We start from the raw sequence: 120,997 nt of genomic DNA on the forward strand, positions 1-120,997 counted from the left end.
GGCTGAGAGCAAGGGGAAGTTTCAGAGATGAGGCAGCTAAGAAGCAGGCCTGGGCAGGATCATGGAGGTCCTTGAGGCCTGTGAAGTTTCTGGACTTGATCCCTGGGGGATGAGGTGGGGGGGCGACTGAAGAGTTTTCAGTAGGAGGAGTAGCACCATAATATTTGTGTGGAGCATTGATTGGCGTCTAAGCTTACATAGGGTTAGTGGTGATGGGAATAAATAATTTGGGAGACGTTTATGCATAGAACAGATCACATTTGGTGATTGAAATTGGTGAAGGAAAGGAGAGAGGCAAGAACAATTGGTTTGAGCAACATTGGAGGGTGGTAGTATTATTTATTGATACAGGAAATATCATATGGGCTCTCTAGTCTCTCCTTTTTATCTTGGCAAGTAAAAGAAATAATTGGGATATTAATGTCTTATGAAATGTTGCAACAATGCAGTGCATACTGCTTAACTCTGCCTCTGTATCTTTTCAAAACTTCCAGTTAATCTTTATTTTCTTTGTTCCTTTAAAGGAGTGATTGATACTTCAGAAATTATTGGTGCTCTCGACTTAATAGGTATACAGATTTCTGAAAAATAGGCAGTGAAAATTCTTGAAAGGCCAGCCCTTATATGTGTGTATACATTTTTAAAATTATTTTTTATTTACTTTTAAAACCCTTTTCATTGTAATAATGACAATAATGGAAACTTTAGGGAAGCATGAGTGGCTTCCCTATTTAGTAGCCACTTTATTTTTTAAATTTTTTTGAAGATTTTATTTATTTATTTTGACAGAGAGAGACACAGCGAGAGAGGGAACACAAGCAGGGGGAGTGGGAGAGGGAGAAGCAGGCTTCCCACTGAGCAGGGAGCCCAATGTGGGGCTCCATCCCAGGACCCCGGGATCATGACCTGAGCTGAAGGCAGATGCTTAACAGACTGAGTCACCCAGGCACCCCCTTATAAGACTTTATACTCAAAGTATTATTTTCCTCATTGCGCAGATTAGGAAATTTTTGAATAGTGAGGGTAAGTAATTTGCCCTATGTCAACATAATCTACCACCCAAATATTAACTCACTGATACAGTTTTAGTGCATATATCTATTGCTTTTTGTAAGACTTTTATATTATTAGTCAGTCAGTCAACAAATCAAGTTAGCTATCAACTGAATATTGTTTGGTACATTTTGCCAGGCACACAGTAGTCAATGAGGAGTCAGTGGTAAATAGGATGCTCCTGGTGCCCACCCTGACAGAGCTAACGGTCCATGGGGGTGGGGAGTGCAAACAATGGGTAGGCAGTTGCACTGTGGCAAAGGTTATGATAGGAATATATAGGAAAACAACAAAGAAAAGTATCTTTTATCAATAAAAAATAGTAAATTTTATCAAACTATTTTCATATTTCAAGCTGTTTTCATTTGACCTATTTACATAATAAATTCTAGTGGTAGATTTTCTGACATTAAATATTCCTGGGATAAGGCTAACTTGTTATGAACTATTTCATACAGGAAAATGTATAGAAAGATAAGGGTAGGGGCGCCTGGGTGGCTCAGTTGGTTAAGCAGCTGCCTTCGGCTCAGGTCATGATCCCAGGGTCTTGGGATTGAGCTCCACATCGGACTCCCTGCTCAGCAGAGAGCCTGCTTCTCCCTTTCCCTCTGCCTGCCACTCTGCCTACTTGTGCTATCTCTCTGTCAAATAAATAAATAAAAAATATCTTAAAAAAAAAGATAAAGGTAAACATTTAACAACCATGCCATCACTGGATTTTAATCAGAGTTAACATTTTTGCCATATTTGGCTCAATTTTTTTTGGATAAATAAAATATTACACATAGTTGAAGTTTTCAGTGTATTCCTAATACTCATTCTCTCCCCTGCTGCCAGAAGTAACTATTATCCTGAATGTGCTATTCATTCAGATTTTTATCTCTCTCTCTATTTTACTGTAGGCATACTCTTAAAATATATAGCATTGTTTCTTATGTTTTTAAAACCTTACTTAAGTAAGGTGGCATACCACATATTTTTTAAAATTACTTTTTTCTAAGCCTTCTATTTTTCAGATTTGTTGCTGCTGGTGCATATAGCTCTAGTTAATCATTTTAACCACAGTAAGGGTCCTGTTTAATAAATATAATTAAGTTTACTTATGAATTCTCCTGATGATGGTCATTTAGGTTTAAAATTTTTTTGTTTTGTTACTAATACAAAACAATGCTGCAGTGAATGTTCTTGTATACATCTCCTTGTATAGTACTTACAGTAGAGTTGCTTGATTATGGGGTATGCTGACATTTAACTTTAATTACATATACCAAATTGTTCTTCAAAGTGGTTGTACCAATTTAGCCTCCTACTAAAAATGTATTTCTTTTCAAATACTTGATACTGTAGGCTTCTAATATTTTAATATTTTCCAAGCCAATGAGTCAGAAATATTGTCCTGTTGTTTTAATTGAATTTGATTCAGTTTAACTATATTCTTCATTACTAGTGAGTCTAAGTATCTTTTCATATATTTGTTGGTCATCTGGATATTCCTCTTCTGTGAATTACCTACTCATGTCTTTTGCCTATTTTTCAGCCAGATTGATTGTCTTTTTCTTAATGGCTGGCAGGTGTTTTTCTAAATCCTGGAGATTAATCCTGTGTTGATTATATGCATTGCAAATATCTTTTCCTAGCTTGTTGCTTACTTTTAAATTCATATTTAGGTGTTTTTTTGTCATTCTGCAGTTTAATATTTTAATGTAGTCTTATTTCTTTATTTTTTCCCTTATGGATATGCTTTTCACATCTTGAGAAATTCTTCCTTGCCCTGGGACATAAAGATATTAATCTCTATTTCTTTTTCTTTTTTTTTTTTAGATTTATTTATTTATTTTAGAGAGAGCATGCACGTGCCTGCGCGTATGTGTGGTGGGAAGGGGCAGAGGGAGAGAATCTCAAATAGACTCCCCACTGAACCCGGAGCCCGGGATGTGGGGCTCTCTAATGACCCATGAGATCATGACCTCAGCTGAAACCAAGTCAGATGTTTAACCCACTGAGGCACCCAAGCACCCCAAGATATTAATCTATATCTCATTAAAAAATGTTGTATCTTACATTTAGTTCTTTAATTCATCTGTAATTGATATTTGTGTATAGTGTGAAGTAAGGATCCACTTCTTTCCTTCCTTCCCTCCTTCCTTCTTCCTTCTTTCCTCCTTTCCTTCCCTCCTTCTTTCCTTCCTCCTTCCCTCCCTCCCTCTCTCCCTTTCTCTTTTTCTTTCTTTCTCTTTCTTTCTTTCTCACAGTTGGTTGTTCTGTCATTGTTTATTACTTACAGTAGAGTTGCTTGATTATAGGGTATGCTGACATTTAACTTTAATTACATATACCAAATTGTTCTTCAAAGTGGTTGTACCAATTTAGCTTCCTACTAAAAATGTATTTTTACATTTTCCCACAGATTTTAAATGCTTACCTCTGTCATATATCAAATTTCCATCTGTGTATGGATGTGTTTCTGGTCTCTTTATTCTATTACATTGGTGTCTATTATACATCATTACCACATGTTTTAATTACTATCACTTTATATACTTATATTTTTGGTCAATATGTATGTGGCTTTTTTTTCTTTTTTTTTTTGAGAGAGACAGAGACAGAGACAGAGAGAGCCGGGTGAGGGGGGGCAGTTGCGGAGGCAGGGGGAGAGGGGCAGAGAATCTTAAGCAGGCTCCACACTGAGCATGGAACCCAATGCAGGGCTCAAACTCATGACCCTGAGATTATGACCTGAGCTGAAATCAAGAGTTGGATGCTTAACTGAATGAACCACCCAGGTGCCCCTTACTATCACTTTAGAATCTATTTTGATGTTTTGACTTTCCTCATCTTCAACAGTGTCAGTGCTCCTTTTGGCCCTTTGCTCTTCTATATTAATTTAATTTAATTTAATTTTTTTTTTTTAAGATTTTATTTATTTATTTATTTGAGAGAGCGAGAATGAGAGAGAGAGAGCACATGAGAGGGGGGAGGGTCAGAGGGAGAAGCAGACTACCCGCTGAGCAGGGAGCCTGATGCGGGACTCGATGCCGGGACCCCAGGATCATGACCTGAGCCGAAGGCAGTCGCTTAACCAACTGAGCCACCCAGGCGCCCCTATATTAATTTTAGAATTGACTTGTTTAGTTACATACACATGTGTGCACATACACACTCCTTTTGGAATGTTAATTGGAATTGCATTGAACTTATAAATTAATTAAGGAAAAATTTGATATGCTTATGATGTTAAATGTTAACTGTTCCATGAATATTATATATGTCTTTATTGATTTAAATTCTCTTTTCTGTCTTTTAATAAAGTTGTATACATTCTCTAAAATGGTCTTGTATAACTTTAGCTGGATTTATATCCAACTATGGTTTTTGTGGCTTTTATAAGTGTACAGCTGAATTTGAGTTGTTTTCACTTCATTAGACCATTTGTGTCCATATTAATAAGTGATGCTATACCAACAGCTAAGATGGGACATGGAATCCTTTCCGTGATCTGGCACCTGTCTGCCTCTCTAGCTGCATCATCTCTACAACTTTCCTTCTACTCTGTGCTCTAGGCTGACTGGGCTTCTTTCAACTTTTAAAAAACCATGGTCTTTCTTTCCTCCAGACCTTGTACAAACTGTTCTTTCTGCCTGGAAGACCCTTTCCAACTCCTTCATTTGAATATCTCCTATTTACTCCTTAGGTCTCAGTTTAGATGTGACTTTAACCTCTGAAACTTCTTTATCTTCCTGGTATTTGCTTTTACAGCAGCTTTACAGAGGCTTGCTTGTCATACTCCCTGTTGCCAGTAGACTGTAAGCTTCGTGAAGCAGGGACAGAGTATATTATTATCCATTGTTCTGTAGTCAGTGCCTACCTAGTGTCTGGCACATACTAGCAGATCAATACATGTTTTCTTATTGATTTAATGTGTCACAAGAGCCAAGAGTGGAGCATGTCATATTTAACAGAATGGGTCAGCAACATAAATACTGAAAAATCATCCATTGGATCTGAAATTTAGGAGATTTCTGGGGATCTTAGTGAAAACATTTTCAGTAGGGAGCTAAAGAGTTGAGTCAGATTGTTATTGAGTGAATGGAGGTGAGGATATGGGGAGTGTGAAAGTGGTTTACTGATTTGGGATATTTGGATAAGAAGAAGACAGGCAAGTCTTTTTATTTTTATTTTATTTTTTTAAGGATAGGAGAGATTTGAGGAGAAGTAACAATCAGAGAGGGAACTGTTGGATATGTTGTAGAGAGAGGAGAAAAGTGATTGGGACCAATGATTTGAGAAAGAGAGAGAGAGAGACGGAGACGGAGACAGAGACAGAGAGACAGGGTCCTTCAGTAGGAGTCGACATTTCACCCTCTAGGTCTAGAGCACGGGAGGTAAGGATGAAAGTGGGTAGGGAGAAATTTATTCATTTACTCAACCAATATTTATTGAGTGCTTGACATTCATCTAGATGCTAAGGATGTAGTGGTGAAGGAAACAGGCAAAAATCCCTGCTCTTATGTAACTCAGAATAAACAAGAGAAGAAAACAGTAAGCTAGATAAACAATCTATGTTAGATGGTGATTAGCAATAAGGGGAAATATAGAGCAAGGAAGGGAAACAGTCTCTGTGTGTGAGTGATACAAGGGGCTGCAGTTTTAGACATGGTGAGTAGGGAAGATCTTGAAGGTGACATTTGAGTAGAGATCTGAAGAAAGTGAGAGAAGGAGCCATGATAATCTTTGGGGGGAAAGGCCTTCTAGGTAAAGGAAACAGCAAGAGCAAAGGCCCAAGTTGGGCAGTGTATTTATATGGCTAGGGCACTGAGAGGGGACTAGTGTGTTCAGAATAGAGTGAATGAGAAAGAGGGTGGTAGGAGATTTTAATAGGAGTCAGATCACATCAGATCTTGAGAGGGAAATTATAAGGACTTTGGCTTTTATCTGTAAGTCACTGGATGGTTTTAAACAGAGGTATGCCATGATTTAACTTAGGTTTTGCAGTCTCATTCTGTCTCATGTGTTGAAAATAGTTTGTAGGCAGCAAGGGAGAAAGCAGGTAGACCAACCAGGACAGTTTTGCAAAATACAGACAAAATTTGAGGGTGGCTTGTACCAGGATGGAGGAGGTTGGATTCTGGATATATTTTGAAATGTTGACTTGATTTACTTTGGGGAGCACATGTGGGGTAAAAAGGAAAGAAAATAGTCAAGGTTAATGCCAAGGCTTTTGGCCTGAGCATCTAAATAATGGAGTGGCTATGCATTGAGATGGATAAGACTGAAAAAAGCAAGTTTGGGATGGGGTGGTTATCAGAGTACAGGTTTGTTCTTGTTCTCTTCTAGATGCTAATCAGACATACAAGTAGCGATGCCAGGTAGACAGCTTGAAACAGGAGTCTAGAGTTCAGAGGAACATTGTGGCAGAGATTTGGGAGTCATGGGCTTATAGATGATATTTAAAGCCATGAGACTGAAAGAGATGACCAGAGAGAGAATATACTCTGAGTCCTGATATTCTTTAAAGTTAAGAGGCAGGGTATTGAGGGGAAGCCAGTAAAGGAGAGTGAGAAGGAGCAGCTAGAGAAATAGGACAAGAGCCAGGAAAATACTCTGTTCTGGAAGCCAAATGGAGAAAATGTAAGGAGGAGGCAGCTGTCTTTTTCAAATACTGCTGATAGGCTAAGTAAGAGGAGGACAGAGACCAGACCATTGATTTCCACTGCAGAGGCCATTGGTGAAGTAATGGTGGTGAGAGCCTGATGGGAGTGGGTTCAAGAGAGAATGAGAAGGAGAAATTGGAGACAGAAGATAGACAACTCTTTAAGAAAGTATCACTGCTGGAGTGGTGGGGGGTGGGAGGTATGGTGTGACTGGGTGATAGACATTGGGGAGGGTATGTGCTATGATGAGCGCTGTGAATTGTGTAAGACTGTTGAATCATAGACCTGTACCTCTGAAACAAATAATACATTATATGTTAAAAAAAAGAAGAAGATAGTAGGAAGGGAAAAATGAAGGGGGGGAAATAGGAGGGGGAGATGAACCATGAGAGACTATGGACTCTGAGAAACAAACTGAGGGTTCTAGAGGGGAGGGGGTGGGGGGATGGGTTAGCCTGGTGATGGGCATTAAAGAGGGCACTTATTGAATGGAACACTGGGTGTTATACGCAAACAATGAATCAGGAACACTACATCAAAAACTAATGATGTAATGTACGGTGATTAACATAACATAATAATAAAAAAAAAGGAAGTATCACTGCGATGTGGGACGCCTGGGTGGCTCAGTTGGTTAAGCGTTTGCCTTCGGCTCAGGTCATGATCCCAGGGTCCTGGGATCGAGTCCACATTGGGCTCCTTCCTCAGCAGGGAGCCTAATTCTCCCTTTGCCCTCCCCTGCTTGCGCACGTGCTCTCTCTCTCTCTCTCTGACAAATAAATAAAATCTTAAAAAAAAGTATTACTGCAATGTGATGAGCACTGGGTGTTATATGCGACTAATGAATCATTGAACACTACATCAAAAATGAATGATGTACTATATGTTGGCTAATTGAATTTAAATAATAAAAAAAAGTGTTACTGCAAAGGCAAAGAGAGATAAAAGGTGGTGATAGTGGAGAAAATAAGGTCCACAGATTTTTTTTTTTTTTTAAAGATGAGAATGTGTGAGTACTCATGTTTTGGGGAGAAACGGGATGACAATGGCCTGAGATTGAGTGTCTGGAGCTGATTTGGTGGCTTGAGGAGATATTTGAAGTTTAGCAACCGCGGAAGCTGAGAAAGGGAGCTGACTGAGACAAGAAGTTGAAATTTTGGTAAGTTCACACTTAGCAATATATTTCACTATCTTTCTTCAAATTCTTAATTTCATTCAGGGATTTGAGAAATTCTCTAATGAGAATTCTTTAAAATTCTTAAAATTGGCTTAATTATATTATTCCATATTAATGGAAGTTATATTTCCGTGGGTATTTGGGTTTATTATGGTATTTTTTATATCCACATTTCATACCCATAGAAAGTGGAAATTGTCTTTTAAGAGCTGAATTACCAAAAAGGTAATTTTCGGTCATCATTTTGTTGCTAGAAAAGTTACAAGATGAGGTTTATCAGATGGAAAGAAGGGAAAATGTTTAAGAAGAAATGGGAGAAGATTGGGATGCAGGAATACTCGCTTATAGTTTTGTAGTTCTTTATAGGTTATAAGGCCATTGTATATATAATCCGATATAATACTCTAAGGGTGTCTAGCTGGCTCAGTTGGGGGAGCGTGCAACTCTTGATCTCAGGGTTGTGAGTTGGAGCCCCACAATGGGTGTAGAGATTACTTAAAAATAAGATCTTTAAAAAAAATACTCTAAAGCTCTATGTTGTAGGATTATTCCCATAGAAACTGAAGTTTAGAGGTGTAGGATGCACTCTACCTCACAAAAGTAACAGTGGACAGAGCTCAACTATAACCCAGATATTCTGACTTTAAGAATATAAGATATCATTTTGATAATGCTGTTTGAAATTTATGAATTATAATTTATATTTGAGCATATTCTTTTAAAAATATACAGCATGGATACTGATGGGTCAATGAAAGTGGACTGGGATGAATGGAGGAAGCTTTTTTATATAAACCTGCAAGAAATGTTAAGGAAGTTGCCCATTACTGGAACTATTTTACTGTAAGTGGTCTCTTCTTTAATATTTGTGTATTTTATACCATGAGTCATGGGCATAAAATGTAATGCATTATAAACTGTTAGAAAATTATGGGGCCAGAATATTAGCTAGTGAGGTTTTCTTGATTAAACAAGTGATGATATAGAATGTTATTTCCTTACAAACTTGTATAATGTGAAATATCTGAAGTGACATAGAATATTTACTTCAACCAGGGGCGTCTGGGTGGCTCAGTTGTTAAGCGTCTGCTTTCAGCTCAGGTCATGATCCCAGAGTCCTGGGATCGAGCCCTCCATCGGGCTCCCTACTCCACGGGAAGCCTGCTTCTCCCTCTCCCACTCCCCCTGCTTGTGTTCCCTCTCTCGCTGTGTCTCTCTCTGTCAAATAAATAAACAAAATCTTTAAAAACAAAAAACAAAAAACAAACAAAAAAAGAAGCTCCCTAAGACTCGAGTGGTGATTGTGGTTAAAGAGGAGGCTGAGGAGGCAGACAAACAAAGGGAAGAGGCAAAAGCGCAGGGAGAATGGTTGGGACAGTATGAAGTAACCCAGGTGAGAGATGAAAGTGATGTCAGTGGAGAGAGACAAGTGGACAGATTCTGCAGATATTTAGGAAGTGGATAAGATTTTGTTATAATTATTTGTGGACTGTAAAAGAGAGGGAGATGTCACGGATGATACTGAAATTATTAGTTTGTTCAACTGGGGCCATTTATTGTGATAGGGAACACTTGGGCAGCACTGCCATGTCACAAATCCTCAAGGGCTCCATTTGCAGTATATTTTGAGGGGCAGTGTGTGTGTGTGTGTGTGTGTGTGTGTGTGTGTGTGTGTGTGTATTTAGTTTTAGGCACGTGGAGCTTGAGGTGTCCGTATTAGTTAGGAATCTTTAGGTCATAAATAACAGGAAGTGTGACTCAAGCTGGCTTCCATAATAAACAGAATTTATTTTCTCACCTTTAGAAATAGGGTGGACTTCTGGTGAAGCTTTATTTATCAGATCAACTGTGTCACCAAAGACTCCACCCCACCCATCTTCTCTCTGACCTCCACTGGGTTCTTTATCCTAAGACTTATTCTTTTTGTGATTGAAAGATGACTGCCTGAGGCTTCCAGGGGTTCATGTTCTTTGTAGCAGGAAGAGAGCTGACTCTTCTTGTAGTTCTCTCAGAAGAGCAAGGAAGCTTCTTTTGAGAAGTCTTCCTAAAACATTTCCTTGGGTCTCCCTGGTCCAGGTTGTGTCATTTATCAATCCTTGAACTAATTAATATTGCAGAGTGATAGAATGTACTGATTGGTTTGGAACAAGAAGCTAAAATACAGACCAAAATAAAGGCCAAGGAAATATCCATTCCTTAAGGAAAATTTTATTATCATTATGCGGTAATAATGACAGCTCCCTCAGTTTCTATGTGGCAAGCATGTTACACATCTGCATTATTGTGTTTAATCTTCACAACAATCCTGCAAAGTAGGGACTGCAAATATAATGGTGACCAGTATGGACAAGGCATGTAACTTCATTTTCCAGATGAAAAAACTGAGTTATAGAGAAGTTAGATAATTTGTCCTGGATTACTCAGTAAGTGACCTAGGCAAGATCAAGTCCTAAGTCTGTTTGTGATGTTACATTGCTTCGTTAAAATTGGATAGAGTTGCCACCAGAACTTACTGCATAAGGTGCTTAGTTATTTCCATCTCAGTGGTTTCCATTCCATTATAATTCCTTATTATAATCAACACGTTGGATATCTGCTGGATACCAGATCTTATTCCAGGCAAAAAGACATACAAGCTGAAGTCTCTACTGTTAAGGTTGGGGCCTCCCACCTAAAGGGCATGACTATATTTACGTCCTTGGTAATGTGTATTATGGTTTTTAACTATGGATTAAATGCCCAGGTGTTCATTGATATGAAATGTTTGTATGCCCTCTGGGACTTCTGACTATTAACATAACTTTAAACTCTTATTAATACAGTATAAGAAGTTTCTTTCTTCTGAAGGAGTCAAATTAGGAACTTTTGAGCAATTTGCCTCTGCTTCTTTGGCTGGTGCTACTGCACAATCTTATTTACCCCTTAGAGGTAAGTGCTATTGAAAGAAGATGATTTAATTGCTAATTTTAATGAAAATTATGGCTATTTTTTTCAAATGAGCCTGAATCCTCTTAGAATTAGTAGTAATTACATGGAGTAAGGAAAACTTATTGCCAGGGCAATATCACCAGAGCTGTGACATCCAAGCTGGCGTTTCTATTACTGTTCTATTTTTTTTTTCATTTTCCCTTCCATATGAACATTAAAATTGGCTTGCCAAGGTTCTTTAAAAACAAAAAACAAAACCAGTTGGGATTTTTGACTTTAACTGTACTGAATGAATTTGGGAAGAAATGATAATTGTAATACTGAATCTTTTTGTCCAGGAAGGAGGTATCTCTCTCTCTATTTAAATCTTCTTTATATTCTTTGATAAGGTTTATAATTTTCTTATAGATGTCTTACACATTATGAGGCTTTTATATTACTGTATCTTTGTTATATTTGTTGTTATTAATGTATTCCTTTACATTTTGCTAATGTTTATTGTTAGTATATATGAAAACTCTTGGATTTTAACTTCTATCCAACCACTCTACATTACTCTTATTAATTCTAATAATTTGGAAGCTTTTAAGGTTTTCTCTTAATCATTGTTCTTCTGAAATTTCACCATGACATCTACAAATTTGGATTCTTTTCTTCATATTAGTTAATTTTTTTTTCAATGAAACAGTTGGCATTTTTGTGGTCCTGGGAAATTTTTTACTATTAAATTTTGGATTATATTTTTCTTTCTTTTTTTTTTTTTTTAAAGTAGGATCCATGCCCAGCATGGAGCCCAGCATGGGGCTCAAACTCAAGACCCTGAGATCAAGACCTGAGCTGAGATCAAGAGTTGGACACCTAACTGACTGAGCCACCCAGGCACCTGAGGATTATATTTTTCTTTTTGATCTTGCTATACTCTCCTTCTGTAACTCATTTTAATTAATTAATTATTCCAGTATAATTAACATACAGTGTTATATTACTTTCAGGTGTACAATATAGAGATTCAGCAATTCTATACACTGCAATGCTCATCATAATAAGTGCATTCTTAATCCCCATTACCCATTTCACCTATTGCCCCAAGCACTTCTCCTGTGATAACCCTCAGCTTGTTCTCTATATTGAAGACTGTTTTTTGGTTCCTCTCTTTTTTTCCTTTGTTTCTTTGTTTTGTTTCTTAAATTCCACATATGAATGAAATCATATGGTATTTGTCTTTCTCTGACTGATTTATTCACTTAGCATTATACCCTCTAGATTCATCCATGTTGTTGCAAGTGGCAAGATTTCATTCTTTTCTATGGCAGAGTAATATTCTATTGTGTATATATACCACTTCTTTTTTTCCCCCTTTTTCAATTTTTTAATTTAAATTCTAGTTAGTTAACATATAGTTACAGCACTTCTTCTTTATCCATTCATCTATCTATGGCTGCTTCTATAATTTGGCTATTGTAAATAATGCTGCAATAAACATAGGGGTGCATATATCTTTTCAAATTAGTGTTTTTGTATTCTTTTTTTTTTTTAAAGATTTTATTTATTTATTTGAGAGAGAGAATGAGATAGAGAGAGCATGAGAGGGGGGAGGGTCAGAGGGAGAAGCAGACTCCCTGCTGAGCAGGGAGCCCGATGTGGGACTCGATCCCAGGACTCCAGGATTATGACCTGAGCCGAAGGCAGTCGCTTAACCAACTGAGCCACCCAGGCGCCCCAGTGTTTTTGTATTCTTTGGGTTAATACCCAGTAGTGGAATTACTGGATCATATGGTAGTTCTATTTTTAATTTTTTGAGGAACCTCCATACTGTTTTCCACAGTGACTGCACCAGTTGGCATTCCCACAGATACTGCACGAGGGTTCCTTTCTCTCCATATTCTTGCCAATACTTGTTTCTTGTGTTTTTGATTTTAGCCATTCTGACAGGTGTTTGGTGATATCTCATTGTGGTTTTGATTTGCATTTCCTTTATGATTAGTGATGTTGAGAATCTTTTCATGTGTCTTTGGCCATCTGTTTGTTTTCTTTGGAGAAATGTCCATTCAGGTCTTCTGCCCATTTTAAAATTGGATTATTGGTTTTTTTGTGTGTGTGTGTGTGTTGATTTATATGTTCTTTTTTGGTGTTGATGTATATGTACTTTTTAGATTTGGATACTTACCCTTTATTGGATATGTCATGTGCAAGTATCTTCTCCCATTCTGTAGGCTTTTAGTTTTGTTGATTGTTTCCTTTGCTACACAGAAGCTTTTTATTTTGATGTAGTCCCAACAGTTTACTTTTGCTGTTGTCTCCCTTGCCTCAGGAGACAAATCTAGAAAAAAGTTGCTATGGCCAATGTCAGAGAAATTATGGCCAGTGCTCTCTTCTAGGATTTTTATGGTTTAGGTTTCACATTTAGATCCTTAATCTATTATGAGTTTATTTTTGTGTATGGTTTAAGAAAGTGGTCCAATTTCATTCTTTTGCAGGTAGCTGTCCAGTTCTCCCAACACCATTAGTTGAGAGACTGTCTTTTTCCCATTGTGTATTCTTGCCTCCTTTGTTGAAGATAATTGACCGTGTAATTGTGGGTTTATTATGGGCTTTCTATTCTGTTCTATTGATCTATGTGTCCATTTTTTTTTTGTCAGTACCATACTGTTTTGATTACTACAGCTTTGTAATATATCTTGAAATCTGGGATTGTGATACCTCCAGGTTTGTTCTTCATTTTCAAGATTGCTTCAGCTATTTGGGGTCTCTTATGATTCCATACAAATTTTAAGATTATTTATTCTAGTTCGTGAAAAATGCTGTTGGTATTTTGATAGGGCTTGCATTAAATCTGTTGATTGCTTTGTGTAGTATGGACATTTTAACAATATTTTTTTCTCCCAATCCATGAGCATGGAATATCTTTCCATTTGTTTATGTCATCTTCAATTTCTTTCATCAAGGTTTTATAGTTTTTGAACACTATGGGTCTTTTAACTCCTTGGTTAAGTTTATTCCTAGGTGTTTTATTATTTTTGGTGCAGTTGTAAATGGGATTGTTTTCTTAATTTCTCTTTCGGCTACTTCATTATTAATGCATAGAAATGCAACATATTTCTGTATATTGATTTTGTGTCCTGTAACTTTACTGATTGATTTATCAGTTCTGGTAGTTTTTTGGTGGTGTCTTTATGGTTTTCTGTATATAGTATCATCTCATCTGCAAATAGTGAAAGTTATACTTCTTCCTTACCACTTTGGATGCCTTTTATTTCTTTTTCTTATCTGATTTCTGTGGCTAGGATTTCCAATACTATGTTGAATAAAGATGGTGAGAGTGGACATCCTTGTGTTGTTCCTGATCTTAGGGGAAAAGCCCTCAATTTGTCACCATTGAGTATAATTTTAGTATAATTTTTCATATATGGCTTTTGTTATGTTGAGATATGTTCCCTCTAAACTTACTTTGTTGGGGTTTTTATCATGAATGGATGTTGTATTTTGTCAAATGCTTTTTCTGCATCTATTGAAATGATAATATGGTTTTTTTATCCTTTCTCTTGTTGATGTGATGTATCATATTGATTGAAATTTATGAATATTGAACCATGTTTTCATCCCTGGAATAAATTCAACTTGATCATGGTGAATTTTTTTTTTTTAATGTATTGTTGGATTCAGTTTGCTAATATTTGGTTGACGATTTTGCATCTATGTTCATCAGAGATATTGGCCTGTAGTTCTCTTTTTTTGTAGTGTCTTTGTCTGGTTTTTGTAGCAGTAATGTAGGCTTCACAGAATTAATTTGGAAGTTTTCCTTCCTCTTCTATTGTTTGGAATAGTTTGAGAAGAATAGGTATTAATTCTTCTTTAAATGTTTGGTAAAATTCACTTGTGAAGCCATCCGGTCCCGGACTTTTGTTTGTTGGGAGCTTTTTGATTACTGACTCAATTTCATTGCTGGTAATTGGTCTATTCAAATTTTCTATTTCTTCTTGATTCAGTTTTGCGAGGTTTTATGTTTCTAGGAATTTATCCATTTCTTCTAGGTTGTCTAATTTATTGGCATCTAATTACTCATAATATTCTCTTATAATTGTTTGTATTTCTGTGGTGTTGGTTCTTATTTCTCCTTTTTCATTTCTGATATTTTTGAGTTCCTTCTCCATTTTTTTTTTTTTTTTTTTTGATGAGTCTGGCTAAAGGTTTATCAATTCTGTTGATCTCTTCAAAGAACCAGCTCCTGGTTTCATTGACCTGTTCCATTATTTCTTTAGTTTTTATTTTGTTTATTTCTACTTTAGTTTTTATTTCTTTATTATTTCCTTCCTACTACTGGTTTTAGGTTTTGTTTGTTATTCTTTTTCTAGCACCTGTAGGTATAAGGTTAGGTTGTTTATTTGAGATTTTTCTTGCTTGTTAAGGTAAGCCTGTATATTTATAAAATTCCCTCTTAGAACAGCTTTTGCTGCATCCCAAAGATTTTGGACCAATGTATGTATGTTCATTTTCACTTGTCTTCATGTATTTTTTTATTTCCTCCTTGATGTCTTGGTTGACCCATTCATTGTTTTGTAACATGTTGTTTAACAACCATGTTCTTTCCAGATTTTTTCTTGTGGTTGATTTCTAGTTTGAAACTAAATGTAGTTTCTGACCACTAGGACTGTGGTTGGAAAAGATGTAGGGTATGTCTTTGATCTTTTTGAATTTGTTGAGCCTTGTTTTGAGCCTAATCTATTTCGGAGAACATTTTATGTGCACTTGAAAAGGATGTATATTCTGCTGTTTTAGGATGGAATGTTCTGAATATATCTGTTAGATCCATCTGGTCCAATGTGTCATTCAAAGTCACTGTTTCCTTGTTGATTTTCTGTTTGGATGATCTATGCATTGATATAAGTGGGGTGCTAAAGTCCCCTATATTATTGTATTACTACTGATTACTTCTTTTATGTTTGTTATTAGCTGCTTTATATATTTGGGTGCTCCCATGTTGGGTGCATAAATATGTACAATTGTGATATCTTCTTGTAGGATTATTCCCCTTATTATTATATAATGTCCATCTTTGTCCCTTGCTACAGTCCTTGTTTCAACATCTATTTTGTCCAATATAAGTATTGCTATCGGCTTTCTTTTCACTTCCATTTGCATGATAAATGTTTTTCCATCCCTTCACTTTCAATCTATATGTGTCTTTAGGTCTGAGTAGAGTCTCTTGTAATCAGCAAAAAGATGGGTCTTGCTTTTTTATCCATTCCATATCCTGTGTTTTTTTGATTGGAGCATTTACATTCCAAGTAATCATTGATAGGTAAGAACTTATTGTCGTTTTGTTACTTGTTTTATGATTGTTTTTGTAGTTCTTCTCTGTTTCTTTCTTCTCTTGCTCTCTTGTCTCATTGTTTTGTTTGGTTTCTTTAGTGATATATTTGGATTCCTTTCTCTCTATTTTTTGCATAGCTATTACTGGTTTTTGATTTGTGGTTACCAATAGGTTTGTGTATAACATCTTCTGCATATAGCAGTCTATATTAAATTGATGGTCCCTTGAGATTGCATCGTTTCTTTACTCCTCTCCCCCTCATGCTTTAGGTATATGGTGTCATAATTAACATCTTCTTCTTCTTCTTCTTTTTTTTTTCTTGTGAATCCCTTGACTGATTGTTATAGATATACTTACTTTTACTGCTTCTGTCTGCCTGCTTTTCATGTTCCTGCTTATGGTCTTTCCTTTCCAGTCAAAGAGTCCCCTTTAACATTTCTTGTGAGGCTGGTTTAGTGGTGATGAATTTCTTTAACCTTTGTTTGTCTGGGGAATTCTTAAGCTTTCCTTTTATTCTGAATGATAACCTTGCTGGATTGAGTATTCTTGTGTGCAGGTTTTTTCTTTCAGCACTTGAATATATAATACCACTCCCTTCTGGCCTGCAAATGTTCTGCTGGCAAATTAGCTGATAGCCTATGGGGTTTCCCTTGTATGTAACTTTTCTGTTCTCTTGCTGCTTTTAAAATCTTTCTTTATTACTATTTTCCCATTTTAATTACTGTGTGTCTTGGTGTGGACCTCTTTTGGTTGATTTTGTTGGGGGCTCTCTGTGCCTCCTGGATCTGTATTTCTGTTTCCTTCCCCAGATTCAGGAAGTTTTTAGCCATTATTTCTTCTAATAAATTTTCTGCCCCCTTTCTCTCTCTTCTTCTGGGATCCCTATAAAGTGAATGTTATTATGCTTGATGGTGTTGCTGAGTTCCCTAAGTCTACTTGCATTTTTTATTATTTTTCTCTCTTCTTTTTGGCTTGATTCCTTTCCATTACTTTGTCCTTCAGGTTGCTGATTTGTTCTTCCTCTCATCTACTATTTATTCCATCTAGTGTATTTTAAATTTCAGTTAAGTTCTTCATCCCTTTTTTTTTTAATGTTTTCTGTCTCTTTGTTAATAGTCTCACTGAGGTCCTCTACTCTTTTCTCAAGTCCAGTGCGTATCTTTATGACCATTTCTTTAAGTTCTCTATCAGGCATATTATCTCCATTTCATATATCTCTTTCCTGTGATTTTGTCTCATTCTTTCATTGGGGATATATTCCTGTCTCCTCATTTTGACTTACTTTCTTGTGTCTGTTTCTGTATGTTAAGTAATTCAGCTATGTCTCCTGCTCTTGAAAGTAGTGGACTTCTGAAGAAGATGTCCTGTAATGTCCTGCAGTGCAATGTTCCCTCTTTGCCAGAACCGGTGCTTCAAGGGAGTTTCCTATGTGTATTGCACGTGATCTGCTGTTACGGCTGAGCCACTTTTTTCTTCAGTCTAGTCATCTGCAATGGCTCTCTTTGCCTGTTGTAGACAGGGTTTGGTCCTTGTGTTGTTGTGGGCCAGTCTGGGGCTGCCTTGGGCTTAAGTTGAGTAAGACAAGGTGTTTTCCAGAGATGTAGTAATACTGAACTGCTGGGTGCTTTCCCTGTGTTGTCCTCTGAGAAGCTTTTGTTGGTGGGCAGGGCCTGCATTCAGACCAGATGTCTGCCCCCATCCTACTGCTGGGGCCATAATTGGTTTCATATGTGTGGTTATCTTCCCTTCTCCCCAAGGCATGAGTCACTTTAGAGTAGTGCTGGCCTCTTTTGGAGCTGTTTGCACACTGCTAGACTTATGGCACTGTTTTGGATGGGCTCTGATCAAGGGACTATTGGAGTGGGCAAGTCCACAGAAGAATGTGGGGGTGGGGACTGTGGTTCCAGCAAGGTCTGGGCAATTCCACTGTGGGAGGGGACCTGCAGCCTCAGGGGACTGAGGCAGGCCTGGTTATGGGGACAGATATGCAGAAGTCTGTGGGAGTGGGATGCACAGTGTTAGCAAGGTTTGCACAGGTCTGCTCTGTAGGGGACCTGGAGCTGAAGCCTGCCTAGAGGGGATGTGTTCACAGGAGAATGCAGGGGCGGGGCACTGTTAGCAAGTTAGCACTCTGTAGCGGGTGTTGGCATTGTGCTGGTTTCCGCCTGAGTCTGTGTCTTTACTGGGGGGTGATGGGGGGAAATGGTGCTCACCAGGTCCTTTGTTCCTGGAGAAGTCTCCCAACATTCCCTGCCCCTCTAGCACATACTCTGATTTAGTAAACAAATATCCCTCCCATATACTCCAAGCATTTTTTAAACTGCTGCTTCTATGCTGTATCTCCACGTGGTTGTTGGTTGTGTTGTCTCTCTAAGGGCAGGGACTCAGCTTCCTTTGGCTCTCCTGGATCTCCTAGAGTTGAGCGCACTGATTTTTAAAATTCTAGGTGGTAGGCCCTGCTGATTGTAAGAACTCACAAAATTTGGCCCCTTTGATTTTCAAAGCCAAATATTACAGGAATTTGTCTTCCTCATGTGAGATTCCTGTGCCTGGGGTACCTGGTTTGAGGGTCTGTTTTTTCCCCCTCTCCTGGCCACATTGCCCCTTTGTCCCTGGACAGTCCTGTAGTCCATTTAGCTCCCAACCATGTCACCCCCATTCCTACTCTCTTTGATCAGTCCCGTCTCTCCATTTACTTGTGGAGAGCCTATTCTGCCAGCTTCCAGTGTTTTCTGGGTTATTTACACTGATGTGGGTGTTTTCCAGTTGTATTTGTGGGACAAAGTGAGCTTAGAATCCTCCTACTCCTCCATCTTCCCTGGAAGTCTCCCTCCTGTAACTCTTATTTTTGATAGATACTGGAATTCCTGGTGATACCATCCGAAATTCTGTCAATCTTTTTTCTTATATTTTCCCTGTGTATACGTATATACATGTGTAGTTGTTTGTGAAATCCTAACATCAGTTTCTTAGGACACTAAATTTGGGGGTGGGGGTTTGTAAGAGCTTCTTTTTTTATTTTGGGTCCCTTATCTGAGTCACAGTAGAATAGCTATGGTTAAAATCTTATAATTTGGACAAAAAGAAAACAGAGCTGAATTCATACACTCTATCTTCCTATGAAGTTAAATTAAGAAATGTAGTAAAAGCATTTAAACACGGTATTTGTAAGCTATTCCTATGGAAAACTAAAATATTCAGGGAACAGTAGGAAAATATATAGATATACTGTTGTTAAAAATACAGTATAACCTAAGATTGTTTTCTCTTTTTAATTCCATAATAATGGGTGAGCTCTGTAGCCTACAATTTGTGGTAATGCTCTGGGTTAGATAACTGATCAATGACCTTACAACATTATCTTTTTTTACATTCAGGTTTTAAAAACTAATTTGGCCGTGAGTAGAACTGGACAGTACCCTGGGATTTTGGATTGTGCCAGGAAGATCTGGAAGCTTGAAAGAGTTACCGGCTTTTACAAAGGCTATGTTCCTAGTCTTCTGGCTGTCAAATTATATGTAGGCATAGATTTTACTATTTATGAGGTGAGTTTGTTTCCATGATGGACTTAAAAACAGATTTATTAGATCTGAAATTATAATACAACTTAAAAATTTTTTATCAAATTATACATTTAAGGCAGAGTCAATAGAGAACACAGTTTTTACAGTTTGTTTTGCTGGCTCCTCTTCCTCAAGATTACATGTAGTTTTCTATGAGTATTGACCTCAACCTCCCCTCTTCTCCCCCTGCACACAACCCACTGTCCTTCAATGACTCCATCTGTTGCTGGGTTTCAGTATAGCTGGTATACCACTTACTTGCAGACCTGTTTTTTAACCTCTCTTCTGATCTCCAGACCACCAAGGAGATTGCACAACACTGTTTTGTTTTCCATTTTTTCTGGCATATGATTTGGCTCATGTTACTCTTGTTCTGGGCTTCCTTGTGGATAATTTCTGGTAATGATAATTATCTACTCCAAATCAATTAAAGTCACTTGATTTCTCAAAAAATAATAGTAAGGGGGGAGGAGGAGTTAAGATGGTAGAGTAGTAGGGGGATCCTGAGCTTGCCTCATCCCTAGCTTGATCGACATCAAATCATTTTGAACAACTAGGAAATCGATCTGAGGATTAAGAAAACAATCTGCACAATTGGAGGGATAGAACATGGCAGATGTGAAGTTTGGAGCCATGAATTGGGGGAGAGAAAAGCTGCGGTGCCATGAAGGGGAGGGAGCCCTTTTCACAGAGTGAAGTCAGGGAGAGAGGGAAAGAGCGGGAGAGAGAATAGCGCATAGGGTTCGCACAATATGCTGCAGTGAGGGGATCCCCTGGGTGGCACTGGGAGAGAAAGCTCCCCTTCCTGGAGTACATTTGGAAGAGAGTTTTTGCCTCTCCAAGGACAAAGGGCCCACTGGGAGTCTTCGAGTAGCTCTTCAGCAGCAGGGGACAGAGGCGCACACAGAGGGCAGATAACCTGGTGGCAGCTTTTTGCTGTGCATCAGCATAGACTCCAGCTACCATGCACATACCGTTCAACTGCTTTTCTGGGACAGAACGGTGCTGGGTGCAATGCCAGGCTCTCCTCTGGGGGAGGGGAGCGGTCTGTGCCTTGCCAGGCCCTTTAAGATTTGGAGTTTTGAATCCCAGCTATTCGCCAGAGATAAAACACGGGAGAACTCTGGCGCCTGGCCTGCCAACAGCCCAGGCACAGACAAGTTGAGGGCAGGGATCTGATGAAAGCCTGGGACACAGGAGAGGAGATTGTTCGCTTCTCTGTGAGGGCTTCCTACACTGGAAGGCCATGAGTACCCCTCCCTGGGGATGAGAGGACAGGGTGACCCCATCTTCCACACACACCCCCACCAGCACAGTGGGACTTCAGAAAGAAACACAGTGCCTCCAGTGGAGGCTGGAGTCCCTTATACCAAACTCCGCCCCCTGCATCTGGCAGGGGCATCTTTAAAAAGGCCCGTCTGACTGTGAGACAGAGCAGCGGGCCTCTCCCTCAGAAAATCAACACAGGCCCCCCTCATGTACCGGGTCTACTGATCATAGAGTGCTCCAAAGTCTCAGTTTCAATTCTGGTGGAAATCGGATCAGGCTTTCTTTTTATTTTTAATATATTTATTTTATTTTATTTTTCTTCTTTTTTCCTTGGAATCAGGCTTAAGGTTTTTATTCTTTGTTGGTTGGTTTGTTTACTTTTCTCATTTTTTGGATCAGGCTTTTATTTTCTTTTCTTTTTTCCTTCTTACTTTCTTACTCTTTGGAATCAGGCTTATAGTGTTTGTTTGTCTGTTTCCTTCCTTTTTTGTTCCTTTTCCTTTTCTCTTTTCTTGGATCAGACTTTTTATTTTTTATTTTTTAAAATCAGGCTTATCTTAACAAACAGATCAAAGCACACTTAGTTAAATGTCCAAACACTCCCCACTCTAATTAAAACACCATAGGGTATCAGAATGGATAAGAAAAAACAAGACCCATCGATATGCTGCTTACAAGAGACTCATTTTAGACCCAAAGCCACCTCCAGATTGAAAGTGAGGGGGTGGAGAACCATCTCATGCTAATGGACATCAAAAGAAAGCTGGAGTAGCCATACTAATATCAGTCAAACCAGATTTTAAACCAAAGACCGTAGTAAGATGAAGGGCACTATATCATAGGAAAGGGGTCTATCCAACAAGAAGGTCTAACAATTGTAAATATTTATGTCCCCAACTTGGGAGCAGCCAAATATATAAATCAATTATTAACAAACTTAAACTCATTGATAATAATACAGTAATAGTAGGGGACTTTAAAACCCCACTCACTGCAACGGACAGATCCTCTAAGCAGAAAATCAATAAGGAAACGATGTCTTTGAATGACAACTGGACCAGATGAACTTCACAGATATATTCAGAACATATGCTAAAGCAGCAGAATACACATTCTTTTTGAGTGCACGTGGAACATTCTCCAGATTAGATCGCATACTGGGTCACAAATCAGGCCTCAACCAGTACAAAAAATTGAGATTATACCATGCATATTTTCAGACAACAATGCTATGAAACTTGAAGTCAACCACAAGAAAAAATTTGGAAAGACCACAAATACATGGAGGTTAAAGAGCATCCTACTAAAGAATGAATGGATCAACCAGAAAATTAAAGAAGAAATAAAGAAATACATGGAGGCAAATGAAAATGAAAACATGACAGTCCAAACCTTTGAGATGTAGCAAAGGTGGTCATAAGAGGGAAGGATATAGCAATACAGGCATTCCTCAAGAAGCAAGAAAAGTCTCAAGTACATAACCTAACCTTACACCTAAAGGAGCTGGAAAAAAGAAGAGCAAATAAAGCCTAAGACCAGCAGAAGAAGGGAAATAAGATTAGAGCAGAAATAAATGATATAGAAATTAAAAAAAAGGGACACCTGGGTGGCTCAATCGGTTAAGCATCTGCCTTCAGCTCAGGTCATGATCCCAGAGTCCTGGGATCAAGTCCCACATCAGGCTCCTTGCTCAGCAGGGAGCCTGCTTCTCCCTCTCTCTCTGCCTGCCGCACCCCCCACCCCACCGCTTATGTTCTCTCTCTCTGACAAATAAATAAAATCTTTAAAAAAAAAAACACAGTAGAACAGATCAACGAAACTAGGGGCTGGTTCTTTGAAAGAATTAACAAAATTGATAAACCCCTAGCCAGACTTATCAAAAAGAAAAAAGAAAAGACCCAAATAAATAAAACCACAAATGAAAAAGGAGAGATCACAACCAACACCACAGAAATACAATTATAAGAAAATATTATGAGCAATTATATGCCAACAAATTGGGTAATCTGGAAGAAATGGATAAATGCCTACAAACATATAAACTACACAACTGACACAGGAAGAAATACAAAATTTGAACAGATCTATAACCAGCAAAGAGATTGAATCAATAATAAAAAATCTCCCAACAAACAAGAGTCCAGGGCCAGATGGCTTCCCAGGGAAATTCTATCAAACATCTCAAGAAGAATTAATACCTATTCTTCTGAAGCTATTCCAAAAAATAGAAATGGGAGGAAAACTTCCAAACTCATTCTATGAGGCCAGCATTACCTTGATTCCAAAACCAGACAACGACCCCACTAAAAAGGAGAATTTCAGACCAATATCCCTGATGAACATAGATGCAAAATTTCTCAACAAGACACTAGCTAATCAAATCCAACAGTACATTAAAAGGATTATTCACCATGATGAAGTGGAATTTATTCCTGGGCTGCAGGGGTGGTTCAACACTCACAAATCAATCAACGTGATACACCACATTAATAAAAGAAAGGATAAGAACCATATGATCCTCTCAATGGATGTAGAAAAAGCATTTGACAAAATACAGCATCGTTTCTTGATTAAAAACCCTCAAGAAAGTAGGGATAGAAGGAACATAGCTCAACATCATCAAGGTCATATATGAAAGGCCCACAGCTAATATTCTTAATGGGCAAAAACAGAGCTTTTTTCCCCTAAGGTCAGGAATAGGGATGTCCACTCTTACCACTGTTGTTCCACATGGTACTAGAAGTCCTAGCCTCAGCAATCAGACAACAACAAGAAATAAAAGGCTTCCAAAGCAGCAAGGAAGAAGTCAAATCTTCACTTTTCACAGATGACATGATACTCTATGTAGAAAACCTGAAAGACTCCACCAAAAAATTGCTAGAACTGATACAGGAATTCAGCAAAGTTGCAGGATATAAAATCAATGTACAGAAATCTGTTGCATATCTATACACTAATAATGAAGCAGCAGAAAGAGAAATCAAGGAGTCAATCCCATTTATGGTTGCATCAAAAACCATAAGATACCTAGGAATAAACCTAACCAAAGAGGCAAAGGATCTCTACTCAGAAAATTATAGAACACTTATGAAAGAAACTGAAGAAGACACAAAGAAATGGAAAAACATTCCATGCTCATGGATTGGAAGAACAAATATTCTTAAAATGTCTATACTACCCAAAGTACACATTCTACACATTCAATGCAATCCCTCTCGATATAACAGCAGCGTTTTTCACAGAGGTAGAACAAACAATTCTAAAATTTGTATGAAACTGGAAAAGATCCCACATAGCCAAAGTAATGTTGAAAAAGGAAAGCAAAGCAGGAAGCATCACAATCCCAGACTTAAAGCTGTATTACAAAGCCGTTATCATCAACACAGTATGGTACTGACACAAATACAGACATATAGATCAATGGAACAGAATAGAGAGTCCAGAAATGGACCCTGAACTCTATGGTCAACCAATCTTCAAAAACGCAGGTAAGAATATCCAATGGAAAAAAGACAGTCTCCTCAATAAAAGGTACTGGAAAACTGGACAGTGACATGCAGAAGAATGAAACTGGACCACTTTCTTTTTTTTTTTTTTAATTTTTTTGTTGTTATGTTAATCCCCATACATTACATCATTAGTTTTAGATGTAGTGTTCCATGATTCATTGTTTGTGCATAACACCCAGTGGTCCATGCAGAACGTGCCCTCCTCAATACCCATCACCAGGCTAACCCATCCTCCCACCCCCCTCCCCTCTAGAACCCTCAGTTTGTTTTTCAGAGTCCATCATCTCTCATGGTTCGTCTACCCCTCCGATTTCCCCCCCTTCATTCTTCCCCTCCTGCTATCTTCTTCTTCTTTTTTTTTTTCCTTAACATATATTGCGTTATTTGTGAAACTGGACCACTTTCTTATACCATACACAAAAATAAATTCAAAATGGACGAAAGACCTAATGTAAGACAGGAAACCATCAAAATCCTAGAGGAGAAAACAAGCAGCAACATCTTTGACCTCAGCCAGAGCAACTTCTTACTAGACACATCTCTGGAGGCAAGGGAAGCAAAAGCAAAAATGAACTATTGGGACCTCATCAAGATAAAAGGCTTCTGTACAGTGAGGGAAACAATCAACAAAACTAAGAGGCAACTGACAGAATGGGAGAAGATATTTGCAAATGACATATCAGATAAAGGGCTAGTATCCAGAATCTATAAAGAACTCATCAAACTCAACACCCAAAAAACCAAATAATCCAGTTAAGACATGGGCAGAAGACATGAATAGACACTTTTCCAAAGAAGACATCCAGATGGCTAACAGACACATGAATAAAAATGCTCAACATCCCCGATCATCAGGGAAATACAAATCAAAATCACACTGAGATACAACCTCACACCTGTTAGAATGGCTAAAATTAACAACTCAGGAAACAACAGATGTTGGTGAGGATGTGGAGAAAGGGGAGCCCTTTTGCACTGTTAGTGGGATGCAAACTGGTACAGCCACTCTGGAAAACAGTATGGAGGTTCCTCAAAAAGTTAAAAATAGAAATATCCCATGACCCAGCAATTGCACTACTAGGTATTTATCCAAAGGGTATAAAACTGCTGATTTGAAGGGGCACATACACCTCAATGGGTTAGAACAGCACTATCAACAATAGCCAAATTATGGAGAGAGCCCAAATGTCCATTGACTGATGAATGGATGAATGGATAAAGATGTGGGTGGCTCAGTTGGTTAGGCATCTGCCTTCGGCTTGGGTTGTGGTTCCAGGCTCCTGGGATTGAGCCCCGCATCGGGCTTTCCACTCAGTGGGGAGTCTGCTTCTCCTTCTCCCTCTGCCCCTCCACGCTACTCATGCTCTCTCTCTCTCTCTGTCTCAAATAAATAAATAAAATCTTTTTTTAGTCCTGTCCTTGGGGAGCTCAACATTCCTGTCCTGTCCTTGGGGAGCTCAACATTCTTTCACTGGGAGACAGACAATAAACTATTTAAACATATAATGCCTTAGTGATAAGGGTTATAGAGAAAAACAGAACAGGAAAGGGGAATAGGTAGTGTTAGGAACTGAAATTTTTGATATCAAGGTCTGAGGAAGGTCTTTCTGAGAAGGTGACTTTTGAGTAAAGATCTGAGGAAATTGAGAGGGTGAGCCATGCATAAATCTACAGGGAGAACATTCAGGGTGGGAGCATGCCCATGTGCTGGAGTGGAGTAAACCAGAAGAGGTTAGTAGATGAGGTCAGAGAACGAGTGGGGGCCAGATTTAGCAGAGCCTTGCAGACCATCGAAAGTACTTAACTTTTATTCTAGATGAAATAGGAAAACACTGGAGGGTTTTGAGCAGAGGAATGCCATATCTGACAAGTTTTTTTTTTTCATTATTGTAACAGCTTTATTGAGATATAATTCACATACCATGTAATTCACCATTTTAAAGGACAGTTCGGTAGTTTTTGTAACCATCATTACAGTTTGATTTGAGAACATTTTCATCACTCCAAAAAGAAACCCTGTACCTATTAGCACTCACTTCCCTTTCTCATTTCTCCTGCTCCCTGGCAACCACTAACCTTTTTGTCTCTATAGATTTGTCTTACCAGGACATTTTTATAAATGGAATCTTACAATAATGTGGTCTTTTGTGATTGTCTTTTTTCAGTCACCATAGTATTTTCAAGATTCATCCATGTTGTAGCATGTATCAGTATTTCCTTTTTTTTTATTGCTGAACATTATTCCATTATATGGATATGCCACCTTTTATTTGTCCATTCATCAGTTGATGGATATTTGGGTTGTTTCTACCTTTTGGTTATTATGAATAATGCTGGTATGAAATTGAGTACAAGTTTACGTGTGGACAAATGTTTTCACTCTCTTGGGTGTATATCTAGGAGTAGAATTGCTGTAACATTTGATAACTATATGTTTAATCTTTTGAAGCACTACCAAACTATTTTCTAAAGTGGTAAGACCATTTTACATTTCCACCAGCAGTGAATGAGGGTTCCAAGTTCTCCACATCCTTGTCAACACTTGTTATCATCCATCATTTTTATTATTGTCATCTTAGTGGATATGAAGTGGTAGTGTTGCCCATTTTTAATTGGTTTGTCTTTTTTATCGTTGACTTGTAGGAGTTCTTTTTATATATTGGATATAAGTCCCTTATCAGATATACAGTTTGCAAATATTTTCTTCCATTCCATGGGTTGTCTTTTATTTTCTTTATGGTGTCCATTGAAACACAAAAGTTTTTAATTTTGATTAAATCTAATTTATTTTTTTCTTTTGTCATTTGTGCATTTGGTGTCATATCTAAGAAACCATCATCTAATACAAGATCATGGAAAATTTACTCCTATGTTTTCTTCTAAGAGTTTTGTAGTTTTAGTTCTTATAATTAGGTCTATGATCTATTTTTAATTTTTGTATCTGGTGTTAGGCAGGGGTCTGCCTACATTCTTTTTGGAGGTGGATATCCAGTTATTTCAACTGGAAGAGAGCCAACTGAAAACTTTTAATTTGTTGAAAAAACTATTTTCCCCAGTGGATTGTCTTGGCACCCTTGTTGAATCAATTGCCCATAAATGAAAGTGTTTATTTCTGGACTCTTGACTTTTACTCCATTGATCTGTATATCTATCCTTATGTACCACACTGGCTTGGTTGTTGGAGCTCTGTAGTAAGTTTTGAAACCAGAAAATGTTAATTATCTAACTTTGTTCTTCTTTTTTAAGCATTATTTTGGCTATTCTGGGTCCCCTTACATTTTCATATGAATTTTAAGATCAGCTAGTGTCAGAAGTTTTAGGACATTGGAGAATGTAGTTGTTCCCCTGAAATAATGATGTTGGTATGTTTGGAGAGTAAATGATCAAGGAAAATATGGTATCATTCCAGGGAAAAATTAAAGGTCCACTTAAGATTTTATGATCATGAATTTGAAATGAGACCAATCAGCATAGGTGTGTGTTTTCTCAGCCATGTCTAGCTATATTCTGAATTATTTTCATAACATGAAATCACCATTTACCCTTATCACTCTTATTCTCTATAAGGAGAGAATTTTCCAAAGGCTATATGATTTGTGATGACATCATTGCTCTTATGGCTATTTAATGTATTCTTGTGTTTATAATTTTTCTGTTTTAATATCTAACACAATAAATACTATTGATAGATATAACCCATAGAAACAAAACTTTTTCGTGTTCTCAAGAACTCTTAAGAGTGTAAAGGAGTCCTGAAACAAAGATATTGCTGTTAGAGGAAATGCAGTTTGACACAGTAAGCTTCCCTAAAGATTAGGCAATCAGGGCTCTAATAGTTGAGTGGATAGTGAGTTCCCATCACTAAGGTTCTCTGATCGCTGGTTGTTTGTACACCTCTGAATAATTCTAATTGCTAGGATAGTGCTTAGTTAAGGAGGTAATATTTAGATAATTTGAGCCCTGGAAATATTGGGGGGAGGGCTTTATTAACTTTAACTGCATTAAATTACACTAAAAATTGGCAGTTCAAAAATGTCCTATGGCTCTTATTACTTTGTCCTGGATTACTGCATTCTGCATTTTATATTCTTTGCTATAATGTAACATAAAAGATAGAAAGGAGTGTATGCCTATGGCAAGAAAAGACACTAGCATTTTGTTATTTTGGTTTTTTCTTAATAGTTATTAAAATATATTATTACTTTGTTCTCTGCCAGCTTTTGAAGACTTGTTGGCTAAACACTGATACAGAAGACTCTGGGTTGCTGACTTTGATCAGTTGTAATGCCTTCTCTAACTTTTGTGGTCAGTTTTGCAGCTACCCCCTGCACCTAGTGAGAACTTGCATGCAGGTTCAAGGTGAGTTTTTGTGAGAAGGATGGCAGTGTAAAAAGCTCTATGTGATTTAGGAACTTTTTTTTTTTTTAACTTTCTCTTCTGAAGAATGTCCAAGAATCCTCCTCATTTCCATCATTCAGTGCTGCTTCTTTTAAAAAGACAAAATTAGGAAATTCTTCTTATATGAATGGGAATGGTGCTATTTATTTACTGCCTTGGGTGGTAGAATGAATGTTTTCACACTAGAGGGGTTCAATCTTTTTGTGACCTAGAGTTTGTTCATAAGACTGTGATAACTAAGGATTCGAAATTTAGATACCTATCTAAATGACTGTTAAACGTCTTTTGCAAGCTGAGATGCAGTGATTCTGTTTCACTTAAAAATAACTCAATAAAATACCGGCTGATTATTAGGAAAAATTATTGTTGAATTTAGAAAAGAAAGACTCTTTCAATTTATTTACACATATATACACCCATGAAACTACCAACTATATCAAGACAGTACACTTCCAGCACCCCAGAAGGCTCCTTCATACCCTTCCCAATCAATAAACACCCTCACCCCAAGGTAACTATTATTCTGACTTTAATCACCATTTATTAGTTTCCCTTTTTTTTTTTTTTTTTAGAGAGAGAGAGCGAGAGAGCACGTGAGCAAGGGGGAGGGCCAGAGGGAGAGAGAGAGAGAGAATCTTAAGCAGGCTTAACTCTCAGTGCAGAGCCCCACGTGGGGCTCAATCTCACGACCCTGAGATCATGACCTGAACTGAAATCAAGAGTTGGACACTTAACCGACTGAGCCACCAAGGTGCCCCTGGTTTGCCTATTCTTGAAAACTATGTACTGTTTGGAGAATCATCTTTGTTTACTGCATACAATTATTTTCTTTGCTGTATAGTATTTCATCACATGAATACCACACTTAATCCATTATAATATTTTAAAAAATTTATTTTACTTTTTAAATTGAAGTGTAGTTGACATACATTATTATATTAGTTTCAGGTGCACAACATAGTGATTTTACATTTATATCCATTATAAAATGCTCACCACAATAAGTATAGTTATCCATTATACTATGGAAAACATAAACACTTATTTCTCTCAGATATATATAATATATAGATAGATAGATAGATAGATAGACCTATATATCTATATATACACACATACCAGGAGAAGAATTTTTGGGTTATAGGGTAAATATTCAGTTTTAGTAGATACTGCCAAATTGGTTTTCCATAGTGTTTATTTCAGTTTATACTATAAGAGCAATGTATGAGTTCCAGTTGATGTACATCTTTGTTAACACCTGTTATTGTCAGTCTTTTAATTTAGACATTCTGATAGTTGTGCAATAAAATCTCACTGTGGATTTAATTTACATTTCTCAATGACTAATAATATTGAATACCTTTAATGCTTACCATTTTATTTTTAATTTTATTTTTTTAATGACACATTTATTTCAAGATCTAATAAGTATCCCTACTAAACTGAGATTTGATGTTACAAACTTCTGTTATTTTTTAAATTTAAATTCAATTAATTAACATACAATGTATTGTTTCAGGGATACAGGTTTGTGATTTATCAGTCTTATATAATACCCAGTGCTAACACATACCCTCCCCAATGTCCATCACCCAGTGCCCCATCCTGCCACCCCTTTCCCCTCCAGCAACCCGCAGTTTGTTTCCTAAGATTAAGAGTCTCTTATGGTTTGTCTCCCTCTCTGGTTTTGTCTTGTTTCATTTTTTACTCCCTTCCCCTATGATCCTCTGCTTTGTTTCTTAAATTCCACATATCAGTGAGATCATATGATAATTATCTTTCTCCGATTGACTTATTTCGCTTAGTATAATACCCTCTAGTTTCATCCACGTCATTGCAAATGGCAAGATTTCATTTTCTGATGGCTGCGTAATTTCCATTGTATATATATACTACATCTTCTTTATCATTCATCTGTCGATGGACATCTGGGCTCTTTCCATAGTTTGGCTATTGTGGACATTGCTATTATAAACATTGGGGTGCAGGTGCCCCTTTGGATCACTACGTTTGTATTTTGGGGTAGATACGTAGTACTGCAATTGCTGGGTCGTAGGGTAGCTGTATTATCAACTTTTTGAGGAACCTCCATACTGTTTTCCAGGGTGCCTGCACCAGCTTGCATTCCCACCAACAGTGTAGGAAGGTTCCCCTTTCTTTGTATCCTTGCCAACATCTGTCATTTCTGACTTGTTCATTTTAGGCATTCTGACTGGTGTGAGGTGGTATTTCATTGTGGTTTTGATTTGGGTTTCCTTGATGCCGAGTGATGTTGAGCACTTTTTCATGTGTCTGTTGGCCACCTGGATGTCTTCTTTGGAGAAATGTCTGTTCATGTCTTCTGCCCATTTCTTGATTGGATTATTTGTTCTTTGGGTGTTGAGTTTGGTAAGTTCTTTATAGATTTTGGATACCAGCCCTTTATCTGATATGTCATTTGCAAATACCTTCTCCCATTCTGTCGGTTGTCTTTTTTTGTCTTTTGTTTTGTTGATTGTTTCCTTTGCTGTGCAAAAGCTTTTTAACTTGATGAAGTCCCAATGGTTCATTTTTGCCTTTGTTTCCCTTGCCTTTGGAGACGTGTCTAGCAAGAAGTTGCTGCGGCTTAATGCTTATTTTAAAGATTTGATTTATTTATTTTAGAGAGAGAAAAAGAGAGAGCATGAGTTGGAGAAGGGGCAGAAAGAGAGGGGGAGAGAAAATCCCAAGCAGACTCCATGCTGAGTGCGGAGCCTAACATCAGGCTCAATCTCACAACCCTGAGATAATGACTGGAGCTGAAATCAAGAGTTAGATGCTCAACTGATGAGCCACCCAGGAGCCCCAATTTTTTTTTCTTTTTTTTTTTTGATTTGATATGTACACAGCCATGGCTTCTGTGAATGACAAAAGTTTGGTTTCTTCCTTTCCAGGTTTTATACTTTTTACCTCCTTTTCTTGCCTCATGTCACTTTTTAGGAGCTCCAGTACAATGCTATAATGATAATGGTAAGAGTGGACATCTTTATCTCATTCCTACTCAGAAGAAAACTATTCCAATATTTTACCATTGAGTATGATGTTGCTCTAGGTTTTTGGAATGTACCCTTTGTGAGATTAAGAAAGTTCTCTTCTATTCCTAGTTTGTGGAAAGTGTTTTTTAAATCATGAATAGGTGTTGAATTTTATTAAGTGCCTTTTTTCTGCATCATAATAATATTATTATTTTCTCCTTTTTTTCTATGAATGAATGACTTTGAAATGTTAAAACCACCTTGAAATCATGGAATAAACTTCATTGGTCATGTTTCATTACCATTTTATATAATATTGGATTTGATTGATAATATTTTGAGTAGGATTTTTATACTATATTCATGAGAATTTTGGGTTGTAATTTTCCTTCCTGTAATGTTTTTGTCAGGTTTTTGTATTAACGTTACACTGGCCCCATAAAGATAGTTAGAAAATATTCCCTCTTTCTCTAGTCTTCAGAAGAATTTGTGTACATCTAGAATTATTTTTTCCTTAAATATTTGGGAGAACTCACCAGTAAAGCCAATTTTGCCTGGATATTTTTGGTGGAGGGTTTTTTTCTTTCTTTCTGTATTTTAATAACAGATTCGAGTTCTTTAAAAGGTATGGATTGTTCAGGTTTCCTATTTCTTCTTCCATCAGTTTTGAGGTATTGTGTTTTTCAAAGAATTGTCCATTTCATCTAAATGTTTAAACTTAATAGCATAAGGTCATTGTGTTCTATTTCATTATTTTCTGTTCTATTTGTATTATTTTTATTCTCTTTTGCTTGTTTTTTTTTAAAGATTTTTATTTATTTTTCAACAGAGAAAGAGACAGCAAGAGAGGGAACACAAACGGGGAGTGGAAGAGGGAGAAGCAGGCTTCCCGCTGAGCAGGGAGCCCAATGTGGGACTCGATCCCAGGACCCTGGGATCATGACCTGAGCTGAAGGGAGATGCTTAACGACTGAGCCACCAAGGTGCCCATTTGCTTGTTTGTTTTTTGTTTAGTTTCTTAGGTTGAAGTTTAGATCAGGGGTTGGCAAACTATGGCTTGCAGGCCAAATCTTACCCACCACCCATGTGTGTAAGTAAAATGTAATTGGAACACAGTCCCTGCTATTTATTTATGTACTGTCTATGGCTACTTTTGTGCTACAATGGTAGACTTGAGTAGTTGCTAGAGACCATGTGGCCCACAAAGCCTAAAATATTTACTATCTGGCCTGTTACAGCAAAAGTTTGCTGATCCCTGGTTGAGACAATTGATTTTAAATCTCTTTTCTTTTTTAATATACCAATTCCAGTTTCTGAATATTTCTCTAAGTACTGCTTTACTTATATCCTGTAAACTGATGCTATTTTCGTTATTATTCATTTAAAAATATCATCCAAATTTCCATTGTGATTTCTTTTTGACTCATTGGTTATTTAGAAATATACTGCTTAATTTACAAACATTTGGGGATTTTTCCAATGAACTTTCTGATATTGAACTTGTAATTTAATTGCACTGCAGAAAGAGAATGTACTCTATATGATTTCTATTCTTTGAAATTTATTGATACCTGTCTTACTGGCCTAGATACGGTCAATTTTGGTAAATGTTCACTGTATACTTGAAAAGAAAGAGAATTTTGAAGTTGTATTTTGTGTTCTATATGTGTGTTCTATAAAATAAATTAGTTAAAATGTTAATAAAATGTTTTATATCCTTACTGATTTTTTTTATCTGCTTTTTCTATTGGTTACTGACAGAGGTGTGTTTAAATCTCTAACCAGGATTGTGAATTTCTTCATCTCTCCTTTAATTTGGTCTACTTTTGCTTTCTATATTTGAAGCTATATTATTATGTATATTAAAATTCAGTATTGGGATGCCTGGGTGGCTCAGTTGGTTAAGCGGCTGCCTTCGGCCCGGTTCATGATCCCAGGATCCTGGGATCGAGTCCCACATCGGGCTCTTGCTCAGCAGGGAGCCTGCTTCTCCCTCTCTCTCCCTCTGCTTGTGCTCTCTCTGTCAAATAAATAAAATCTTAAAAAAAAAAATTCAATATTGACCCTTTCCTTATTATAAATGTGTCCTCTTTATTGCTAGTAATATTTGTTTTTGCCTTAAAAAGTCTACTTTGTCTGATATTAATGTAGTTACAATAGCTTTCCTTTGGTTAATGTTTGCTTAGTATAATTTTTAGAGCATCTTTTTACTTTCAATCTCTTTGTGTCCTTATATATAGTGTGTCCAGTCTGAAAAGCATATGGTTAGATCTTTAAAAAAAAAAATCCAGTGTGATTATTTTGTCTTTTAATTAACATTTAGTATATTTATATTTTAAAGCAATGTTACAGTTGCATTTAAGTGGAGACTACATATTTTTTTTTTTTTAAAGATTTTATTTATTTATTTGAGACAGAGAGAATGAGAGAGAGAGAGCACATGAGAGGGGGGAGGGTCAGAGGGAGAAGCAGGCTCCCTGCCGAGCAGGGAACCCGATGCGGGACTCGATCCAGGGACTCCAGGATCATGACCTGAGCCGAAGGCAGTCGCTTAACCAACTGAGCCACCCAGGCGCCCAAGTGGAGACTACATATTAAAGTGCTACTTCTTATTGATTCCATTTTCATTTTCTTTTCGCTCTCTCTCTTTTTGGGTCTCCTTTTGAATTAATTAGGTATATTCATTATTTCAATATTTCCCTCTATTAGCTTGTTAGTTATAGATTCTTTTTTCTTTTGTTACCCTAGAGATTCCAAGGTAAATCCTTTGTTAATTACAGCCTACCTTAAATTAGTATTTTTTACCAATATCTTTTTCTTTTCTTTTTCCTTCCTTCCTTCCTTTCTTTTTACCAATTTCTAATACAATAGTTTTACTTCATTCACACTGCACACTCTTTTGTGCTACTATTGCCATATATTCTACCTCAGTATATATTTTAAACCCCACAACACATTATTGTTTTAAAAATCAATGTTGGGGCGCCTGGATGGCTCAGTCGTTAAGCGTCTGCCTTCGGCTCAGGTCATGATCCCAGGGTCCTGGGATCGAGCCCCGCATCGGGCTCCCTGCTCAGCGGGAAGCCTGCTTCTCCCTCTCCCACTCCCCCGCTTGTGTTCCTGCTCTCGCTAACTCTCTCTCTCTGTCAAATAAATAAATAAAATCTTTAAAAAAAAATCAATGTTAATTTATATTTTATTCTCTTTTGACTATTTTACTTCCAGAATTTTCTTGCTTTCACCTGGGATCATTATCTTTCTAGTTAAAGAATTCCCTTTAGAATTCTTTATTCAGTGGAAGGTCTACTAGCAACAGATTTTCTCAGCTTTTGTTTGTTTCTTTTTATGGCACAGTAAAAGCTATTATTCCAATGTCTTATGAGTTCCATAATTTTTGTTGAAAAGTTAGCCAACAGTTTTATCGTTGCTGTTTTAATGTACTCTCTCCCCCACCCCATACTTTTTAAGATTTTTTCCTTCTGTTTCTGGTTTTCAGCAGTTTGAATATGATGTGCCTAAAATGTGGTTTGCTTTCTGCTTTTCTTCCTCCTGTTCTTAAAATCTGTGGTTTGATGACTTTTGTCAGTTTTGGGAAAATTCCCAGTCAAAATTTCTTCAAATTTTGCTCTATCTTGTTGTCTCTCTCTTCTTCTGACATTCTAATTACATGTATGTTAGATCTTTTCTTCATGTCCTATTTACCTATTATGTTCTTTTCTGTATTTTATATTCCCTTTCCCCCCTCTCTGCACTTCAATTGGTATGTTTTTTTCTTACTGCACCTATCTTCTAAAGTTCACTAATCTTATGTTTTGCTTTGTCTAATTTGCTGTTGAACCCAGTACATTGATGTCTTAAGTATATTTTTCAGTTTGACTTTACATTTTTATTCTTTTTTTTTTTTAAGATTTTATTTATTTATTTGACAAAGAGAGCCAGAGAGCACAAGTGTTGGGGGGGGATGGCAGAGGGAGAGGGAGAAGCAGGGTCCCCACTGAGCAGGAAGCCTGATGTGGAGCTTGATCCCAGGACCTTGGGATCATGACCTGAGCTGAAGGCAGACGCTTCACTGACTGAGCCACCCAGGCACCCCTTTACATTTTTATTCTTAAAAAAAAAAAATAGATACTAGGTGTTCTGTGAAAGTCTCCATCTTTTTCTCTAATTTCTTAAACATATTAATCACAATTATTTTAAATTTAATATATTAATACTTGTTTTGTTGTCTGTTTTTCTCTCTAGGTTTTCAGTTATTTGATTTTTTTTTTTTTTTAAATCATGCCTCATTATTTTAGATTGAATGATGAGCATTTTGTATGAAAAATTGTAAACTCTGGATGATGTTATTTTTCTCCAAATAGGACTAACCTTTCTTCTGGTAGGTAGCTATTATATAGGCAGATCAACCTAAATCTATTGAAGGTTGGTTTTAGATTTGTTAGGGATAATTTATTTCAGCTCTGATCTTTCTCCAAGATACTTATCCTTAGAGTATGGTCCTTACCCCTAGACAGTAACTTTTGTGGGTCTTATCTGAAAGCTTAGAGTCGTTACCAAAGTGCCTCACCTCACCTTGTTGGGCTTAAACTCGAACCTTTATGAGCTAGCACTGTGTTACTGCTAAAGTCTTTTCCTAGATCTTTAGCCTTGCACCTGGTCTTTTCTGTGGTTTTCTTGAAATCTTACTTGGTGCAGTTTTAGAGTTGGCAATACCTCAAGGGAAAACTGCACGGAGACTTTTGGACTCACTTCACTAGTATTACCTCCATTTCAGATGTTGTTCCTCAAGTATCTGGCACATTGGCATCCTTGAACTCCATCTTTTGTCCTCCATTCAGTAACACTCATTTTTTCGATGTGGACCCTATTCTCTCATGCTGAAAATTGTCAAATGACCTAAGGTAAAAAAACAAAACAAAAACAAAACCAGAGTGAAATGTAGTGCTTACCTCCTCTCAGGGACCCTAGTCTTATTTGCATTGATTACTCTCAAACAATGATTTCATGTACTTTGTTCATATTTTAATATTTATTTTTATTTGTAGGGTTAGTATGAAACAAACTACTTTGTCATAACTAGAACTGAAAATCCTCCTTTGTTCTTTTGACATCTCCATATTTATTTCTGAGCTCTTCTTTCTTTTTTTTTTTATTTAAATGATGTCTCATGGTCACTTGTACCTGCCCTCAAATCTATAATCAGCTATTTTTCCTTTTAGTGCACAGGGTAGTGATATTTTAAAATCAATATCTGAGTCCTAGGATCATCAGCTGATTTTGAAGCTATTAATTTAAAAGGAGTTGGGGAATAGTATATTCACATGATGATGCCACAGTATCATCTATCAGAGTTATTGCTAATTGCAAGGAGGAAAACATACCTTTACAATGGAGAGAATGGGTGGTCATCATTATAACCAATTGACCAACTTGGCAACCAGCATTGGCAACAGTAAAATAAAAAAACCTCTGACATAATGTGCCTCTTAATGTAATGTAATATGAAGTGCCTATTACATAGCATAGCATCTGCTATGAAGTACTCTTGCCCAAAATGTTTTACTGGCATCTGGCAATGCTTTTAGACCTAAAGGAAATACAGAGGATCAAGGGATAAGTTAAATGATACTGTTAAGAATGAATCAGACAAATCTAGAATGTAGGAGATTCTATAAGGCAGTTGGCCTAGGTTATTCAAACAGCCATTGTCACAGAAAAAGTGGTGGTTGCGGGGGAATGACTGGTACTAGTCTTGATTAGGAAACTAAAGAAACATAACCAGTGTGATGAGGGAATTTTCTTTAGATTTTAGTTTGGAAAAAACAAACCTAGCTCTAAGTGACATTTTTGGGACAACTGGGAAAATTTTAATAAGGAGGTATTTGGTGAGATAGAGAATTATTTTTAATTTTCTAAGGCATAATTATGATTTGGGTTATGTAGATTAATGTCTTTGTTTTTAGGATATGTTGAAGTTTTTAAGGTTGCAAGGTTCATGGTGTTTGTAACTACCTTCAGAGTGCATACATTCACACACATATATACACACATGTGTATAGAGAAAAGAGAAAGAGACAATAAGTACAGCAAAATGTCAAATTTTGAAACTAGGTGGTGAGTATACAAATGTTCATTGTACTATTCTTTCTGTAGTTTACAATTTTCACAATAATGAGATGGGGTAAATCAATGGGGAATGTAGGTTCAACATTAGAAAAAAAGTAAGCCTGTTCCATATTCTTTTACAAAATTATAGAAATTGAGAGCAATGTTATTAGCTTCTACTAAAAAATAAAAGGCCAAAAATGAATGTAGTAATAGAATATTCTCCAGGAAATCCATGGTAAGTATTTTCTAAAATTTCAAGAGACTCTCTAGATTTCAAAGGAATTATTTTATTTTGGGTGGGAAAGGATGGAGGGAGGAAATGTTTAGATGAAAACAAATAGCAACAGACAAACTTTTCAGTTTCTACTGCTTTTTACTTAACTTAGCTATGTCAATTTTGGGAACATGGTATAATGATTAAGGAGAAAAATGCTAGCTAAAGAATCTGATAATATTTCCCGGTACTATGCAATGTGCCAGGTATGTGGGGTTTAAGTAAGCAAAAAGACATTGGTCCCTGCTCTCATGGGATTGATAGTCTATCAGGGAAGATAGTTATTAATTAAATATGGACACAAAATGCATAAACTGTGATGAGAGCTACAAAGGAAAAGTGGAGTTCTCTAAATACTACCATGAGGGAGCTGAGGCAGTTCTGGAAGACTTTCTTGGGGAAGTGTTGCTTGGACTGAGAACTGAAGGCCGAGACAGGGTTAATAGCCAAAGGTTGGGGGGGTTACTTTCAGGCAAAGGGAAGAGCATGTGCAACTAGCCTTAAGAGGGAAGATTTGGGGACATCTGAGAAACTGAAAGTGGCCTCTATGGCTAGAGTGCAGAAAGCAAGGGAGTGGTACAAGTGAGGTGGGAGGAGGAAACAGAGGCTAGACCATACTGGATTTAAGTATAATGGGGAATTACTGAAGCAGCAGAGTAACATAATCAGAGTTTCAGAGTTGCATTATTAAAAGTTCTCTTTGGTTAAAGTATGGAGAAAAAAATGAAAGAGGTGATTATGGTAAAAGGCTAGGCAAGAGATGATGGTAGTTTGGAGACATGGCAGTGGACTTGTAGGTAAATGCATAGATTTGAGAGCTATTAGAGAGTACAACTGATGGGTAACTGTTTGGATATGTAAGATGAAGGAAACATTATGGATGCCTTTCAGGTTTCCAGTTTCAACAGCTAGATGAATGGTAGAGCCACTCCCTGAGAAAAGAAGTAGTGAATGAGAAACATATTTGAGTTTTTTTCAGAGTCTGAGTTGTTCCTAAGAAATAAGATGTTGAATAAAGGTACCTCTGTATGTCTAGCTAGTTTTAAAAATTATGTCTACAATAACTATAAGTAAATTTCACCACCAGTGGACAGAATTTGTTCCTAAAGGAAAGAAAAGTACAAAGAGATGAGCATCAAATAGTTCCATTAGGGTCCCTGATTATATAATATGATGAACCAGAGATGTTCCCTTGGAACTTCTTGTGAAAGAATTTAAGTAATTATATATATATATATATATATATATATATATATATATATATATATAAATTTGTTTTAACATGTGTTTTACCTTCATTAGTGTTTGAAAAAAGCTAAATATCAAATTAATTAGGCTTTTCCCTTCCCTTTCATTTTCTAGGCATAATGGGAGTCCCACAGCTAAATATGATCAGCGTCTTTTGTCAAATTTATAAAAGCAGTAGAGTGATAAGGTTTTTCAGCGGCATGATTCCAAATTTCTTAAAGTTGCTTCCTTCAGTATGCATAAATTGTATGGTTTATGAGTCAATAAAACCACTCTTAGAAATTGTGTAGAAATGAAATTGTGAACTGCCATTTTATATACATTTATTTATAAGCATAGAAATGTCTTGGCTTTCTTCTTATATTTCTAGAGGATTGCATGAAAAGATGCTATATCCATCCTCCAAAAAGATAAACATACAAATCAGAATTAAATACTGAATTTTAATTTTTTGTAAGCCAGAATTATAGTTTATAAGTTCTTTATGAATTGAAATCTTTAATATTCAGAAAGTCTATTTAAGCTTCTCTAAATTTTAATGAATACTCACCAGAAATTTGCATTTAAATGGATTAAAATGTAATTTATATTACCTAATATTACCTAATTGTATTATTAACCTAATATATTTTTATGTTAGGGAAAATTGGAATTTTTGAAGTTTTTCAGCATTTTCTGTTTTCTATTTTAAAAACCTAACATTGTTTTGTATGCATATTTTAAATCTGTTTGAAAGCATTAAAAGAAAACCTATGCATTTAAAATTATAATAAGAGGGAAACAGTGGTGTTTTTGAACCCCTTTTCTTTTTTCTTTTTTTAAGATTTTATTTATTTATTTTGACAGAGAGACAACGAGAGAGGGAACACAAACAGGGGGAGTGGGAGAGGGAGTAGCAGGCTTCCCGCTGAGCGGAGAGCCTGACATGGGGCTCAATCCCACGACCCTGGGATCATGACCTGAGCCAAAGGCAGACACTTAACGACTGAGCCACCCAGGTGCCCTGAACCCCTTTTCTTTCTGTAAACTAAACAAAACAAAATAGTTCTGTCTTAAACAGAATTACATGGCATCAGAACACCTCAGTTTTCTACTGGTTTTGTTAATGGAATACTGGTGACTTACTGCTCACTTCCTGAACACTCTTACTTGTGGATACAGACATTTTTAACTTACTCTTCGTTCTTAATATTGTTAAAAAATTACAAGAAAGTCACCAATGTGAACAAATTAAATCAGAAAAAATTGAGAACCCTTGTTCTTAAAACTGTGTTAAAATAAAAGGTTCATATTTTTCTCTTTTATATTAATGAGTTCATATATATTTTTTTCTATCCTTTATACTGTGCTTTTAAACTCCATTCTTTAAGAATAAGGACTGGCTAGAACTCCCCTTTGAAATCTTAAACTTATATGAAGAATAAGTAGTATTCTTCTTTGCCCTTAGGAGGTTGTTTTGTTTTGTATTTTGCCTCTATTTTTAAAAAATGAAATTAATTTATTTTTTTGTTGAAGTATAGTTGACATACACTGTTAACGTTATGCTGGCCACAAGTGTAGCTACCATGTGTCATCATACAATGCTACTACAGTATCATTAACTACATTCTCTACGCTCTACCTTTTATTCCCATGTATCTCCCTTCACCCATTTTGCCCATCCCTCCTGGCAGCCATCAGTTTATTCTCTGTATTTATGGGTCTGTTTCTGCTTTTTATTTGCTTATTCATTTGTCTTTTAGATTCCACATATAGAGAAATCAGATGGTATTTGTCTTTCTCTGTCTGATTTATTTTACTTACAATACCCTCTAGGTCCATCCATGTTGTTGCAAATTTGCTCTATCTTTTCAATCTATGTTGAGAGAGAATAGGCCAAAGATATTTAAGATTGTATGTATATATAGCTACATTTTTTTAAAAATTGTATTGGCTCCAAAATTGTGATTTAATGACATAGAAATATATAATTTATCCTGAAGACTTAATGCACAGCATAGAGATTATAGTCAACAATATTGTATTATAGACTTCAAAGTTGCTAAGAGACTAGATCTTACTGGTACTCACCACAAAAAAGAAATGATAATTATATGATGCCATAGAGGTGGTAACTAATGCTACAGTGGTAATCATACTGCAATATATAAATGTATGAAATCAAGTGTATACCTTTAACTTATATAATGTTATATGTAAATTATATCTCAATAAAATTTTATTGATTGTTTAAAATAATGGAGATATGAGACGATAACCTGGTTTGAAAATGTAAAAAAAAATAAATTATACAATTTATATTATAGCCAACAACTAGTAACTGGATTGGACCAACTCTCTTTTCAGTGTTTTTTAGGATGAAATATTTCTGTCATTTTATAGATTATGGATTTTTCAGTTACTCTAATATTTGGAGTTAGGTCTTATCAAGGTTATTAAAATTTAGTTAAAATCTGCTCTCACTATAAAGAGTGTTGAAACTCAAAAGAGTAATTCATATAGTCTTTTTTTCTCTTGTTTAGTGGCATGATTTAATTTACTGTGAAATTAGATGAATTTAATTTCCTTAGGATAGGATGAGGAGAGGATCCTTGGGATAGGGTACTTAATAAACTATTAATGATGGAATTAAACTGTTAAATTAAATTTCCTAAAAATTAAAATTAATATGAATATACAACTAACATAAGTTTGAGTGACAAAACCAAGTCAAATTTCTAGTTGGATTCCCATTTTTTCTTAGTAGGATTTATTAATAGAAGGATTCTAATTAATTTATAACTCAGCTTCTTAAATTCACATAAAAAGAGATTAAAATAAAGCAAATACCTCAAGTGAAATTAATTATGTTACCATACTTTATTATTAAAAACAATTAGAAATTAAATTTTTTATGAGAGCTTTTACTCTACAACAGAGAGGGGAAAATAAATGGCAAACTGGACCCCTCAATAACTACAGACTATCAAGATCAGGTATTGACCTAAAATAACTACATACTGGTGAACTACTTTAAATCCTTCAGGGGATCCGAAACATTTTGCCAGTGGATCAGATCCACTGAACTCATCTAAAGTATTTTGCCATTTATTTTTTTCTCTATTGTTTAGAATACAACTTGCAAATAGCAATGTGGCATATAAATTGGAATTGTTATGTCCTTTCCGTACTCCTAGATTTGGAGAGATGTTCTGACTCTAACCTCAGAGCTTATATATTTTCCCATTATTCTGTTTGTTAATAAAGACAGAAGTATTTCTGCATACAATTCAATTAATATATAGAAGTTTATATATGGACATGAAGAGTCCAATCCCAGGGTGGCCCAGATAGGTTTGATCCCACAAAGTTGTCTGTGGAGGGAAGAAGCAGTAATGGAGAAGAGTCTTCTGTGAATTAGATGTGTGGATCTACCTTTCCAAGGGCTCAACAAATCTTTGAATTGGCTTCTAATAAACTAAGGGAGTAAGGGAAGTAAAATCTAAACTCTCCTCTATGCACAATAAATGCTCTATAGGCAGTCAGGTGTTTTATTCCAGTTAACCATAAAGTAAGACAATAAATATTTATATGTATATGTGTATGTATATACCAATATGCTATACACACACACACACGCATAAGATGATACACACACATACATATTTGCACACGTATAATCACAATTTTTTTAAGCATCAAAGTTGACAGGGGTAAAGATGTAAAATGTTGATTGTAGTTAAATATTTAGGTGCCCACAATGTGATAGATATTATATAATACATATGCTGTCTTCCTATTTAATATACAGAAGACAAAGTACTCCTCTTTCTCTTATTACTAATAAGATAAATTAGAAACACTTCCAAACCTGTCATTTAATTAAAGAATACCACAGCTATAATTTCTCTCAGAAATCTTGACTTGTGTCTATGAATCTCCTTGATTTTTAGGACCAAGTCTATGTTAAATAGAATTTTGGCTTACTTGCATTGTCCCGGATACATGTATTCAAACATCATTTTAAATTATGGACTATTTCTGGGGGCACCTGGGTGGCTCAGTCAGTTAAGTGGCCGACTGTTCATTTCAGCTCAGGTCATGATCTCAGGGACATGAGATCGAGCCCCAGGTTGGGCTCCATGCTCAGCACCGAGCCTGCTTATCCCTCTCCCTACCTCTCTCCCTGCTTGTACTCGCTCTCTTTCTCTCAAATAAATAAATAAATAAAAATCTTAAAAAAAATAAATTGTGGACTATTTCTGAAAGTAATATCATCAAAACATTGATATTTGGAAAGGGAACAATTATTATTGAATTAATCTCTGTCATTTATTAAATGCTTCCATGACCAGTTTTTGCCAATCTGACTAAAAAAAGAGTAAACTGGTTCTGTCTTTATATATATCGTTAAATATATATATTTTAAAATTAAATATGTAGCATTTCACAAAGAAAATGATAAATCAGTCATGTACTCACAATACTATTTGACTTCAAACACTACCTTTTTGCTTCAAACGCTACCTTTCCTTCTCTCCCCTCCTGAAAAGTAATCCTTATCTTGAAGTTGGTGTGTTTCATTCCTATGCACATTTAAAATTTTGTCTATGTATGAGTGTATTCATAAATATTTTTCATAACTATATATTATATATATCTTGTAAAACTTGCTTTTTCACTCAATATTGTTAGATTAATCTACGTAAATTTCTTTCTTTCTTTTAAGATTTTATTTATTTGACAGAGAAAGACACAGCGAGAGAGGGAACACAAGCAGGGGGAGTGGGAGAGGGAGAAGCAGGTTTCCCGCCGAGCAGGGAGCCCGATGCGGGGCTCGATCCCAGGACCCTGGGATCATGACCTGAGCCGAAGGCAGATGCTTAACGACTGAGCCACCCAGGCGCTCCCATAAATTTATTTCATTCATGTTTACTCCTATATGGTTTTCCACCATATACATACACAGATTTATCTAATCTTCTGATGGGCACTTTTGTTAATTCAAATTAGAAATAGATTCTTGAATTATTTTATTTTTTAATTTTTTTCCCGTGGCTTGATGTCTTAAACTATTTTAATAAATATTCAGCCATGTTAGAGGTTTTTATATATTTATGAACAGAGGATGGAGGAAATTCCAAAGGTTTGTTCTGAATTATTAAAGGAACAAAGAAGCTTGAACAAGTACTTTTACATTTCAGAAAACAGAGAAGTCAATTTAACTATTATTATTAGAGCAATAAAGTCTTTTTAAGATATATCAAAACTGCAGACTTTCAAGAGTTAAAAACATACAACAGCCTCTGGAATCCAGTTAACTTAAAAAACACCTTTGTTACACATACATTAAGAAGCCATTGGATATTCTTTCTTGTGAAGTGCCTGTTCAAGTCTTTTTTCTAATTGCTAAATTTTTAATTGGGTTGTTTGCCTTTTTCTTATTGATTTGTAGGAGTTCTTAAAAATTCTGTATAGGAGTCATTTGTTAGCTATATGTATTATGAATATCTCTTTTTCAGTCTGGGACTTGAGCATCAACTATCTTAATTGTGTTTTTTGATGAACAGATGTTTTAAATGTTGATGAGGTCCAATTTCTAAATTTTCATTTCATGGTTAGTGTAGTAAAAACAAACAAAAAATAACAAACAGAGACCATATGTGATCTACAAAGCCTAAAATATTTACTGTCTGGCCCTTTGTAGAAAAAATAAAGATGATTCCTGAACTAGATTGATGAGTGGAACATAGCTGCAATTCAGAGATCAGAAAGTTGCTCTAGCTACCACCACCGCTGTCAAATTTGCTTCAAGATATGCATGAAATTGGTGAACAAGCATTGGAATGCTGAGTCCAGACACAAAAACTGGTCTAAACACTAATATTCATGACCCTGCATGCCGACTAAAACAGCAAAAGGAAGCTGTCATACTTCCTCTTTCCAAATTCTACGTAAGGTTTTTGGAGGGAATCTAATTTTCTTGCAGAACGCTAGCTTCAAAGGAGTTTAGAAATACAGTTTTGAGCACTCTGTGGTCTCCAAACACAAATGCAGAATGAAGGTTGGAAGTACCAGTCCAAAGTATCTGCCACACCTCCCAAGTGATTTTTTTAAACAACTGATACTATTACACCAAAATAGCCCACTAAGAAATTTTCCATATACTTGCCGTGAGACAGAGCAGGGACCGGACTCAAGCTCCTCATCCAGAAACTCATAAAAAAACCACAGTAGCCCAGTTCTCTAGCCCAGTTAACAGGTGCTGCTTGCCATCTGGAAGCCAGAAGCCACAAGTACGAATCAAGCCCCACGGCCCAGCTTACCACCAGTTTGCTCCTGGGAGAACCAGACCAGACCAGTCTGAGCCACAGTGGACCCCAGCACTGACCTTTCACTGACTTTCCCCCTCATTATAATGTTAAAAATCATGCCAGGTGGGGCACCTGTGTTGCTCAGTCGGTTAAGCATCTGCCTTCAGCTCAAGTCATGATCTCGGGGTCCTGGGATCAAGCCCTGAGTCGGACTCTCTGGTCAGCAGTGAGTCTGCTTCTCCCTCTCCCTCTGTGATCTCTCCCTCAAAAAATAAATAAGTAAAATCTTTAAAAAAATTCATGCCTGGGAGGTAGAGATTTAGTATGTTAACCAGACATGCATGTATGACAAAACATGATCTTTTTTTTTTTTTAAGATTTTATTTATTTGACAGAGAGAGACACAGCGAGAGAGGGAACACAAGCAGGGGGAGTGGGAGAGGGAGAAGCAGGCCTCCCGCAGAGCAGCCCCGACGTGGGGCTCGATCCCAGGACCCTGGGATCATGACCTGAGCCGAAGGCAGATGCTTAACGACTGAGCCACCCAGGTGCCCCAAAATATGATCTTTAAGTGAGCAGGCACTGATAAGTCCCCATCTCTACATGCTTAAATGTCACCCTTTCCTCCTCCCCCCCCCCAGTCTCTTTAAAACTGTCCCTGATCTCTCCTTGAAGAGCTAGCCTGAGGACACTTTCCTTTGTGCTGTCTCCCTTGTCTCAAGTATGAGCCCCAATAAAGCTTTGTCTGTAACATAAGGATGTGACTTCTAATAAAGAAAGTAGTAATAGCAAACTTTTAAATGCTTACAATGGTCCAGTTGTAGGCACTTTACATTTTTTTTTAACTTTAATAATGATCCTACAAGGTAGGTATAATTATTAAACTCATTTTACAAATGAGAAAACTGAGTTTTAGAAAAGTAATTTGCCTGAGGTTGCATAATTGGTATGTGGTAGAGCTGGGATTCAAGATCAAGTGTGTCTGAGTAAACACCTAGTATTTTTAATTCTATGTTTAATCTTATGGTTTGGTGAAGAATGGGATAGAGAGATGAAAAATACAAAACAAAACAAAACAAAACAAAAGTATGGAGAAATTCTAAGTTTCTCCCCTTACCAAACACACTCTAAATCCTAGAAGAAGGTTTATGGGTCAATGGGATTAAGATCCCTCTGGAGAGTCTAATCTTGTTCAGATTTAATAACTCCACACTTTAAGTAAGTACTGATTTTTTTTTTTTCTTTCTGGAACTCTGCTAAATGCTGGGGAAATTGAATAATGTTCTGTTCCTGGCTTCAAGTAGTGAGACAAACAAAAATGGCCAAAATATGATAAATGCATTTTTTTTTCTGGTGAGCAATTTGATTACATTCCAACTATACTTTCCCTTTTTATCTATAATGAACCCAAATTGTAAAGAATACTGTATATAGAGCAGAGGCTGCTGGAAGATGGTGGAGTAGGAGGACCCTGGGCTCACCTCTTGCCACATGGCCACCTAGAGAACACCCCCATCAGCATAAATAACCCAGAAAGTGACCCAAAGATTGGCAGAACAGACTCTCCATAGCTGGATGTAGAAACAAGGCCACAGTGAAGCAGATCCACCCCCTCTGACTGCTCTTGGTAAGATCCCATCAAAGCAGGTCACAAGCCTGGTAGTGTGCAAGCCGCCCAGACAAGAGCCAACACCACTCCAGAGTGAGTCCTGCTCCAGGGAGAGGGGAAGATAACCACATACACCAGTCTGACTGCGGCCCCAGAAGTGGCTGGGGGCAGGCAGCTGGTCTCACTGCAGGCCCCACCCACCAACAAAAGCTGCTCAGGGCACAACACAGGGGAAGTGCCCTGCAGTTTGGTGCTACTTTATCTCTAGCAAACACCTGGTCTTACTCAACTCAAGCCCAAGGCAGCCCTGGACCAGCCCACTAACAACACAGGCACCAGACTCTGCCCACAACAGGCAAAGAGCCATCACAGACTGGACTGAAGGCAAACACAGCTCTGCCACAGTGGTAGGACACCCCTGTAGCAACACACATAAGAGACACCCCTGAAGCACTAAAGCCACTACTTCAAGTAGGGCAGATGTAGCTGACTTTCCTAACACATAGGGACAGACACAGCAATAGGCAAAATGAGGAGACAGAGGAATATGTCCCAAGTGAAAGAGCAGAACAAAATCATAGCAGGAGACCGAAACCAAATGGAGATAAGTAATATATGTCTGATAGCAAATTTAAAGTAATGCTCATAAAGATACTCGCTAGAATTGAGAAAGGAGTGCAGGACCTCCATGAGACCCTCCACCAAGAGACAGGAGACCTAAAAAAGAACCAGTTAGAGATAATGAACTCACTAAATGAAAATAAAATTAGACCACCTGGAATAAATAGCAAAGAGGAGGAAGCAGAAGAACAGATCAACAACCTGGAGGACAGAGTAATGGAAAGTAATCAAGCTGAGCAGATGAGAGGGGAAAAAAATACTCAAAATGAGAATAGACCCAGGGAACTCAGTGACACTGTCAAGCATAACAGTCATATGATAGGGATCCCAGAAGGAGAAGAATGAGAAAAGGGGGCAGAAGATTTATTTGAAGAAATAATAGCTGTAAACTTCCTGGATCTGGGGAAGGAAAGAGAAATCCAGATCCAGGAGGCACAGAGAGCCCCCAACAAAACCAACCCAAAGAGGTCTACACCAAGACACAAAGTAAATAAGATGGCCAAAAGTAGTGAAATGAGAGAATTTTAAAAGCAGCAAGAGAAAGGAAAGCAGTTACATACAAGGGAAACCCCATAAGGCTATCAGTGTGTTTTTCAATAGAAACTTTGCAGGCCAGATGAAAGTGGCATGATATATTCAAAGTGCTAAAAGGAAAAAATCGACAGCCAAGAATACTCTATCCAGCAAGGCTTTCATTCAGAATAGCAGAAGAGATAGGGTTTCCCAGAAAAACAAAGGTTAAAGGAATTCATGACCAGGAGCAAAACCAGACACATCCCCATGATGCCATTGGCTTGTGGGTCCCAAATTCACAGTCCAGCTGCCCTCCTGCCCGAGTCAGCATGTACAGCCTGCCACCTGCTCAATGCCAAGTCAACACACCTTCACCTCAGATTGACAAGGGCTCAAAATGACACTCTTCCCCTCAAATTCCAGCCCCTGTGCTCAAGTTTGTGCACAAAAGGGGGCATAATTATAATAGCAGGATGAAGCAACCCAAATAGTGACACTAATTCTGTAGAATTAGTGGATAAAAGGAGTGTGCTAGGCTGAGAACATCTCCAACAAACACATCAAAGAACAATACACAGCATGATTCTGGTTACTAAAAGAAACAAACCCAGGAAAAATAAAACAAGATGAAATCAGAGAGGGAGACAAACCATAAGAGACTCTTGATCATAGGAAACAAACTGAGGGTTGCTGGAGGGGAGGAGAGTGGGGGGATGGGGTAACTGGGTGATGGGCATTAAAGGAGGACATGTGATGTAATGAGCACTGGGTGTTATATAAGACTGATGAATCACTGAACTCTACCTCTGAAACTAATAATACACATATGTTAATTAATTGAATTTAAATTAAAAAAAAAGAACCCCATCCCCCAAAAAGAATACTGTATGTATGGGAAAATATTCTACAATATTTGGATAGTAATAGCTAGTTGCTTAACTTTTAAAATTCAGCTTTGTTGAGGCATATTTATATTTAATAAAATGCACTCATTTTAAGTGTTCAGTGTGATGAATTTTGATGAAAGTATACATTTATGTAACTATTATCACATTCTGACTTTTATTCTTTCCCGTAATGTTTTTGAGTTTTATCCATGTTGTGTGCATCAGGACTTCATTCCTTTTAATTGCTAAGTACTATTTCATTGCATGGATATACCATCATTTGGTTATCCACTTACCTGTTGAAGAATGTTTGCTTCTAGTTTTTGGCTATTAAAAATAAAGCTGCTATGAATATTGTTCTTTTTTTTGGGCACATATTTTCATTTCTTTATAGTAAAAACCTAGAGATAGAATTGCTGGTTTATGTTTAATTTATGAGAAACTACTAAACTGTTTTCTGATTATACTACTCTACATTCCTACATCAGCAATATATTAGTTTTAGTTGTTCTATACCCTCTGCACCACCTGACATTGTAAGTATTTTAAATTTATCCATCCTAGAGGCTATGAAGGGTTATCTTGTTGTGGTTTTAATTCACATTTCTGTAATAAGTAAAGATTTTGAGCAACTTTTTTTTTAAAGTATATTTTCAGTCCCCTATTTTTAAAAAAAATTTAAAAAGATTTTATTTATTTATTTGAGAGAGAGAGAATGAGAAAGAGAGCACAAGAGTGGGGAGGGTCAGAGGGAGAAGCAGACTCCCTGCTGAGCAGGGAGCCCAATGTGGGACTCAATCCCGGGACTCCAGGACCATGACCTGAGCTAAAGGCAGTCGCTCCACCAACTGAGCCACCCAAGCACCCCTTTGAGCAACTTTTCATGGGCTTATTGGTCGCTCAGATATTTTCTTTTGTGAAATGTCTGTTCAGATCTTTTGCCCATTTTTTTTTAAAGATTTTATTTATTTATTTGACAGAGAGACAGCAAGAGAGGGAACCCAAGCAGGGGGAGTGGGAGAGGGAGAAGCAGGCTTCCCGCCGAGCAGGGAGCCTGATGCGGGGCTCGATCCCAGGACCCTGGGATCATGACCTGAGCCGAAGGCAGATGGTTAATGACTGAGCCACCCAGGCGCCCCTCTTTTGCCCATTTTTTAAAAATTGCGTTTTCTTTGTGACATTTTATTTTAAGTGTTCTTTAGTATTGTGGAAACAAGTCCTTGTCAGAGATATGTACTAAAACATTTTCCTCTCAGACTTTCTCTTGCCTATTTTCTTTTTTTAAAAAAAGATTTTATGTATTTATTTGAGAGAGAGAGAGAGAATGAGCAGGGGGAAGGGGCAGAGGGAGAGAGAGAAGCTGACTCTCTGCTGAGTGGTGGGGGGGCCCATGTGGGGCTCAATCCTAGGAGCTGGAGATCATGACCTGAACTGAAGGCAGACACTTAACCAACTGAGCCACCCAGGCACCCCTTCTTGCCTATTTTCTTAACAGTGTCTTTTCAAGACACAAAGTTTCACATTTTTTTCTTATGGATATCCTGTTGTTCCAGAATTGTTTGTTGAAAAGACTATCTTTTCCCTATTGAATTACACTGACATTGTTGAAAATCAGTTGTGTCGGTTTATTTATCTAGACTCTGAAACTTATTATTTTTCAAAATGGTTTTAGCTACTCAACATCTTTTGCATTTCCATATAAATTTTATTTATTTGTTTATTCATTTATTTTTAGAGAGAGACAGAGAGAGTGCGTGTACATGTGAGTGAGGGCAGGGAGGGGCAGAGGGAGAGGGAGAGAGAATCTTAAGCATGGAGCCTGGGGCTCAATTTCACGACCTTGAGATCATGACGTGAGCCAAAATTAAGAATTGGATGCTTAACTGACTGAGCCACCCAGGCACCCCTCCATATAAATTTTAGAGTCAGCTTGTCAGTTTGTATGAAAACGTCTGCTAGCACTTAGATTGGGATTACATTTCATCTTTAGATCAAATTGAAGAGAATGGACTCTTAACAATATTGAGTTCCAATCTATTAAGATGACATAGCTCTCCATTTATTTAAGTTGTCTTTAATTTCCTTCAACAACATTTTCACTTTTTAGTGTCAGATATTGCACATATATAATTATCATTAGGTATTTCAGTTTTTGATGCTATTATAAATGGTATTAAATTTTATTTTCCAATTATTTTAATATATAGAAATAAACTAATTTTTATATTGACCTTATCTCTGGCAACCTTGCTAAATTCACTTATCAATTCAAGTAGCTTTTTTGTAGATTCCTTAGGATTTTCTATGTAAATGATCATGTCATCTAAGAATAAATAAAGTTGAACTTGCCTCTTGCCAGTATGTATGCCTTTCCCTTTTTCTTTTCTTACCTTATTGCACTGGCTAGGACATCTGGTATAATACTGAATAGAAGGAGTGAGAAGAGACATTCCTGCCTTATTTCCCATCTTAGTGGGAGAAAACATTTAGTCTTTCACCACTAAGTATGAATGTTCATGTTAGTTTTACATAGATAAACTGTTTTTTCTTTTGTCAGCTTTGATAATAAGTCTTTCAAGGAAAAGACTTTAAGTTGTCAAAGCTTTTGACATAAAAGTCCATAATGTTCTCTTATTATTATTTTAGCATGTGTAGAATTTGTAGTGATGTCTCCTTGATATTGGTAGTTTGTATTTTCTCTTTTTTTCATGATTGGTCTAGTTATAGATTTATCAATATAATTAAGTTTTTCAAAGAAAATAGCTTTTGGTTTTACTAATTTTCTTTATTGTCTTTTATTTCTTTGATTTCAAGCCTACTTAAAATCCTTCTTTCTACTTATTTGGGATTAATTTGCTCTTCTTTTTTAGTTTCTTAAGGTAAAACCTTAGATCATGGATTTTAAACTTTCTTGTTTTCTGATACAAACATCTAAAGTTATAATGTTAATTCTAGGCACTATTTTAGCTGCATTCTACATTTTCCAGTTTCCCTGTGATTTCTTGATTCATGCGTTATTTAAAAATATATTGTTTAATTTCCAAGTATTTAGGTACTTCCAACCATCTTTTGCTGATTGATTTCCAATTTAATTGTCCTGTGGTCAGAGAACATAATCTGTCTGATTTCAGGCATTTAAAGTTTATTGACTTGTTTTGTGGCCCAGGATATGATCTTTGTTAGTGAATTTTACATGTGCAGGTAAAAATAATAGGTATTCTCCTGTTGATGGGTATACTGTTCTATTAATGCCAATTAGTTGATCATGTCATCGAAGTCTTTATACTCTTACAGACTTTGTTTCCTTATTTTATCAATTGCTGTGAGAAAGATATTGACATCTCTGACTCCAGTTGTGGATCTATTTATTCCTCTTTGCAGGCAGTCTATCCATTTTTGCTTCATATATTTTAAAGCTTTGTTATTAGGTACATACACATTATGGTTGTTATGCCATCTTGATGAATCAACTCTCCTAGCATATAAAATGTCTTCCTTGTCTTGAAGTCTTCCTTGGCTGATTATTAATATAGCTACCCCAGATTCCTCATAATTAGTGTTTACATGGTATTTCCTTATCCACTCTTTTACTTTCAACCTGTATATCTTTATATCTCACTTTTGTAGAAAGTATACAGTTAGGTCTTCCTTGCTCTGCCTTTTAATTGGACTGCATAGAATATTATGTTTAATGTAGTTATCTATATGGTTAACTTTAAGTCTACCATCTTATTTGTTTTGTTTGTCCTGTTCTTTTTCCTTTTTTCCTCTTACATTCTTTTGGGTCAATACAATATTTTTTAGTACTCTATTTTATCTCTTTTTATTGTTTTATTAGCTACAATTCCATGTTGTTGTTTTTTTTCAATGGTTGCTCTAGGGTTTCCTGCATACATTTTAAAATGTAAACTACTTCACATATAATGCAAGAATCTTTTAGCAGTAGACTTCATGTCCTCCCCCCCATCTTTTTTACTATTGCTGTTATACATTTTACTTCTATGTTATAAGCTTCACAATATGTTACTATATTTGCGTTTGAAAGTTATTTATCTTTTAAAGAAAAGTCTTTTATATTTATAAATGCTCAGCACTTGCAATATTTTCTAGAAGTTTTATTAATAGCTTTCTGTTTATTATTAATTCCTAAAACTCATTCATTTAAAAATACATATTTTATGACATTTGATCACATCTTTATTATAGCAATTAAGTTGAATTTTATTTGTTTATAGACCCAGAGCACACTAGATGGTGAGCTTCTATATGAGCAGGTTTAATGTTCTTATTTTTATCTAGCATTTAACAAAATGAAGTATAAAATTTATAAGAAATAAATTACATCTTAAAGTATACCTAATATTATTTTAAGAAATAAGCTAATTTTATTCTGTGGTCCAAGACTTGGGATCTTCCAAGAAAAAATATTTTTTAAAACACTGGTCTGGGCCTGTCATTAGACTGTGCCTCTGACTTTCAAAAGATGTGACCAGAGATTGAGGACACAAAGCTTCAGTGCAACAAGTTACAGAACTAGGTTTTTACATAATCCCTTAACCCTGTCTACCCTCAATTTTAGAAGGTTTCAGGCTCCTTTGCGGGAGCCTGTAAAAGAGGCTGAGGCCTGGCAGCAATGTCTGGTGTCCCACAAGACAAAGGAAAAAAGTGTAGTCAGCAGTGTCTAAACGGGACCAGCATTAAATAAGACAAGGATATTAAAGTGTCCTTTGGATTTTGTGACAAAAGAGTTCTGTAAGGTGGCTAGTGGGGGCAGTGGCGAGGCTGCAGTGGGTCTGGGAGAAAGTGGGAGGTGAGGAAGAGGGAGGCTCCTGGAAACAACCCCAAGGTCCCTGGGAGAGGGCCAGGAGGGGAGAGACTGGAGCCCTCTTCAGACATCCCCCGAGAGGAGGGGTGGCACCGGGGCACGGGATGCTCCCGTCTGAGGCGCCGGTCAGGGCAACTCAGCGGTCGCAGCCGCTCAGTTCGCCCTGGGAAACACCCGGATGCTCTTCCGACGCCGCCTGGAGAACGCGCGCCCCCCTTGCGCGGGTGAGCCCGGGACGGTCCTGGATGCCGGGTGCCGCCGCGTTTGGCGCCTCAACTTCCAACTTCCGGGGCGCGCCGCCCCTCCCGAGGGGCCTGGGCCCGGCTTCCCACGAGGCGGGCCTCCGGAGTTTCTCCCAGCGGCGCCCCGTAGTCCAGCTGCGCGCCTCCGCCCGCCCCCGAGGCTCCGTCGGGCCGTTGCCTGGGCCACCTGCAGCCTCGAGCAGCCCGGCGTCGTCGTCGGGGCGGCGGCAGGTGGCGCAGCCGGAGGGGCGGGACGCCGTCGCCGGGACCCAGAGGAGAGGCGGCCGAGCTGCCACGCCGCCGCGGCCGGGAGGGACGGGCCATGCTGCGCTGGCTCCGGGACTTCGTGCTGCCCGCGGTGGCCAGCCAGGAAGACGATGACTACGCCAACTACGAGATCCTCTTCCAAGACCTGGACCGCGACGGGAACGGGTTGGTGGACATCGTGGAGCTCCAGGAGGGGCTGAAAAACCGGGGCTCCTCATTCGGTCTGAACTCTGAGAATGTGAGTGACCAAGGGAATGTGGCACCCGGAGCGTGGCGGAGTTGCTGGGTAGAGGTTGAAGCCATACTTGCTCTTTGCAGAGCTTCTTTCAAAGACCGGTGTTGGGGTTCGCTTCTGCGAAGTCCCCGCAGCGCAGAATAATGCAGCCCAGCGAAACACGTTCTCAGCCCTCTTAGAACACTTTCCACAATGACCAGAGGCTTCTCCTGGGTTTTTTGGGAGATACTGAGTGGGTTTCTGGTGACTCAGCATTTACTGAACCCGTTCAGAATTTCAGGGGCCAGGTTAGCCTTTGTGAATTCATGAGTAAGAGACCTTCTCTTTTCTTAGGATGTTCACAGTCTAGGTTCATGCTTCAGGGTCTTGTACAAAAGACGGGCACAGATAGGTCCCCAGAGCTGCTGTCTCTTTCTGACATCGACACCAAAGGTCTAGGGGGAGTCAGACCTTGATCCATGGGTTGACATGGATCAGCTGATCGATTTAGTACTTTGCCTAAATTAGGGATGTCTTCCTTCTCTGGACCAGTCGCGACTTGATTATTTAAAAACTGTTAGGTGAAAGTTTCAGGATCTCAAGAGAAAACAAATTATTCTACTTCCCCCCTATCAGTGCTAAACAGTCCTCAGATGTCACCCCACTTGTTTCAGCTCTCTACTGGTGAGATGCGTGTGTTAGAAGTCCAAAATAGTCCCATGGTTCGGAGATTCCTGTATGTGAGAGGGCTAGCGGGTCTTATAGTCATTATACAGCCCCTTTGCTGTATAATAAGACCTTCGGCCCAATGCAATGTAATGTGTACTTTTATGTCAAAAGATCACACACTCTTTAATCATTGGATTGTCCTGCTGGCTGAGGCTCCTCAGGCAAGTAAGGCAAATATGTACCTAAAATATGTGTCTGGATGAAACACTGCACCTTTCAGAGTGGAATAGTTCCAGAGTAATCAACTTGCTGCTCAATGGCTGGTGGGTTTCCCGAAGGGGTGATGTTATGTCAGTGGCTCAGTATTAGTCTCTGATGCTGGTGGGTTGGGCATTTGGCAGCAGCAGTAGCTATATTAGGCTTGGTGAGTGGGAGCCCATGCTGTTTGGCCCATCGATCTATCTCCACCACCATGACCACTCCGTTACGATACCACTGTGTTGGCACTGGTGTTCATTGTGTCAGCTGACAGAGTCTGGTTGACTTTATCTGGCTGGGTCATTCTGCCTACTTGGTTGTTTCATACCTCTTCCATGGGAGTGACCATACAATATAAACATATTTTTACTTTGTGTCCACTTCCATCTTTGTACATATTGCCCAGACCTCTTTGTCTCTGATTTTCCAATCTTTTTTGCTTCCAGGCCACTGACCATCTAACCAAGCTAGTCCACGAGTCTATATTTATTGTTCTCTAGCCACTTCTCTTTTTACATAAAGTGAACGATCAGGTACACTACTTGAAGTTCTTTTCACTGGGCAGATTTCCTCTCATTGCTGTCTTTCAGATTATTCCTGAGTAGTGCTGAGTAGTGCATAACTGGCCTTTTTCAATTTGCACTCACATACTAAGAAATGCATCTGTGAATTGAGCTCATCCTTTTTAGTCCTGTGTCAGCTGGTCATACTGAATCTCCATGTAGTTACAAGTGTGGGCTTAGGGAGAGGTAATGGTGTAACAGTGATGGGGTGTGAAAATCTGCATCGCTCTTTGTGTGTGGGGCTTGCTTGTGCTCTGATTCTGCTTGGGCTTGATCTCACATATACTGTTCCATCATATGGTTTGCTGCTGGAATCACCAAAACTGATGACTTGGTGAGTCTGACAGAATACAACTCAAGATAGGCAACTCTGGCTGTATATCATTTGATGTCCCATATTTAAGCACTCTGTTTCTACCCGGGCCCCATAGCATACCAGGAACCGTTACAGAGCTCTGCTATAGATTCTTCTTTTGGAGCTCACTGTAAACCCCACACAGCATCTTTTCCTACCTCTGATGCTTGTGATACCACAGAGTCTACTGGGACAGGCGGCCCAAGAGGCAGGGCTGTTTGCTGCATGACTTGGATCTGCTGAAGAGCTCTTTCCAACTATGGTCCCCATTGAAAGCTGTTAACCTTTCTTGTTCCTCAGAAATGGGTCACAGAATTTTTCTTAATTTTGACATATATTACCTCCAGAACTCAAAGAGGCCTCAGGTGTGTGTTTCCTTCTTAGGTGGTATGAGATGCAATCATTTGCCCTTTATTTTGGTGGTGGTAGGGGTATGTCCTGACATGCTTCAGACTGGTCCTGGAAATACTTAATTGATGTGGTAGATCCCTGAATCTTCATTGACTCTATTATCTCCCACCTTTTGGAGTGTATGTACCTTACCAAGGCCTCCAACCTATTGCTACTTTTTTTTTTTTAAATAAGAGAATTATTATTCTTCTTTAAAGATTTATTTATTTATTTTTAGAGTGGAGGTTGAGGAGCAGAGGGAGAGGGAGAGGGAGAGAGAGTCCCAAGCAGTCCCTCCGCTGAGCACAGAGCACAACGCAGGGCTTGATCTCAGGATCCTGAGATCACAACCTGAGCCGAAACCAAGAGTCGGACACTTAACAGATTGTGCCCCCCATGCACACCCTCATTGCTACTTCTTGTTCATCTAGTCTAATTAACATGATGTCATCAATATAGTGAATGTGTAGACGGACCAGGTCCTTCTGTGACAGAGGGCAGGAGATTTAAATGTATATTATTGTCTATGCCATGGGAATGCCAACTGTTTCTGGTTCTCCTTCTTGGTAAATGGAAAACAATGCATTCACCAGATCAATGGCCATATTCTATGTCCCTGAGGCTGTGTTAATCTGCTCTAGTAAAGATACCACCTCTGGATCTGTAGCTGCAATTGACTCTTCTGCTGCTTGGTTGAGCAGATGTTCACTGTCATCCTCCACTGTGATCCATCTAGCTTTTGTAGGACTCAGAATGGTGAATTAAATGATGGACACCTCCACCTTTGAATTCCTTAGTAAGTCTGTAAGTAGTAATCTGTGCTATTTATTTTGGGCTATGATTTTTTCCCAATTATTTTATTGTGGTAAAATACAAATAACATAATACTTACTCTTTTAACCATTTTTAAGTATAGAGTTCATTGGTATTAAGCAGATTTATAATGTTGTGCAACCATCTATCTCCTTAACTCTTTTCATATGGTAAAATGAAAACTTAATGCCCATTAAAAAATAACTCCCCATTCCTCCCTCCCCCCAGCCCCTGGCAACCATCTTTCTACTTTCTGTCTCTATGATTTTGACTAAGTATTTCATGTAAGTGAAATCATGTAGTATCTGTCTTTTTGTGCCTGGCTTATTTCACTTAGCATAATATCCTCAGAGTTCATCCCTGTTATAGCAGATATCAGAATCTTTCCTTTTTAAGCCTGAATAATACTCCATTGTATATTTATGCCACATTTTTGGTGCTGTATTATTCTCAGCCTTTTTTCCAATGCATTGATGGCCTGCAGTAACATCCATCCAATTCCATAGTACTTATAATTGGTATTTCTCCCAAAGTTTTCAAAAACTGAGGTCCTGCATCAGCCAATGAATTCTCTTCCCATCACAGTTCACCGTCTACCACCAATGACTGTGTGTATCATGTGGAATCTGCTTCCTAAGACCATTTCTGGTACCAGCTGTCATAGGTTGTGTTCCATGAAAGCTGCCTCTAATACTCAAGATTCGTGTGCAGAAAGTTTACTGGGGAGTACTCCTAGGGATGATACCTGTGAGAGCAGAGGAAGCAGGACAGAGGGGGAAGATGAGCTGTGATGGAGTTGCAACAGAGGCTTCAGACAATTCAAGGAACTGTGGATCTGGGATAGTTCTTTAGAGTTGTCCCTCTTTGAGGCAACAGGCCAGGCCTTTATTACCTGCCCCCGCCTCCTCTGCCTCCTCCCCCACTTACTGAAGTTGGCTGCCTCCAGGGAGTGACTTCAGGCAAGGTGAGTCTTTTCTGCCTAGGGCAACACAAAGGGAAGGGCTCAATTAAGAGCTGTCAGTCACGAGTACTCCCAGCTACTCTCAGTCCTGAGGGAGATGTGAGCAGTACACCACAGAATCTACTACAGAGATACATTTGGAAAATAGTGCTGATGGGACTAGTTGATTAATTGGATTTGGAGTGTGAGGTAAAGGAAGAATTCAAGAATGACTCCAGGAATTTTGGTTTGAGCAACCAAATGGATGGTGGTGCCATTTGCCAAGATCAGGCAGAATTGGAGAGTAGTGAAGTAGGGTGAGTGATTAATCAACAGTTCTTGGTTTGGACATTTGAGGTCTCTTTTAAACAACCAGGTAGATATAGCAAGTAGTAGTTTTGTAAATCATGAGGAGATGTCAGGGTAGAGATGTACATCATCAGCATAATATATTTAAAGCTTTTTATAGGGTGAGATCCCCCAGGTAGAGGATATATAAGAGCTGCTCTGAGGACTGAGTCCTGGATCATTGCAACATTTCAAGGTCAGGAACAGGAAGAGCCAACACAAGAGACTGAAAAACATTTAATGAAGTGGGGGGGAGATCAGGAGAGTATGGTCTCTTGGGAGACCATGTGAGTCAAATATTTCAAGGAGGGAGTTATATAGAACTGAGAAGTCTGCTGAGAGGTCTTGTAAGGTGAAGACTGAATTTAACTGTGGGGTTTGTCAAGATGGAGGAAGTGTCTAACCTTCAGTAATTTCATGCATGTGTGTACCTTGTTGTTGGTTGTGTCTCTGCCGTAAGTGAGAGGGCTAGGATTCTGAATTCCTGGCTGCCTGACCACCTTCCTATGCTAGTGATATGTGTTAAAGTCAAGGGAGGGTGCACAACATGGAGGACACTCTGAGCTGGGGCTTTGGTCCCAGATCTCCATGTTATTCCCATCTGTGAAGAGGGAAGTTGTGCTGGACTACTGGAAGTTCTTGACTTCTGAACACAATCTAGGCTAGTGGGTCTCCAAACTTGAATATATATGCCTACATATTAACTTCTAAAGAAAAACTATTCTTGTACTCCCAAGGATCGAGTTAAATCATTTTTTTAAAGATTTTATTTATTGATTTGAGAGAAAGAGAGCATGAGAGAGAGCACAAGTGGAGGGGAGGGACAGAGGGAGAGGGAGAAGCAGGCTCCCCACTGAGCAGGGACCCCGATGCGGGGCTCAATCCCAGGACCCTGGGATCATGACCTGAGCCAAAGGCAGACGCTTAACCAACTGAGCCACCCAGGTGCCCCGAGTTAAATCATTTTTATCATGTTACTTAGATATATATATAAACATAAAAAGCATAAAATCATTATGCTTATAGCTCTTATATAAACATAAATCCTAACAGATATACAAATTAAACACAAGACTATAAAAACCACTGAAATTCTAATAAATAACATTTATTTAATAGGATAGCTAATAACATTTGGCTAAAACTAAATTTCTACTTTCTTATGAATATTCTGTTGATTGATAAATTTGAGTTAAGCATTCTGAAATTATGTTTGCTCTGTTCTCCACTTTCTTTTTTTTTTGTTTGAATACTGTGAAAACTGTCATTCATATGGTGGGCTCTGATGTCACTGGATTTTACTTGGCAAAAAATGCATTATTGCCAATGAGGTGAACCCCTGTTCTTTTTTTCATTAGCCCTCAAGAAAGGGGTATTATTTGAAAGTAGCTTGTGTGTGAACACAAATACATGGGGGCAATGAAATCAATATTAAGCCTTAGTTATAAAGTGGTTATCTGGTTGCTTATGCTATTTGCCTTCAGATTATCTTCAGAAAGAAAACACAAAATTAGAAAATTTCCATAGAAAACACTCAGACCCCGAGGGGTCTGTGGATTTCAGGCTGAGAAACACCTAGATTATAGGCAAATTTAAGCTGCCAGTGCCCTTTCTTCCTCTGGGCTCTACCCTGTTTCCTACAGGACCTTCTGAGGGGAGGGGTCAGGGACCGGGCCTAGAAAACCAGTTTAGAGTTTACTAAGCAGAAAGAAATGTGCACTTGTTAGAGTTCTATTTATAGTCCTTTTGCTCCTCCCAGTAAAACTCTCCTGTTTTAGCAGTGGGCCTAATTGTTTTTGATCTATTATCAGTGCTCTAATTCCTTAAGGAAGAATAAGGAAGTAGCAGGAAGAAAGTTTCCTTCCCTCATTTCCACCCAAATCTTTCTGTGACCCCTGGAATTTTTTTTTGTGGTTAACAACCTCTCAGCACTTAAACCTCTTCACAGAGCCTTGCTTTCCCCGGCAGGTCTTACCGAAGCAGCTCTCCTCCAAGGAGCCGTCTTGCAGCCCTCTCCCGGTTGGAGCCCCTCCTCTTTCTCCTTTCGAACCACCTGCTTCACTGAAGCCCATGCCATCTGCCATCTGACCTAACCATTTTATTCTTTGCTACTTCCTGACCTTCTGTATAAACCTCTTGGTCACTGAAGATTTGGCACCTGCTTACAGTCTTCATCTCCACTCCAGATCCTTCCACTGACCTGGGTGACTTCCACATCCACTTCTGCATATGAACCATGCCACATCCAGGCTTCCTAATTCCTTGACTGTGTATGTCCAATGACCTTCACCTCCACACCATTTCAGCATCTCAATCTCATGGCTCCACTTGGGTAAATTTCCCTAATAAGACTGGAACCCACCTTATAGAGTAGTTGTTTCGGTTAAACGAGGTAAGGCTTTATTTTAGCACAGTGAGGACCCATAATAATCATCACTTAGTAAATGTTAACTGTTATTATTGTACTAATTTATATCCATAGGGTTGGAGGGTGGTGGAAATAGGGTGGTGGAAAAAGATTTCCACTTCTACAGATTTTACCGGGAATGTGGGAGATTCTGAAACACTAGAATGGGAGCATGGCTGGGGAGGGTCTGAGAAGGCCCAGTGGTGTGAGCAGCTCCCTCCTCGACAGCAGTCTCAGCTGAACCCACAGGTGGGCTTATATGTACACACCAACTTTAATTAAAAATAATTGAGTTGAAAAGTTCACCCATAACTTTATGAAATGGCATACATAATATACAATTTTGAATTAGGCCAGCCTCTTGTCCAATAATGTTGTAAACCGTGCAGATAAGCCTTTGGCTAGTCATTTGGCCGTTGACAAGGCAAGCAGAAGAGTGACAGAACTAACATTTATTGATCATTTGCTATGTGTTAGGTACTGTCTTAGGTAGTTTACATTTTTCCATTTCATTCTAAATTTATGTTTTCTCATGTATAAAAAACAAGAGTTCTAAGTTTCAAAATTCTAATTTGAATTCTCTCGATAATGTAAATCACCTGGAGAAATGAACCTCATTGACCCTTGAGAAAATGAGAAAGCTTTTTTTTTTTTTAAAGATTTATTTATTTATTTTAGAGAGATAGCGAGCGCAAGGGGCAGAGAGAAAGGGAGAGAAGCAGACTCACTGCTGAGCCGGGAGACCGACATGGGGCTTGAACCCACAACCCTGAGATCTGACCTGATCTGAAATCAAGAGTTGAACGCTTAACCGACCAAGCCACCCAAGCACCCTGTGCAAGCTCTTATTTTTAAAAACAACTTATACTTCTGCATTTTTATATGCCTTATAAAAATAAAACTATTGTCCTTCACTGTAAAATTTCCTTGTACTACTTCAAAAAGCTTTCTTCATTTTAGCCTCTATTTGTTTTGTGACTTACTAGCAAATGTAATGCATAGGAAAGCATGTGGTTCCTACATGTATTCTTAGAATTGGCATATGACTTTAAGTCAAATTTAATCTACAATAAATATGTATTGAATGAGCAGGTGTGATTAGTGATGGGATATAAATGAACTATGGCAAAAAAAATCATCCATTATTAAAATAATTTCTAGAAATTTAACTGTAGTAGAATAAAAATGTATTTATTGGCAAAGGAGGAAAAATTAGCCATTCAAGCCAGTCGGTAGAAAATGCTACTTAACGATTCCGACATAAAAGTTTTTAAAAGGTTCCAAGGAGAAGAAAACCTTTTTCTGATCTATCTTACTCCCAGTAACCTCTATGCCCTTTTAAACTCCATGGTGTACACAGTATAGCGTCTTAGGAATACTGCAAGTTGACCTGCTTTCCAAAGGAAAAAAAAATATACATCTTGGAGCTTCATTAAACAAACATTACAATAGAAAATTATAAATTGCTTTGGAAGACTTGTCTAGCAAAGGGAATGAAAGAGGAATAAATTAAACTGGTAGAGAAGGACTATTTCAGGAAAATGAACAAATGAGGGGAGGAGATTTTTTTTTTTTATTTGAGAGAGAGAAAGAAAGTGCATGATGGGGGGGGGGGGGGAGGGGTAGAGGGAGAGAATCTTTTTTTTTTTTTTTTAAGATTTATTTATTTTTAGAGACAGAGACAGAGAGAGAGCAAACATGAGCAGGAGGGGCAGAGGGAGAGGGAGAGGGCATCCCAAGCGGACTCTGTGATGAGTGTGAGCCCCATGAGGGGCTCCATCTCACAACCCTGAGATGATGACTTGAGCCGAAACCAAGATGCTTAACCCCCTCTGCCACCCAGGCACCTAAAGGGATAGAGAGAATTTTAAGCAGGCTCCTTGCTTAGTGCAGAGCCCAAGGCGGGGCTCAATCTTATGACCTTGAGATCATGACCTGAGCAGAAGTCGAGAGTCCATTGCTCAACCGACTGAGCCACCCAGGTGCCCCTGGAAGAGATTTTTCAATCTTGTGGGTTTATTTCTGGACTCTCTATGTTCCATTGATCTAGGTGTCTATTTTTTGTGCCAGTACCATACTGTTTTGATTACTATAGCTTTCTAGTATATCTTGAAATCTGGAATTGTGGTATCTCCAGCTTTGTTCTTCTTTCTCAGGATTGCTTTGGCTATTCAGGGTCTTTTGTGGTTCCACAGAATCTTTAGGATTATTTGTTCTAGTTCTGTGAAAAATACTGTTGTTATTTTGATAGGGATTGCATTGAGTCTATAGATTGCTTTGGGTAGTATGGATATTTTAACAATATTAATTTTAACAATCCATGAGCATGGAATATTTTTTCATTTGTGTTGTCCTCAATCTCTTTCATCATTGTTTTTTTTTTTTCTTTTATCATTGTTTTATAGTTTTCGGAGTACAAGTCTTGTACCTCCTTAGTTAAGTTTATTCCTAGGTATTTTATTCTTTTTTTTTTTTCAACTGTAAATGGATAAATGGGATTGTTTTCTTAATTTCTCTTTCTGCTACTTCATTATTAGTGATAGAAAAACAACCAATTTCTGGGTGTTAATTTGGTATCCTGCAACTTTACTGAATTCATTTATTACTTATAATTTTTTTTTTTTTTGTGGAGCCTTTGGAATTTTCTATGTATAGTATCATGTCATCTGTAAATAGTGACAAGTTTAATTTCTTCCTTACCAATATGGATGCCTTTTATTTCTTTTTCTTGTGTGATTGTCATAGCTAGGACTTTCCAGTACTATGTTGAATAAAAGTGGCAAGAGTGGACATCCTTGTTTTGTTCTTGATCTTAGAAGAAAAGCTGTCAGCTTTTTGACATTACCTTCCCTCCCCCCTTCCTTTTTTTTACAGTCATAGTTTTTTGGCATTCCCTTTTTGGATGATAATTTGGCCATTTTCTTTCCAGGAATCTATGTTACAAACGATTGCAATTCAAAGATTGTAATCTCACAAAAATAGTCATTGTAGCATGTCCTGTAATAATAGTGAAAATTTGGGAACAACTTAAGTGGTAAACCATTCTTAAGTAAGCCAAAGAATGATTAAATAAAATCCACAAAATATATTTTCTTTATATTATTTCTCCACATTTTTAGGCTTTGTTCAGCAGTTATTGATTACCCATTGTATGTCAGAAACTGTTCTATGTTTTTGGGGTGTGGTGATGAACTAGACAAAGTCTTTATTTCTTGGAGCATTAAACAGATAAACAAGATAATTTATATATAATTATATAATTTATAATACTCCCTAATTACATACACTTCTCTGGCCTCATCTCCTGTTTTCTTCCATTTCTCACTCCCCCTCTCCTTCACTCACTGTATTACAGTGAGCTGTAATAGTTTCAGCAACCTTGGAGTTTTTGATGTTTCCAAACACATACTAGGCAGGCTCTCAGAGCATTTACATAAAGCTATTGCTCTAGGTTTTGGTGCATTTTGTGCCAACTACTTTAGTAAATATGACAAGCATGAAGGACCTCAACTACTTCAATTCATGAGACTCAGCTTTCAAAAAAAGTATGTATATCATCTCATAGAACCTATATCACACCCAGGAAAATCAATAACTAAATGACAAAAAGAATACTGTTAAAGAAAAGTTGGTGATAAAAATATTAGGTTTAAAAATTTTAGCTATTTGACTTAGGATCCAAAAAGTATATGCATATTGGGAATTCTAGGAAAAGACCCCATGTTCTTCATGATTACTACTGTATCCCGAAAGAGTAATTCTGCATTGTTACAATGTCTTCCCTGCTAATATAAACCACTGTTTCATAATTCTAAAGAAACTAGATGGTAATTCACATAAATGGATGGGGTTTGTAATATAATTAAATATGACTTCTATCAAATTAGAGAGAAATCTTATCAGAATGCTGACCAGACACAGAAGCCAGACCACCCTGTTGCCTTTACTGGCTTCCTCAGAGTGCCGAGCTGGCATGTCACGTACAAGGAAGGGGAGATGTGAGCAGAATCCTGGCTCTGCCTCCACCTACCCTATAGCGTGGGGTGGACAAAAGCCCTCAGCTTTCTTTTGTTTCCTCAGTTGTAGAATTGAGGGGAGCAGGCTAGATGAAAAGCCATCTAAGAGATCTTTCAACTAAACGGTCTGGGTTAGCTTGAAATCCCCACCTCTGAGCAGACATTTAGGGTGGCAAAAGAAAATGGATTAAAAATGCTGGGTGAAGTGGGGCGCCTGGGTGGCTCAGTCTGATTGCAGCTCAGGTCATGATCTCAGGGTTTTGAGATCGAGCCCCGCGTCAGTCTCTGTGCTGGGCTTGGGGCCTGCTTAAGATTCTTTCCCCCTCTGCCCCTCTCCCCACTTTCTCTCGCTCTCAAATAAATAAATCTTTAAAAAAATTTCATTGTCTGATGCTTCATTTGCTTACCCCTTACCAGTACCAGTTATTAGATCAAAGCATTTGGCAAAGATTTTTTTATAAAATAGAGGCCCTTCCGAGTTTGGGCAGAAAAACACACCACACGTCACACCAGCAGTCAGGACTTCCTGCTCTGAATTTTAACAGCCATCAACCTGGTCAGGAGATGCACATTCAGACCATTCGACAAGATCAAATGAGTGCACCCTGATTAAGAAGATGTTTCCAGGTGTTTGCTGCGGCAGCACATATACTAAAATTGGAAAGAGTAAGTTTCCTGAAATCTTCCCAGGAAGTCAACATGAATGAAACTGGTTCTAATAGAAAGGATGTAAGAGATTTAAGTGCAGGGTGGGATTTTTTTTCTTTACAGAATAGAAAAATGACCGAAAGTCCAGTGGCCTTTCATTTATACATATATCCCCTCTTCTAGAATCTAACACACTGGCTTCATTTTCAAAATGAATCATTTTATTTTCCTCAAATGCAGCCGTAAATTATAAACCTTAAGCATGTGATAGTCACATGATTTCTTCAGTAAGCTCAGGACTTCCACAAGCTTCTCTGGAGCTTATAGCCAGAGTAGTCCAGGGAGTCAAATGTTAAAGCTTTCTTCACAGCCATACATTCCTTTGATGTTTGGGTTATTGAACACAAACGCACTGGATAACTTGTCTTCAGCATTGTCCATTTCTGTTTCTGAAAGCGTTAGCTGTGTTTTCTTTTCTTCCTTTTTTTCATTTTATTTTACTTCACTTCCCTTTATTTTGTTTTATTTTCATCATGATATGTGTACTCTTTAATCCTCATCCCCCCCTCCACCACCTCCCTTCTGGTAACCATCAGTTTGTTCTCTATAGGTAAGAGTCTGTTTCTTGGTTTGTCTTTCTCTCTCTGTTTTTTTTCTTTGCTCATTTGTTTCTTAAATTCCATATATGAGTGAGATCATATGGTATTTGTCTTTGACTGACTTATTTCGCTTAGCATTACACTTTCAGGTTTTCTACATAGAGTATCATGTCATCTGTGAAAAGTGAAGATTTGACTTCTTCCTTGCTGCTTTGGAAGCCTTTTATTTCTTTTTGTTGTCTGATTGCTGAGGCTAGGACTTCTAGTACTATGTGGAACAACAGTGGTAAGAGTGGACATCCCTATTCCTGACCTTAGGGGAAAAAAGCTCTCAGTTTTTGCCCATTGAGAATGATATTAGCTGTGGGCATTTCATATATGGCCTTTATGATGTTGAGGTTTGAGGTATGTTCCTTCTATCCCTACTCTCTTGAGGGTTTCTATCAAGAAAGGATGTATTTTGTCAAAATGATGTATTGAGAGGATCATATGGTTCTATCCTTTCTTTTATTAATGTGGTATATCACACTGATTGATTTGCAGCTATTGAACCACCCCTACAGCCTAGGAATAAATCCTACTTGCTCATGGTGAATAATCCTTTTAATGTATTGTTGGATTTGATTAGCTAGTGTCTTGTTGAGAAATTTTGCATCCATGTTCATCAGGGATATTGGTCTGTAATTCTCCTTTCTAGTGGGGTCTTTGTCTGGTTTTGGAATCAAGGTAATGCTGGCCTCATAGAATGAGTTTGGAAGTTTTCCTTCCATGTCTATTTTTTGGAACAGCCTCAGAAGAGTAGGTTTTAATTCCTCTTTAAATGTTTGGCAGAATTCCCCTGGGAATCCATCTGGCCCTGGACTCTTGTTTGTTGGGAGATTTTTGATTACTGATTAAATTTCTTTGCTGGTTATGGGTCCGCTCAAATTTTATATTTCTCCTGTTTCAGTTTTGGTAGTTCATATGTTTCTAGGAATTTATCCATTTCTTCCAGATTGTCCAATTGGTTAGTGTATAAATATTCTCTTATAATTGTTTGTATTTCTGTAGTGTTGGTTGTGATCTCTCCTTTCTCATTCATGATTTTATTTACTGCGGTCCTTTGTCTTTACTTTTTGATAAGTCTGGCCGGGGTTTATCAATCTGGTTAATTCTTTCAAAGAACCAGCTCTTGGTATCATTGATCTGTTCTACAGGTTTTTTGATTTCTATATCATTTATTTCTGCTCTAATCTTAATTATTTCCCTTTTTTTGCTGGTTCTAGTCCTTATTTGCTGTTCTTTTTTCCAGCTCCTTTAGGTGTAAGGTTAGATTGTGATTTGAGACTTTTCTTGCTTGTTGAGGAATGCCTGTATTGCTATATACTTACCTCTTATGACTGCCTTTGCTGCATCCCAAAGGTTTGGACTCTTGTGTTTTCATTTTCATTTGTTTCCATGTATTTTTAAATTTCTTCTTTAATTCTCTGGTTAACCCATTCATTCTTTAGTGGGGATGCTCTTTAACCCCTAAGCATTTGTGGTCTTTCCAAATTTGTTTTTGTGTGTTCTTGTTCTTGTGTTCTTTGTTCTTTCCAAATTGTGTTCTTCAGGTTTCATAGCGTTGTGGTCTGAAAATATGCATCGTATTATCTTTTTGTACTGGTTAAGGCCTGATTTGTGAACCAATATGTGATCTTCTCTGGAGAATGTTCCATGTGCACTCGACAAGAATGTGAATTCTGCTGCTTTAGGATGAAATGTTTTGAATGTGTCTGTAAAGTCCATCTGGTCCAGTGTGTCATTGAAAGCCATTGTTTCCTTGTTGATCTTCTGGTTAGAAGATCTCTCCATTGTTGTGAGTGGGGTGTTAAAGTCCTTTACTATTATATTATTATTATCAATGAGTTTCTTTAAGTTTGTTAGTAATTGATTTATATATGGCTGCTCCCAAGTTGGGGCATAAATATTTGCAATTGTTAGATTCTCTTGTTGGATAGACCCCTTTATTATGAAGTAGTGCCCTTCTTCATCTCTTATTACAGACATTGGTTTAAAATCTAGTTTGATATAAGTATGGCTACTCCAGCTTTCTTTTGATGTCCATTAGCATGATAGATTGTTCTCCACCCCCTCACTTTCAGTCTGGAGGTGTCTTTGGGTCTGAGTCTTTTTTTTAAAAATATTTTATTTATTTATTTGAGAGAGAGAAAGTGAGAGAGAGAGAGCATGAGCAGAGGGCAGGGGCAAAGGGAGAGGGAGAAGCAGACTTCCTCAGGACTCGATCTCAGAACCCCAGGATCATGACCTGAGCTGAAGGTAGATGATTAACCAACTGAGCCACCCAAGTGCCCCTAAAATGAACCTCTTGTAAGCAGCATATTGTTGATGGATCTTTACCCTATGTCTTTTGATTGGATTATTTAGTCCATTTACATTCACAGTGATTATTGATAGATATGAAATTAGCACCATTGTATTACCTATAAAGTCACTGATCCTGTAGATTGTTCCTTTCTAGTCTTTGTTGCTTTTGCTGTCTCTTTCCTGCAGAAAGTGTCCCCTTTAGGGCCGCCTGGGTGGCTCAGTTGGTTAAGTGACTGCCTTCGGCTCAAGTCATGATCCTGGAGTCCTGGGATCAAGTCCTGCATCAGGCTCCCTGCTCAGCAGGGAGTTTGCTTCTCCCTCTGACCCTCCCCCCTCTCATGCTCTCTCTATCTCATTCTTTCTCTCTCAAATAAATAAATAAAATCTTAAAAAAAAATAGGTGTCCCCTTTAATATTTCTTGCAGAGCTGGTTTTGTGTTCACGAACTCATTTAGTCTTTGCTTGTCTTGGAAACTCTTTATCTTTCCTTCTATTCTGATTGACAGTCTTGCTGGATATAGTATTTTTGGCTGCATATTTTTCCCATTCAGTACGTTGAATATATCATGCCACTCTCTTCTGGCCTACCAAATTTCTGTGGTCAGGTCTGCTGTTAACCTTATGTGGCTACCCTTATAGTTTAAGGACTTTTAGTCCCTGGCTGCTTTCAGAATTCTCTCTTAATCTTTGTACTTTGCAAGTTTCACTATATGTCTTGGTGTTGACTTTTTTTGTTGTTGATTTTGAGGGGAGTTCTCTGTGCCTCTTGGACTTGAATGCCTGTTGCCTTCCCCAGATTAGGGAAGTTCTCAGCTATAATTTGTTCAAATAAACCTTCTGCCCCTTTTTCCTGCTCTTCTTCTGGGACTCTTATGATATGGATATTATTGCATTTTGTGGAATTGCTGAATTCCCTAAGTCTGTATTCTTGATCTAATAATTGTCTTTCCCTCTTCTTTTCAGCTTCATTATTTTCCATAATTTTATCTTCTGTATCACCTATTTGATCCTCTGCCTCTTCCATCATCATTGTGATTACATCCAGTCGGTTTTGCATCTCAGTTATAGATGTTTTTATTTTGGCCCAACAAGTTTTTAGGTCTTTTATCTCTGCAGCCAGTGTTTCTCTGGTGTCTTCTATGCTTCTTTCAAGCCCAGCTAGTATTTTTATGACTGTTGTTCTAAATTATTGTTAAGATATATTGCTTATATCTGTTTTGGGTAAATCCCTGGCTGTGCTTTCTTCTTGATCTTTCTTTTGGGGAGAATTCCTCCATCTTGTCATTATGTCTAAGTTTCTGTCTTTCACATGTTATGAAGGCTTGTTATGTTTCCTACTCCTGAGAGTAATACTATATTAAGAGGGGGTCATACACGAACCATGAGAGCTATGGACTCTGAGAAGGAAACTGAGGGTTCTAGAGGGGAGGGGGGTGGGGGGATGGGTTAGCCTGGTGATGGGTATTAAAGAAGGCATGTATTGAATGGAAAAAAAAAAAAGAAGAAGGGGTCATACACTGTCCAGGGCCTGGCATTTCAGGAAGTGTTTCTGGTGTATGCTGTGTGCACTCTGCTATTGTGTTTTGGCTGCTCTTTTCCACAGGTCAGTCCTCTGCAGAGGTCCTCCTTCCTTGCAGTGGGGAGTGTTTGGACTTTTAACTAGGTGTGCTTTGATTTGTTTGTTAAGATATGTTTAAAAAAGGGCAAAAAAGGCCTGATCCAAGGAAAGAGAAAAGGAAAAGGAACAATAAACAGACAAACAAAAAAGTATAAGCCTGAGTCCAAAGATAAAGAAAGAAGGAGAAAAGAAAAGAAAAAAGCCTGATCCAAAAAATGAGAAAAGGAAACAAATAAACCAACCAACAAATGAACAAAAAACTATGAGCCTGATTCCAAAGAAAAAAAGAAAAAAGGAAAAGAAAAAATAAAAAACCAGTTCCACCAGAACTGAAGCTGAGACTTTGGAGCAGTCTGTGATCGGTAGACCTGGTACATAAGGGGGGCCTGTGTTGGTCTTCTGAGGGAGGGGCCCGCTGCTCTGTCTCACAGTGAGAACTGCCCTTGTAAAGATGCCCTTGCCAGGCGCAGGGGGCCAGGATTTGGTGTAAGGGACTCCAGCCTCCACTGGAGGTGCTGTGTTTCTCTCTGAAGTCGACAGGGTGTGTGTGTGGGGGTGGAAGATGGTGTCACCCTGCCCTCTCATCTCCAGGGAGGGGTACTCACAGCCTCCCTGTTTAGGCAGCCCTCACAGAAAAGAGAACAATCTCCTTTCCTCTGCCGCAGGCTTTCATCAGATCCATGCCCTCAATCTGTCTGTGGCTGGCTGTGGGCACTCCTGGCACCACAGTTCTTCTATGTTTTATCTTTGGCCCGTGGCTGGGTTTCAAAACTCTGTATCTTAAAGGGCACGGCAAGGTGTGGACCTGTTCCCTCCCCTGGAGAAGAGCCTCACAGCATTGCGCCTGGCACTGTTCAGTCCCAGAAAAGCAGTTGCCTAGGCTGCACAGGTGGCTGGAGTCTATGGTGATGCACAGGGAAAAGCTATGACCAGGTTATCAGCCCTCTGCCTGCACCTCTGTCCCCTGCTGTTGAACTGCTGCTCTGTGGTGCCTGGTGGGCCTTTTGTCCTTGGAGAGGCAAAAACCCTCTTCCAGGGGCCCCTGGGTGGCTCAGTCAGTTGGCTTCTGCCTTTGGCTCGGGTTGTGATTTGGGGGTCCTGGGATCGAGCCCCATGTCAGGCTCCCTGCTCGGTGGGGAGCCTGCTTTTCCCTCTCCTCCCTGCTCCTGCTCTTTGTTGCTGTTTCTATCTCTCTCTCAAATGAATAAAAAAAAAATCTTAAAAAAAAAAAACCCTCTTCCAAATGTACTCTGGGAAGGGGAGCTTTCTCTCCCAGTGTCACGGAGGGGATTCCAACACCATGACGTCTTGCACAGACCCTCCCGCTACTCTCTCCCTCCCTCCCCAACTTTGTTCCAAGAAAAGTGCTCCCTCTCCTCTGTGGCACTGCAGCTTTTTTCTCCCTCAATTCATGGCTCTGAAACTCACATCTGCCATGTTCTCTCCCTCCAATTGTGCAGATTGTTTTCTTAATCCTCAGATTGATTTCCTAGGTGTTCAAAATGATCTGATGTTGAGCTAGCTGTGTTCCAGGGAGGAGGAAGCCCAGGGTCCCCCTACTAATCCACCATCTTAAGTCCTCCTAGAAATTTAAGTATTTTCTCTCATTTAGTTAATAGAATGTGAGGTCTCTGATGGCAAAGATTATGTATCTTAGTATCTTTCTTCTCTCAAGGCACTTGGCATTCATTGTTTACCTCTGGTAAATACCTACTTATAAATTCAGAATTATTTGGAATGACATGGTGGTTATTGACTCTAGTATTGCACAAGTTAAAAAATCACAAATGTTCTGGGCGCCTGGGTGGCTCAGTTGTTTAAGCGACTGCCTTCGGCTCAGGTCATGATCCTGGAGTCCCTGGATCGAGTCCCGCATCGGGCTCCCTGCTCGGCAGGGAGTCTGCTTCTCCCTCTGACCCTCCCGACCCTCCCCCCTCTCATGTGCTCTCTCTCTCAGTCTCTCTCTCTCAAATAAATAAATAAAATCTTTAAAAAAAATCACAAATGTTCTTAGCCTTGTATCTGTGACTGAAAAACTAAGACAATAATTAATATGTGTGAAATGTGCCAATGTTAGCATGCTACAGTGGGTTTACTTGCAATATGTCTCTGCAATGAGTTTCTTCTTTCTTGTAGGACATTTTTAAAGCTGGAGATACCAATGAGGATTCAAGATTGGACTTTGGAGAATTTTTGCAGTACCTTAAAGACCACGAGAAAAAAATGAGGCTGGCATTTAATAGTCTGGACAAAAATAATGATGGTGTGTGTTTGTGTTTTATTACAATTAGCTTAACACGAATAATAATTGTCAGTACTAAAGGACATTGTTTTATCAGCCTTTAACTTCCTCGTACCATCAGAGATTCAGTTATTTCTATTGCATGTCTAGTAGTAATTTTTTCTTTCGGAGAATATTATATAAACTATATTTATTAGTGTTAAAATTTTTGTGTGGTTACTATATTTTTAAAGATTTAATTTATTTATTTGAAAGAGAGAGCACAAGCAGGGGGAGGGGCAGAGGGAGAGGGAGAAGCAGAATCCCCGCTGAGCAGGAAGTCTGATGCAGGGCTCCATCCCAGGACCTCGGGATCACGACCCGAGCTGAAGGCAGACACTTAACTGACTGAGTCACCCAGGCGCCCCTGGTTACTATTTTTTTAATAAAATAATTTGTCCTCTGAATTTAAAGCTTCTTGGCTTAGGGAGTAGGTCTCTCAACTCTTTTTTTTTTTAATTTTTTTTTTGAAGATTTTATTTATTTGACAGAAAGAGACACAGTGAGAGAGGGAACACAAGCAGGGGGAGTGGGAGAGGGAGAAGCAGGCTTCCTGCCGAGCAGGGAGCCTGATGCAGGGCTTGATCCCAGGACTCTGGGATCATGACCTGAGCTGAAGGCAGACGCTTAACGACTGAGCCACCCAGGCGCCCCAAGGCCTTTCCACTCTTTTGCAATGTATGAGCTGAAAGTATCATGGTAATTTAAAAAAATGCCATTGTTTACTTGCTGATTTTGAAAATATTTTGGTTGCAGGAAAGTTAGATAACACAAAGATCTTAAAAGAAAGTAAAAGTTACTTGTAACCCTGCTGTCTGGAGATCAGGTTTAACATTTTAATATATTTTTATAGTTTCTTCTAGACTTTTTATTTCTTTCTTGGTTTCTCTTTCTCTCTCTTTTTTTAAGCATACACTTTTTTTTTTAAGATTTTTTAAAATTTATTTATTTGACAGAGAGATAGCACAAGTAGGCAGAGCGGCAGGCAGAGGGAAAGGGAGAAGCAGGCTCTCTGCTGAGCAGGGAGCCCGATGCGGGGCTCGATCCCAGGACCCTGGGATCATGACCTGAGCCGAAGGCAGCCGCTTAACCGACTGAGCCACCCAGGCGCCCCAGCATACACTTTTTAAAAAAAGATTTTATTTATTAGAGAGAGAGAGAGCACAAGCAGGGGGAGCGGCAGGCAGAGGGAGAGGGAGAAGCGGGCTCCCTGCCGAGCAAGGAGTCCCATGTGGGGCTTGATCCCAGGACTCTGGGATCATGACCTGAGCCTAAGGCAGATGCTTAACCGACTGAGCTACCCAGGCATCCCTCTTTCTCTCTTTAAATGAAATTGTAGTCACACTACATATAGTTTGATGTCCTGCTTTTTTCTTTTAATGTTATAATGTAAGCATTTTCATTTCATTTAATATTCTTCACATAGTTTTTAATGACTCTGAAATATTCCATTTATGAGTAGACTTATCTAATCATTCTTGTATTTTAAGACATTTGGGATGTTTCCAAATTTGTACTCTTATACATAGTGTTGTGATAAATATCCATACTGATTTACAGAGGAAAGGTGTACTTTGTCACAAACCCTTAAATCATAAAGACTGTAGGTAAAAGTAGAATACCATTTCCGCATCCATATGTGGCTAATCAACCATGGGTAATTAGAACCTAATTACACCCTATTTAAGAAACACATGGATTTTTAAGTTTTCAGAAATTTAGTTTTTGTTAATTGAAAAATTCTAAGTGTACCAGAGAAGCTATTTAAAGGATTGTACTGATTGATTCTTGGGTAAAACAAAATGTATCCTGAATGTCACAGGCTTTAGTGACCCGTGATACCCAAATTGCAGTGCTTCAAGCTTCCATTCACTTTTTCAGAAAGAAGTTTAGGACTTTCTGGGTCCTGCTATTGAAATAGTGCCCAGAAGCTTTAGAGGTACTACTTACTAATGTCTTTCAATTAGAACTGGTCCTCAATTGCTGCTGATCTTTTCCCAATAGTTCTGCTCTTGTGCTATTCTGGAATTTCACCTGTTATTGGTGGTTACCACCATGATCAACATTTGTAAGCTGAAAATCCACTGTGTCAGATAATCAATGAAATCAGATAATTAGTAAAAACATAATGCTATTATTGTCTCTGGTAAAGCTGCAAATCAGTGCTTGTAGCTCTTGGTAATAAAGAGAATACTTTTTCTGAGGCAAGGTGGAAATCCGAAAGTAATACAGTGATTAGCAATATAGATCTTTTCATTTCTGCCTTGACTAGTCAAGCTGGAATATCACAGTTCAGTCCCCAAAGTCCTCTGGAGGTACCATTCTGGTAGAGCTACTGTCCAAATTCCCATGGGCTTCATTTGTTCTGAGCTGTGACAGTTGGTATGAAGCTCTACTCTTGGCACCAGGGCTCCTGCCCACCTGGACTGCAGAGCTTAGGCTCTAGCAGAGGTGCGAGGTCTGATCGGGCTGCCTGCTTTCTGTGTCATCACTGTTGTTGCTTCAGTGACCACTTTTGTGTAGAGCTCAGCCAATTTACTTTCACCAGCATGCTTTTTGTGGGTGGAAAAGGGAATACATCCTCTGGTATGGGTTGAATTGTGTGCACCCTAAAAGAGATACGTTGAGCCTCCCATACCTCAGACTGTGACCTTATTTGGAAATAGGTCTTTACAGAAGTAATCATGTTAAAATGACACCATTAGGGTAATGCCCAATATCTAATATGACTGGTGTCATATAAAGGGGAAACTTGGACACAGAGGCAGATATGCACAGAGGAACATGATGTGAAGTGGCTATTTGGTGTGATGGGATCAGGAATGGGGCGATGCATCAACAAGCCAAGGAACAACTGCGGCTACCAGAAGCTCAGAGAGAAGCACAGAACAGATCCTTCCCTGGCATCTTCAGAGGGAGCATGGCCCTGCTGACACCTTGATTTCAGACTTCTGGTCTCCAGAACTGTGAGACCATAAATTCCTTTTGTTCTAAGCTACCAAATTATGGTACTTAGTTATGCAGCCATAGGAAACTCCTCCCCACTGTTATGTTTAATCAAGTGTCTGATAATACCAGAATATTTGGGGCCTCAACGTCTAAGCTTTCTCAATTCATATGAACGTGCAGTCACTTTCTTCCAGAGTGTCCAAGTGCTTCCAGATTGGCTGGGCTAGGGTAGTTTCTTGTATCAGGTGTGTGTCTTTGACCCTGGAGCCAACATTTCCTTCTGAATTCTATTACTGGATCTGGCTCACTGGATCTGTCTCACTTCCTCTGCTTTTCCTTCCTGACATCATTGTTCCTGTTGGGACTCTCCCAGCTCATCACACATTATATTTGTTAAAAATTAATAGTATGCGGGGCGCCTGAGTGGCTCAGATGGTTAAGTGTCTGCCTTCGGCTCAGGTCATGATCCCAGGGTCCTGGGATCGAGTCCCGCATCGGGCTCCCTGCTAGGCGGGGAGCCTGCTTCTCCCTCTGCCTCTGCCTCTCTCTCTCTCTCTCTCTCTCTGACTCTCATGAATAAATAAATGAAACATTTAAAAAAAAAAATTAATAGTATGCAGAATTCAATTTTAACCACCTGCTTTCTGTCCCCCAGGAGGCTTTCCAGGCCTTATGCCAATCACTGGAGACAAGAGGATGCACGTGGGCTGGTGTACTGTCAAACTCACTGGCAGGACGTGCGCAAGCCCTGATGTGATCTGATCTATTTAACTTCTCTCACTAAGTAGTATCTGAGCTCCTGCTCCTGTTCAGCCAAAGTGTCCATGGAATGCGGTTATAATGATGTGAATGAAGTAATTATTGAATTCTTTTTTAGATGGAGTTTTTTTGGGGATTGAAGAAATGGTAGGAAAAGAACTAACATTTATTGGATTTTATTTTCTATATCTTATTTTTGTCTCATACAAGTCATTATAGCAGCTGCATTTTACAGATGAGAACACTGAGGCTAAGGAAGGTTAAACATTTTGCTTTCCATTGGCTCTCCCAGTGAGCCACATCTCCCAGGATGTATGCCTTTGTGTTAGCCTTGTGAACCACACAGGCCTGGGCTTGGCCATTTTGACTTACTTCAGTCGTTAGGGCATTAGCAAGGCTTAATAAGTACTGGTATATTGGAGCTTGTCCTCTTGGAATACTCTTTCTAACATCCTGAGCCACCAGAAAAGAGATCTAGTTTCCCAACGGGAGAGATTGCTCATTTAGTTCTCAATTGTTCTACATTTCCATCTGAGGTAACAGACATGAGTGAAGCCATCTTGGATTTCCGACGGTAGTTGAACAAACCTTCAAATGAATGAATTCACAAGAGTGGCTCAGGCAAGACCAGCACAAGAACCAGTGAGTTGAATCAAGTTCAGATTGCATACCCATAATCAAATACATCTTTTTTAAAACACTAAATTTTGGGATAGTTTGTTACTTAGCAATAAATTGCTGGTACAGGGATGGAATATTTTGCATTTCTCCCTGGAATTGCAATGCTGGAATGGTTGTGGTCCTCCTCTCTATCCATCTAACAACTGTTATTCCGTTGAATTCATTTCAAGTCTATATTCTCAGTGAAAGCTAGCTGCTTATAATTAAAGACAATTTTGAATCTCCTTTTCAGTTCATAGGCCTTGATAATATTCTGGATCTCATTACCTAATTTTTTTCTACATCTAAGCTTGGATTTTTAGCTTCTTTCAGGTAAAAATTACTTGATGTATTTTAGTTCAATGAAGCAAACAGTTTTTGAGCACTATATGTGAACTATTGCACTTGGAACTGTGTTAACAAAGGTCTTCAGAAGTAAACAATTTTGGGTGAATTAAGAATAAACATACACAAGACGGACTATGATAGTTACTGTAGAAGCGATATAGGGAGAGCTTAATTGTGCCCAGGGACAATTTAGATTTGTGCTGGATCAATACATAAACAGAATTGAAAAGAAAGGGTTTCTTGAGGGACACCTGGGTGGCTCAGTCGGTTGAGCATCCTACTCTTGGTTTCGGCCCAGGTCATGATCTTAGGGTTGTGGGATCAAACCCTGTGTTGGGCTCTGTGCTCAGTGGGGAGTCTGCTTGAGTTTCTCTCTCTCTGCCCCTCCCCCAGCTCACAGGGCCATTCTCTCTCTCTCTCAAATAAATAAATAAATAAATAAATAAATAAATCTTAAAAAAAAAAGAATGAAGGGGTTTCTTGAGCAGAGAGATCGTAGTTTGAACAAAGGCAGAATTAGGAAATTGTCAGTCAAGGTCAGAACTGGTTTATATAGCATTTCAGGTTTAGCTCTAACTTAGTATTTTGGGGGGAAGATTTCATTGACATATAACATATATAGCAATGTGCATAAATTCTAAGTAAAAGCACCATGAATTTTCCTGAGGCAAACATACAACATGGAAATAGCATCCAGATTAAGAAGCAGAATATTACTAGCATCTCAGGAGTGTCCCTTTTTGTCCCATCCAAATCATTACCACCCTCCAAAGTAGCTACTAACCTGCTTTCTAGTACCGCATGTAAGTTCTCAATTTTATTAAACAAGTAAGTGTACCTTACTCATACTGTACCTTTTGCTGAAATGCTTTTTTTGTTTCTTTAGTGGTCTCTTGTTTATCCTTTATAGTACTTCATTTGTGACTTTTGTTTTTAATTCTTATTTATCCCTGCATTGCTTTTTATTCATAACTCTTCTATAACATATAGTTAGCACAGTGCAATATAGTTTTAAAATAAGTAGTTAATCCATACAAGCTAGTAAGCTCTTCAGGGGTTGTTTTATTAATCTCTGGCTTCTTTCACATTTAACATAGTGATTTTAATAGTATACTTCCAAAAAATTTTTTAAGTTATTGAATTAATGAGTATAGTGTTTGAGAATTGTAATGGGATATAAAGCAGAGGATTCAGTTTCCCCAATTGAGGAAAAGTTTGATTTTTGGGCTAAGGAATAGACCAATGAATTCTACCCTGTGGAACTTGGAACACTAGGGGCCTTGGAGTGATCACAAAGAATCTGAAATTCTGTGTGTGAATACTGGGCTTTGTCTATAGGGTAAATCAATATGTCTCATACATATGTATACTATTTATAAATGTATGCAGATGCAGCTGTAGTTCATAAAATATGAAATAAAGATGTGACTGAATTTATAGTAGTTTTTTGATGTTATAGATTTTACAGCTAGGTGACATTAAGTTGATTTTTTTTAACATGAAAATGTCCTCATATTTTAAAAGATGAGTAGCCTCAATTCTTTGTTTTACATGGTGGTGCGGGTGGGGGGGCATCAAAGATTTTTTGGACTTGGAGAGCAGCATGATGAGTTAAATGTTTTAGAGTTTGAGGAGCATATGGAATACTTAATTTCTCCTTCACAACATTCAGCAATTTGAGATTGAGATGCATAGTAGGCTTGTATTAAATATATCAGTTGACTTGAGTTATTTAACATGGGATATGGTTGTGTTAAAAAGAGTTTGTGTTCTATTATATTTTAAGTATGTTATTTCTTTAAAAACTTACCTTATAAAATGTTGAGTGGCCTTATTTTCATGCCCCTGAATCAGATCTTCAGAGTTAGCTTTTTAATTTTTTCCAAGTAGGTACAATAATCTAGATCTGTTGTAGATCTAAAATCTCTTATCGGAAACCCTTAGGGTAAAATGTGTTTAGAAATTTAGAATTTGGGTTTTAGAAAAGCAACAGAGTGCGTGTATGATATATTATGTAATACTCCAGGTGGGGTTTGGGGCATCACCATGCAATTATAAGCGTGAATATTTCTTCAGTGAAACAAATGAATAATCACACAAAATCAGATAAATAATTGGCTACCAAATGAGTTTTGGTGCCAAATTTACAAAAAGTCTTTTAGTTTTCAGCGCTTTTAGCCTTTGTGTTGTGAATATAGGATTATAGGTCTAAGAAACATGGACTTTTTAAAGACTATTGCATTCTAAGTATATTTTGCCTTGTTATCTTTTCAGATAATTTAATTTGACATTTTTTCACTTTTTAAAGGAATAATAGAAACTTCAGAAATAATTGCTGCTTTGAAATCACTGGGTATAAATATTTCTGAAGCTCAGTCAAAAAAAATTCTACAAAGGTCAGTCCTTATCCTTATTTTTGATAGTTTTTATTTTTATTTAATATTCCATGGTAGAAATTAATTGCTATAGGTGTAGCCCCTTCCTCCCTGCCTGCCTCCCTCCTTTCCTGCCTGCCTGCCTTTCTTTTTAGGTTTGATAATATTAGCTTTTATTGACAGTGTTATAAGAAAGATCCCTAAGAAATTTATTGAATTGTGAGAATGCTATTGACTAAATCATAAAGTGTTCACACGTTACAAAGTCCCTAGAGTAAAACTCTGCCTGCTTTAGTTTAAAGAATAGGTGTAATTCTCTTAAGCAATTGATTTAAAAATATTTAATTTTTAATTTTTTTGACATACAAAAATCTGTACATAACTAATATATGCAACTTGTTGAGTTTGGAGGTAAGTATACACCTAGGAAACCATTACCACAATCTATGCCATAAACATATCCATCCCTTCCAAAAGTTTCCTCCCACCGTCTTATTTATAACTATTTTTTTTGTGATAAGAATACTTTTTTATAGTTAAAACTTAAATTTATTTCTTTTTTATTGAGGTATAATTGACATATAACATTAGTTTCAGGTGTACAATGTAATGTTCTGATATTTGTATATATTGTGAAATGATCATCACAATAAGTCTAGTTAACATCTGTCACCATATGTAATTAATTTTTTTTTCTTGTGATGAGAACTTTTAAGATTTACTCTCATCAGCTTTCAAAAATATGCAGCACAGTATTATTAACTATAGTTACCATGCTGTACATTACATTCCCATGACTTACTTTATAACTGAAGTTTGTACCTTTCAACCTCTCTCACCCATTTCACTCATCCCCTAAACCTCCACCTCTGGCAACCACCCACCAATCTGTTCTATCTATGAGCTCTTTGTTTTTGTAAAGATTTCACTTACAGGTGCGATCATACGGTATTTGTCTTTCTCTATCCGACTTATTTCACTTAGCAAAATGCCCTCAAGGTCCATCTATGTTCTCTCAAATGTCTAAGTTTCCTTTTGTTATGTCTGAATAATATTCCACTGTGCACACACACACATTGTGTGTGTGTGTGTCTGTATGCACACACACATACCACATTTTCTTTATCCATTCATCCATTGGTAGACCCTTAGGTTGTGTCCATGTAAGAACAATTAGCATAAGATCTACTGTCTTAGCAACTTTTAAAATATTCAACAGAGTATTCTTAGTACTTATTCTTAGAGTATTTGTTATAAATGTTATAAGCACTATTTTTGTTTTAAATTTCAGCATTGATAGTGATGGAACAATGACAGTAGACTGGGATGAATGGAAGTACTACTTTTTACTTCATCCTGCAACAAATATTGATGAAATTGCTCGTTTCTGGAAGCATTCTACTGTAAGATTGCTTTGTATTTTAATCTATTTTTATTTTGTCACAATGTCATAGCTGTTATTATGATTACATAACCTCTATAATACTTCCAGCCTCAGTGGCTAAAATAACAATATTCTCTCCTTATAATGTTCTACTAATTGAGCAACGAGTATTAGTATTAAATGTACAAACATAGCTACTACAATTTCTTTGTTTACTAAAACCTAGAACTTAAAGTATATACTCATCTACTGAAAGGGCCTACTTTGTGTTGAGAATAAATTACTCTAATATACTTAACTGTCCTCGGAAAGTGGAAAAATAATATACTTTTCTTTTTTCAAAGAGTATATCGAGATGATATACTCACTTAGCTTTCTGTCATGGGAAATGTAAAGTCAAAGATTAAGATTCAAAATTTCAGAATCAGAAAGGATCAAATATATAATCTACCTGTTCTTTTTATGTAAGGACTTGACTCAGAGTTGTGAGGAACAAATGAGGTTTTTTAATCGAAAACTTGTTTTTTCTTTTTTAGATCTCGATGCAGGGGGTTAAGTTAATCATTTATTCATGGCATACTATTTGCATCCTCCTCTTCATAGACAATATAGGGGAGGACAAAGAGCATAGGCTTCAGAGTCAGATGTCTAGGGTTGAATTTCACTTCTGCCACCCACTAGCTTCATAATCCCTCTGTGCCTCAGTTTTCTCAGTTATATACTGGGGATAATAATGGTAAGAGTTTTGAGAATTAAATTAATACATTAGTTAGTGAATTTAGAAAAGGGCTGGGCAGGTAATATATGTCTTCAATAAATGTTACTTATTATGATAGGCACTTATATTAATATGTGTAGTCTGTGTCTTGGATATGTATATATTCTTAGGAATCATGTAGTGTTTCGTGTGTGTGTGTATTTAATTTACATAGGTAGTATTCTGCTAAAGTCCACAACTGATTTCTTGCTTTGTTCACTCGGTGTTATGATTTTAAGATTTGTCCTTGTTGTTATGCATTCATCTAGTTTATTGCTTCTAACCACTACATGGTATGCATTTAACACATCTTCTTTATCCATTTCCCTAGTAATAGACATCTAGATCTTCTCCAACTTCATCCAAAAACCCAAAAAACCAAAAAAAAAAACAAAACCAAAAAACTTTCCTCTTTTGTACCTTAGAGAATTTCACCTGGATTTCTGAGTCAAAACGAATATGCATTTGCAATTTTACAGAGGTTATCCAGTCTTAATTCTATGAAAGATAGCCATGTTATTTCCCAGATGACTTTCTATACCAGCTTACATTCCCACCAGCAATGCATGAATATTGCTTGGTATTATCCAATTTTCTAATATTTTCCACTCTGTTGGGTATAGAGTGGTATCTTGTCTTAATGGGCATTTCTAACTTGTCTTCATAGAAATACTAGAAATTCACATGTTCTTTTCTACAAATTGTCTATTTTTATCTTTGTCTATTTTTTCAAGATTTTTTGAGGCAGAATTGACATACAACATTGTGTAAGTTAAGGTGTACAACATGATATCTGATACACGTATGTATTGTGAAATGATTGTCACATTTCCCTCCATAACCCTCACATAATTACCATTTCTTTTTTGTGGTGAGAACATTTAAGATTTACTCTCTTAGCAACTTTCAAGTATATAATACATTATTAACTGTAATCACCATGCTGTTGTACATTTGGTCCCCAGAACTTATTCACCTCATAACCAGAGGTTTTTGTCCTTAGACCAACATCTTCCCATTTCCCTCATTTCCCAGCTCTTGGCAACCACCATTCTACTCTGTTTCTATGAATTTACCTTTTTTTAGATTCCATATTTAAGTGATACTGTACAGTATTTTTCTTTCTCTGTTTGACTTATTTCATTTAGCATAATGTCCTTGAGGTCCATCCATATTGTTGCAAATAGCAGGATTTTCTTCTTTCTAATGGCTGAATAATAAACCATTGTGTATATATACTGCATCTTCTGTATTTATTCATCTACAGGTGGACACTTAGATTGTTTCCATTACTTGGTTTTTGTGCATAATGCTGCAGTGAACCTGGAGGTACAGATATTTTTTTGAGATCCCGATTTCTTTTTTTTTAATGCTTTATTCGAGGGAGGGAGAATGAGAGAGAGAGAGAGTGAGAGAGAGCGCACACTTAGGCGAGCACAGGGAGGGACAGAGGGAGAGGGAAACAAGCAGATTCCATGCTGAGCAGGGAGCCAGACTTTGGGCTCAATCCCAGGACCTTGAGATCACGACTTGAGCGGAAATCAAGTCAGACGCTTAACCAACTGAGCCACCCAGGCGCCCCTGAGATCCTGATTTCATTTCCTTTGGCTCTATACCAAGAAGTGGAATTTCTGGATATGACAGTGCTTTTTTAATATTTTGAGGAACCTCATACTGATTTCCATAGTGGTTATACCAATTAAATTCCCACCAACAACGCAGAAGGGTTCCTTCCCTTCTCTCTCCATCCTTACTAACACTTGTTATCTCTTGTTTTGTAGGTAGTTGCTATTCTAACAAGAGGTAATATCATTGTGATTTTGATTTGCATTTCCCTGTTGATTAGTAATGTGGACCATCTTTTCATATACATGTTGGCCATTTGTATGTCTTTTTTTTTGAGAAATACCTATTTTGTTGTTTTGCCCATTTTTTTCATTAGATTGGTTTTTTTGTTGTTGTTATTGAGTTGTATGAGACCCTTATATATTTTGGATATTAACCCCAAATCAGATATATGGTTTGTAGGTATTTTCTGCTGTTCTGTAGGTTGCCTTTTTTCATATTGCTGATTGTTTCTTTTACTGTGTAGAAAGAAGCTTTTAAGTTTGATGTAGACCTACTTATTAATTTTTCCTTTTGTTTTCTTTTTAGAAAGAGAGAGAGAGAGCAAGAGGCAGGGGAAGGGCAGAGGGAGAGAGAGCATTTTAAGCAGGTTCCATGCTCAGTGTGGAGCCCTGATTTGGGGCTCCATCTCATGACCCTGAGATCATTACTTGAGCTGAAATCAAGAGTTGGATGCTTACAAAAACTTTTTGCTCTTGCTAATTATGCTCTTGGTGTCATATACAAAAGGTCATTGCCAAGACCCATATCAAGCAGCTTTTTCCTTGTTTACTTTAAGGATTTTTACAGGTTCAGATCTTATGTTTAAGTTTTTAATCCATTTTGAGTTAATTTCTCTGAGTGGTTTAAGGTAAGGGTCCAATTTTATTCTGCTGCATGTGATTAACCAGTTTTCCCAACATCATTCTTTTAAAAGACTATTCCTTGTCCATTGAATATTCTTGGCTCCTTTGTCAAATATGAGTTTACCATATATGTGAGGGTTTATTTCTGGGCTCTCAATTCTGTTCCATTGGTTTATGTGTCTGTTTTTGTGCCAGTATCATACTGTTTTCATTACTATAGCTTTGTAGTATAGCTTAAAATCGAGGAGTATAATGCCTCCAGCTTTGTTCTCTCTCAGGATTGCTTTCACTATTTGAGTTTTGTGTTTCCATATGCATTCTAGGATTTTTTTTTCTATTTCTCTGAAAAATGCCATTGGAATTTTGATAGGGCTTGCATTGAATCTATAGATGGCTTTGGGTATGTGGACATTTAACAATATTAATTCTTCCAGTCCATGAGCATGGTATATCTTTCCATTTATTTGTGTCATACTCAATTTCTTTCATCAATGTTATCTAGTTTTCAGTGTGCAAGTCTCTTACCTCCTTGGTTAAATTTATTCCTAACTATTTTATTGTTTTTGATGCTATTATAAATGAGATTGTTTTCTATATTTCTTTTTCAGATATTTTGTTGTTAGTGTATAGAAATGCAACTGGTTTTTATATATTGATTTTGTATCTTGCAACTTTGCTGATTCCATTGATTAGTTCTAAGTTTTTCTTGTGGAGTCTTTAGGATTTCTTATATATAAGATCATGTCATTTGCAACAGAGACAATTTTACTTCTTTTGTTCTGATTTGGATGCTTTTTTTTTTTTTTTTTTAGGGGGGGAGAGAGAGAGAGAGAGAGACAGAGATTGAGCAGGGAGGGGCAGAGGGAGAAGGAGTGAGAGAATCTTAAGCAGTCTCCACACTTGGTATGGAGCCTGATGTGGGGCTTGATCTAATGACCCTGAGATCATGACCTGAACTGAAATCAAGAGTCAGAGGCTTAACCAACTGAGCCACCCAGGCGCCTCTGGATGCCTTTAATTTCTCTTTCTTGTGGAGGCTAGGACTTTCAGTACTATGTTGTATAGGGTTGGTGAGAAGAATTGTCACCATTGTCTTGTTTCTGATCTTCAAGGAAAAGCTTTCAATCTTTAACCATTGAGTATTATGTTAGCTATGGGCTTGTAATATATGGCCTTTAATATGTTGAGTTATATTCATTCTATACCCAACTTTTTGAGAGTTTTAGTCTTGAAAGGATGTTGAATTTTGTCAAATGCTTTTTCTGCATTTATTGAGATGATCATATGATTTTTATCCTTAATTCAATGTGATATATCACATTTTTTGATTTGTGTATGTTGAACCATCTTTGCATCCCAGGGATAAATCCCATTTATCATGATCCTTTGAATGTGCCATTGAATTCTATTTGCTAATATTTTGTGGAGAATTTTTGCATTTATGTTCATTAGGGCTATTGATTTGTAGTTTTCTTGTAGTGTCCTTGTCTGACTTTTGTATCAGGGTAAAATGAGTTTGGAAGGGTTCAATTCTCTTCAGTTGTTTAGTAGAGTTTGAGAATGATTGGCATTAATTCTTCTTTAAATTTTGGTAGAATTCACCGGGGATACCATCTGGTCCTGGGCTTTTCTTTGTTGGGCGATTTTTTTCGTTAGTGATTCAATCTGCTTTCTCATTATTGGTCTGTTCAGATTTTCTCTTTCTTCATGATTAAGTCTCAGTAGGTTGTATGTGCCTAGGAATTTATACATTTCTTCTAGATTATGCAATTTATTGGTGTATAATTGTTCAGAGTAATGTCTTATGACCCATTGTAGTTTTGTGGTATCAGTTGTAATGTCTCCTCTTTTGTTTCTGCTTTTATTTATTTGAGTCTTCTCTCTTTAGTTAGTCTAGCTAAAGGTTTGCCAATTTTGTTTATCTTTTTAAAAAAACCCAGCACTTAGTTTTGGTGATCTTTTGTTTTTTGTTTGTTTTTGTTTCCAGTCTCTATTTCACTTATTTCTGCTCTGATCTTTATTATTTCCTTCCTTCTGCTAACTTTGGTCTTAGTTTTTCTTTTTCTAGTTCCTTAAGGTTTATTTATTTATTATTATTATTATTTTTTATTTGTTTCAGGGGTAGAATTTAATGATTCATCAGTTGCATATAACACCCAGTACTTATTACATCAAGTGCGTCCTTAATGCCCATCACCCAGTTACCCCATCCCCCCACCCCCCCTCCAGCAACCCTCTGTTTCCTAGAATTAAGAGTTTGCCTCCCTCTCTGTTTTCATCTTATTTTATTTTTCCTTCCTTTCCCCTATGTTCATCTGTTTTGTTTCTTAAAGTCCACATTTGAGTGAAATCATATGGTATTTTTCTTTTTCTGACTGACTTATTTCAGTTAGCATAATAGTAGTTCCTTAAGGTTTAAATTTAGATTGAGGTTTTCTTGTTTCTTGAGGTAGGCCTGTATTGCTGTGAACTTCCGTCTAAGAACTGAGTTTGCTGCATGCCATAAGTTTTGGTATATTGTGTTTCCATTTGTCTTAAGGTATTTTTTTTTTTTATTTCCCCTTTGATTTCATCTTTGACCCATTCAGGGGCCTTATTCTCTCTATTATCTCCTTTATTTTTTGTATTTAAATATCCTGCATTTAAATACAACATTTAACATATTTAAGCCAGTACCTTTAACAAAAAAATGTAATCCTACTGAAGTCCCGTCTAGCTACCTTATCCTTTTTCTCTCTTCATGGCTATACTTCCCATTCACTTCTCAACTAACTGGTTTTGCTTTCACCACTTTGTAGAAATTCTTTTACTAAGCCAGTCTCTCTACTGTTAGTTCAGTGGATATTTTCTAGATCTTACCACTCTCTTTTTTTACGTGTTCTCTTCAGCTGGCTTCCTTGACACTGCATTCTCCTGGTTTTCTTCCCACCTCTCTGTCATTACTTTTCTGTCTCCCTTGAGGCTCTTCTTTCTCAGCCTGTCTCTTATATATTAGCTTTCTTCTATGTTCTAGTTTCAACTTTGTTTGCCTCTCACCCTGTATATTTTTTTTCTAGGCAATCCTATTTACTCTTCCACGTTGAACTACCAGGTATAGGCCAATTGATTGCTCCAAATCTTACATCTCTAGAGCACACCTTCCTTCTGCATGTGCAAGCATTTATTGGATATCAATTGGGACACCTCAAACACACACACCACATCATTTGTCCCCTAGATCTTCTTTTACCATTTCACTGAATGGTGTCATCATCTTCCTAATTGCTCAAGCCATAAATGTCAACATTATTCCAAGGTCTTGAGCGTTCCTTTACCCTCCTTCCATCCCTATATACAGTCTTGCAGTTCTTAGAATATCTAATGTCTATGAACAAATTATTTTCTTTGCCTAGAACATTCCCTTGGTTAATCCCTACTTCTATAGGGAGACAGTACAGTGTGATGGACAAGAAGGTAAACTTTGAGGTCAGAATACCTGGATTCATATTGCTTTGCTACTTCTAAGTTACTTTACGTGAAAAGTGTTCCTTGACAGTTCCACTCATCTCCCCCCAACAAAAATAAAAAGAATTCAACACTCCATTAAATGTCTCGATACTGTGTTCTTAAGACATTTTTTTTTGCTACCCTTGTTATTGTACTTATTCCTTTATATTATAATTGCTTGTTTCCTTTCCTATCTTTTGTATTATACTGTCAACTCCCGGAGGGAAGAAACTTAATTTCTGCACTATATTATGAATACACAACCCAGCACCTGGTATGTTAATTTATTAATTCAACAAATATTTATTGAGCACATTATCTCCAGTGACCAAAGTGCAAGGTTTACAACAGTGCATAAAAAAGACCAGGTTAGGTCTTTTTTTAATACTTAAATAGTACAGGATTTAAATACTTAAATAGACCTTTTAAGTATTTAGATACTTAAATAAGACCAGGATAGATAGTACATCTATCCCAGTGCAGGTTGCTGCTCTTATCAGACTTATTTTCTAAAGGAGGAAGCAAGCAACAGATAGAAATGAACTAATAAAGATTATGCTAAGTATTAGAGAGAAATCTATGGAAAGAGCCAAGGAGAAAGGTCCTACTAGAGGGAAAATCAAGTACAAAGTTCTGAGGTGGAATGGCATTGGAAAGGGGGCACTCAATGAATGCATAAATAAAGGTGGGAAAACTGAGAAGCAGAGAAGTGACTTGTCTGCCATGATTGACAAGTAATGGAACCTAGATCCCCTGTGTCCAATGTGGCACTCTTTTCAGTGAGTCACCTTGCCTCAATATTTAGCAGAAATGGATAATCTCAGCAAAAGCATGTATGATGACTGAAAATAAAGTGAAATGCAAAACTTGTTAGAGTTCAGAGTTTTAAAAAGAAAATTGTCATTAGAGAAAAGAGTCAATGTAAGTAATGGAGAAAGAAGTATAAGAGTATAAAATACTACTCTTGAATTCTGACAGATTAGGTAAGTACACAGTGGAATTCGAGAGATTTTGAAATGAAGTAGAGAAAATTAAGCATTGTGTGACAGGCATTGTGGTGTGTGACTAGGACATTATCCCTGCATTGAATGTTTACATTTTTTGTGGAAGAGATTAATCTAAATAGCTTGAGAATTTAAAGTTTATAACTCTAATTTAATAGGAATTGATTTTTACAGATTTTAAATCTGTATGTGAATGTATTATTAAAAATCATTGGGTCTAGGGCAAGTGCTGACAAAATTGTCAGTATTCATTAACAGGAGGTGAGATATGAAAAAATTCTTTGGGTTTTTGGTCTTTGTAAAAAATTATCCTTTTTAAAAAAATTATCCTTTTAATTTATCAAGTATGTATATTTTTCTTTATTGTGTAATTCATTTTTTCATTTTTATCAGATAATTGACATAGGGGAGAGTATATCTATCCCAGATGAATTTACTGAAGAAGAAAAGCATTCTGGAGATTGGTGGAGGCGTTTGGTGGCAGGAGGTATAGCTGGTGCAGTTGCAAGGACATGCACAGCACCTTTTGACCGCTTGAAAGTCATGATGCAGGTAGTTTGCACACTTGACCCCTTAAGGATTAAAGTCACTTGAAAAACCCTTGACAGTTTTCAAAAAGAAATGTTTCGGCACATTTCATACTATTTCTCATTAAAATTTCACATTTTTCTGAAAATGCAAATTTTCTTATTTTCAATATTAAAGGATTTTTAAATTTTCTTAAAGATGCTTTGTGCTATTTAAATTAATTTTATTTGAAATAATAATGATAGGACACTCTATTAGAAGTTTTTTTAGAAATAGAACTAAAAATATCAAAGAAGTGATAAGACACCATTAGTCTTATTTGTTGATTATCTCTAGACCCTGGCACCTACATAATAGCATGGTTCTATTGTACTATTTAAGTATTAAGCCATATTTCTAAGAATTGGCAAATAAGTTACTTAGAGTATGCTATTGACTGATACTTCACTAGAGGTATTGGTGTCTAATTATCTTTATTCTACTGAGTAATGGATTGTCAATAGTAGTTTCAATAGTGCATAGTTTAATCTCTTAACTGTCATGATTAAAATTTAATATTTGCTGAATACTTTCTTCACAAAGATACAAAAATTAATAATTCAAAATCTAGTGAGTTTAAATTTGTAATTAAACTTACATATGGGGGTGTTTTATTGTCTTTTTTTTTTTTTTTGGTTACATTGGTGACATTTGGTAATGGATTATTAATAGTTTTTTTGGTTGTTGTCTGATCTTATTTATTTGTTACTCTTAAAAAATCTTACTTCTGACAGACTCAGCTGTAGAAGTAGGAGCTCTCAGAGGTGATAGGCTCCATCTCTTGGCAATCTGTTCCTGATGTTCTCCTTTGGCTTCCTTCCTTCTCTTGGCCAAAAGTTTAGCATGTTCTGTGGACTCTTCCTTATTTTTCTTAGTATGCTGTTTCTTCACAGGCATTGTATTGCAGAGCACGTGGAGCAATGAGATGCTGAATGCTGGGCACTTGGGTCCTGGGTGTCGTGCCCTCTTTGTTCACAGGCTTTCTGACAATGTACCCGTGGGCATCATCTTCTGCAGAGAGATTGAAAAGTTTGCAGACCCTGCTAGCTCTTGTGGGCACCAGGTGATGAGGCACAATAGGATCAGCCTAGGAATATCTTTCTCCTGCTTTTTTACAATTACCAAGTTGTGAACACTCAGGTCTGCATCCACAATGCAACCCTGAACAAATTTGGGCTTTCTTTCTCCAGATCTCCTGTATCTATAGAAGAAATGCCCCATACTCAGTAGCAGTGCTCACTTTATGAATAATTTATATATTGTTTTTTGGTTTTGTGATTAACAGTATAGCATGAGCATGTTTTCATGTTATTTCAAGTATTCTTCAAATATTTCAAATATTTGTGTATTCTTCAAAAACAGGTTTTAATGACTATTATTTCAAGTGGATGTGTCATATTAATTTTTTAAATTATTTTTCCCTATTCTTGGACATGTAGGTGGTTTTTAAAACTCTTTTAAAATTATAATTCATAATAGTTCATAATGATGAGCTTCATTGATTATGAGGTTTTTTTTCATATTTAGGATTATTTATTTAGAAAGAGTTCCTAGAAGTTAAGTAATGATATGAACATTTTTAAGGCTTTGTGTGTGTGTGTGTGCATGTGTGTATACTGTTAAATTCTTTTCCAGACTTTTTCTTCCCACGAGAGATGAGAATGCCCATTTCACCTTGCTCTCCCATTATTATCCTGTTACATTATAAACAGGAGGGTATTTTACTAAATTCTAATTTTCACTTTCTTAAAAAGGACATATTCTTATTATAAAATAATACATTAGAAAAATGGATGATGCAGAAAAGTAGAATGGAAGACATTAAAATGACCTGTAATCCTTGTGTATTAGTTTGCCAGGGATGTTATAACAAAATATCACAAACTGACTGGCCTACACAACAGAAGTTTATTGTCTCACAGTTTTGAAGTCTAGAAGTCTGAGATCAAGGTGTCTGCATGGTTGGTTCCAGTGAGGAAAGGATCTGTTCCAGGTCTCTCTCCTTGGCTTGTAGATGGCTGTCTTTTCTCTGTGTCTCTTCATGTTGTCTTCCCTCTGTACATGTCTCTGTGTCCAAATTTCACCTTTTTATAAGGACACTAATTATATTAGTTTTTAGGGCCCACTTTAAGACCTTAGTTTAACTTGATTATCTCTATAAAGACCCTATCTTCAAATAAGGTCACATTCTGAGGCATTAAGACTTCAACATATAAATTTTGGGGAGACCCATTTCAACCCATAACACGTTGCTACTCAGAAGTATCCACTATTGAAAGTTTGATATATTTTCATCCATTCCTTTTTCAGTGCATATTTCAGTGTACTCTGTAATAATCTAGCAGCAACAACACATTTTTTTTTTTTTTTTAAAGATTTTATTTATTTATTTGACAGAGAGAGACAGCGAGAGAGGGAACACAAGCAGGGGGAGTGGGAGAGGGAGAAGCAGGCTTCCCGCCGAGCAGGGAGCCCAATGCGGGGCTCGATCCCAGGACCCTGGGATCACGACCTGAGCCGAAGGCAGACGCTTAACGACTGAGCCACCCAGGTGCCCCTAAAGATTTATTTATTTATTTGAGAGAGCGAGAATGAGAGAGAGTACATTAGAGGGGGGAGGGTCAGAGGGAGAAGCAGGCTCCTCGCTGAGCAGGGAGCCCGATGCGGGACTCGATCCTGGGACTCCAGGATCATGACCTGAGCCGAAGGCAGTTGCTTAACCAACTGAGCCACCCAGGCGCCCAACAACACATTTTTTGTATGCAAAAATTCTCTGATAATTAAGTCATTCCTGTTTTCTTTAAGTTGCTCTCTTTGATGTATGAGATTAATGTATGTATTTGGGGACAACAAAAAATTAATATATCAATTTTATATGTCTCTAAAGGACAGTGAAAATGGTGTTGAAGTTCATAGATTTCTACATTTATGTCTCATTATTTTATTAGCAATAATAACATCAATGCTATATTACGAGCAAAAAATTTAAAAATAAATTTCCTGTACATTTCTAGGTTCATAGTTTAAAGTCAAGGAGAATGAGATTGATTGGTGGATTTGAGCAGATGTTAAAAGAAGGAGGAATTCGTTCTCTTTGGCGGGGAAATGGTGTAAATGTTTTTAAAATTGCACCTGAGACAGCTCTCAAGATTGGGGCCTATGAACAGGTAAAATGTTATCGCCTATGGAATTTTATGATAAAGATCAGATTTTAAATTTTATTTAAAAAATTTAGACTTTAATGAAAGAGAAAACTGGAATGTGTACAGCAATAGATATCATTGTAAATACAGGCATACCGTGAAGATATTGTGGGTTTGGTTCATCGCACTTTATCAGCGCGATAAAGTGAGTCAAATGAATTTTTGGTTTCCCAGGGCATATAAAAGTTATGTTTACGCTATACTGTAGTCCATTCAGTGTGTGATAGCGTTATGTCTAAAAAAAACTAGGTATATACTCTAATTAAAAGTGCTTTATTGCTGAAAAATGCTAAGCATCATCTGAGCTTTCAGTGAGTCGTAATCTTTTTGCTGGTGGAGGGTCTTGCCTGGATGTTGAGGACTGCTGACTGAGCAGGGTGGCAGTTGCTGAAAGCTGGAGTGGCTCTGACAATTTCTTGAAATAAGACAACAATGAAATTTGCCTCATTGGTTAACTCCTCCTTTCACAAACAATTTCTCCATAGCATGTGATGCTGTTTGTTAGCACTTTACCCACAGTAGAACTTCTTTCGAAATTGGAGCCAGTCCTCTCAAACCCTGCCACTGCTTTATCAACCAAGTGTCTGTAATAGTCTAAATCCTTCGTTGTCATTTCAACAGTCTTCACAGCATCTTCACCAGAATTAGATTCCATCTCAAGAAACCACTTATTTTTGCTCATCTATCAGAAGAAACTCTTTATCCATTGAAGTTTTATCATGAGATTGCAGCAACCCTGTCCCGTCTTCAGGGTCCACTTCTAATTCTAGTTCTCTTACTGTTTCCATGACACCTGCAGCAACACTCTCCACTGAAGTCTGGAACCCCTTCTTCCAAACTCCTGTTAATGTTGATATTTTGACCTCTTCCCATGAATCATGAATGTTCTTAATGACATCTAGAATGGCAAATCCTTTCCCAAAGGTTTTCAATTTACTTTGTGCAGATTCATCAGAGGTATTTATGGTAGCTATAGTTCCATGGCAACGACCGGTGCTGTCAGCCCTAAGAACAGTCATCTTTGGGTCTTTCAACAAGGATTCCCTTCTTATCTTAGAAACATAGTCTACTAGAAGGTTCTCCTCATGATAAACTCCATGGTAGTATTTCCACCTTCCTGAGTCTACTCATCCCTTCCTCAGTAAACTGTCAAGACTTCGGCATTACCACCTTGCTTGCTCTCAGCCAGAGTTGTGTCCAAGCTTTAAAGAGAAATTCCTGCAGCATATTAGGATAGGTTTCGGGAGTCCTGTGTCATGGGAGAGTGCTCCACATCAATAAAGTCTTCCCTATCCAGCATTATATTCCATCCCTCAGATCCCCACCATTAGTACTCTTGTGACCCACTCTCACACTGTTCCCCTGGTTCCTTCCAGTCCATAATAGCCAGGTCCTTGGGCTACCTAAGGACTGACTCTATGTAAGTTATTGGCTGGGAGGCAGTCAGAGGAGGTGATGGGTAGGCTGATTGTGAGGAGAGCAAACATCCTCTTGGTAGGCATCTGCCTCTTTGAGGCCTTTATGTGCATGGCCTCGGTACAAAGAGAAGCTGCTCTGCTCTAGCAGTGGGAAGGGGACAACTTTTTGCCAAATTGGAGGGTGCTTGTGAATTTAGGGGCTCAGATTTCTCAGGCATATACACCCAAATGTTCGCATCCCATGTGTCAGGACCCTACTCCTTCCCAGTGAGGGGCCTCACTTTAGCATAGGAGACCTTTTGAGGCTCTACATTGTTTCCTTAGTGACTCTGTTACCTTTACATTTATATCGTGAGCCTGATTTTTAGCAGTCTATGAGGATCTCTAAATGCTGCTATGAAGGCCTCATAGTGTTCTTAATATGCTTTAAGGTGATAGTTAGATGACTTAACCTTGACATTGTCTGCCTTCCAAGTTTCTAAGATAGTGAATTAGAATCAGCCAACTCCAGAATCCTTATAATTGTCCCCATGCTGTTCAAGTATTAGGGCAACTGCATAATGTAATTCTTTCCTGTCTACCAGTACTTTATCCCAAGCCACTATGCCTATGAATCTTAGTAATTGTAATGCCATAGCATACCATAGATTTTCATCATCCCATTCACCAACAAAGATCCCATTGTTGTCAAGGTGACTGGTGAGTGATCCAGTTCTAACAACATCAGCAGGCCTACTTTCTAGGACCACTTTTCAAAGAACCAGCTTTTGATTTTTTTGATTTTCTCTATTGATTTCTTATTTTTAATTTCATTGATTTCTGTTCTAATTCTTGTTATATCTTTTCTTCTGCTTACTTTGGATTTAATTTGCTCTTCTTTTTCTAGTTTTCTGAGGTAGAAACAGATTACTATTTTTAGATTTTTCTTCTTTTTAAATATATGTATTCAGTGCTGTGTATTTCCTTCTAAGTACTACTTCCCACTCCTTTTGATAAATTGTGTCTTCATTTTCATTTAGTTCAAAATATTTTTCAATTTCTCTTGAGATTTCTTCTTTGACATTTAGAAGTGTGTTTTTAAATCTCCGCATATTTTGGTATTTTAAAAGATTATCTTTCTGTTACTGATTTCTAATTTTATTCCATTATGGTCTCAGAGCACCCATTGTATGCTTTCCATTCTTTTAAATTTGTTAAGGTGTGTTATGGCCCAGAATGTGGTCTTTCTTGGGGAATATTCCATGTGAGCTTAAGAAGAATGTGTACTCTGCTGTTGTTGGATGAAATAGTCTGTGGATGTCAGTTATATACAGTTGATTGATGGTGGTGTTGAGTTCAGCTATGTCATTACTGATTTTCTTTTTTTTTTTTTGCTAGATCTGTCTATTTCTAATAGAGGATGCTGAAATCTCCAGCTATGATAGTGGATTCATCCATTTCTTTTTAAGATTTTATTTATATATTTGAGAGAGAGAGAGTGAAAGAAAGAGAGCACAAGTGGGGTGAGGGGCAGAGGGAGAAGCAGATTCCCTGCTGAGCGGGGAGCCCAATTGCAGGTCTTGATCCCGGGACTTCTGGTTCATGAGCTGAGCCGAAGGCAGACATTTAACAGACTGAGCCACCCAGGTGCCCCTGGATTCATCTATTTCTCTTTGTACTTCTATCAGTTTTGGCCCCATGTAGTTTGATGCTCTGTTGTAAGGCACATATGTGTTAAGGATTGTTATATCTTCTTAGATAAGTAACCCCTTTATCAGTATGTAATGCCTTCTTTATCCCTGGTAAATTTCCTTGGTCTGAAGTCTGCTCTGTCTGAATTTAATATAGCTACTCACACTTTCTTTTGATTGGTGTTAATGTGATATATTTTTCTCCATTCATTTACATTTAATCTATACATGTCTTTGTATCTAAAGTGGGTTTCTTGTCAGGGCGCCTGGGTGGCTCAGTCGTTAAGCGTCTGCCTTCGGCTCAGGTCATGATCCCAGGGTCCTGGGATCGAGCCCCACATCGGGCTCCCTGCTTGGCGGGAAGCCTGCTTCTCCCTCTCCCACTCCCCTTGCTTGTGTTCCTGCTGTTGCTATCTCTGTCAAATAAATAAATAAAATCTTAAAAAAAAAAAAAATAAAGTGGGTTTCTTGTAAATAATATATAGTTGGGTGTTGTTTTTTGAGCCACTCTGACAATCTCTGGCTTTTAATTGGTGCGTAGGACCACTTTTGAAGTAATACCAATAGTTTTACTTTGGATTCCCCCCAAAGTTTATCTGTGAAGAAGCAGGAGTGAGGAAGCAGGGACAGTGAGACACAGAAGGAAGAAAAGCCAATACAGGGGTACATAAGTAAGGTTTCAGCTATATGCAGTAGGGGCTTGATTCTGAGGGAACTTCTAGGAAGTGTACACAATAGTTCCCAGAATTATCTGTCTGAAGGAAGAGAGCTGAGCTATTTATCTGCCAGTTTCTGTCCCATATTGTATGAAGATTGCTCTTAGGACTTTAACTTCCCCAGACTTCTGGGCTGGACAGGCTCCCACAGCTTCAGAGAAGGCCCTGAGGCAGAAAAGCAGAGAGATGAGAGGCTTTTGCTTTTGATGGGTTTCTGTCAGTGAAGTGAGTCTGTGAGTCTGCACAGAACTGCCCAGATGTGATGTGGGGCTCTGGAAGGGTCTGCCATGGCCAGCGAAAGCCTGCTTAGATTTGGGGCCTGAGAGTTGCTTTAGAGATCAATGGAACATAGGGTTTTGTAGGCTTTGCTTATGAGTTTTCTAGCATACAATTCTTTTAAAAACTTCTTACACTTCTCTGTTTCCAGTCAATACCATGTGGAGTAACCATATCTAAAAATCTCTTCTCTGATGTTTTATTTTCCAGTTCCTGTGCTTAGTCATTCCCCTTCTCTCTCATTTTTATAGTGGGCTACATTGATGTCAAATGAAACAGTAGGCTGAAATTGGATGACAACACCCCTAATCTGATTTTGGCAGCTAGGCAAGCTCTTTAGGACATCTAATTTCCTTCTGTCGGGGTACAGAACAGGTGGCTTTTCCTACTTGGAAGCCCGCCATTCTTGACTACCAAACCAGGCTAAGAAAACTCCCTTAGCAGAGCTCCATTTCCATCCATTTCTGCTTGCAAATTGGCTTTGGAGAAGGCCCTAAGGCTGAAAAGCTGAGAGATGCATTAGGTCATGTGTTAATAGATCTTGCTAAAAGCAGCAAGGAGTGGGCAACACTGACCAACATTCTGAGATTTTACAATCAGTTTTCCTAGAACTTCAGGCTCAAAAAGCACACGATCTACCTTCCAAATTATCACAGCAGGCAGTTTTATCAAGCATTTGATAATGAAAGATCATCATCTTCTCAGACTGCAATATCTGTGTCCTAACAATAAAGCCAGTGTCACATATTTTAGGTTTTAGTTATGGTAGTACCCTACATCTAGTAACCACTTCCTGTTCTTGTTGGGGTTCATCCTAAGCTGTTAAGACAAACAGATTCCAAAATACAGTAGCTTAAATGAGATAGAGGCCAGTGGTCCAGGGCTAGCGGTACAGCTACATGGCTTCAGAGGTTGCTTCCATCGTTGCCATTTCTCAGATGGAGGGAAGAGGAGTCCGGGACAGGCCTCTTTAAGGAGATGTCAGAATTTGCATACTCAACTTCCCTTCATATCTCATTGGCCAGAATTAGTCACTTAGCCACACAACCTAGCTGCGAGAAAGAAGAGGGAAATGTGGTTTGCAGCTGTGTCAGCTCTGTTACTAAAAGAAAGAAGATAGTGGGTACATGAACATCTAGCAGTCTCTCATATTAACTGAATCAATCACACTTTTTGATGGGGAGTTACTGATTTGAGAACTAGAGTTAGTTTATAGAGAATAGCTGAATTATATTGATGATAGGCCTCTAGAAAAGGCAAACAGGAAAACATCTTGCCTAGGAGGTAACAAGATAATCAGTTTGCTAAGGCTCTCTTGGATCCTAAGTGAGTTTCCAATTTCAATCTCCATGAAACTTACTTTAGTTCCTGTGAAGCCTGACCTTTATGCTGATATTTGTTTCCTTATTTCTACATGTGTTATTGCAATAACTTCTCTGCTACTTAAGCTAACCAGAGTAACCCCTTGTTCCTTGTAAGGGAAAGAGCCTCTCACATTTTTACTATTCTTGATTACCTTGTAAACAAATAATATTAAGTTCTGGATTATCCTGTAACCAAATAATTTTAAGTACTGTGCTTATGTAAGGCAGGCAGTGAAAAAGAGATAGCAGATACAGTCCCTGCCTCCTTTTTGTCATTTGCATGCTCTTTATGAAATAGTACATTCATGAGTATGCTTAAGTGATTTAATGTTGCTAACTCATTCTGGGGGGGGGGAAGGAAAGAGGAGGCTGAATAGAGAAGTCTTACTTATTATCTTAGACAACTAATTGCATAAAAATTAAAATCAAGTATTCCTCTAGATGCTAATGTCAGGTGTCTGGAATACTTTTTCAAATAATGTTATACTACTAATTAATGTTATAAACTTAGAAAAAATAATATTTTTCTAAAAACATTCTATTTCAGTAATATTATACATTTCAATACTTTTATTTATACAGTATAAGAAATGGCTTAGTTTTGATGGTGCTAATGTAGGAATTATTGAGAGATTTATATCTGGCTCATTGGCTGGTGCAACTGCCCAGACCTGTATTTACCCCATGGAGGTATGTATTATTATAAAATTTTAAGTAAAGTAATGCTTTCAATACAAAGTATAACTTTGTAAAAATATTTATTTATTTGAGAGAGAGTGAGAGAGTGTGTGTGTGCAAACCAGGGTGGGGGATAGCAAGGGGAAGGGCAGAGGGAGAGGGAGAAGGAGAGAAGCAGATTCCCCGCTGATTTGGACTTCACTCTGGGATCGATCTCACAACCCTGAGATCATGACCTGAGCCAAAATCAAGAATTGGATGCCCAACTTACTGAGCCACCCAGGTGCCCCACAAATTATAACTTTTAAAGTAAATGAAAGGAGATCAGGATTTTGTACAATAAACAGCTTTATAGCTACAGGATTTAAATCTTATACCAAGAGTTAGTTGGCCCTAGTACATGTTTTCTTTTGTTTGTTTGTTTATTTAGGATCAAAGTAGTATTGTAGGTGTATCAAGAAGGTAAAAAAAATCATTGCTTGCTTGCTTGATTGATAGAATCATTTAATCATTAATCAAATCAAATCTGTATTGCACAACCACTAAGTTTAAGGTATTTCTAGATGCAGAGACAAATCAAATAGGCATTTTGGTCATGAAACTTATAGTTCAGATGGGGAGATAAAACATGTACATCAATAATGATGATCCAAAATAGAAAATATAAATTCTAGAAGAGAGGTCAATATGAAGTGCTATGGAAATTCAGAGGGGAGAAATTATTGCCAGTTAGGGGTTTCATGAAAGACATAAATAAAATATGTGAGTTTGGCTTAGATTTTGGACATTTAGAGATAATGAAGAAAGGCATTTTAGGTGGAAATAATGACTTAAGCAAAGGAATGGAGGCAAAAGAGCAGATATTTAGGTTCGGATTGGATAATACCATGAATAATGGGTTGGGGCCAGATCAGAAAGGCTCTTGAATGCAGTGTAAGAAATATAATTTCAATTTCTTAAAAAAATAAGAAGCCATTAAACACTTTGGAGCCTGAAATATAATCTTGGTAAAGTCTTTTAGAGTGAGAGGGACTAGAGAAATGAGATGACTACATACAAGAGATTGCCGTCACTCAGGGAAGTGATAGTAAAGGCTTGAAATATGACACTGACCAGAGGAACCTGACTCCTGTTAAAGCTGTCTTGAGAACTGACAGCCTGAGAAATGGAAAGTAGGAGAGAGGGAAAGGAAGGAGGTGAAGTTCTGTCTGGGTTGTGTGCCTGAGTGTTGAGGAGAGTTACGTCAGAGTTACATCTCTAACAGAGTTCGAGAGTGGTGGGAGTGGCCCAGACTGTGAGAGGATGAGGAGTTCAGGTTTGTACGTATTTAATTTGACTTGTTGGTGGACAACCAAGTTATGATTTTCAGCAGGCAGTTGCAAATGTGATACTGAGATTTGAGAGGTTTCAAGTCTTGATGTGTCATCTGCAAAGAAGTGCTAGTTAAAGTCATGAGATTACTTAGAAAAAAAGTAGGGGTTTTTCTGTTTGTTTGTTTGTTTTGTTTTGTTTTTTAATACTGAGAAGAAAATTTTTGAGAAGACCTTAATTTAGGGAGTAAGTGGGAAAAAAACCTGCCAGGGAAGCAGACAGAAAAGATTTACTTGGGTAAGAAGGGAGTTGAGTACACTGCCCTGGGGAGGGCAGAGAGTTTTGAGAATAGGATTATCCAAAGTGTGGGGTGCTGCAGAGAAGTTCTTAAAACAAAGCCTTCCAACTGATGACTCAGAGGCAGCTCCATCAAGATACACAGTTTGCCCAATCAAGAAAAAGTTCATGCCTTTTTTTTTTGGTCTTGGCCGTTTTGGAGAGCCATTTCTCCAAGTATTTATAGGACTCCCTTAAGTTAAATTAATGGAAATTAATAGGACAAGGAGTGAGGTTCTATTGCACAGAAATGTTGATCACAGACAGACTACTGAAGTCTACTATTGCCTTATAGTTCCTGTTATGTTACTATTTCATGAGCATGTTTCATCATATTAAATGCTTATAGTTTATCCACCTCACTGTTAGAATAGTTCCCACAGTATGTATTTTAAGTATATACAGAATGTTATTTTCATATTGCTTCTTCACTTTAACATGACCATATATATATATGTGTATATATATATATATATGTATATATATATATCTTTTTTTTAACTTGGAATTTGGCTGTAGTTGCTTTATTTTGAAGCAGTAATGTTATCTCAGATGAGTTTGTTTTAGAATATGTTGCCTTATAGCACATTAAATGAGTTTGAGCAGATGTTATCAATCAAAACCACAGTGATTAATTACATTTTCCTGTTTAAATAATTTGTAAAAACTGTACTGTGTTAGCTGTTTATAGTTAAAAGCCAATTAGGGAGAAGCTAAAATTTTATTTAAGATTGCTTTCTTTTTTGATTTCTATGATAATTAGTAAGCATTGTATATAATGGAGTTTAGTGTATTCCTAGATGAGTTGAGTGAATCTGATCAATATATTTTTATAATATTCTTCACATTTAGGTTCTAAAGACCAGACTGGCTCTAGGTAAAACTGGAGAGTATTCAGGGTTCATTGATTGTGGCAAGAAGCTTCTGAAACAAGAAGGTGTTAGAACATTTTTCAAAGGTTATATTCCTAACTTGCTAGGTGTTCTACCTTATGCAGGCATAGATTTTGCTGTTTATGAGGTGAGTTTATTCTCATAATATGACATTATGTGTTAGATTTAAAAATAGTCTTCATTCTAAAATAGTCTTCATTCTAAAAATCTAGTTGTAAATGATTTTACATGAAGTAGTTTCTGACCAAGAAGTTTGGTTGAGTTGAATGGTTTTATTTGGTTTTTCATTTTATAATCTTAGTTGTCTAGTATTCTAATGGTAACTTTTTGTTTGGTGTTTTTTGTGAATTAGGTTTTACTGATAATATTTATAAACTTAAATGCTGATATAGTGGTTCTCAACTCTGGATGGATATCAGAATCACCTGTATGTAGATCTTTAAAAAATAAGACTCTTGGGCTACCTCTCCCTCTTCCCCTCCCCACCTTGCATGCATGCTCACTCTCTCTCTCTCTCTAAAATAATAAATAAATAAATCTTTAAAAAAAAAAGATTCTTGGGATACACCCAAGAGATTCTGATTTAATTATTCTGGGAGGAGGCCTGGGATTTAGGTTTTTTACTCTCTAGAAAAATCTGATGTACATTTAAGATTGAGAAAGCTGAGATGTTATCGCCCAGTTGTGAAAATGAGAATTGAGGGGAGGAGTCCTTGGGGGCTACTGGGGGAGAAGCAGCATGGAGACAGGGCAAATATCCTAATAGTGTAGTGCTTGTTGATCAGGCAGGATTCCAAGTTATTCCCCTTCTCGCCAATCATTTCATTTTTATGATCATATGTTTTAGGCAGACTATTGTAACAATATATACCATTTGGTCATAAGAACCAGGTGAGAGTATGTGACTAGTATCACTCAAATTCATTCTCAGTGCAAGAAGGACAGCTCTCCAGCCACAGGCCCAATGGTGTTTTTGGCAAGTGGTACCACAGTCCTATGAAAGATAGCCAATTTTGTTTAGCACTTAAAAATGCATATATTTTTTATAGATGTTTAAAGTATTGAATAATATAGTATGTATTTCTTTTCTCCTTTTTTGCCTGCTTCTGTGGTCTTATTAAAATAAATTCATTGCTGCTGTTTATGTTGGGTTCCCTCCATTCTTTTATTTCTGCAGTTCGGTATCTTTTGCTTTCTTACCAGAGTAAGAGTGACATTACACATTTCTCTTTTTTTTTTTTTTGTTGCATGACTAATGAATGCACTGAGTAAAGACATTTTGAAATATATTTTTTCAAAAGCATCAAATTATGTATTTCATAGTAATTGCCTCAATATATAATGGTAAAGCTGTATCTTTTGATAAATGAACAGTTCTAAAAGCACTTAGTGATCTTTTAAACCCACTATTTTAAAATAATTTCCTCTAGCCACTTTTATTCAAGGAAAAGCAAATTTGGAAAGATCAATCTCTCTTAAAAGTTCAGAAAATGTGGTTTTGTTAACCTAGAGTGGATTATGCAGTCTTCTCTACATTATTCTGTTAATCCCTCTGAGAATCTCCAGAATTTTGCTTGGGTCTTTGAATGTCATTACAAACCAAAACAACTAGGCAAAATAGAACAAACAAAACCAAACTAAACAAAAGCACAACAAGAGATGCAAAACATAGGAGAACTCAAACTGAGGTTGTCTGAATACATTTTTTTTAAAGATTTTATTTATTTATTTGACAGAGAGAGACACAGTGCGTGTGCCAGAGAGAGAGAGAGAGAGCGCACAAGTAGGGGGAGTGTGAGAGGGAGAAGCAGGCTCCCCAATGAGCAGGGAGCCCGATGCAGGGCTCGATCCCAGGACCCTGGGACCATGACCTGAGCCGAAGGCAGACGCTTAACGACTGAGACACCCAGGCGCCCCGTCTGAATACATTTTTTGGAGAAAACATCTGTGTGCCCTGTCCCTGATAGGACAGTAGGTGGATAACCTCCTCTGTACACGGAGTAGGACCAATCCTCCATAAAGATTTTGGAGAGAACAGTTACTAAAACAAAGCCATTAAGCTTGACTCTTATTTATCAGTGTTGTGACTTGATAACTTAGTTTCTCTGAATTAGTTCCTCATTTATAAAATTTATAAAGTGGAGATGACAGTATGGATTTGTCAAGTTTCTGTAGGGATTAAATGAGAGAACATCTATGATAATGCTCAGTGTAATTCTTGAATCAAGAAGCTACTCAATACGTTTATTGAAATTGAATGAGCAGTGAACTTCAGTCTACTTAGACTTGCATAGTGTTTAAAGGATACTTACTACTATCTTCTCTGCCAGCTGTTGAAGAATTATTGGCTAGAACATCATGCGGCAGAGTCTGTAGACCCTGGGATAATAATTTTGCTGGGATGTAGTACATTGTCTCACACGTGTGCTCAGATAGCCACCTTCCCTCTGACCCTTATCAGAACTCGCATGCAGGTTCAAGGTGAGTTTTTTTATTTTATTTTTTTAATGAAGTAATCAGTTAAAAAGTGATTAAGAATAACTTTAATGAAGTACTAATAAAAATTAAGTTAAAAACAGTTTAAAATAACTAGGTTGTTTTAAATAAGTAGAAATTAACGATGTAAAAAAACAGAAAAACTGGAGAATTGATAAATCAAAAGCAGACTCTGATTTTTAAGGCACGCATCTTGAATTTATTGTTTTATTATAGAGCCTTTTGTTAATTTTAGATTTTATTTCTTCTCCAAAGTTCTGTTTGGGACTTTCCACATTTCCTTCAGTTACGAATGATCTCTTTAAGGAGTTTATAATTAGGAAGTACTATGACGAGCAATAGAAAAGATTTTGCTTTCTTCAAATTAAGTCAACAGTTACTCAATATGAACATGCAGTTTCGCCCCTAGTTCTGCTCTCGTTATATTCTGCATCAGGAAGTTAATACATTTGTGGAATTGAATTTGTATTGCAATCCCCCTAGCAAAGAGATATTAAGCAGAAGGGAGGGTATCTGTTTTGTTCTCTCAAGTGAAATGTTAGAAATTTAGATTTTAAGAAAATACCTTTATCACTTTTCAAGAATAGGAAAAAAAACCTTACATAATTCTATTATTATCTTCCTCAGTAAATTATTTAAGGAGTCATGTGGTGATATTCTTTTACATTTTCTCCTCTTTTTAGTAAGATTTTCGGATTTAATTTATATTGCAATCCAGGTGGGGCATCTCTGTATCTATCCCATTACCCATTAATTGCCCTATCGAAGTATTTGGGTCATACCCAATTCCAAATTCTCCTTTGATGTCCCTTATGAAAGACTTTCAAGTATTGTCCAGTAGAACTTGCGATGATGGAAATATTTTATATCTGTGTTGTCCAGTATGGTAGCCAATAGTGACACATGGCTATCGGACACTTGAAATGTTACTAATTCAACTAAGAAACTGAATTTTTAGTTTTACTTAATTTAAATTTAAATAGACACAAGTGTCTAGTGGTTACTATATTGGACAGCACAAGACCATTCTATAAGTAGGGAGAGAGGAATATTCTAAAGTAATTTTAGCCTCCGTAATTCTCATTAATCGTTGGACTATCTTAATGTACAAAGATTAAATATTGAATTACACTGATTTTTTTTCAATTTATAGCACTGGAAGAAAAAGGAACAACAACTTCTATGATTCATCTCATTCAAGAGATATTTAACAATGAAGGAAAAAGGGGATTTTTCAGGGGTCTCACCCCAAACATCATAAAGGTGCTTCCCGCAGTAGGCATCAGCTGTGTAGTTTATGAAATAGTGGGACAATATTTGGGATTAATTTAAAAGTGAAATATCACTTTTGTTATCATTACCAAAATCACTTAATTGTAAGATAATACCTGGCTTGTAAAGAGAAATTTGTCTTTTCCTAAAAGGAAAGACATATCAAATAATTGTTAAAACATTTTTTCTTTATCTATTACAAAATTTATAAATTAAATAATCATTTTGGTACAGTTCTTTAATAATTTAAAATCCTTAATATCCACAGAATTCCATTTACATTTCCCACTACTTTCCCTTGAATCTTAACTTGAAACTTCTTTTTATTGGGTTTGGATATACCATGGTAACATTATAAAACATTTGGCCAATTGTAGCTGCTTGTGTTAACCTTTTTCTATTTAAATAATTTTTTGAAAAGCTGTTCTTGAAAATGTTTTATACACAAACAAAAATCACTGCATTTAAAGTTGCTGTTACAGCAAATGATCAGTTTCTCTTTTTTAAGCAAAATGGAACGTTGGTTTCCTAATTTCTTCATAGTTCCTTCTATCAGATTCTGTGTGGAATAATGATAGCATGATAACCTATTTCTTCTCTGGCTACTTTATTTGTAAACATAAACATTGTTGGTTCATTTTTATTCTTGATATTTTTGGCTGTTATAAGGAAGTCAGTACTGAGAACAAATCAGCACTGGACAAATTTTCTTTTTATCTTCTGATTGAAAAACTTTTGAGAGGAAGAATTTTAAAGATTAAATCCATTATTTCATACTTGTCGAAGCAATTTTTTTTTTTAATGTTCAGTTAGCCACTGTATAGTACATAATTAGTTTTTGATGTAGTGTTCAGTGATTCATTAGTTAAGTATAACACCCAGTGCTTATCACAGCACGTGCCCTCCTCAATACCTATCACCCTGTCGCCCCCTCCCCCCCACACTCCTCCCTCTGAAACCCCCAGATTGTTTCTCGGTGTCCATAGTCTCTCATGGTTCATCTCCCTCTCTGATTTCTTCCCCTTTGGATTTCCCTCCCTTCCCCTATGGTCCTCCGTGCTGTTGCTTATGTTCCACATATGAGTGAAACCATATGATAATTGTCTTTCTCTGCTTGACTTACTTAACATAATCCCCTCCAGTTCTATCCATGTCGATGCAAATGGTGGGTATTTTGTTTCTGACGGCTGAATAATATTCCATTGTGTATATGTACCACATCTTCTTTATCCATTCATCTGTTGAAGGGCATCTCGGCTCCTTCCACAGTTTGGCTATTGTGGACATTGCTGCTATGAACATTGGGGTTCACGTGTCCCTTCTTTTCACTACGACTGTATCTTTGGGGTAAATACCTAGTAGTGCAATTGCTGGGTTGTAGGGTAGCTCTATTCTTAACATCTTGAGGAACCTCCATACTGTTTTCCAGAGTGGCTGTACCAGCTTGCATTCCCACCAACAGTGTAAGAGGGTACCCTTTCTCCACATCCTCACCAACATTTGTTGTTTCCTGTTTTGTTAATTTTTGCCATTCTAACTGGTGAAAGGTGGTATCTCATTGTGGTTCTGATTTGTATTTTCCAGATGGCTAGTGATGTTGAGCATTTTTTCATGTGTCTGTTAGCCATTTGTATGCCTTTTTTGGAGAAGTGTCTGTTCATGTCTTCTGCCCATTTTTTGACTGGATTATTAGTTTTTTGAGTGTTGAGTTTGAGAAGTTCTTTATAGATCTTGGATATCAGCCCTTTATCTGTAATGTCATTTGCAAATATCTTCTCCTATTCTGTGGGCTGCCTCTTAGTTTTGTTGACTGTTTCCTTTGCTGTGCAGAAGCTTTTTATCTTGACAAAATCCCAAAAGTTCATTTTTGCTTTTGTTTCACTTGCCTTTGGAGACGTGTCTTGAAAGAAGTTACTGTGGCCAATGTCAAAGAGGTTACTGCCTACATCCTCCTCTAGGATTTTGATGGATTCCTGTCTCACACTGAGGTCTTTCATCCATTTTGAGTTTATCTTTGTGTATGGTGTAAGGGAATGGTCCATTCCATTCTTCTATATGTAGCTATCCAATTTTCCCAGCACCACTTATTGAAGAGACTGTCTTTTTTCCATTGGATATTTTTTCCTGATTTGTCAAAGATTAGTTGACCATAGAGTTGAGGGTCTATTTCTGGAGTCTCTATTCTGTTCCATTAGTCTATGTGTCTGTTTTTGTGCCAATACCATGCTGTCTTGGTGATCACAGCTTTGTAATATAGCTTGAAGTCAGGCAACGTGATGCCCCAGCTTTGTTTTTCTTTTTCATCATTCCCTTGGTGATTTGGGGTCTTTTCTGGTTCCATACAAATTTTAGGATTTTTTGTTTCAGCTCTTTGAAAAATGTCAATGGTATTTTAATAGGGCTGGAATTGAAAGTGTAAATTGCTCTGGGCAGGATAGACATTTTAACCATGTTTATTCTTCCAATCCATGAGCATGGAATATTTTTCCATCTTTTTGTGTCTTCCTCAATTTCTTTCATAAATGTTCTGTAGTTCCTAGAATATAGATGCTTTCCTCTTTAGTTAGGTTTATTACTAGGTATCTTACGGTTTTTGTTGCTATTGTGAATAGAATTGATTCCTTAATTTCTCTTTCTACAGTTACATTGTTAGTGTATAGAAAAGCAACTGATTTCTGTGCATTGATTTTGTATCCTGCCACATTACTGAATTGCTGGATGAGTTCTAGTAATTTGGGGGTGGAGTCTTTTGGGTTTTCCACATAAAGTATCATGTCATCTGTGAAGAGGGAGAGTTTGACTTCCTCTTTGCCAATTTGAATGCCTTTTATTTCTTTTTGTTGTCTGATTGCTGAGGCTAGGACTTCTAGTACTATGTTAAACAATAGTGGTGAGAATGGGCATCCCGGTCATGTTCCTGATCTTAAGGGAAAAGGAGAGCTTTTCCCCATTGATAATGATATTTGTTGTGGGCTTTTCATAGATGGTTTTTATGATATCAAGGAATGTTCCCTCTATCCTTATAGTCTGAAGAGTTTTAATCAGGGACGGTTGTTGTATTTTGTCAATGCTTTTTCTGCATCAGTTGAGAGGATCATATGGTTCTCGTCTTTTCTTTTTTTGATGTGCTCTACCACGTTGATTGATGTATGAATGTTGGACCACCCTTGCATCCCAGGCATAAAACCCACTTGGTCGTGGTGAATAATCCTTTTAATGTACTGTTGGATCCTATCAGCTAGGATCTTGTTGAGTATTTTGGTATCCATGTTCATCAGGAATATTGGTCTGTAATTCTCCTTTTTGATGTGGTCTTTGCCTGGTTTTGGGATCAGGGTAATGCTGGCCTCATAGAAGGAGTTTGGAAGTTTTCCTTCTGTTTCTATTTTTTGGAACAGCTTCAGTAGAATAGGTATTATTTCTTTTTTAAATGTTTGGTAGAATTCCCCTGGGAAGCCATCTGGCCCTGGACTTTTGTTTTTTGGGAGATTTTTGATTACTGCTTCAATTTTGTTACTGGTTATTGGTCTATTCAGATTGTCTCTTTCTTCCTGTTTCAGTCTTGGTAGTTTGTAAGTTTCCAGGAAGACATCCATTTCTTCCAGGTTGCTTAATTTGTTGTCATACAGTTGCTGGTAATAATTTCTAACAATTGTTTCTATTTCTTTGGTGTTAAGTCGTGATCTCTCCCCTTTCATTCATGATTTTATTAATTTAGATCCTTTCTCTTTTCTTTTGGATAAGTTTGGCCAGTGGTTTATTAATCTTATTAATTCTTTCAAAGAACCAGCTTCTAGTTTCGTTGATCTGTTCTGCTGTTTTTCTGGTTTCTATTTCAATGATCTCTGCTCTAATCTTTATTATTTCTTTTCTCCTGCTTGGTTTAGGTTTTATTTGCTGTTCTTTCTCCAGCTCCTTTAGGTGTAGGGTTAGCTTGTGCATTTGGGATTTTTCTAATTTTTTGAGAGAGGCTTGGATGGCTATTTATTTCCCCCTTAGGATGGACTGCCTTTGCAGTATAGGTTTTGGACCAATTTGTTTTCGTTCTCATTGGTTTCCATGAATTGTTTAAGTTCTTCTTTAATTTCCTGGTTGACCCATTCATTCTTCAGCAGGATGCTCTTTAACTTCCAACTGTTTGAATTCCTTCCAAATTTTTTCTTGTGATTGAGTTCCAGTTTTAAGGCATTGTGGTCTGATATCATGCAGGGAATAATCTCAGTCTTTTGGTATTGGCTGAGACCTGATTTGTGACCCCGTATGTCATCTATTTTGGGGAAAGCTCCATGTGCATTTGAGAAGAATGAGTATTCTGTTGTTTTAGGGTGGAATTTTCTGTATATATCTACGAAGTCCATCTGGTCCAATGTGTCATTCAAAGCTCTTGTTTCTTTGTTGATCTCCTGTTTAGATGATCTGTCCAGTGCTGAGAGTGGAGTGTTAAAATCTACTATTAATGTATTATTGTCGATCTGATGCTTTATTTTGGTTAACAGCCAGCTTATGTAGTTGGCTTCTCCCATGTTGGGAACATAGATATTTACAATTGTTAGATTTTTCTTGTTGGATAGACCCTTTAAGAATGATATAGTGTCCCTCTTGACTGTTATTACAGTCTTTGGGTTAAATTCTAATTTGTCTGATATAAGAATTGCTACCCCAGCTTTCTTTTGAGGTCCATTGGCATGAAAAAAATGGTTCTCCATCCCCTCACTTTCAGTCTGGAGGTGTCTTTAGGTTCAAAATGAATCTCTTATAGACAGCATATGGATGGGTCATGTCTTTGTATCCAATCTGCAACCCTGTGCCGTTTCATGGGGGCATTTAGGCCGTTCACATTGGGGGTTACTACTGAAAGACATGTGTTTCTTGCTATCCTGTTGTCATACAGTCCCTGTTTCTATGGATTGTCTCTGTAAATTTCTGGTCCATATAACTCTTGGGGTCTTTCTTCTTTTATAGAATCCCCCTTAGTATTTCTTGCAGGGCCGGCTTGGTGGTCACATATTCTTTCAGTTTCTGCCAGTCCTGGAAGCTCTTTATCTTTATCTCTCCATCCGTTCTGAATGACAGCTTTGGCGGGTAAAGTATTATTGACTGCATGTTATTCTCATTTAGTACCCTGTCTAAACCCTTTCTGGCTTGTCAGGTCTCTGTGGACAGGTCTGATGTTATTCTGATGTTCCTCCTCTGTACTTAAGGAATCTCTTACCCCTAACTGCCCTTAGGATGGTTTCCTTTGTTCTAAGATTTGTGAGTTTTACTATTACATGCCGGGGCGTTGGTCTGTTCCCCTTGATCTTGGGAGGGGTCCTCTCTGCCTCTAGGACACAAATGCTTGTTCCATTCCCCAGATTAGGGAAGTTCTCAGCTACGATTTGCTCAAATATATCTTCTAGTCCTCTCTCTTTCTCCACTCCCTCAGGGATCCCAATAATTCTGACATTGCAACGTTTCATGGCATTGTTGATTTCTCTAAGTCTGTTCTCATGGATTCTAAGCTGTTTGTTCCAGGCCTCCTCCTGTTTGTTCCTTCCTTTCTATCAGTTTATATTCTAGATCACTAATTCATTCTTCTGCCTCATTTACCCTAGCTGTTAGAGTATCTAGTTTAGACTGCATCTCATTCATAGCATTTTTAAGTTCAGCCTGATTAGCTCTCATTTCTGCCCTTAGAGATTCTATGTTACCGTTAACGGTTTTCTCAAGCCTAGCTATTGTCCTCATAATTGTTACCCTGAAGTCTGTTTCAGACATCTTGCTTATATCCATATCCATTAGGTCTGCGGGAGAAGCCATTGTCTCTGGTTCTTTTCTTTGTTGGGAGTTCCTCCTCCTAGTCATTCTGTTGAGTGGTGGTTGAGGGGGTGTACAGAGTCGAAAATATCAACCACAATCCAGGCAAGGTGCACCCTGGAAAGTGTGGAGCTATAGGAAGCCACCACCAAAAAAACTCAGCCAAAATGAAACCCAAGAATAAGATTTATAAAGTTCAAAAAAAAAGGAGGGGGGAGGAAGGGAGGGCTATAATCTCTCAATGTAGGCAAGGTAGGGTGTTTCAGTTCTTCCTAGGTGTATTTTTTTCTCTTTGTTAGAGAGCACTACTTCCCAGAGTTACAGGGAGATTAAAACTGGTATATATATAAAGGTAGTATTGAATAGGGAAAAAAGGCCTACATTAAAGCTTATATCTATATATCTATATATAGATATATATATAAAGAAAAAAGTATATGTGTGAAAAAGTATAAGTTAAAAAGTTACGATGGAATATGTTGTACTAAACATCTAGTTGAAATGATAAGTAGGTAAAAAGAAAAAACAGAGAAGAAACATGAGAAAGAATAAAAAAGAAAGTTGTATCTAAGAAATACACAGGCCGTGAGGCAACACCAGGAGCTCAATATACTCTTTCCCCTGGTGTGGGGGTTTTACAGTTTTATGGGGACTCTCGGGTTGTCCTCCTCTTATTCTTCCAGCTTGTCTTCTGGGGGAGGGGCCTGCCACGTTGTTTTTCAGTCAATCCCGCTGGGGCGGAGTTGCCCTATTAAGGGGCTGACGCCGTGGAAACCGGTTTTTTGGGCTTTTGTTCTCTGGAGGCTTTTCCGCCTTTTGGGAGGGTCAGAGCAAAGGAAAATGTTCGCACCCAGACCTCCGCCCCAAAGGAGAGAAGCCACACTCAGCTCCTCTCTGAATCCTCCAGAACACACAGTCTCCCCCTCTGTGCCCCTGAAAACCGCAGCCACCCGCAGGTGGTGCACGCCCCCAGCGATCCCCCCAGCAGTGGACCCAGGCCCCCGCTTGTCTCTGCCCCCTGTGCCTCCAAAACCGTGAGGGATCCGGGTCTGGGCGGGCACTGGTGCGGGCAGTGGTGGCGGTGGGCCCCCCGGGTCTGCAGGCTCAGGTCCGTGTGAGGGGCTGCCTGGGTCCCGGCTTTTCCCCCTTAAGCCCCTGTGTTCTGTTGGAGCGCTGTTATCAGGCCCTTCCCGTCCAGCCCACAACGCTCTGCAAGCTATCGCTGGTCCCCAGGCACACGACGCTTTTGCATTGGAGTATTAGTTTCCAATGGCCTTTGTACCTCTCAAATGATGATCCTCTGCCCCTGTAGAGATCCAGGCGTATAATCTTACATCTCAGGCTGATTTTGTGGGTGTTCAGAATGGCTTGGTAGTTATCTAGCTAACTTCAGGGGACCGACTGAAACAGAGTCCCCCACTCCTCCGCCATCTTGCCCCTCTCTGTCGAAGGAATCCTTATTTCAGCTTACGAAGTGAGTCAGCCCTTCAAAGTCCTAAATATTTCTCTGCACTTTTATGAAAAAATGAATCCTGTTCTCTGCTGGAATTAAATGCGAGTGTGGGAAGGTGATGGTAATGGGTTGGGTTGGCCACAGCAGGCTTCAAATCAAGAACTGCCTCACTAAACTGACTCAAGTGCAGGCTTTGAGTCTTGGCCTTGCTGATCCCAAAATTTGACTTTATTAATTTCCTCAAGATGATCAGTTTCTTGGTTATAGATTAATTAAAATTACAAGATTGAGATACATATCACAATGCAAAGTTATTAATTTATAGTGGAGCTTAATACTTGCCACTCACCAGAATACTTTCATCCCTTCTCCAGGGCACACTGTTTGCTGGTTATCAGGGTACCTGGGAAACCAAATAAGTCATGAGAAGATTGATGTGGAATTAGGACAAAGAGAGGAATGTTTTACTCAGACCTATCCCAGTTAAGGTGGGAATAAGTGGAACCTTGTGTACAAGGAAGAGTAGTTGAGGCGTGAGGTGTAAGAGAGGAGAGGATTGTGGAACTTTAGCTAAACTAAGCCACAGATCACCAGAGGGGAGGAAGGCAAATCTCATGTGAAGTCCAGGAGTAGGTGTGTAAGAAACTTGAGTAATTGGGGTGCCTGGGTGGCTCAGTCGTTAAGCGTCTGCCTAAGGTTCAGGTCATGATTCCAGAGTCCTGGGGTGGAGCCCCGCGTCAGGCTCCCTGCTTGGCGGGAAGCCTGCTTCTCCCTCTCCCACTCCCCCTGCTTGTGTTCCCTCTCTCGCTGTGTCTTTCTCTGTCAAATAAATAAAATCTTAAAAAAAAAAAGAAACTTGAGTAATGGTGGTGGTTGTTTGGATAGACTTTCACAATGCATTCTAAATTGATGAGATCACTTGAGTAGTAACATGGAAATGGGGGGGGGACCCAGAATGGGGGGGTGATTCATGGAGCATTAGGGAAATGACAAGTAGCCTGGTCATTTTAAAATGTATGGTGTATAGGAAGAAACAGTGAGATATAAGGCTACTGCTATAGATTGGTGCCAGGTCATGGAGAGCTGTGAGTTACATGTGTTAATGACATGCTCTGGTGTAAGAAGATAACTGATGACAGAAGAAAGTCATTGACAGAGGAGACAGTAGAGCCAGCAAGACCAGTTAGGATGTTATTTCCATAGTTGTAATTATAAAATGCTGGCTTCTGAGTAAGCGCTTCTCTTTAGAGTAGGTAGATCCAATTATTGTATCAGAAGTCAAAATCCAATTTCTTTTATTAAGTTCTTGCTATGTGCCAGTAATTATTTCAAGACACTTTTAAAGGTTCTCTTGCTTCAATCTCACAGAAAGTTGAGATTATTATGATTATTATGATTATTTTATCTTTTTTTATTATTAACATATGATGTATTATTTATTTCAGGGGTACAGGTCTGTGATTCATCAGTCTTACACAACACACAGCACTCACCACAACACATACCCTCCCCAATGTCCATCACTCCGCCACCCCATCCCTCCCACCCCCCACCACTCCAGCAACCCTCAGTTTGTTTCCTGAGATTAAGAATTCCTCATATCAGTGAGAGCATATGGTAAGAAGTCTCTTATGGTTTGTCTTACTCTCTGGTTTCATCTTGTTTCATTTTTTCCTCTCTTCCCCTATGATCCTCTGCCTTGTTTCTCAAATTCCACATATCAGTGAGATCATATGATAATTGTCTTTCTCTGACTGACTTATTTCGCTTAGCATAATACCCTCTAGTTCCTTTCAAGAGAAAGGAAGAGATTTTTATTGTTGCAAGAGATTATTATTTTTTAAAATTTTTGTTCAATTTGTGTAAACTAATCAAACCAAACCAAACCAAACAGTTCACCCCTTTCTCCTACCCCCTATAGCCTGCCTTTTGCAACTGCCAATCTATTCTCTGTATCTCTAAGCTTATGTGTGTGTTTTAGATTCCACATATAAAAGAGATCATACACTATTTGTCTTACTTATTTCACTTGGCATAATGCCCTTGAAGTCCATCAGTGTTGTCACAGATGGCCAGATTTCATTCTTTTTTATAGCTGAATAATATTCCATTGTATATATACCACAATTTCTTTATCCATTCATCCTTTGATAGACACTTAGGTTGTTTCCATGTCTTGGATATTGTAAATAAGGAGGCAATAAACGTGTGGGAGTATGTATTTTTTGATTTAGTGTTTATGTTTTCTTTGAATGAATGCCCAGAAGTGGAATTGCTGGATCATATGGTAGTTCTACTTTTAATTTTTTGAGGAAACTTCCGTAGAGGTTACACCAATTTACGTTCCCACTAATAGTGCACAAAAGTTCCCTTTTCTCCAAACCTCAACAAAACTTGTTATTTCTTGTCTTTTTGATGCTAGCCATTCTGATAGGTGTGAGGTGATATCTCATTGTGGTTTTGATTTGCATTTCCCTGATGGTTGATGATGCTGAGCATCTTTCACATACCTTTTGGACATCTACACGTCTTCTTTGGGAAAATGTCTATTCAGATATTCTCCCTCCCCCCTTTTTAAAGGCTTATTTATTTATTTTAGAGAGAGAGAGTGAGCACAAGTAGTGGGGAGGGGCAGAGGGAGAGGGAGAGAATCTCAAGCAGACTCCCCACTGAGTGTGGAGCCTGATGCTGGGCTTGATCTCAAGAGCTATGAGATCATGACCTGGGCCAAAACCAAGAGTTGGACACTTAACCGACTGAGCCACGCAGGTGCCACATCTTCTGCCCCCTTTTTAATTGAACCTTTTTCCCCCTATTGAATTGTATGGCTTCTTTATATATTTTGGATATTAACCCCTTACCAGACATATGGTTTACAATTATTTTTTCACATTAAATAGGTTGTCTTTTCATTTGTTGATGATTTCCTTTGTTGTGCAGAAACTTAAAAATTTTTTTTAAGTTTTTATTTAAATTCCAGTTGGGTAATATACAGTATAATATTAGTTTCAGGTGTACAATTTAGTGATTCAGCACTTCTATACAACACCTGGTGCTCATCATAACAAGTGCCCTCCTTAATCCCCCTCACCTATTTCACCCATCCCCCCACCCACCTCCCTTCTGGTAACCATCATTTGTTCTCTATAGTTAAAAGTCTGTTTCTTAGTCTTTCTCTCTCTCTCTCTTTCCCTTTGCTCATTTGTTTTGTTTCTTAAATTCCGTATATGAGTGAAATCATATGGTGTTTGTCTTTCTCTGACTGACTTATTTCACTTAGGATAATACTCTCTAGCTCCATCCATGTTGTTGTAAATGGCAACATTTCATTCTTTTTTTAACAGCTGAATAATATTTCATTGTATGTATATACCGCATCTTTATCCGTTCATCAATCAGTGGGCACTTTGGCTGTTTCCATAATTTGGCTATTGTTGATAATGCTGCTATAAACATTGGGGTGCATGTATCCCTTTTAATTAGTACTTTTGTATTCCTTGGGTAAATACCTAGTAGTTCAATTGCTGGACTGTAGGATAGCTCTATTTTTAACTTTTTGAGGAACCTCCATACTGTTTTCCACAGTGGCTACACCAGTTTGCATTCCCACCAACAGTGCAAGAGGGTTCCTCTTTCTCCACATCCTCACTAACACCTGTTGTTTCTTGTTGATTTTAGTCATTCTGATAGATGTGAGGTGATATCTCATTGTAGTTTTGATTTGCATTTCTCTGATGATAAGTGATGTTGAGCATCTTTTTCATTTGTCTGTGTAGAAACTTTTAGTTTGGTATAGTCTCACTTGTTTATTTTTGCTTTTGTTGCTTTTGCTTTTGGTGTCAGATTAAAAAAATATCATCACCAAGACCTGTGTCAAGGAGCTTACTGTTTCTGTTATATGGTTTCTGGTCTTATTCAAGTCTTGAATCCAATTTGAGTTAATTTTTGTGTATGTTGTAAGGTAGTGGTCCAGTTTCATTCTTTTGCATATAGATGTCCAATTTTTCCAACATAATTTATTGATGAGACTGTCCTTTCCCCATTGTATATTCTTGACTTCTTCATTGTAAATTAACTGACCATATATGCATGGGCTTATTTCCAGGCTTTCTCTTCTGTTCTATTATGTGTCTGTTTTTATGCCAATACCATAGTGTTTTAATTATAAAAGCTTTGTAATATAGTTTGAAATCAGGGAGTGTGATGCTTCCAGCTTTGTTCTTCTTTCTCAAGATTGTTTTGGCTATTTGGAGTTAGAAGGTTGAGATTATCCTAATTTCCAAATGAGGAAACTAAGTTTATAGAGATGAGTGCCTTGAACAGATCTCCTAACACTTTCTCTCTCATTAAGGATTGTGCCCATCCCTCACCTTCCAGGCCTGTATTCTATATGAAGGCCTATTGTGAGCCAGATCCTTGGAGATGGCATGGATATTTTGTAAAATGCCTTAAAGTGATGATTTAGCTCACTGTCTGTAGGGTACAGCCTCTCAATTCTCTGAGATGTAGTATAAGCCTGCTCTTAGGTACTGAGATGCCCGAAGGGTAACCTTTATGTAAAAATGGTTATCACAGTGTAACTTGGACACGGAAACCTGGGAGTTGGAGTTAATCTTGAAGAAACATCAGAGATTCTGTCTGAATGCCACAGAAGAAAATAACTGGACAATATTATAAGATCTCTGGTGTTAGAAGTTCAATTTAACACTAGGCACCCTCTGCGTAGTTTTTCAGATACCATCAGAACTTAAGGATAAGCCTGGTTACCTTGCAGAACTGTGACACAAATTATTTTTTTAAAGATTTTATTTATTTATTAGAGAGAGAGCATGCACTAGAAGGGGGGCAGAGAGAGTGCACGCAGGGGCAGGGGGAGAGGGAGAAGCAGACTTCCCTGAACAGGGAGCCCCAATGTGGAGCTCGAACCCAGGGCCTTGGGATCATGACCTGAGCCAAAGGCAGATGCTTAACCAACTGAGCCACCCAGGTGCCCCGTGAATTGTGATACAAATTAGCGAAATTCCGTCTCATGGTTCTGGAGGGTTAGCAGCATGTTATATGATATAAATAAGAGGTTTGGATAGGTTAAGGAGTAGGTTATAGAAAATACTTAGTAAAATGAATTAAAGATAAAGAAGGACCATAGCAGAAGTGATCTGGAGACACTTTATCATTTATTGCCTTTGAAGTTTGGAGAGTCAGTTAATCTTTGAGTGTCATTTTCCATATTTTTTAAGTGGGGACAATTTAATATTGCCTTTTTAAAACCTTATTGACCAGATTGTTTTCAGAACCAAATGAGATAAGGGATATGAAACTGTTTCATAATATATGAACAACCATTATAAGCCTCAGTTTATTAATCCATTCAGTATGGAGAGAATACATGTGGACTTTTGTAGGATATGCTTAGACTTCAAAAATTGGCAACTGTAATGTTGGTTATGATCCAGATCACTTAAGTAATGTGCAAAGGTGATCTCTGCCTGGTGTGCTATTGTCCTGCAAGGAAGGAGCCAACTATTTCCAGGGGGAGAATTGTACTGGAGTTGGATCACTTTGAGGGTCCCAGCTTCATAAGGACCACTCTGCAGGCAGAATATTCAAGCCTGACCTTTCAGTCTTTCAGCTTCTGCAGGGTCCTTTCCACTTGTGGTCTAAGTCATGGGCTTAGGGGCCCTGTGTCTCTTCTGTTTCTTCTCAAGAGCAGTTAGTTTGGACAGAGTGCCTAAAATGTCCCAAAGACTGAGGGAAATAAATTGTTAGCCTAAGCTCACTTATCACAAATAAATAAGTTTGACTCTAAATAGAGCAAACCTGGTTTTGTTTTTGTTTTTGTTTTTGTTTTTTTGGTAATCTTTGTTCTTTGTAAACTACAAGGTAATTGCAATTTATTGCAACCCCACTGGGTCTTTTACATATTCTTTCTCATTTAATTCTCTAAAAAATTCTATAAAATACATCACCACTGTTTTACAAATAAGGCAGACTCAGATAAGTAATTTATCCTAGGTAACATAGTTAGTAATTCAAATTGAGTTCTGTTGGTACAAAACGAATGTTCTTTCCACAATAGTATAATGATCTTACATAAGTCCTAGGGGACTGTCTCAACCTCTTAGAACAATACTACATGAGACCAAATGAAGCTAAGCAGCTTATCATTTGTTCCAAGACAAATTTTTGTATATAAAAATTCCAGTCTGGAAGTGTACAAAGTATGAAGGAAGTCTAGGAGTTTGAAGTTCAAATCTTGCCAAGTTAGCAGGGTTTGGATAAACTCCTTGGATTTCTGATCAAAACCCCAAAAGAGCCATGCCTTAAAAGTATGTCTAGGACTTAGGAATAAGGGCTAAAATAAACCTGCCCTAACAAAAGCTAAGGCTAACCCCCATAGGATCAAGGTGATCTGCCAATTATTTTAAATCCTTATCAGAATCAAACTCAAACATTTTTTTGTGGCTACAGAAAAATCCAGAGTTGCATCAATGTATTATCATTAATGGCCAGTATACAAAAAAAGAAAACAAAACAAAAAAACAGCAAGTGAAGAAGAAGGAAAGAAGGAAATCAAGAGGAAAACCTCTTTATAGAAACAGACTCACAGATAATCTAAATGTTGCAATTAGCAGAGAAGGACAGCCACTATAAATAGGCTAAAGGATTAAGGAAAAACTGGACAGGATGGATCACAGATGGGGAATTTTGGCAGAAAAATGAAAACTATAAGAACTAAATGGAAATTATAGCCCTGAAAAATATCTGAAAAAAAAAAAAATGAACTGGATACAGTGAACAGCAAATTAGAGATGACTGAAGAAAGAACTAATGAACTTAAAGATAGATCAATAGCTATGATCTACTTTGAAGAACAGAAAAATATTGGGGGACAAATGAGCTTCAGTGGTCTGTGACATGATATTGAAAGATCTAACATGCATGTAATTAGAGCCCAGAAGAAGAGGAGAGGGAAAATAGGATGTAAAAAATATTTGAAGGAAAGATAATGGTCAAAAATGTCCCCAACTTGGTGAAAGACAGAGGTAGAGTGAAGGTCAGTGAACTTTAAGCAAGATAAATACAAACCATACCTGAGCACATAAAAGCAAAATCACCAAAAACCAAAGATAAAAAAATCTTGAAAGCATTCAGAAAACTCTTTATTGATTTAATACTGCATTTGAATTAAAACTCCAAACTGGTTTAAAATTTTCTTTTGTTGCTTTCTTGAGTTATGTCATTTCCCACTTCACATTTTCATGTTATCTAGTCATAACCTTCTATTGTTTGGCTATCTATTTTCCATTTTTCTATGTCTGTTTTACATCTTCCTTCACAGTTGCAATTGCTCCATTATATTTTTTCTTTTTTAAAAAATATACATAGGAATATTAGCTTATAATTTTCATCTACCTGCAGTAGGACTTTGTGTGTATGGGAGTTTTTATTTATAGGAAAGTTGGTACTCTGTGTTTTCCTTATACTACCTTAGTCTAGATGCTGAGCATATTCATTTTTGTTAATCATAGTTGAATGAGATGGAAATTTCTGGATTAGAATTAGAAGTTCCAGTGGAGTTTGTTGGGAAGCCAGGATAGCTTTCCAAGCTTCATAGCTCAGGGAAACAACCTAAAATAGCTACCTTTGTATAGTCATATCTCCTGTGGCCCTCAGAACCCAGTCTAGTTTAGGGGCCCTGGACATCCACAGATTCTTTGTAGGTTGCCATTACTGAGAAACATAGCAACCACCTTCCAAGATGATGCACTTACTTTTAGAAGTTTGTGGGAACTTTGTGAAATCTGCCCCTTCAGGGCTCTATCTTCCAGCATTTTCTGGGCATTTTCTTCTCTTTGCCTTTTTCCACTGATGTCCCGTCAAACTTCAGTTTTGCGCACAATGGTTTCTTTTCCACATGGGGTCCTCTCCTTATAGAATGCAACATTTGTGGAAATCTCTGGGATCTCCCACTGCTGGGCTCTCTGTTCTTCTCTAAGACATGTGTCACAAACTCCTATGCAGGTTTCTTAGCACCCCTACCTTTGGTATGCTCATGCACAATTTTGAGTTTTCAGATTTTCCCTGTCTTCTATTTTCACTTAAATGCAGTTTGAGGTAATCTTCTTTCCTTCTCCCGTTTCTCTGGTTTCT

The 120,997-nt window shown here is 37.7% G+C and overlaps 1 protein-coding gene and 1 long non-coding RNA gene across 2 annotated transcripts in view; both read left to right on the forward strand.

Moving 5' to 3' along the window:
- Window positions 1-8,696, forward strand: part of LOC116639557 — a 13,752-nt gene extending 5,056 nt beyond the window's left edge. The window contains exons 2-3 of the long non-coding RNA XR_004300869.1: window positions 7,704-7,863; window positions 8,614-8,696. This is a non-coding gene — a long non-coding RNA (uncharacterized LOC116639557). The remainder of the gene's footprint in view (window positions 1-7,703; window positions 7,864-8,613) is intronic.
- Window positions 8,697-54,794: 46,098 nt separating this feature from the next.
- Window positions 54,795-105,657, forward strand: LOC116639563 (calcium-binding mitochondrial carrier protein SCaMC-1-like). Its single transcript, XM_032416087.1, has 10 exons — window positions 54,795-54,977; window positions 73,060-73,186; window positions 80,229-80,316; window positions 81,587-81,698; window positions 89,791-89,949; window positions 92,979-93,131; window positions 99,194-99,301; window positions 101,789-101,956; window positions 104,160-104,310; window positions 105,479-105,657. Exons 1-10 carry the CDS (start codon window positions 54,795-54,797, stop codon window positions 105,655-105,657), a joined length of 1,428 nt encoding a protein of 475 aa, XP_032271978.1.
- Window positions 105,658-120,997: the final 15,340 nt, after the last annotated feature.

Source organism: Phoca vitulina, unplaced genomic scaffold (assembly GCF_004348235.1).
Source record: "Phoca vitulina isolate PV1807 unplaced genomic scaffold, GSC_HSeal_1.0 scaffold2, whole genome shotgun sequence".
Taxonomy (NCBI): Eukaryota; Metazoa; Chordata; class Mammalia; order Carnivora; family Phocidae; genus Phoca; species Phoca vitulina.

What these genes read in the sequence shown, in the direction of transcription:
- LOC116639563 (XM_032416087.1), top strand. Translation starts at nt 54,795, where the DNA reads ATGCTGCGCTGGCTCCGGGACTTCGTGCTGCCCGCGGTGGCCAGCCAG. An exon ending in AGATTGGGGCCTATGAACAG is followed by an intron (nt 93,132 to 99,193) that starts GTAAAATGTTAT and finishes TTATTTATACAG; the next exon opens with TATAAGAAATGGCTTAGTTT. An exon ending in CCTGTATTTACCCCATGGAG is followed by an intron (nt 99,302 to 101,788) that starts GTATGTATTATT and finishes CTTCACATTTAG; the next exon opens with GTTCTAAAGACCAGACTGGC.